At 41.3% G+C, this 115,571-nt stretch overlaps 1 protein-coding gene and 1 long non-coding RNA gene across 5 annotated transcripts; both read right to left on the bottom strand.

Annotated features, from left to right (window-relative positions):
• Positions 1 to 34,557: 34,557 nt before the first annotated feature.
• On the bottom strand, positions 34,558 to 72,493 carry ADGRF1 (adhesion G protein-coupled receptor F1). 4 transcript variants are annotated; one of them, XM_082413836.1, is made up of 17 exons: positions 69,146 to 72,493; positions 68,918 to 68,993; positions 61,109 to 61,186; positions 59,492 to 59,643; positions 57,307 to 57,364; positions 55,597 to 55,746; positions 54,687 to 54,860; positions 52,600 to 52,700; positions 51,513 to 51,571; positions 47,880 to 48,031; positions 46,567 to 46,730; positions 44,730 to 44,918; positions 41,498 to 42,871; positions 39,783 to 39,824; positions 38,716 to 38,775; positions 37,041 to 37,107; positions 34,558 to 36,495 (listed from the first exon to the last, which is right to left on the bottom strand). In XM_082413836.1, exons 4-17 carry the CDS (start codon positions 59,558 to 59,560, stop codon positions 36,422 to 36,424), a joined length of 2,733 nt encoding a protein of 910 aa, XP_082269962.1. In that variant the 5' UTR covers positions 59,561 to 59,643; positions 61,109 to 61,186; positions 68,918 to 68,993; positions 69,146 to 72,493; the 3' UTR covers positions 34,558 to 36,421. The 4 variants fall into 4 exon arrangements, with proteins under 4 accessions (XP_082269962.1, XP_082269961.1, XP_082269964.1 ...); XM_082413835.1 differs by having other exon boundaries at positions 68,918 to 70,621; positions 71,776 to 72,493; XM_082413838.1 differs by having other exon boundaries at positions 59,492 to 59,582; positions 68,918 to 72,493.
• Positions 72,494 to 72,498: 5 nt separating this feature from the next.
• LOC309638210 lies at positions 72,499 to 115,095 on the bottom strand. Its single transcript, XR_014251029.1, has 3 exons — positions 104,606 to 115,095; positions 89,347 to 98,418; positions 72,499 to 82,170 (listed from the first exon to the last, which is right to left on the bottom strand). It is a non-coding gene; the product is annotated as an uncharacterized lncRNA (long non-coding RNA).
• Between the last annotated feature and the right edge of the window lie 476 nt (positions 115,096 to 115,571).

Below are 115,571 nucleotides of genomic sequence, written 5' to 3'. Positions count from 1 at the left end.
ATGGTTTTACAGTTTAAACTCTGGCAGACAAAGTGGAGCGATTTCACAGGCAATACGGCAGGGCTATTATTAAAACACCACAGTTTGTCATGTGCTGTCCGTCCCTGTTCTTACGGGGACTGTATTATGAGTAGAAAATGACCTCTATTCAGAAACTGAAGCTCTGGACATGCCAAGAGGACAGAGGACTTAAGTTAAAAGAAAGGGTGAAGGAAAATGGGAAGTGGTTGGAGGTGAGAAGGGGGTGGGGGGATGCCAAATGGGAGAGAGGAAAGGAAAGAGGGAATGAGGAAGGAGGAATGTAGGAGGAGGGAAGGGAAGACAGGTAAAGATGGAGAGGTGGGAAGAAACACAGGGTCCAGCAAAGGCAGGGAAACTGTGGGGTAGAGGGGCAGAGGGATGGAGGGGGGTGACTCTCCAGGTCACCGTTTCATCTAGAAGCATCTAGAAACTCCTTGTTCCCTCCATGACTCCCCGGTGCCTTTCCTGTGCTCCCTGATAAATCAAACTGGTGTTTTCTAAAACCCAAAATGCAGAAGGGGGTCGAGGGTTGTGCCACAGAGCTGCTGTAACGACACAGAAATTAGCTTCTGTGTTTTGCTTGGATTTGGAAACATCTTGAAAGTCACCTAATTAGTTTTCTTTTCATGGTTGTAAATACTTTGTGACAATGTTCCTGCTAGAATTTCCGAGCTGGTATTCGTGTATTCTGGTCATTTCTCATAGTTCCTATGAACCAAAGGGTCACTTCATGTATGTATAAGGGCTGTGTTTAGCTGAGAGGCCTCAGCTGAGGCTGTCGGATTGGAGCACGAGCTGTAGTAGTGGAGACGCATAATCTAACATCTATAAAGATAAGGTAAAAGTGTGTTATTCTGAATATCTAGTTTTGTGCAGTTAATTGTAATTTAGTATATGCAGAGATCTATAATAAAGCAAAGATAGTCCTTAAACCAACGGTTTAAATTTTCTTCATGGAGTCTCAATTTTGTTCCTACTTAATAGGCGTTACTGCCACTGAAGATGGAATAGTCGAGAAACATAGTGAAAGATGTTAAAGTGGCAAAAGATGACGGGGTGTCCTGTCAACAGGACGCTGAGTATCGTCTGCAGACCCTTTGTGAGGCGCTGAATCTATAGAGGTCTATACCTTTGATTATTCTGGCTGTTTTATAATTCTGAAAGATGTGGAAACTGATAGAAATGAGAGATGATTCTTGTTCATAGAAACACAAATTACCTTTCTCCAGTAGAGATACCGTTGATTTTTACACTGTAGAAATGACTGTCCCAAACATGGCATTTTAATGCTCTATAGGCTATGAGTCAGTTTTGCATCTATGAGACAATTCGGTTCAGCATTCCTGATTTGCCTGCACCAATATGTCTGCTCTTGAGATTTGTCTTTGAATGAGCTTTAATATCTTACCATCCCTTCATTAATTGATGAGTTAAATAAAAACTTTGTCACGTGCTCATTTTATATTTGTATGAGAGTGACGATTTCACCTTTTAATAATGATCTTTTAACGGAAGTCAGGTGATAATCAATGAATACAGTAAGTCATGTTAGGAGTTTGCCTTAGCGGAACTCTTTTCCCTCAGGGAAAGAATGAAGCATGTTGATTACCAAAGTAAATAGAGAAACTGCCTCAGCTGAACAATTAAGAGGGTACAGAGTTCCGGGAAGGGCAGAAGTATAGGCAAAGCCCAAAGTGGGATGTTACAAAATGTAACTGGATGTGGATTTACCAGGTAAGGAAAAAGTGCTAAAGCTGGACTCATTGAAACTAGTAGCTTGGAGGAAAGAGGACCTTGATAAACAAAGGGCACACATTTCGGGTGTTTGATAATTCTTTAAAATGTTATTTTCAGAATCTGTAACCACATAGACAACCATCCAGAAATATCTTACTATCAATATATTTGTGTGGTTTGGTTTTTCTTTAATTTTGGTATTTGTTGTGTTTTTAATTGATGTGACTTGCAAAATACATTTTTTTAATATCAAAGATGTAAAGCGATTTATCTCTAAGGAATGTTTTGGTCAATCAATCCAATCTGCTCCTTAATGCTCTTGGATCCAGATAAGCAGGTCAACATAAAGGCTTTTACGTTTTGTTTTGTTTTTCACTTTTGAAATTAATTTGTCATTGATTCCATTATTTTGAGGGGAAAAAAAAAACATACCTAAGAGCTCAATGTGGAAGTCTGGATGTTTTCCTGAGAAAAATGGTTCCTCATTTGGGAGGCATGGTGAGAAGTATGAACAATCATGGTAAGTAACAGAACAAGTGTGTCTGCTGGATGCTCAAAGATCACTTCCTGCAAACACAGGGCTCTTTCTGCACAAGCTCGAAGTGTCTCCTGAAAAGAGAGTCAGTACCGCCAGCTTTGGCTCCACCTACATTGGAGGTGAAATTAGTCATGTTCCATTAGCCTTTTTTTCTCTTTGCCAAATACTAATATCACATTTGTCATTGAAGACGGAGCACTGAGAGGCGACTCCTAAGGAGTTCTATGACTTTCATTGTGTCACTGAGCTATAAAGAGGAAACGTGTGTTCCATAGTATCAACCCTGTCAAGGAGACAACATATGCAAAAAACATCAATAGGATTGTTCTTGGAAAATAAATGTTCGCCTTAGGTAAAACCACTGTCATATGCTTCCCTGGAAAATTAAGGTGTTAGGAAAAATTAAGGCAGAAAGAAAGAAGGAGAGAGAGAGAGAAAGGGAGGGAGGGAGGGAGGAAGGGAGGGAGAGCTAAGTCCAAGTATTTTGGGGAACTAGGAATTCTCATACACTGCTGTTTAGGGGGGCAATTAGAAATTCACACCGCTGAGTGCGTGTTACTTAAATCACTTGCGAGAGCAATTTGGCGTATCTAGGAGAGTTCAAAATTCTGGATATATACTACTATATATCTGAGAGAAATGCTTGCCTATATATACAAGGAGAAAATACAAGAGTGTTCAATTTCATTATTATTATTAATAGAATCTGAAGAAACCTGTATGTGCGTCAGTAGGGAAATGGATAAAATATTTTAGTATTATTACAGTAATAGTGAACTAGATCTATATGTGTCAACATGGATAGATAATTTTTTTAAGTGAAAAAAAAAAGGGCCAGAATGAAAAAAGCCAGCTTCAAAAATATATATACACAATGATATATAATGGAAAAAATGCACTATACAATCCAGGAAAAAGAAGGTATGGAATAGGACTAAGCAGACGATATAAGATTTTGCATTTTATTCTATGTCTTTGGTATTAAAAAAAAAGAAAACTCACAAAATATTAATAGTTTAATTCTGTTTGACATGTAATACAGATGCTGGTTTTTCTCTATAGTTTGTCTTTATAAAAAGAAAAAAGTCACTAAAATATTATTTTAAAAAATAGAGACATGTTGAGTCATAGACTAGACACATTCTTTTCACACCCTCCACCTGCAACTGTGGTAGAAAAAAATTAAGGGAAAAGAACTCTGGGAAAATGAGAATTATCTCCAATCCTTGGTGGAATTGCAGTACTATCCTTGGCTAGATCTCAGATTCTCTCACTTCTTCCACGTGAAACAAAACCTCGAGGGTCCTCAGGGCCCCCTTCAGGTACACAGTCACCTGCATGTTTACTGACAGCTCAGCAGTCTACCACCTGCTCTTTGATATAGTTCACAGGAGAACCTGTAAAACCTCCATGAATACATGTAAAAATTTCCCCAAGACAACGTACTTTAAAAATGTATGTATCTTAGGAAGTTTGAAAGAGAAATCATTTTATTTGGATGATGTAAAGAGAAACTTGTTTTTAAAAACTAAACTTAGGCATTCTGCTTCTGAGCATAAATCCTGTTTTCGTTTGTTTGGTTGGTTTGGTCGATGAAATTTTAGCAACAAACTAGTGTGGGTTGAAGAAAATTGGGGGGGGGTCGTTATAGTGATAAAGGAAGAAGCTGTGCGTTTGTGAGATGTGTCCTAAATTTCTCTTAACTCTGACTTTCCTACCTGGTAAGGAATGAGACGTAAGTGAGTCTCAGACTCACTTCCAGCCTTGCTAGTCAACATCTCCGATGTAAAAATGAATAAACAGAGACCATGTCTCTTTAAAGATGTGAGAGGGAAATCACTCATCATCCAGGAGATATTACTGTGATGATAATCATCAGCCCTTGGTGATGCAGGGCTTCCTGGGTCTCTGCACCCTAGATTGTCACCCTGAGGCATTTCCGTGCCCCATCAGCACACACAATGTGGGTCTGGGTTTAAAGCCTTCTCCCTTCTCAGGAGCTTCTGCCCCCAGTTCCCTTTCAATCTCCCTGGGTGTCAAATCCTGGTCATCACACCTGCCCCACCCCGTGCCCCTGGGCACAAATCCTTCCCCCTCCCTGTTCCCCTCCATCCCCCTCGTACTTACTCATCACCACTTGCTCTTCCACTGTTCCTTGATCGCTGACATCTAGCTCATGCTTTGACTCTTTCCTCTGCAACCGTTCTCGGGGATTTCTGCATCCTCACATTCAAGACCCTGGTCTCTCACCTCCTTGAGCTCCTCCATGCCAATGACCTGCATCCCACTTTAGCGAATTGCCATGTTCTGCCACAATGTGACCATCGGGAACGGCTCTAATTTGAAAATACATGATTCTAAGTTTGAATATTTTTGGTGGGGAGCACACCCTTTTACCGCCTCTTCCTCACTCTCATGGGACATCTGCCTTCACTGAGAGGCCCAGCTCTTCTACACCTCCTTCCTTAGCTTCCAACTATTCAAGCTACAACTACCTTCCTATTAAACCAGATGCCATGCAAAGCTATTTAAATACTCTCTTTGTCAACCTTCCCTATATCTTTCCCCCTTGACATTCCACTATGCCACTCATCCTGGGGGACCTACCAATCCTCCCTGCTCTCTCTGTGACTGATGGGGAAGGCCACAATACGTTAGTGAAGAGATATTCCCATTGCAAAATACAACTGGATCCTCGTAGCTGCTTGACAAGGATGTGCAGGACCCAGTAGCCTACTTGAGCTCTTGAGAGCTGACCTCTCACACGTGCTTTGTAACAATCCTCTTCTAGCATATTAATCTCTCCCTTTCTACTTGCTCCTTTATCCTTTTGCCTAAAAAGGTGTTCATACCTCTTACTCCAAAAACATTTCAACAACAAACTTTCTGTTAGCTTTGCCTACTCTTGAATTACCATCCTATCTTTTCCCTTCTGTTTTCAACCAAACTTATGAAAAAAAAAAAACAATGGTTAATCACCCAGCCTCTTCCTCCTCTCTCTGGAGTGCTAGTAATCCATTCTTTCTAAATCTGACTCTTAAAGTCACCAATGACTGTAGGCTAGCAAGGGCTTTTCTCAAGTCTCCTCTTTCTCAACTTGAAGCTTTTAACATGTCAATCAATTCTTTCTTGAAACTCCTCTCTCACCTTCCCTGCATCTGTACTGCCCGGGGTCTCTATCCTAGGACTTCCCATTTCCTCCCTCCTAATCTGGCTTTTCTTCATTCCTCTTTAAATGAGGGTGTTTCCCAAAATATCTCACATCCTTTGTCCTGCTTTTGGCACCACCATTCTTCTAGTTCTTCAGGTTCAGGGGTGTGATAATTAACTTTGCTTCTGTCTTTATTTTTCCAGCTCCCCCATCCTTTCCCCAACCCCAAATCAGTTTCCAAAACCAGCTGATTATGATTTAGACAGACGGCTCCCATATGTCTCTTTCTTTGCCTATTCCCTGCCATCACTTCATGTTTTCATTTATCTCTTCCAGCCTGAATGACAAAAAAAAAAAAAAACTATCCTCAGCGGTTCCTCTCCTGGATTCCCTCCTCCCAGCCACTGACACTCTGCTGTCAGGTGAATTTCCTTAAAGCAGTGCTGTGATTTTGATACTTACTTCTCAAATATCTGTCCATGACATCTGTGTTGTATATACACGCTACCTATCAAGAGACTTTGCTCTTTGTATTGCTATTCAAAACGCTCCCAGTCTATGCCCAGTCTGCCTTTCCAGTGTAACTTCTGCTCTTCTGTACTTAGCCTTGGCTCCAGACCCAAATGAATCTCCTTCCCTCCCTCCAACAAGCTTTGTCTTTTCCTTTCTGCAAAGAGCTGGGCTTTCAGGTGGAGTCATCCTTCAGTCTCACATAAGTCCACATGCACAGCATGAAGTCTGGCTCTTCCATAAACTTTTCCCTGATAAATGATGCCAGAGGTAATCTCTCCCATCACTAAAATTCTAGAACACATATTGTTTGTACCATTTAGTAACTTTTCCCGGTCTTGTATATTATCTGTTTATGATTTCATAACCCAGCTGTTCAAATACTAATAAAATTAATAATACTCCAAACCCACTGAGAGTTTACTATATGCCAAGCCCTTGACATATTAACCTATTTGATTCTCCCAACACGCAATCTTTCGGTATGATTTCAGCCTTTCCTATACGATAGCAAAAGGAATGGCTGGAGTTTCCATCCCATGCACTGTGGGAAATCCACCACCAGTCTTCCCACCCTCCATTCCTCTGGGATCCTCAAAGAAGGAGGTGGGGGAGAGAGTTGAGTTCCTGTGAGCCATCCTCACTGGAGGCTGTGCTGGAACCAGCACTAAATGGCTTGCTGCCAGCATATAGCTCTTGGTTCCTGCCTTTGAACCCTAAATCCTTCATTTCCCCAGAGTCTCATTAGCATAAGGCTGCTGGGTGGAACAGATTTTTTGTTGACAGTTTGAGAAAAGAAAGAGGGTAATTACATCAAAACCCAGAAAACAACTTACATTGATCACTGGAATCATTGTCCTTTAGTCCCTCTGCCTCACCCCACGTGGAATTTTCCTGGTTAACGTTCTCCTGAAGCCTTTATCTGTCTCATATGTCTGGGCTCTTCTTCCTTCCCAGAGCCTCTGACATCTCCCTTTTCCCATCCCCTCACTGCTGAATAAATTCCTAGTTCTTCTCACCCTCAAGATACAGAGTAACTCATCTCTCCTTTTATTTTGCACTCACTCATCCGAATGCCCAGTGGGTTTCAGCTTTCACCTCCAAAATGATCCAAGTGAAGTATCTTCTAAAATAAGCTTCCATCTTTATGCTACTCCCTTAGAAGGCTGCTGTACTTTTATCAATTTAAACAGCAACATTTTATTTTTCTTCCTCACCTGTGTATATCGTATCTTCCTGGCATATGCATGGCTTATCTTTTATTCTATATTGTAAGCATCTTGACTGCATCTTTTAATCAGCTTTGTATCCCTCTTTGTGCCGCATACTTATTGAATAAATAAATTAATAAGAGAAAGAAAAGGCATGAGGACAGATGGCTTTTAAGATGGATAAAGAGAAGCAACGACTGGTTTCTATCGATGGCTAGGAAAGCTTAGAAAGCCTCTTTTTCATGGTTGCAGATAACCCAAAGCTGGGAGATAGAAAGTACACAGAAAAATTCAGCAAGGTCTTGAGAGTTCTGTACTATTTCCAGAATATACTGACTCTTACTAGGGCCAAGATTACAAAAAATGTATTCTGTAAATACTGAGCATCTCAGGAAATGACATGAGGTGTTCTCCCCCAGCTCCTTTTCTTTCTGGAATGAGAAATGTAGGGAAAACTAAGCTGCCATCAAGATCTCCCTGGACTAAACCCTCTCACCAAGGCGTGGGCAGCCCTGGGTTGAAATCACTTCCTCTGGTTTATCGTTGTTGAAATGGCCACAAAGCTAATGACTCAGTTCATTCCCAGGGGATAACTTGCATTCTCTCTGTCTCAATAAGCTGTCATTTCTTCTCACAGAAACAGCAATGTTCCCAGATCTTAATTCTTCACATCAACTGGAGTTTATAAAAACATGTTCTTGATTCCTCTGAGAATCACGAAGAATCTTCTTCATTTAATGTTTGTTCCTAATCATCCCCAGCTACCTTAGGGAGAAAACCTGCCAACAGCACCAAAGATGTGACAATTCCAGCCCAGTCTCCCTCTGAGCAGGTTTTGTTCCCAAGACTAGAGACCCAAGAAGCTCACAGTCTAAGCGATTAAGTAATTTCATAACTATTTAAGTTTAGAAACATTTTAACCTCAGAATGTTAATGTCATCCAGAGTCTGCATACAACTTTAATGTCATTTGGAAAAATTTACTATCTATTATTATTTCAATTGTTCCCCTCATACTTCCATATCAGGTGGAAATAGGATAGAAATGAGGATAAAGCAGTTTAGAAGTCACAAACAAAGCTCTACTCCAAAACATAGTCATTTATTTGGGAATGCAGAATGTATTTTTAACAAAAACAAAATTTCTAAAATAACAACAACAGCAACAAGAAAAAATGCTATCATTTTCTGAGTACTTATCATGTACCAGATACTATACTAGTTTGAATGATATTTCGCTCAATTCTGATAACAACTCTGAAAAGTGGGGATGAGGCCTTCCATCTTTGCTAGGAAAATAAAGCTCAGAGAAGTTGTGTAACTTACTCATGGACACTTAGCTGTACTTTAAAAATATAGAGTTACTTTTTGACTCTCATAGTAAATACTGAATAAATAAATTAAGAAAAGAAATAAATAAACCAGTGGCTTCTTGAAACCATCCATGCAGCCTATGTATTTGTCCATATGCAAAGAAAAATAAGCACAAAAATTAACTACAATCTTAGTAATAAGATTATGCAGAAAATCAATTATTTTGGATAAAAAAGGTTTTAACACTGAAGTCTGATGTTTGAGAGAAACTGGTCTAAATAGAGGAGGGAGATGAATATTTTGGGGAGATAATTCTAGTCACTTTGAATTGTACTCGAAAACTTTTGGCTTCACTTTTCTTTAATACATAAGTCCCCTACACATGAACTAGTTTAGTTCTGAGAGCGTGTTCGTAAGTCCAATTTGTTCATTAAGTCCAACAAAGTTAGCCTAGGTACCCAACTAACACAATCAGCTGTATAGTACTGTACTGTAATAGGTTTATAATACTTTTTGCACAAATAATACATAAAAAACAAACACAAATAAACACAAAAAATAAACATTTTTAATCTTACAGTACATTACCTTGAAAAGTACAGCAGTACAGTACAACAGCTGGTGCTTCTTAGTGTACCAGCTACATCACCGCTGATTTTATGCTTGTTTCCGGACATCCTGGGCTTGAAATAAAGACTCTGTACTATTGTACTCTCTACAGTACTGTACAGTAAAGTACACAAAAGCACAACCACTTGTAGAGGATGCAAGCACATGACCATGTACACCACACACGTGAACTAGCTCATGTGATTGGACATGCGAAATGCACGTTTGCATCTTTGAAAATTTGCAACTTGAAGGTTCGTATGTAGGGGACTTACTGTGCCAGTATTTCTCTTCACACTTTTATATTTATCATCATGAGAGGTTTCCTTTTACTGTCATATGGAACAAAATGAAACATCCCTAGTTACAGGTGGCAGAAATCCGGGCAGTGACTCTTCCATATTTTTTTTTTTAATAAATTTTATTTATTTATTTATTTATTATTATTATTATTTTTTTGGCTGTGTTGGGTCTTCGTTTCTGTGCCAGGGCTTTCTCAGGTTGCGGCAAGTGGGGGCCATTCTTCATCACGGTGCGTGGGCCTCTCACTATTGCGGCCTCTCTTGTTGCGGAGCACAAGCTCCAGACATGCAGGCTCAGTAGTTGTGGCTCACGGGCCCAGCCGCTCCACGGCATGTGGGATCTTCCCAGACCAGGGCTCGAACCCGTGTCCCCTGCATTGGCAGGCAGATTCTCAACCACTGTGCCACCAGGGAAGCCCCTACTCTTCCATATTTTATATCTTATGATCCTTTGTCATTATTAGAGACTCTGGATCAAATCCTGATATCAACAAAAATCCCAGGCATCCCCCTTCCCCCAACCCAAACAGAGAAATAAATCAGCTTTGTGGTTACCAGGGGGACGGGGGAGGAATTGGATGCAGGCAGTCAAAAGGTACAAACTTCCAGTTATATGGTAAATAAGTACGAGGGATATAATGCACACCATGATAAATATCATTAACCCTGATGTATGGATTATATAAAATTAAGAGAGTAAATCCTAAGGGTTCTTTTCACAGGAAAACATTTTTTTTCTATTTCTTGAATTTTGTATCTTTAGGACATGATGGATGTTCACTAAACTTGTGATCATCATTTCATGATGTATGTAAGTCAAATCATTAGGCTGAACACTTTAAATGTATACAGTGCTGTATGTCAACTATATTTCAGTAAAACTGGAGGAAAACAAAACAACTACTTTACAAAAAAAAAGAAGACTCTGTGTCTGGAGAGTCACCAGAACTAAGGGAAGGTGTGGGCAAGACACTGAGAGAACAGGGACCGACACCAACCAGAGTCCCACACTCCTGGGGAAGGGTGGCCATTTGAGCTTCAGAAACCTTTACTTGCCCACCCAATTCCATATGCAAGTGTCCTGGAGGTGTCAAAAGGAAGCTGCTGACAGCAAAGAAAGGAGAAGGACGAATTCCTCTTGGGCCACTGGAAAAGAATTGGTAGCAAGGAAGGCAAAATAGTATTAGAAGCTGAATGGTTATGGGTGAAAAATAAGAGCCTAAGGAGTACCTAATTCACAAGTAAGGGTCAAAGATATTAGCTTATGAAGGGCTTTGCTGCCCCCCGCACCCCAACTGTCACATCTGAGGAGCATTTGTCCTGGACCATCAGCATCTGGGCTCGTGGGAATACTGGGTAAATCTAGAGAACAGAGGAAGTCAGAGAAGATAACTTGATTCTCAATGGAATGGTCAAAATCCTACCAATGGGCAAAACAGAACAGACACAGTAAAGAGAAGATAAGGAAAGAGAAAAGGTAGCTATTTCAGGTCAGATTTGGAGAAGACATTTTTGGGGAGAAGTACCATGCATGTAGGCCTGTCCCTCCATCTAGAGAGCTGAGTAGTGGACAAGTGGAGACTCACACACTCTGTGTGCCAATATTTAAAAAATTATCAATTAAGCTAATTGTATCATTCAGCATTCCACTGTTGAAACAGATCCTGATGGAGATGTATATTAGGAGATTTATTGGAAAAATTGGTTCATGCAGTTGGATAGGCAGGTGAGTCCAGAAGCTGTAGGGCAGGTGATCAGGAAGCATGGGCTGAACACTTGGGCACCAGCTGAAGCCCCTGCCCACAGGCAAAATTTCTTCTTGCTCAGGAAAGCTCAGTTCTGCTCTAAAGACTTTTCTACTGATAGAATCAAGTCCACCCAGATTATCTAGAATAAACTCTTTTACTTAAAGTCAACTCATTATAGATGTAAATCATAACTACAAGATACCTTCAGGGCAATACCTCCATCAGTGTTTGATTGAATATCTGTGGACTCTAGCCTGGCCAAGTTGACACATAAAACTGATCAACACACACTGACAAACTGTTCAGAAATAATGCAACAACTATCTACCTTAACAAATAAGCATCACGATGATAATATTAAAAATATATATTGAGCAATGGTTTTTAAATGAGTGAAAAAACAGCAAAATATCAAAGATGGTTGAAAGTTATTATTACCTATTTCTGGGTATTCTCTTGACCAGTCAGGGATGTTTGGATGCTTCATAAAATAAAGATATATGTAACTTTCCAATTATATATTTATTTCATAAAATCTATTTTTCTTGCCTTAATGTCCACAAAATTGCAAAATATGTTGTTATCAAGATTTTGGTATGTTAATAATAATGTCACCTCACACAACTTTTCTTGAGTCATCATCATTTCTAGGTAGTTTTATAAATTGATTTAAATTTGGAAAATTTTGCTCTGTAGGGGAAGAGGCAACTAGAATTGCCAATAGATGTCTTAAAGAAATGCTTAGATTGAGAAATAATCAGGAATTTTATATATTTTGTTCAAATATTATAATAGAATCACATATGATAAATTAGCATTATCAAAGAAAATTCTATGTTTTATCATATAAATTGCTATCATATATTGTGATTTTAGCCATCTCAAGGCAAAATTTAGATCCATATGATGTTTTAAAATTGCCTTTTCTTTCAAGTTTTTCAAAGCTGGGATAGTATAAAGAAAACTGAAAATAGCACTATGTTGCTGCATTTGCCCAAACCTCTCTTTAATAGAAGCATGCCGTGATCCATAAAGACCAGGAAATCATCCTTACAGAAATACGTTTTGGGATTATTTATACATGAATCTTCTTTATATTCATGTACACATTTTTGTTTCCTTGTTCTAATATTTTATTGGAATGTCACTTTACTTGTACAGGTTTTATGCAGTTTCTTTTGATTTATAAAAACACTTTTTCCTTAAAAAAAATTGTAACCCTTTTAAAGTGAAATGGCCAAACTCTGATCTTTTCTTTTTATAAGGTTTTGCTTAAATGTTTATACCAAATAAACAAAGTTCATTCCAAGTAACAAAATAACGTGGGAAGCTCACGTTCAAAATGAATTTAATTTTCTGCTGAAGACCACAGTTGGCTGTTTATTTGAAACTCTTCTGTTATTTAACTTAACTCTGCTATACATCTGACATCTTGTCTGAATTAAATCTTACTGCTTTAACAGCATTCAGTTAGCATTGCCATGACGTATTTAAGGATAGTTGCATGGCTGAATTTGATATTGGTTTCTTCCATTTTCCCCCTTTTGGCAGATATAGACAATGACATATATAATCTTTAAATTGGTTCATAGAATGCCGTTGTTATCCACAAGTTGAAATCTTGTCTCTTGGTAACAAATTCAAACTATGTTGAGTTCTCTTCTGGCTTAAACGTGTTTTTTTCTTCATCTGAGCACAATTCTCAGCAAACTTTAAATCAATGCCTAAAATTAAAAGTTTTTTTTTTCAGCTTCTTACAAAAGCCAAAACTTAGCTTTACAAAGAATGTAAAAGCCAATGAAACCTTTATAAATGTTCACTTCTTTATTTCTTCATCTAGTAGTTTTTAATAATTTGTATGATAAATGTAGGCATACAAGAAGACTTTTATTACTAATATAATCCAGTTGACCTGAGATATGTATTCTTAAAATTTTTATATATTAAGTATTCTTATTTTACTACTGTTGATTAACAATCCCTTTTACAATTTTCCATTCTAGATACTGATCATTTGTTTCATTATTTTTTTAATCTGTGTTTTTAATCTGTGTTTGGCTATTTTAGCATCAAATTTCGAAATCATTTCCGCTTAACCTAGAAATTTTCCATTGTTTTCTGTAAATATTGTCCTGTTATTGCCACAAAAACATTATGCTTGGATAAATATTAGACACAATATTATTCTTTTAATAATATCACCCAATGCCCAGTGGTCTATTTTAGTGATTAAATACTATGAATTGTTTTCCAGTTATTCAGCTTTATTTTTCAGTTCTAATAATTGCTATTTTTCCTGTGTATATCATTTTTGTTCCTCTTATTGAGAGCGTAAGAGTTTGCAGTCACAAATATCTTCCTTGGCCAAAGCTGATCTTAAAAATGGATTATAAAACTTGCACCAGTAACATCAAAACACTCTGTTTTTGAATTTAAAATAAAAACCAGTTACATAGTTAGAAGGCATAGGTTTTATTTGTTTTGTTAAAATGCCCAGAAACTTTCATACAAAGATGCCTGTGAATTTTAAAAAGAAAAATTTTAAAGAACATCTCTAATTAGGTGTTTTAGGATCCAGTCTAATATTTATATCTGTAAATAAATATGTTTGGAAGATGAGGCCATTTTGTCATACCATTCAAATAACCAAGAAGGACTAAGACGAAAGTTATAAGCTTTTTCAGTGGTAGTTCTATTTATTTGCAAAGACCAAATTTTCTCCTTTCAAATTATTTTGCCTGCTATATTGGAATTTCAGCCTATTTCAAATGTGTTGATGAAGCCACTTCTTCCACGTTTAGCCCTTTTGATAATAGTATGGCCGTTCCTCCAGTCCCTTGGGCTGGACACTCATTCCTCTCCTTCACCCCATGATCAATGGCAGTTGTTAAGCACCGACAGTCTTATCTTAGCAATGTCTCTCCTATCTGTCTTCCCCTTTCAGTTTCTACTAACACTTCCCTACTTTGGGCCATCATTACAACATGTCTAGACTTTTAAATAGGTTTCTAAGTTGGATGCTCTTCTCCTGCTCAAGTCAATCCACCCACTGGTACACATTCATTCTCCACAATCTCAGCCTGATTTTCGTTTGTGGATATCCTATGCATTCTTCAAAATTAATCTCAGTTGCTTCCTCTTCCATGAAGCTTTAGCTGATCCTCCCGACCAGAGGATACCTCCCTTTTGGAATCTCCTAGTCTCCTCTGGGAAGAACGTTCTTCTTGCTTTGTTATTGTCTAATTCCTTCTCTTATTCCCCTTATAAACTGTGAGTTTCCTGTAGTCAAAGTCTTTCTCTCTATTCTTTATCTCCCCCGTATCCCTAACATGATCCCACATATACAGACAGTGTCACTAAAAATTTGCTGAATTAAATAGTGTACGGGTGTTCCCTTTTCTCCACATCCTCTCCAGCATTTGTTATTGGTAGACTTTTTAATGATGGCCATTCTAACCCGTGTGAGGTGGTACCTCATTGTAGTTTTGATACAAGGGTAACAATCTAATTGCCGATTCAGAAAAAGATATCTCGGTTTTCATGGGAATGAAAACACCTGTAGAAAAAGGAATAAATACTGCTTTTCAGAGGTAGGAGACTGTGGAACACATTTGTTCTCAAAACTTCTGTTTGAAAAATCTCAACAGGAACCGTAACATCAAACAAGCAAAACTCTCTCCAAGCATGTTTTTTCCTGTTTGTTTCAATGAGAATATGCTATGATATTTTGGCTACCTGGTCTGCTTGTTTCCATGCTGAGGGACATTCTGTACTCTGGAAGGAAAAAGGAAAGAACAAAACTTGAGCCTGGGAAAAGTGGAAGTAATCTCTTTCCCTAAAGCTAATCTTTTTGCAAAACCATAAATATGACACATTATTAATGGAGGATAATTAATTCATTCCTCATAAATGTCATTCTTATTTCATCAATGTGGCTACTTTCTCCAGTGCTCTTATTTGACCCAAAAGTACAGAAAACTCCTGATAAGACGCGGATTGCCTGATGAAACTAAGTCCCTCCCTCAAGAAAGCAAACATTTTGAGATTTACTAGGACAATTCACATTGAAGGCAAGTGATACATTTATTTCAACCCTTTGCTCCTATGCCTCTGAAACTTTAAGGCAAATATGTAACCACGCCATCAGGAAATATGGCTGCGATCAACACAAAATTGATTTTTCATATACATGTCAGTCTCAGAAAGGTAAGTTATAAAAGAATAGATTCATGGGTCCACAGGGGACTTGGTAAAAATTTGAAAAGGAAAGCTATTTTTCCTTATTCTTAGTTTGAGGGGAGGGGGCTTTCAAACAACATGATTTTAGCAGTATAATTTTAAATATAAAGTGAAAATCTTAAAGGTCTGCAGTCAATTATTAGCTTGTGTGATTTACACATGACTTTATCACACAAAGTCCTGATATAATACAAAATATTTGCAGAAACAACAGTATAACACACCTGTAAAGGGCAATGGAACAAAGTGAGAGCATTACAACCTTGAACTGTTCTTCAGTCCTTGACACTTTGGGGATTACTGGTAATGCCCAGACCTGGCCTTGAGAACCCAGGGCTTAAGCCAAGCCGGGCTTTGTACATTCATCTCCAGAGTCCTTCTCTGAACTAGTGGATGCAGTGGCGATAAAGAGGAGGGGGCAGATGGGAGAAATATTTAGGATTTGCTAGTAGACTGGGTGATAGAGAACATGGTGAGAAACTGAAGGAGCTGAGACAATGCCCAAGGTGGCTAGAGGGACCGAGGAGATAAATGATGGGGACATTTTCTGAGACAGGGAATATAAGAGGAGGATCCTCTTTGGTGTTTAAGATCAGAAAGAATCGTGGATGCCTGCCCTCACTACAAAAGGCTTCCTACATAGGTGGAGGCATTAGCATAGAATCTGGAAATAAGAAGAATCTGGAAATCTCCCAGTTAGATTGTAAAGGCTCTCTACACCTCAGACTCCACCTGCATCACTTCTTGTGCCCTTAGCCTAGCTGCATGGGTGTTCGCAACACATTTAACCATCAAAGTTAAACTGATTCAACTATGCGCCATCAGCATAGTTGGTGTGAATAGGTACATTTTAATTGAGGCTTGGAGAAGTTAAATACTTGCCCAAAGTCAGTCACACAGTTAGTAAGTGACGAAGCTAGTATTTGAACCATGCTGTCACTCCTACGCAATGGAGGAACCACCAGCCTATACCACTTTCTTATTCAATGTCCTTGTAGTCTGCACACAGCCTCATACAGCTATCACTTCTCAAATCCTTTGAAATATAGTCAAAAAGCGAGGGAGAGCTGAGCATGAAAACTAGAGAGGAGACAGCCTTTTGCTGAGAGTGAGACCTTGGTTAAGGGACATACATGCTTGAAAAGAGAATATATTTCTCCCTGGTTACTTAGGAGCCCAAAGTAGGCTCACTTTAGACTTGACCTTGGTTCCAAATGTAGTTCCAACTGTCTCTTCTTGGAACTCAGGGTTGCAACTTCCAGGAAGAATACAGTCTGCTGATGACATTTTTATTCTCTCCCCATGAAATGAGGAAATATTTAATATGTCATCCAGATGGAAAAATCACTTGAATGAGCTTTTTCTCCTCCATAATGCTAACAGTGCAAAAAAAAAAGTCTAGCTATCCAAATGAAACAATGTGATAAAATACATTTTCTCCTAGTAAGTTTTGCTCAAAACATTTCTTTTGGTGAAACTAGCACTTCTCACACCAGTTAGTTTCAGGAACTCTTTACATTAAAAATTAGAGCTTTTGTTGGTGTTTATGTTGTTATTGTGCTGTTAATGTTTATCAATATTAACTACATTGGGAATTAAGTCAGAATTTAAAGTATATATATGTAGTAATTCATTTCATTTCTTTACAGTTATTTCAAAATATTGACTATGTGCCCCATGTTGTACAGTACATCCTTGTAGCATATTTTACACTCAATAGCTTGTACCTCCCACTCCCCCACCCCTATATTTCCCTCCCCTGCACCACTGGTAGCCACTAGTTTGTTCTCTATATCTGTGAGTCTGCTTCTTTTTTGTTACATTTACTAGTTTGTTGTGTTTTTTAGATTCCGCATATAAGTGATATCATGCAGTATTTGTCTTTCTCTGTCTGACTTATTTCACTAAGTATAATGCCCTCCAAGTCCATCCACATTGCTGCAAATGGCAAAATTTTGTTCTTTTTTGTGGTTGAGTAGTATTCCATTCTGTGTGTGTGTGTGTGTGTGTGTGTGTGTGTGTGTGTATATATATATATATATATATATATATATATATATATATATATAATACATCTTTTTTATCCCTTCATAAAGGATGGACATTTAGGTTGCTTGCATATCTTGGCAATTGTAAATAATGCTGCTTGAACATTGGGGTTAGTAATTCATTTTAAATGGCAATAGTAAACCCATTACATGTTAACAAAAAAATTTTATGTGGGAAAAATAATCGTGCTTTCCAAATAAAAAAACAAACTGAGTGACTAGTGGCACTGTTTTATATTTTTGCAAACCTCTTTAATGTCTTTAATAGGAGACATGGACCCTCATATTTGCTTCTGTAGTCAGTCTGTGCTGTATCACACATCGTGCAGCCTTTAGACAGATCCACACGTGGGAAAACGAGAGTAAAAAAAGGCAAGTTGTATTTTAATATTATTTTGAAAATAGTTCTGACCTCATGATCTTCTCAGGGGCTCTGATCACTGGCTTATCCTTTGAGAACTTCTGAATTAAGCTCTGCCAGTCTTTATACATTTGTCTGCAGGGTCCTTCTCTGAAGGATTTCTCCTTTAGAGAAGACTGAAGACTTCTCCTAGTCTATCCTGTGGTAGGCTGAATTTTGAGAGGACACCATGGTCTCCACTCCCTGGTGTTACTCCTGTATTAGGTTATTTCATGTGGAAAAAGAGATTTTTGCAGATGTAATTGAGGTCAATAATCAGTTGACCTTAGGATAGGAAGATTTTCCAGTGCACCTAATCTAATGACATGAGTCCCTTAAAAGCAGAGAGTTGTCTTCAACTGGGAACAGAAGAGGATGTCAGAGATCTGAAGTGTGAGATGGAGGGGTCCCTGGAGCAGGGAAGTGAGACAGTCTCTAGTTACTGAAAGCAGCCCCAGCCAATAGCCAGCAAGAAAATGGGGACTTTTCCTTAGAAAAGGGCCCAAGTCCCAGATGAGAATGCATCCAGCCAATACCTTGATTTCACCCTGAGCAGAGAGCCCAGCCATGCCAAGCCAGACCCTGACATACAGAATGTGAGTCAATAAATGGGTATTGGTTTAACCTGCAAATACACATTAATGGAAAAGTTTAGAACCATTTCCTTACTATCATTTTTCAGAAGGAAGCCTATCATTGTTTCAAGTTGTGTGTAAGAACTATAAGAATTTTGAGGTCTTAGTAATTACCCTTCTATTAAGAAGCCTCTGAGTCTAGACTCTGTCCATGTGACAAATGATCTGCTTGCTACCTATTTCCTCTGGATGCTCTGGAATGATCAACTTTTAAATAGGTTTTGATGGGAGTTTCTGCTCCCTCAAACCCTTTGTGGAATGAGGTTCAACAACAGCTAGCCTCTTGCAAGGCCTGAAAGTCTTAATTTCTCCTGCCTTGCAGGCCTGAAAGCATCTTGGATGACTTCACTATCATAAGAAGATTTTCCTTCTTAATACTTTTCCTCAAATACTCACCTGTCCAAGCTTTCATTCTGTTCAGCCCAGATCATTCTCTCACTGGCCTCCCTGTCTCTATGCATCAGCCTCTTCTCTTTGACTCACCTGGAAGGCTCTTCCCCTCCTTCCCCATCTCTTGCTGCACATTCAAAGCTCCACATCCTTCAAGCTTGATGTCCAGGTCTTTCAACCAATTAATTCTATTTTGATGAATCTAATGTAAAGAAATGATCAAAGATACATATCCAAGTGCATACTATACATTACTATATTATTTTATATTATAAAAAATTGAAACAATTTGCTTCATTTTCTTAATTCTAAGAGCCGTATCTTAACACATTTAGCCTTTCTAATGCATATTACAAATGATGTATATGTCATGTAAATTTTTCTTTATTCTACAAAATGTTATTTTAAACTCATATTTCATTTTAAAATCATTGACAACTTAGAACAAAGGGAAATATTAATGCTCCTGTGAAGTTAGGGAGTACAGTCCACAAAACCACCCTCATGTCTGATGCCAGCTGCAGAGCTGGGGGTTCTCAAGGTCACCCTCTGATTTGATCATTCGCTAGAAGGATTCACAGAACTCACTGGAAGCTGTTATACTTATGATTATGGTTTATTACAGTGAATGACTGCACATTAAAATCAGCCAAGGGCAAATGTGCACAGGGCAGAAAATTCCAAAGGTGGAGTGTCCATTTGGCCTCTCCCAGTAGAGTCATGGACAGCGTGAAGTCCCCTTACAACAGTGTGTGACAATATGCCTAGAGTATTGCCACCCAGAGAGGGCCACCTGATCCTTGGGTGTCCAGAGTGTTTACTGGGCTCAATCGCGTAGACTTGAGCGGTTGCCTGTGTCACTGTGTGGTGCATCCTACTTAGTCTCCTGCCCCTCTGCACGTGGGGCAAATGCTGTGTGGCCTAAAGGGCCCATTATAAATCACACCGTTAGACTGTCCAGTTTAGCACAAGACCCCAAGTTAAACAAAGACATTCTTATCAGGCAGGACATTTCAACGGCCAAGAGAATACCTCCCCGTAGCCAAGGTCAAAGGCCAGATCTCTCTCTGGGTGAGATTAATTCTTTGCTGCAGAGCCCCCCAAATGAGTTTAATTCGTTAAATTAAATATAGTCCAACATCGTGATGGAGGAGCATGCAGCTCACTAAAAATATATTTTGAAAGTTACTTATGACATGGGGAAATTTATAGAGCATAGTCTTTGTACTTCTTTTAAATTGTGTGTGTGAGATGTCTTTCAGCTAACCAATGATATATTTACATTCTGCTTTAATGATTTTTCAAATTGTCCACAAATTTAGTTTCTATGAAATGTATTTTTTATTCCCCAGTTCAAGTTCTGAATTTTCTTACAGAATAACAGAAGCCTCTCCTTCTTTCCTATTACGTTTAGCCCCAAACCAGGACTTGTGGCAATGTTTAAAGTCAAAGAATGGAAAGTCACTTGGGAAAGTCAGTTGTAGAGAGCAGAGAATTTCTCAGCAAGAATTCTCTGTTTCTCCACCTGTAGAATCTATTCCTCATTCCTTCTTTCACTGAACAAACCCCATGGAATGTGTGCAAGGCTGGGGCTATAGAGATGCATGAGCCATGTGGTCTCACACTCAAAACACCGGGAATCTGGTGACAGAAGGAAACATATAAAGGCTAAGCTACCATATAGGACAGTGGTGTCCTCTCACCCCCTAAAACCCAAAGTGCCACAGCAAATTCCAGTCTAGAAACTTACAAAATCAATGAGAGATTACTCTAGCTGGAGCCATGGAAGTAGGGCATCCACAGTAGAACTCACCTCTCTCCATAGGTCCTATAGCTTCCAGGCCACAAACAGATCCCAGGATGCACTATTAGGATGGTGACCCAGGCATCTGCCACCTTATGGACCCAGAATCCCAATTATCTTTCTTTTCTTCTACTTACTTTGGAGTTTGACCACTTGCTCCCCTTCCAACCCTCATACTCAAAAGGCATATTTCATTGCTTTTCAAGACATTAGAATAGCAGGACTGACACTTAAAGGAGGTGCTTCCAGTGACTCCAAGGTTTCCACACCTAATCCGTACTGATTTCATGGTCATTCACCTGGCACCATTTCTGGTTTTGCCATTTGTTGCAGAGCAAAACAAACAGACAAAATGAAACACAATAAAATATAAAGCACAAGTTTATTTTCCATCAAAATAAAAGATTGATTGAATGAAAAAATAAGTTATAAAAATATTGTTCAGTATATTCAGGTATACACACACATTCACACAAAGTGGAAAATACCATAACTTCTGACAAAAGACTATAAAAATACAGAAAAAAATTGGCATCTCCTACTCAGGAAGTAAGATGTCACTCCCCACCCCCTCAAACACAGAATCTGCCCCAATGTCATTTGGTCTGAGGACCCATAAAAAATTGTCTTTGACCCTGTCTCTAATGACAGTCACCGCTGCTATGTGTCACATCTAAGTCAGATGTTTTTGATGCAGCCTTAGGTATTTTCTCAATTGCTTTGTAACAACATTGTTATTACTAAGTTAAAAAACAATCTCCACCTTTCTGCTCTATTCAAAGGCCAAGGGCGTGGGGGAAATCTGTCTACCTACCAGCTGGGCAGTGCACACACAAACACACGCACACACAGGTCTACAGACCAAACAATCACCAAGAAGGAAATACGTTTCATTTTGCCTTGTCCAGAAGGACTTGGCAAACAATGGGGAGACCTGAGATGGGAAAACACCAAAAAGCTGCTTGAAGTGCTTATTTGTGTGTTTAAAAAAAAAAAACAGGGAGCTGTGAGTGGCTCTGGATCACGCTGTGTTGAGGTGAATATACAGTCAGATTAAATGAATGAGCTTTACTTTCTGCATCTCCTCCGGCCATATTTTCTCTCCCACACCCGGAGCCACTTTCTTCTTACTCCAGCTTTACAAATAAATGATACAGAAGGCAAAATTGTTTTGATCAGAGTGATGCCCATGTTTCAAATTGCATGAAGAGGGAGATGCCTGTGAACAACTGCTGACTTCGGACTAGCTCATGAATTAGTAGCTTAGTATTGAGAAGATGCAGGTCAATCTTCTGGTGGTTTCTTTTCTATGTTTTCAACATCTGGATAATCAATTAAATCTCTTTTAGCTTTTATCCGATCACCTGCCTTTCCTGTAGAAAATTGTAACGTATATGTATACGTGTAGATGATTCACTTTGCTGTACAGCAGAAAATAACACAACATTGTAAAGCAACTATACTCCAATAAAATTTTTTTTTAATTTATTTTATTCAAGTATAGTTGATTTACAATGTTGTGAAAAGCTTTTTAATTTGCAAATGAAAATGTATACTTCAAAGGTATGCAATTCATTTCTTTATTTTTATTGAAGTATAGTGGATTTACAATATTGTGCTAGTTTTGCATGTACAGGAAAGTGATTCAGTCATATATGTATTTTTTTCAGATTCTTTTCCATTATAGGTTATTACATGATATTGGATATAGTTCCCTGTGCTATACAGTAGGCCCTTGTTTATTTTATATATAGTAGTGTGTATCTGTTAATCCAATACTCCTAATTTATCTCTCCCCCCCTTTCCTCTTTGGTAACCATAAGTTTGTTTTCTGTGTCTGTGAATCTGTTTCTGTTTTGTAAATAAGTTCATTTGTATTATTTTTTAGATTCCACATAGAAATGATTATCATATAATAGTCGTCTTTCTCTGTCTGACTTACTTCACTCAGTATGATAATCTCTAGGTCCATCCATGTTGCTGCCAGTGGCATTATTTCATTCTTTTTTATGGCTGAGTAATATTCCATTGTATGTATCAAATATATGCAATTGATAGTCAAGTCTAATACCAATGAGTTAGCTATCACCAAAGAATAAAGCACAGTCTTCACTGGTGAGAAATGCATAATCCAGCAGGTGAAACAAAGTTAATAGGGATAAAAAACAGCAAATGATAGAAAAACTATGCAATCAATACCTCCTGTAACATGTTGGTGGCTACTTGAGTAGGATAAGATTCAGAGGAGGGGGGAAGTTGATTCAGGCAGGAGCAGGCAGAAATGTTTTCAAGCAGGATGTGGGCTGCCATCTGAACCTTGAAGAACCAAGGAGGTTTGCAAAGGTGGAAGGGACAGTGCGCAGGCTTTCTAGGTTGAATGAAACAACATGGGGGGTGGTAAGTTTTTCCTTTGGAAGTAGAGCATAAAAGTAGATGAATATCAGATTATTTATTGACGGGACCCAAGTATTCCAAATCAATAAAAAATAACCTCTCGAAAAGTAGCAGAGTCTAGGAGAGACCGACCAGACAAGCTGAAAATTTGTAAACTTGTGATGGGTTTGTACCCACATGGATGGTGAGAGGCACATAGGAACCTCATCTCTCCATCTTGTTCACCACTGTATCCCCAATACCTAGAACAGTGTCTGGCCCATAGTAGGTGCCCAACAGATTTTTGTCAAATGGATGAATGAATCTTGGAAAGACTCAAAATGAGACCTGGGCTCATACACTTCCAAGCAGAACCATTTCAGACCTACAGAGCTACTGTTACATTTGTTTTCCTGAACGGGTTGGTCTTCAGTGGTGTTTGCTAAGAATACAAGCCCATTTGCCCATTGGAGTAAAGGTGAAAGAACTCAAGGAATGTTCTCTTCCCTTCAGAAGTATGTGAGAGTAAATGTCCTTTTCTAAGCTGACCTGTTCCCTGCCCATGCCTGGAAGCTTGAAGTTTGACTGCTCACTCCAAAGTCTGCATGACGACTAATGTTAATAAAGGTCACACAAGTGTTCAGCCCTTTACAAACAACTCAATTATTAATTTTACCGGAATCATCTGCACACTCTGAGGGTTGAATATGTATGGTAGAGTTTATTGTGCGTAATGGCTCCAAACCTAATCAAATCCCCTGACTGAGCTTCAACTAAATACAAAGGAAAGATCTGTCCCAAGATTAACAGGATATATTTGGAAGGAGGAAATGCTCCAACTAAGAAAATATGGCGAGTTCAGGTGCCCCTTCATAAGATGAAAATAAAAAGGAGACCATGTTTTATTCCTTATCCTAGAACTAAGGGTAACTGTGATATTTCAGGGTGGTGGTTGTTGTTTTTTCTGAAAATGGCCCTTTCCTCTCCTTTCCACCTCTTCCACCTTGATATTTTACTTCTGACAAATGGAAGAGAGTAAAGAGATTCTCCCAGTACAAATCTCTTTTTCCTTATGTGGTCTCATAAGCTCTTCAAGAAAAGAGGAAGGTCAGTGTCCTCCGTACAGTAATCCCCAGTGTCTGCACTTTGTTTTCCTTCTAGGAATATAGAACCCTTTGCAATTTCTCCACAGCGTGCTCTCAGTAGCAGTAGAAATAGAAGTGATTTCTTTTTTCCCTCCTTTTTACTTTTTTTTTCTCCCCCTCATGCCTCCAACATCCAATAAAGGTTTTTTTGTTTTGTTTTGTTTTGCTTTGTTTTACATATTTGATTGTTTGTTGGACAGCTCTCCCCTGTGCCTATCTCCCTTGGAGATGAGCTGAGAATGAAACTGGAAGATTTCCTAGGGGCTTCTCAATGCCTGTCTTTGACTTTTCCACTCTGGGAGAAAGAACAACAGTTACCTTCTCATTCAAGAAATTCAGCCTGGAAGTGTGACTTCCTGAGAGTGTGTCCTCTCTCCTAGGAGGTAATTCAAACTTCCTGACCTTCTTATCTCTCCATTGATTGTGGGCACTAAGGTTGGGGAAGTGAGGATGGAGTTTTGATGCCTGAAATGGCTGCACAGACTGTGATGGTTGTAGGTAGACCCACCAGTAGAACCGTCAACCATGAAGTCCATGGCCAGTATGTTAGTGGCTAAGTGATGACATTTCTTGCTGAGGCTGAATGAACAGGTTGACAGGAAGACATTAACCAAAGTAGACTAATGTGATAGATACCAGAAGGCATCTTGGTAATCCCTCCCTCACCAGCCTTTCGGCGAGTCTTGAGTCTTGAATAGTTTTGGGAGCAGGAAGAACATGGGTTTTGAGGTGAGAGAGTCCCTGGGTTTAAATCTCACTTTTGTCACGTTCTAGGTGAACTTGGTCTCTGTTTCCTCATCTACAGTACCGGAAGGGTAACTATAAAGAGGATTAAGTGACATTTTCTAGGTAAAGAAACTAGTATTGACAATTGTACCTGGAACACAGAAGATATGCAGTAGAAGTCTTGTTGACTCTAAAAGCACTGATTTTTAATAAGATGTGCTCTGAGAGGACTGGACAAGGTGGAGGTGATAACTATAACATCACTAAGTGATAGCACAAGAAAAATGCACTTGTATCTAGGCAACTGTTCAACCAGGAGCCAGAGCCGTGTCTTAAAGTGATACATACGGACCCTAACTCCCGGTCTATTTGCTCCCCCTCTTCCCCCTGGGAATCTTGTAAGATAAATGAGCACATGTAGGAACCATATGCTGTCATGTACTGTTGTTTATCCGAAAGAAACGTTTGCAAAGGAAAAGCTGGACTTCAATAGTGAAGTCTCACCTCTTGGCAGTAGAAGCTGCTGGTCCCTGCCAAGATAACATCAGATCTTGAACAAAATTACTCATTGCCCATTTCTGCGTCTACAGTGTATTTTTGCACATGACCATGGGTTTATCGGCTGCGCTGGAGGGAGAATCCGAGTTAACACTTTGATTTGGGGCTTTACAGCACTATTGGGCTGGCAGGGAGATGGGAGAAGAAGGGCATGTGTGTGCAGAATTAACATTTCCCCACCTTCAGGGCCAGCCTCACAATCTTCTAAATATCTGCTATGATGACAATATCAGCAACTTTGAGAAAGGTATGAATTTTTTGAGAAAATCACATGTATCCCGACCCATTTTTGTGTGAATAATTCAGTAGCCATGTAGAACAAGGCAGTTTTTATTTTGAAAATTAGGTATAACTCCAAAGCTCTAATGTTATGAGATCTATTCCCTCTGTATTTCATACCTGGTTCAGTCTCATAGAAATTTTCCAAATCTCTTCTGTGATTTTTTTGAAGTAAACATCAAACATGAGCTGACAAGGGAGAATACATGCACATATAAAGTGGATCCCATTTGTGTGGAAGGATAAAGTCTTGAAAGATATAGTCCAAAAACAATGATTATTTACTGTGTGTGGCGGGGTACTGGGGAGGCAAAAGTAAAATAAGGAAACGGATTTTTATATCCTATCTTATGTATTTTTTTATTTATAATAAAATAAAAGCTAAAAGTGATTATAGCTAACATATATTGAGCACATACTATGTTCCAGGAATTTTGCTACATGTGTTATTTCATTTATCGATACTTCTCACAACAACCCTATAGGCAGTTCCTATCACTGTCTCAATTTTACCATTGAGCCAATTGAGGCCTTGGAGGGACTAAATCACTTGCCAGAGGACACAGGGCTAAGTGCAAGAGCTATGCTACAGTGCAAACTCGGAGTCCAGATTCCATACTTCCTGCCACGGTACTCAACTTCCTCAAATGTATAAAGTTAAAATTCCTTTTTGGGAAACAAAGAATCAATCTCACTCACTCAGAGTCACACCTCTTATACATCTTATGCTCTATACTTGGAATGTACACTTTGTTTCATTTAGACACTCAACCAAATGTCTGTGACTGTACTACATAACCCCTCCCAGCACCTGCAATGCCAGGATGAGGAAAATGTATACACATTGGGCTGGGGAGAGGCAGAAGGGAAGAGGGGCCGGAAAAAGACATCTGAGGCTGGTGACCAGTCTTCGTTAAAGTAAAAAACAAAAAGCAAAGAGAGATGGGCTAGAAAGGCATTGTAATTTAGGAACCTGAGAGTCCTGTACATTTGGAAATGTCCTAAGCGGAAGTTGTGGTAATGTTTCTGATATTCTTAAAGTCTATTTTATATTAACAAGGGAAAAATAATTAGACATTTCTTTTGGTTGTGAGTCTTCAGGATTTTTCCCTGTAAAGCCTTCTTTGGTCTGGACTATTTTTCTTTCTACTTGTCAAGGGTCATTAAACTTTTCTATAGAATAATGAACAAGAAAAAGAAATATGCATCCAGCGTCCTTCTCTCCTTCACAGCTGCCCATAGCCTTTCTCCTCAGCTTCAAACAAGTATTTTGTAAGCCACCTCGACAGAATGCTCCGATATGAATGTTCTGCGTGATTAAATCGCTGACACACTGACCTTCATACCCTTGAAAATTGGGTTTCTTTTCCCACTGAAAGAAGAGGAAGAAGAAAGAAAATGTATTGAACTCCTATAGTATTCAGGCATTAAACAAGCCTGAACATGATGACAATAGATAATTGTCATCTTTCCGATTTTTAACAAATAACTAGAAATAAGATAGCCTGTCCAAGGTGGTCAATAGCAGGACTGAGATTTGAACCCTTGTCTCTGGACCTTGAAGACTGTATCCTTCCTCTAAGTGCACTACTTTGGGGCAGTGACGATATCATATAGAATTCATGCTGCTTTATTAACATCAGCATTATTAATATTAGTAATAGCCGGTATTTGTTGGAGGCTTACCAAATACCAGGCAGTATGCTGAGAATTTTCAGGCTTCTCTCATGAACTCCCAACAATAACTTTACAAAGAGTTATTACCCTTAGCTTACAGATGAAGTAACTGGGCTTTGGGAATGGAATCAATTTAATACCGTTAGTAAGTGCTGGAGCCAGGCCTCAACCTCTTTTCTTTCTTATCAGTTCTGTTACATTACACATCGATCACTAACACTTCTCTGCTCGCACCAGTACCAAGACCGTCTTGATTCCTGAGGCTCACGGATGTGTTGTCATTAGAAAATGAAACAAAAAAAGTCCTCACTCCCTGCCCTACCCTCCTGCACAGGGCAAGGTTTATTCAGATCCTAATCTCCTGCCCTCAGCCTGAAACATTCCCCCTTTGAGTTCTCTAAATCGGTGGTCCCCAAATCTGAGTGTGCATCAGAATCCCCAGGAGGGCTTGTTAAAACAGTGCTCCCTGGGCACCACTCCAGAGTTTCTGATTTAGGAGGTCTGGGGTGGGGTCCAGGAATTGGCATTTCTAACAAGTTCCAGTCATGCTGACGCTGCCGGTTGGAGATATAGTTTGGGAATCATTGCTCTAGTCTAAAAGAAAGCAGGGCAGGTGCACTGCATGTTTGCAGAATTTAATATGTAAAAAACTGTCAACAGAAATTTTGAAAGTGATTCCATGAATGTGACTTCTTCCATACTCCTTTGAAAGCTGATGGGGAGGGGGGCTGCATAACATTCCCCGCATCAGGTGACATAGAGGACAGGTGGCGCTGGCTCCCCACACCCAACCTACTTCAGGAAAACAAAGTCACATTATCACCAGCACCCGGCAAAGCTTTCATGCCACAAAGAGTTGTTCTTGGCAGTGCCTGGCTGTGTGTTGTCATGGAATCCACAGCTGCCTTGCCGTGCCCTACTGGGGGACATGGCTGAGATCTAAGAACCAGGAAACCTTATCCATAAAAGCAATGTGTCCCTTGGCAACACATCACACTGGGGCACTCCTCTGCTCTGGTTTCAAGTGTCAGGTCAGAATTCCAGAGGGGTGTTGCCTCCCATCTGGCTGGCATAAAAGTAGCTGTTGGCAATGCTTTATCTGTGATTCCTACCCAGCAAGATAAGGTCTTGCCAAACCCACCTGGTACTCTTTGGTGATAAATTTCTCTTCTCCCAGGGTGTTACCTATGAGGAGACACAGAATCAGAGAAAGTCAGGACTGGAAGGGATCTCTGAGCTTCTCTAATTAATGCAGATCTGTGGTTTTACCGATGGGAAATTGACCCACAGAGAAGTGATTGAGGCAAACTAGAGGTGGGCCTCCCAAGGACTCCATCCCAGAGAGAACCCTCTACATAAACCCCACGGAGCCCATCAAGGAAATGTACATGGGCACATTTTTTTTTAGGATCAAGCCAGGTGAAATGGAGACAAATTACAGAAGAGTTTGTGGTCATCAGTGAGCTCTTCCCCCATCGCTTGTCCTTTTCTCAAGTTCTAACCCTTCCCTGACCTTGCCCGGGTTATCAGGAGAATCTGGAGTCAAGTGTCTGGATAAATTACTTCATGGTACAGCCTGAGGGTCCAATATTTATTCCAAAGCAATAAATCTCTATTCACAAAATATTAGGAAGGGTTGCTGCTTGCATAGAGTGAAGCCAGGAGGGTTTCTGAACAAGGGAAGTGAGGCAGAGTGGAGGGCTCTGGACCCCTTCCTGCTGCGTGCAGCTTACCCAAACTCTCCGAGTCCCAGCTTCCTTATCTATAGAAGGGGGACAATAATATGCAACTTACTGTGTTGTTTTGAGGATTAAAGGGCATGATCTATGCTGAGTCTAGCACAGAAACTGGAATCCCGAGGGCTTTGGTCACCTCTGTTCCCTTTCCTACCCTTTCTTTCAATAATGTAGTAGGGAAGAACAAATCTGACTCCATATTGGATCTGTCTCTTTTATTTTAATCTTTGTAGTCTATTGCTTTTGCTACAAGTTAATCACTAAAGGGATGTTGCCTAAGGCTTAAAGTATACATAATGGCCCATCCTGCCGGAACCCTGCCTCCCATGCCTGAGGATTAAGCTAAAATACCTTTGTTTGGCTCACAGGAAACATCCTGACCAGGCCAACCTAGGAATGGCTGCAGGAAAGAAGAAATCAACACATCCCCTCCGGAGTCTGGCCGGAACCAGGAAATATTTGCAACAGTTAACACTTTTTTTGCTTTACCTCCTCACCGTCCCCTCTTGGCTCTATAAAAGAAACTAGCACCCAAATCTGGGCAAGATGGGTCTTTGGGACACTAGGCCACCAACTTCTTGGTCTGCTGGCTTTCCGAATAAGGTCACTATTCCTTGTCCCAACACCTGTCTCTTGATTTATTGGTCTGCTGTGCAGCAAGCAGTATGATGAGCTTGGACTGCATAACACTAACGCAAGCCCTGGCAGCAAGGGAAGGGCTGAGGAATAAATTGCAAGCAGCCCTGATCTTTCCCGATTAATCTTTGAGGACCTAGTAAATCTTTGCTCTGAATGAAGTCACTATTTTGTGTTTCTTTTGTTTTGTTCCCTCCGCCCTGAAGAGTTAGGGTAAATCGTTCATGGAAGCTCATGTATGACAAAACTGCACAAAATCTGCCAAACCATTTTCCCCGAAAGTAAACAATGAATCCAAAAATCTAGGAATATCCCCAATCTATTGGGTGCCACATACTTGAATTAACTTCCATTTGCCCAAATTACCCAAGGTATATATCCTGTTAAGACAACCTACATTTTAAATACAACACTGGTTTTCTAGCAGGCGAAAATCCCCTGCCAACCATGGCTAATTCCTGCTTTGCTTAAAAGCAGCCTTCAACTGTTCGTCAGCACCCTTGGGCTTAAACCCAGGAAACAGAGATATTGTTTCCCAGCCCCAAACAGAGTTATTATGTTCTTAGCTCCCTAATCTCTTTTACTAGACAAAACACAGTAGCAACACTGTAAATTGTTCCTAATTAGAGTAGTTGGATTAAAACGCCTTTCACCTCGCCACATTCCAGGCTGGATCTCAGGTGTATTTAAGCTTTGAGCAATTTGTCCAGGATTTATTTCTTGGTCAGAGCCCGCCCCCTGAAGTTTAATAAAGGTAAGTACAGCACAGTTTTGCTGCCTTCTTAACAAAAGGCACATTGTCTTTCCTCATAAGAATCATTTAGAAAGAAATAGATTTGGGACTTTTACCAAAATCTGCATCAGGCTGGGAAACATTCTAGGTGCGACAAAATGACCATCCCTCAGCCCCTCCATTTGTTCTGGAAGCATCCAAAAAACAGGGAGAAAATTAATCTTTCTAAAATAGCTAGTTGCAGATCTGGAAGAGCTTATCCAATATGAGGGATGGCAACATCTAAACACGATTCCGTTCTCTGTACTCAATGTGAAACTTCCCAATAGTGGAATTTCTTACTCTGAGTGCCTATTATATTCATACATTAACGATCTTCACATTCAAACTGCAATGGGCAAGTCGGGCTCTTTATCTTTCTTGACTCTCAGCAGTAGTTAACCCAGTTGCTGTCCTTGAACTCCTTCTTGAAATGCTTTTCTTTGCTTCTGGGTCTCATTGTCCTGGTTTCCCTCCTGCTTCACAGGCTGCCCTTCTCCTTCCTCTTTCCTGAATCCTCCTCCTCTCCCTACTTCTAAATGATGGGGTACCCTCAAAGCTCAATGCTTGGACCTACTCACTTCTTTCCCTGTACCTGCTAGGTGATTTCATCTGGTCCCATGGCTTTAACCATAATCTCCATGGTGAAGACCCTAAGAGTGTATCTCTAGCCCAGATCTTCCCTTGAACAATAGATTGCTATGCCAAGTGGCCTACTGGACATTACAAATTGAAGGTTTCATAGGCATCTCCATCTTCAGGTCAGACCTGAAGCAGCTGACCAAGGCTACATAAGCTTGTGGCCAATCAAATCAATCAAGGTGACTTCCTATTTCAGGATGTCCCATGCTGTCTCCAATTATACACACACACACATTAAACCAAAGTCACATGGATATGATTTCAAGAGTCAAATAACTCTATGATTCCCTGCTTCTCAGAGACAAACTCTTTTAACTGATTTAGTGGATTCTTTTGATATTGATTTCTCTGTTTCTAAATAACATGACTATAATGCTACTTCTTGGTTTCTCAGTTTTATTGATTTCCAAAAACAAAGAATGAATATTTAGCTCTCTTTTCCCATCCTCTCAAATATACTTCCTATTCTCCACCTTCCCAATATATTGTTATTATTTTGGTTATATCAAAATCATTTCACATTATTGGCACTCTGTATGCTCTATTCATAGCTGAGCCAGGTAGTATGCTTAATTGCTCTTCCTTTTCTGCACAACGTTTTATTTCTGTTAGGTGTAACTTTTTTTTACTTGCTTAGATTTCTGTGTTCTTATGAAAAATCCATCCCCAACCTACCTCAAAGTATGTAGGTCTCTTCTAAATAACACTCAAGTATATCAGGTATCCTATCAATATCACCTTGTTGAGCAATCTCCCCTGTGGGTCCAGCCTGGACCTGCCCCACGGCTGCTGTCTGGCTAGCGACCCCCTTATTCCCACCCTAGAGGTTCCCTCTCTCTCTCTCTTCTACTGCATCTTGTGTCCCAAGTCTTTCTGGGCTTATTGCTACCTTTGGTGCAGTCTGTTCCCCAGTAACCTTTGGGAAAGGAAGTATTGCAGGAAAACGTGTCAAGAATTTCTGCATCTGAAACTATCTTTATTCCTCCTCACACTTAATTGCTTTTAGGTTGCAATCTTTTCTTCTCAACATTTTGAAGACATTTTCCGTTGTTTTCTAGCTTATACTGCTGCTGTGAAGAGTCCTGATAATATTCTGATTTGGACCCTTCAGGTAAATCCTACTTTTTCTCTCTGAAAATATTTGCATCTTCTTTTTTTTTTCTTCTGTGACCTGAAATTTCACAATACTGTTGTCTCAGTCCATTTGGGCTGCTATAGAAAAATACTATAGACTGGATGCCATATAAACAACAAATACTTATTCATCACAGTTCTGGAGGTGGGAAGTACAAGATCTGGTGAAGGTTCTTCCGGGTTGCAGACGTCCGGCTTCTTGCTACATTCTCGGGTGGTGGGAAGGGCTGGGGAGCTCTGTGAGACCTCTTTTATAAGAGCCTGAATCTCATTCATGCAACATCCACCCTCATGGCCCAAACACTTCCCAAAGGCCCCACTTCCTACCACCATCACCTTGGAGACTAAGTACTAACATATGAATTTGGGGAAGACACAAACATTCAGATGATAGCATGTCTAACTGTGGGTCTATTTTCACTTATCATACTGGGCATTCTGTGGGCCTTTTCAGTAGAGAAACTCATGACCCTAAGTGACCTAAAATTGTTCTCTATTGATTACTTGAATGATGCCCTTCCTTTTGTTCCTCTAGTCTTTCTTTCTGAAAATCCTACTATTCAAATGGTGAAATTCTGGGTCTAGTCCTCTAATTATTTTCTCTTTCATTTTACATCTTTTTCTTTTATTTCTATTTTCCAGGTCATTGCCTCAACTTTATCTTCCATCCCCTCAGTTGAAGTGTTTTAGTGGTTATGTTATTCTATTTTTAGTTCCAAAGATCCTTTCTGTGGCCCCAGTATGCCTTTTAATAGCACCCTGTTCATAAAGGCAATGTTCTGTTGGAGGTTAGTATTGATCCCTGCCCTTCACCCTCTTTCTAGTCATGTCCCCCCACCCCCCTGCCCCTGCCCCAGCTGCCTTTCTCTGTTTTCTCCTTCATCTTCTAGTCGAGCTCATAGAACTGGATTCTAGGTGACACCATACTGGCTTTTTCTGTTTGTTTTGGCTTCTGCATTTAAGACTGGGTGCTTTCCTAGAAAGCCTAGTGGCCTGTGACAGTTTGGCTATACTTTTCAGAGTAGGACATTGAAGAGCTGATTGGAAGGTCTGTGAACAAAGTGCGTATGATGGCTCTTGGCTTCACTGTAGGGTAAGCTGTGTGAACATTTCATTAGCAAACACCCAGAGTCAGTATCTTTCAGTGTTTTCTCCTGGTGATCAGATTCTCCAGAGAGGACCATCCCAGTCTCTTGCCAGGAGGAGGTAAACCTCGCTGCTGGTGTTATATGTTAACTTTCACTGAATCTCTTTGTTTTGGAGATGGTAAACTCTCCCTCAAATGCTTCTGGAGTCTCTCAGTCCCCAAATCCCATTTTTCCCCCACATATCCATATATTCTATTGCTAAGATGGAGGAAGGGATGGTTACTTGGTTGCTTGGGGTGAGGGAGGCATCTGAGAGTCTGTTTCCTAAACTGGCTTTGAACAACTGTACGGTTTAGTTCCACCTTCACTTCACTTCTTACGGACACTGGTGCTGCCAAGTCTCAAGTCTCTTGGGGGATTCTGCAGGGTAAAGCAGCTTGCTTCTTGGCTTCCCCCGCTTCTGGCTTCACATTTAGCTTTCTTAGGCCAGCTAAGTCAGTTTGCACTCACCCCACCTGCTTTCCAAAGTTCTGTTGCTGTTGCTTCCTCTCTCTCTCCTTATCCTTAGTAGTTCAGGTCTGGTAATCCCTTCCTCCTGCTGTTCACACCTTTAGAAATCCCCTTCCCTTGAGTGTGGCCAGGACTTGTGACTCACTTCTAGCCGATAGAATATGGCAAAAGTTATAGGATGTCACTCCCCTGAGTACCTTATATTGTACAAGACTCTGTCTTAAAAGCAGACTGGACTAAGAGACTCTCCTTGCAGGCTTAATGACATAAGTGACCATTTTGGAAAATCCCAGTGGCAGGGATGTGTAGGTGACCTCTAGTGTCCCAAGGTAGCCTCTGGCCAATAGTCAGCAAAAAGCCAAGGTTCTCTGTCCCACAGCTGCAAGGAAATAAATTCTGCCCATAAACTGAATGAGTTGGAGGTGGATTCTTCTCCAGTCGAGCCTCCAGATAAAGATGTAGACCAGCTAGCTCCTTCAGTCTTGTGAGACCCTGAGCAGAGGACCCAATTAAGCTGTGTCTGGACTCTTGACCCAGGGAAACCGTGAGAACATAAATGCAGGTTGTTTTAAACCCCTAAGTTTGTGGCAGGTTTTTACACAGCCATAGAAAATATTCCAATGTCTTTCTCCTTTTTAAATTCTTTTATTGTTGTTTCAGTAGCATTCTGGAAGGGAGCTGAGCTGAATGTGTGTGTAGTCAGTGGGTTAGACAAACATGATATATGGTATGTGATCCAACACACTTTTAAAAGACCCTAATTACAATTAAACAGGCAAATAAAAATTCTAACTACTTGTTATGGACTGAATAGTGTCCCTGCAAAATTCATATGTCGAAGCTGTAACCGCCAATGTGATTATTTGGAAACAGGGTCAGTAGGGAAGTAATTAAGGTGAAATGAGCTGATAAGGGTGGGGCCCTAATCTGATAGGATTGGTGTCCTTATAAAAAGAGGAGGAGACACCAGAGAGCTCTATTTGCATGTGCATGGAGAAGAGGCCATGTGAGGACACAGACAAGACAGAAGAGCAGTCTCACTAGAAAACAAGCCCGACGGCAGCTTCAACTTGGACTTTCTGGACTCCAGAACTGTGAGAAAATAAATTTCTGTTGTCTAAACCACTGGTCTATGATGTTCCGCTATGGCAGTCTGAGCTGACTAATATAGTCCTACAGATAGCAGTAAATGTGGACTTGACTTACTTTTGTAATCACAGGCTGCTGAGACTTAGGACATCAAGGCTACTCGTAAAATAGTAGCTAGATGATGCCTGAGCTCCCTTGCAGACCAAGGAGTCTAGGATTCTAATTACAATTAAATTAGCAGTTCCAATCCTGCTAGGCTGACTTATATAACCCTCTTCTTATTGTAGTTCAACTTCCATAACTACTACCCTGGCATAGCCATTTGCCATCCACATTGCCCTGCTCACATCTCACCTCTCTGTGCCTTAGTTTCAGCAGCTGTAAAACAGGGATAATATTATTCCCCCTTCACAAGCTCATTGTGAAGATTACATGAGTTAATAGATGCAAAGCACTTAGAATAATGCCTGACACATAGTGAGCGCTCTCTACATGTTGTTTCTTCTTTTATGACTTCTTACCACCACCATCATCATCATCATCATTGCAATTGTTATTGAAAGAAATCAACACTTGCTTTGAAAATGCCACAGCAGATTTTTAGGAGACTTTATGAGGCTGTAGAAATGGACTAGGAACCAAAAGTCCTAAAAGCACCCTTTACTGGCTTCACTTTGGGAAGTCACTTCACCTGTCCAAGCCTCTATTTCATCATCTCTGCACTAGGTCTGCCTGGACACGTCACGTCATTGGATGGGGGACCAGATGAAAGTGCCTTGTAAACTGAAAAAATACTGCATTATATATATATAAAATACTGCATTATACTTCCTAAGTAACGGCTATGAAGCTATCTGAAATGGACAGTTCCATTTTGTTTCTGATTAACTTTCAAAGTTCAGTGACTGTACCTAAAAAACAAGCATAAAATCTAACTGGAAGTTTTTGGAGGAAAACGCCTTTTCTCTAGGAAATTTCACCAGTGACTTTTTTATAAGAAAGTGAACATGGTCCATCAATGTATCTAAAGTGATTTCATGACATTTCCTTACTCCAATTCAGATGATTAGAAATGTCACATGAATAATGCTATTTTATGAAAAAAGGAAACCATAGTTTGTGGCAGTGAGAGGCTAGTACAACTGACATAATTTCCGACAAAAACCTAATCTTCTGCATTTATGAAGCAATTCCTTTGAATCAAACCCCATGGAAGTAAATCTCTCCATTTAATTGAAGATAAAGATGGCTGTCACGAAACTGCTGTGAGTTCCTTATTATATTCTCAGACTCCGAAATCAGAAAAATCCATTGAATATTGAACATCATTTCTTCACTGACATTTAGCTCTAATGTCAATTTGCTCCAAAAAATTTTTCTTGATTTTAGGGTTCCCGGCCTTATTCAGATGATGAAAACTGAGTTAGCATGATGTCGTTTGAGGACTCTCCAGTATAAGAAAGTACATATTTGCCTAAAAAAGGAAAAAGAGGATAAGAATTATTGCTACTATGTTGGAATCAAGCATAAGACCAAAATGAAAATAAGCCTATGCAATTCCTTACAATTCTGGACAGTGTTAGGAAGAGGTTAGGGTGTACAGCATTTTATTAATGCCATAGAAGCTTACATTTGCCAGACATCTCTCATTTGAGAAGAGAAGCACCGTATTTTCAGACGTTGGGGAATGAGATTGGTTTGAGATCACTGAGTGTTACTGCTGGAAGGAAACTTAGTGATCTCTTAGTTTTTCTTTTGACTGATGAGGAACAAAGGTCCAAAAAGGTAAAGAGATTTATTAAAAGTCCTCAGGCTGGTTGGTGGCAGTGATAACAGGACCCAAAGCTTCTGCATGAGCACATTGAGCATTTTGGGAGGGAAATATGCTTTTTCAAGTTCCGACACTTGCACTTTATCTGAAATTCAAAGAACTTTGATTGGACTCTAAAGTGAGTTGCCCATGATGGATTCACGTTCTTTCTTCCTACCCCTTAGAACCTTTGGTTTGCTGTAACTCACGTTCGTGTTGGAATGGGTTGAAAGTCTTTTCGAATCTGGGTTTGACAGATGAATCTGATGACTTTTGCTGCACAAAAGAAAACCAAGTCATTTAGGCATTCAAAGTATTCTTTTAGGTGCCTGCTTTTTCATTCAAACTCCCTCAGAAGATTACAAACACTCATTTTTTCTTCTGCCAAATGTGCATTTACTTTAAAGCAAATGAGCCACCTACCCAGAAAACAAAATCTCATTTTTGTCACCTAATTTGAAAGTGAAACTGGAGAAGGGGTACAAATCCAGAAGATGCAAAGCCCTCACTGACCACTGCTGCCTTCTGAAAAGGGTCAACAATTTACATTAAAAACAGGGAGATAAACCACTGTCAGGCATCTTTACTTTTGGTTTTGGTGTATTTTACTTTTCAGTGTTTTTCTCTCTTTGGCCTTCCAATGAGAATAATTCTGACTTCCTGCTTTGTAGGGTGGGGAGTGTCCTGTCTTGCTTTATTAACTAAAGGTTTGACTTTAATGCAGTCACACATGCTGTAACTCCCTCCTTTTCTTAAGAGTAGAGAATGATTCATTAGTTTCACATTTTTTGTTTCAAGGGATTTTAGTTCTTCAAGACATAAAATCAAAATCACAGAATATTAGAACTTCTGCTTTGAGTAACTAGTCTAACACTTAATTTTTACATCTTGAGAACATTGAAACCAAAAGGTACTAAGTAACTTTCCTGAGGTCACACAGCCAATTGGTTACTGAGTCAGAAATACAGGGCAGGTCTGCCAGCTCCTGGGTCACAGCTTCCTAACCCACAGCCCTCTCCTATGAAATGCAGACCCAGGAAAATTATTTTATAAAAATGCCAGAGGCTAATTTCCTCACTGTTTTTTTTAATTTCAAAACGTTATATTATCCCTTGTTAAAAATCTCTAAATATCCATGTAGTTTTTCATGCACTTAAATCAGCTGATTTTTATCACACACAGAAATTTCTGCTTTAGAACCCTTTCTGAAAGGCCCTCCATGTCTTGCTAAAAGACAAAAGTCTGAGTTAACGTCAAAAATACAAAACCGAGAGGCAAGTACTTTTGTTCCTAACTATACTGTTCCTTACATGGATTGCACTTTTGTGGCAAAGAATGAAAACAAGAATCCTTTGTTTCCATACAAACTTGTCAGTTTGTAGACTGAAGAGCTAGAATTGCAAGGGACAAAGTCAGGTACACCAGCATAAGAGAAAATTCATAAAGATCATTTTACATATTAGAAGTTAATGAAGACTTCCCCCTCTGATTTTCTGGAGAAGGAAAAGGGGTCTGCAGGAGATCTAGACAGGCAGGCAGAGCAAAGGACCCTACTGATTCTAGATATTGGGAGACAAGTCAGACTATAGCAAGCAACACTGTTTAAATGTATTTGCTCTCAAGAGCACCACAGACTCCCATGCCTGAGAATCCTTGAAGCTTTCCACACCTTCGCATCCATTCACCCATTCACTCATTCACTCATTCATTCAACAGCTCTTTAATGAGTATTGACCATGTGCTGGACATTGTGCCAGATACCAGGAATATAACGTAACAGAAACTCAAGGGGTTTACACAAAAGTGGGCTTGCCGTTGAACTGCGTAAAAAAGTGCAAAACTGGAACTTCACGAATTGCCTCCACGGCTGCAGGAGATGATTACCTTTGATGCTTGGTTCCAAAAGCTTAAAGGAGACAACTTGTTGAGTAGCAGCTGTCGCAGCTATAGGGCAAAAAAGAAATAGTGAGGAACTACACATAGGCAATCATACAGAGGCAAATCAAGAACAAAACTGCAGAGTGTAATTGTTATTTAGTAGTAGTATTTCCCGGAAGCGTTTAATAGGCTATAAGCACGTGGATCTGATGAAAGGATTTCTTTTCTTTTATTTCTTTTCTTTACCTATAAACAAATCTAGAATGAAACAAAGAGCAACAGTATCAAAAACCATAATAATTCAGATTCTAGACATTAGTAACTGGCAATAATGGCTAAATTGAAGTTTATCTTTGAAGTGAAGAGTGTCCTCATCAAGTGAATGGTACAAACAATGGAATTATTTAGTCCAATCAAGAAGGAGGCAAATTGCTTCTTTGTAAACAGGGGTTTGGAGGCATGTGCAACAATTATGATAATTATAAAATATCCTTATCTTCTTATTAAAACGGAGGCTACATTTATTAGCTTATTGTCTTTACCTCTCTCTGCAGAATCGCTCAAAGCTTGGAAAAATAATGAAAGAAGTTTAAGTTTTTTTCTATTATCTTTTACTTACATTGGTCATCCTTCATTAGGAATTCTATTTAATGTTAGAGGCTATGTAATATTTACTATATAAAATTCTAGAAACATACAAATAGATAGGCCTTTCAGCATATTCTAAGTGAATGAATAAATTAAGTAAAGGAGCAAAAAGGAATTCACCCCTAAGGAAAGTTTTTCTGCTGGTTAATTATGCCAAATCATAATTTAAAAGTAAAAACAAGTTTCCCCTTTTTTTCTACAATGTTCACATTATATGTTGTGGTTAGTTCTCTACAGCTCTATTACCAGCAATGAGTGTTTAGTTTCTTTGTCTCCTGATTGAACCTACAGTTTGTGAAATTATAGAATTTTATTATGCAGGTACCCATGGTCTAACTTCTTATATATGAATAAAGGCCCTAGAACTGAAAGGGAGGGACTAGATGCCTGGGTTAAAGGAGAAAGAGAGAAATGAATACACATACCTTACTATCCAAGAGCATTCCAAAACATAAGATGAAAAAGCCCTTAAAAAAAGGAATAAGGCATATGTATTATCTTTTCCTTTTCCAGTAAAGAAAGCATTTATATGTATTACTATTCTATTATATCCCCTAACATTGAAATTATTTCCTTGTCTGTCCCCCTGTTGACTGTGGGTCCTTGAAGGTAAGGATACTGTGTAAACTCCACGACGCCTGGACTAACACAAAGTATGCAAACATTTTTTTTTTTGGTTGAACATATAATTAAATTATTGCGTGAATAAAGTCTGAAACACATGTAGAGCATCATTTTCCCCTTTGTGTCATCCTAAACCCAAAACAAAGAACTTCCATTTGCTTCTATGTCTTAGTCTTTCTTTAGGCATTAAACAAACGTTAACTAAGCATCTATGATGTCAGCAGTCACTGAAGTCCAACCCCAAGGCCAAGTAGAGGAAGTTGACTATATCAGCATCCTTTCCACCAGGTCCATCCAGCCCTTGGGTAACCCTTGGCAGAGTCTTTCTTGGACCTTGAAATCCTCCTCCCAGGCAGAGGACCCTCAGTTGGCGCCTGTTCAGACAGCATGTCACCAAGGGCCCTGGACAGAAGTTCCCTAAACCTGTCACCGTTAGGTGTGTGTTCTCTATGACTGCCCTCTGTGCCACCACCTAAACGTACCCTGGTTTGTTGCAGTAGGTGGAGAACCAACTGGATTCAGGAGATACTTATTGAGCGCTTACTCTGTGCCAGGCACTGCACTAAGTGCTAAATGCTCTCATTTAATCTTCACATTTACTCTAAGATACAGGTAATAATATCCCTGTGTACCAAACGAGAGAATTAAGGTATAGAGAAATTAAATAATTTGTTAGCAGTCACACAGTGGGATAGCATGACATATTTGAGCCCAGAGCTATTTAACTCCAGAGCTCAACCGTTTAACCCCCAATACCCTGAGTCATTGTCCAGAGGAGACCCAGCAAATATTTCTTGAACCAGGACTGAAGGCTCTCTTCCAGATTGACCAAAACCTAAGGATTGCTTTGCCCACCTACTCTCTGAACACTCTCTGATCGTGGCATGTAAAACCCATCCTTGGCAGCAGAGTTCTGCAAACTTTTTCTGTAAAGAGCCAGAGAGTAAATATTTCAGGTTTTGCAGGTCATCCAGACTCTCACAACTGCTCAGTTCTGCCCGTGTAAGGAAAACAGCCACAGACCCTAGGTAGACGAATGGGCATGGCTGTGTTCCAATAAAACTTTATTTACAAAGACAGTGCTGCCTACCATTGGCCAGGCCTTGCTTTCTGGCACATTAGGGACTTCCTTTGCACCATTCAGACTCAAAAAGCACTCTGGATTTATTTCCCTTTCCCTGTGTGCTTTAACAGACATCAGCACAAGACAAAGAGGACTGGGTCAACGGCAAGAGAGATTAGCGTTAGCTATGTGAACTCTAACAGATTTAAAACCCTGGAATGGATTACTGAAGAAGCCTAATATTCTGCTTCAGTATGAGAATAACCGTTGGGAAGACTGGATTTTTTTTATTTTTTATTTTTTTCTATTCACTGTTGCCAGGCAATTTGGGTTATAATAGTCCTGCTAGAGGCAGGGAAATGAGATCGCCCCCAGAGTGGTCTTCCCATGCTCAGTTCTCTACAATTATTCCAATTACCCGATGATGTATTAGGTGGTCCTTATCGCTCTCACCTGGGATGCATTGAGTGATGCGAAAATAACATGCCAGGCCAGATTCCGGCTGTCAACGATTGTTCCTATGCCAAATCCCCAGGTGAGCCCTAGCAGGGGGGTCAGAACGAGGAGGCTCCTGCCCATGTGGACGACAGTGGCCTTGCTGTCCTGAGTCAGCCTTTCTCCAACAGCGGGCCTCCAGAGCTTCGTGAGAACTAACAGGACCACCACCAAGTTCACAGCCACAATAGTCAGGGCAGGACCCGCAAAGGCCAAGAGAGGTTTGCTCCCATCGGACCAGTTAAGCCAACACACATCTTTCCTTTCATAGCCATTGCTGGGTTGTGTGACCGCAATGGTGATGATGGATATAATGAGAGGACACCCGTAGCCCAGGCAGAACCCGACAGCCACCAACGAAGGCGTGGCCATGTGGTGGAACACGAGGATAACCCGATAAGCCAGCAGGAAGCCTAGCATAAGCATCCAAAAGAACAAGGAGAGGTAGAAAAAGTGTGTAAAGAACACTGCAGCTGTGCAGACTCCGGAAGGGTTGGCCGTGGTGTCCACGGTGGCAGCGACAATAAACCAGATGTCTGCGATCAGGAGGCACAGGGCTATGTTCACCATGCAAATGTGACGCGTGTGTGAGGTTTGGCTTTTGTTGACCTGCTTCCAAAACAGAGCTTCGATGGTCAGGCATAAGATGAGACTTCCGATGGAGACCCCCAGTCCCACAAAGGTGATCCATTTCACAACGGGAACGATGGCAGTGGGGACAGAGGGTGACATCAGCATGGAGAAGGAGGTCAGGTGAGTACAGCGGCACGTCACCGAGTCTGGAGTTTCATTCACTAGGTGGCAGCCATTATCGTTCCACTGCGAATGGTTGAAATCCCAAAACACACAATGAGGCTGGCTCAGATTTGATTCTATCTTGGAAAAAGTCAGGAAAATTTCACTGATGGAATAGTTTGGGATAACCATGGATATCACGGGCCCATTGACCTGAGCATTTCCATTTTTGGTAACAGGTAGAATGTTCCCCAGGGTCAAAGAGGTCATGCTGATGATAGTTTCTGGAAGGGGCTTCTGGAATTGGTCTGACCTAATTAACGCATGGCCTCTGATGGGAATGGAGGTATTTTCTGGGAACATTTCAGTCTGATAGTTGTAACCCAAATTGCTTTGATTTGAGGATGCTGGAATCCCTTTCCAGTTAATGAATTCTCGAGAAAATTCCAGAGGCAGAGCTGTCGAAGGGACCAGAACGCTGATGTTTTCCAGTGACGCTAGTAACTGGGATCCGGCATTCTTTTCTTTCTGAAGTAACACCGTCCAGTTGGTTACCGAGGCAGAATTAAGGACGTGGTCAGATATATTGATGACGTTCTGAAATACAAGGGTGAAAGTCAGTTTGGATTTTGAGTACACAGGTCAGAGGACTACGGGTGGATAGTCATTAGTCTTAAGCTCAGGAAAAGTGCCCAGAGAACTGGCTCAGTTGAGGACCACATTAAAACTCAGCAATGAAATTCAGCTCTGGTGCTCCACACGGTGGAAGCATTGGGTTAAGAAATGAGGGTCAGCAGAATCATGTCAGTTCCAGGGTGAGCATCCCCGGGAATTCATACTCCGACTGGGGCTTCGGCGTAGAGGAGGAGAATCCTGCAATGGGTGCTGCAGAGTTTGCATCTTCTTCCTTCTGAGATGGCAAACGGGACTGCATGACTCCTCAGGCCGAGGGTCCAAGAGTGAGACGTTACTTGTAATTGCTTTCCCATATCATGTTTTTTTTTGCTGATATCAGAAGTTCTAAATTCACGTCATGAATGTTCAAGTTTTAATTCATTTGTATTTATGACTTTTCTTTAATAGAGGAGAATATAAAGCAAAAATCCTTAAACACTGGGCATGCAACAAGGAAGCATTGAATTGTTGTGGGTTTTAAGGGTCAGTCTCAGTTTGAGATTCCTTTTCAAGGAATTCCCTGGCAATTCAGTGGTTAGGATTCTGCGCTTTCACTGCTGAGGGCCCAGGCTCGATCCCTGGTTGGGGAACTAAGATCCCGCAAGCAGTAAGGCCAAACAAACAAACAAAAACAATAGCAACAACAAAAACCAGGTTCCTTTTCCAAACGTACCTGAAAGGCAGCGTTTTCTCACCCAGGACCCTCATTCACTCTTACGGGTCTGGTTCCCAGGCATCTGCTGCGGGCGTCTATCCCTCTGGCTGAGTCTTACCCTAACTGAGCCCTCTGTGGCTTCTGGCCCGAATCCCATAGTGAGCTTCTCCTATTGCCCCAGCAACCTCTGCCTTCTTTTTGTTTGTGTTTGCTGCTCTGTTTTGGTCCTTCATTTTATTTTTAGCCTTTTTGTGTCATCTTGTTTTAGTTGGTCTCTTGTAAACAATGCATAGTCAGACTTAAAAAAAAAAAAACAAATCTGAGCATCTTTGATTCATCTTTGAGTTTAACTTATTCACACTTAATGTCATCTCTGATGTTATGTTCACCTTATACAGTTAAGCAGGATTGTGTGATTATGTAATAGTATACATTATATAACCCAATTTTGTAAAATATTATATGCTTTAACATATACAATGCACACATCCGAAGTGTTTGGAAGGATATTTATTTAACAAATATTTATTGAGTACCTGCTATGTGTCCCTTGTCAATTTTCTAGGCACTGAGGTGACACATAAAATGTAAGCAGTGGCTATTCTAGGGTGACAAGATTACATATCACTTATTTTTCTTTTTGTTTATTTGCATATCTTATAGTGAGCATGTCTCATTTGAGTAATTTTTTAAGTTAATTTTTAAATATCCAAACTAAATCATGAATTCCCCATCGAAAAAATGGAGTTCTTAAAATATACTAAATATGATATACTAAAGTCAGAGCTTATGGCCACGGGAAGGAACAACTGCCGACTCAATATTAAATATTAAAAAGTTGGCACCTGCGTCATTCAGCGTCATTCAGGGCAGAGGCTCACGCTTTCCCCTCAACCAGATGCTGTCCAGGCAGTCTGCCTGGAGGCAGCTCCCTCTTACTTTGAACTCACATAATTGATCCCGGGGATTGCTTGTACACTGCAGAGGAAGCAGTGAAGCTCACATCAAGACTGTTACATGGCTCTTTGGTCCTTTTCAGCAGCACCCCATCAACTGGGGCTTCTGCCATTCCTCCTGCAAGATTGAGCATTTAAAGTGAGCCATTCAAGCTCAGGCAGACCTTACCTCCATTGTCGAAATGGACACATTGAAGTGTCTTTCTAGGGACAGGGACGAGATATTGCCCAGAATTGACACCACAGAAGCCAGATTCCCGGCTGTGGTTGATGGGTTTTCCTGAATGACCATTGACAGATTCTGCACCAAGGATGACACGGTTGCCTCAGTGGCGTTGCTGGCAATCACACTGAAATTCTAGGAATAGAAATGGTTATGTTCTGGAAAACAATGAAATGTTTGTGCTTCATCAGACTTAAATCAGATTTCATGGCCACAAATAACCAGCATTTGTATGGTGCATTATAACGTAGGATAATCATATAACAATGTTAACAACAATATAATGGCTGTCATTCAGTGCTTTCTATTTTCCATACAGTGTGCTAAACGTTTTACTGGGGATTCACTGATTTTATCTTTACAATACCCTTTAAAGGAGGTACCATGATTATTTTCATTTTATGATTAAGGGAACTGAAACTTGAAGAGATTCACTAAGAAGCAGTTTTATATAAATTGTTACCCTGATTATACAGAACCTGATGTTCAGTGAGATTCAGTGACTTTCCAAACAGTACCCAGCTAGGAAGTGGAAAGGTAGGGTCTACTTGGCACTAAATCCTATGTTATATCCATTATACTATGCTGAGAAATCCCTATAGAGGATTTAGAGGGACATACGTGGAGATTTTGCTACACTTGGTCACTGGATTTGGGGTTTTACTTCTTCCTTGAGGCTCCCATCTGCTTCCACGACACTGAGCTAATTTGGAAGGCAGCCAAGAGGGATAGTCCCTTTGTTCAAAGCACATCAACCCGGGATCCCAGATCCCCCCTGTTTTCCTGTTTACTCTTCTCAGCTGACAGAGCTGTCTTCTGCCTAGGGCACCTGGGATCTGACTGTCCTCACACCCTGGGGTGACCCAGTCCCAGCTACGATTCGTGTCCAGAAACTGGGCCAAAGAAGGCAAGAACAAGGATAAACCTCAGAAGACATCTGCTCCAATCTTCCTCCCCAGTTTACAGATGAGAAAACCGAGGTCCAGAAAGAGAGCAGTAAAGCTTCCACAGTCCCTTGGTGAATATTGTGGGGTTCTCTGCTTCCAAAGCAGGGTCTCTGGCTGGGACTGAAGTTCTGCTCACTATGAACTATTTGCAGGATAGTGTCTGTGAACTGGTCTTGGAGCTCCTCTTCCATGACTTGAGTTTTAACTCCTCACCATTTGCTTCCATCTTTCTATCTACTACATCTTAAGTACTTGAAACTTCCTGAGAGAGCATCATGTGGAGGTCATAGCACTGGGCTGGAAATCAAGTGACCATGTTTCTAGTTCAACACTACTGCTACCAGAGGGACCACTAGCCCCTTAGTCTCCCCTTTTCTGATCTATAGAAGGAAGTTGGTAAGGCGCATGGCCCTGGAGAGCCATTGAAGTTCTATCGTTCTATATGGCTGACTCACTCCCTGCCCCGGTTTCTGACAAATGTACTAAGGTTATAGCTTCTGACTTATACCTTCACTTGGATCTTTGATTCCCAGGCTTTCTGAGGCCAGCTTAGTTGCTGTTCTGCCATCTTCAGCTCTCTTCAGCATTGATTCACACCTCTGCAGCACCCTCCCCCCAAAAGCATCCAACCTGACGTTTCTGAGGTTCTCGGCTGCTACCTAGACTCACTACTCACACCTACACTCCCTGGGTTTCCCAGGGTCTGATGTCACTGACTTCTGACCAAAGAGACAAATTGATACATTTTACCTTCCACCCAGCCATGCTCACTGGGAGACACCCACTGTGAAACTCAAAACCAGGGCGAATCTGCAAGGTGGAAATGCTTTTTTTACCTTCTTCAGTTCTTCCAGCTCAGAGAGCACACACGTCTCCCTGAGGACATGCCACCCAGAGGGCTGGCACCTGGCCGTGATGCTTCCGGAGTAGCCGCTGCTACAGGGAAGAGTATACTTATCATTCTTAGACCCAAATCCAAAGACTATGCTGTTACACTGGGCTGGAAAAGAAGGGAAACAAAGAAGAAAAATGTCTCTGAATATTTTGACACTCTCTATAAACCATAAAGCAGTGCTTTTTAAGTCACGTTTTCAGACAAAACCCAGGCAAAATTCAGGAGTAGGAGAAGTTTGTCTTTGATGCCCAGCTTCACCCCATCAGCCCCTTTTCCTCTTTCCTGATGTCCTACCCTCCCCAAGGCTGGCCTCCTTTCCCTCCAGGTGTCTGATCTATGCCAACAATCTGAATTTAATGGGCTATCAAATAGTTAAGTATTCGGTGAAAATAAGACAAGGTGTGATCCCTCCAAGGAAATATTTTCACTCTTTAAGGGAATGCTAGAAAACCAGAAAATCTTCAAGACACTATGGGACAAAGCATGATAGGGTTAAAAGATAGGCAGTTGCCATTTGGGGGTGACATGTCCTACTTTGTACCCCTTTAAAGGCTTCTCACATCGTGACCAACCACTAGTTCCTCTTGCAGCTGGCCTTTCATAATATATTCTTACCATGTTGGGACTGGGATAGAGGAAGCCTTGAAAGGAAGAACCACAAGGGCTATGATTTTTGTTTCTTTTCCCCACTGCTGTGTCTTAAGTGCCTAATCACTTTGGACACTTAGTAAATATTTGTTGAATAAATGTTGAAAGTGGCACAAATCTTGGTAAGAGAGTTTTAAAGCTGAATGTAAAGAATTTTTTAAACATCTGAAGAAAAGAAGTAGGGTGTGTGTGTTTATGTATATCTGTGTGTGTTTGTGTGTCTGGGTGTATGTGAATGACCTGGAAAAAATGCTTTCTTTCCTGGGTCGCTTGGATTATGATTTAGGAATTTCATCAGCCCCAGGGCTCTTCCAGCATGTATACCAGGAAACTATTGCTGAATCATTTCCATCAGCGCCTGCAGTGAATCAGTCTTGTGTGACGTTTACACTAAGAATTGGAGGTCAGCTCACCCATGAGCAACAGTCTGAAATAGTGAGCTGAAATTGAGTTTCATCCTGGTTGGGAGGGGAAACAGCTGCTTGTTTCTACTAAAAGTCAGTCTTAGAACAATTCTGTTTCGGGAACATCTCCAATATATAATACAATCTACTAATTAGGCTCCCCTAATCTACTTGCCTACAGAGGATGGGAATCCAGTGTTACCTTTTCCGAACACTCTGAAAGAGTTGTCTTCTAGTGGAAACAGCTGATGCAGGCCTGTCTTAGCCTTCTTCGCCGCCTGCTCAATGCCTGACAGCAGTTCAGATGTGTTGCTGGAACCAACAACTTCATACCCAGCAATGATGCTTCCATTTCTACGATGATGACGTGGAAAGAAAAATGAGATTCATTCATTCAGTCACTCGAGGCTTATTCTGTGTGGGAATGGCATTGGGTCTGTGGGAATAGATCAAATAGATTTGGTCTTTGCCTTCTTGGAGCTTACGTGCCAGTGGAGAAGGCAAGGCAAGTAAGAAACAAATAACCACTAAATATATATATATATATATATATATATATATATATATATATATATATATAAAATCATAATTATAAATATATATATAATCATAATTATATATATATATATATATATATATATATATAAAATTCCAAATTTTGTTAAGTGTTATGAGAGACAAGTTCAGGGATAGAGTTACAGATGTAGAAAACAAACTTATGGTTACCAGAGGGTAAGGTGGGGGGAGGGATAAATTGGGAGATTGGGATGGACATATACACACTACTATATATAAAATAGATAACTAATAAGGACCTACTGTACAGCACAGGGAACTCTACTTAATACTTTGTAATGGCCTATATGGGGAAAGAATCTAAAAAAGGGTGGATATATGTATATGTATAACTGATTCACTTCGCTGTACACCTGAAACTAAGACAACATTGTAAATCAACAATACACCAATAAAACTTTTAAAATAAAGTTTTCTTCATAGAGATCTTTTTAAAAAAAGAATATCAAGTAGACGTGAGGCCCACTTTAAATAAGACTGGTCAGGAAAGGCTTCTCTGTGCAGAGTGTCTTTGAAGCTGGGACCTGAAGGATGAAAAGAAACAGCCAGTGATGCAAAGAAAATTGGTACAGCATGGCCAGCACCTGAGAAGGGCTGGAGGCAAGAAAATGCCTGTGAGTCTGACAAACTTCAAGGCTAACGTGACTAAAATTCAATGAGCAGGTGAGAGATGGATAGGAGATGACCGTCGAGAGGTACCCAGGAGCCAGATGGAATAGGGCCTTTGAGTCTGAATTTCATCTTTTATTAAAAGGTTTTATTCTTTTTGAAAAGGCATGGCATGATCAGGTTTATAATTTAAGATCATCACTCTGGCTGCTGTGTAGAAAATAGGTGAAGGGAGGAAGCAGAGAAGCAGGAAAACTAGTTAGGAAGGAGAGGGCGGTGCCCTGAACTGATTGAGTAGCAGTGTGTGTGGGGAGAAGTGAACTGGTCAGTTTCACGTTGTATTTGAAGATAGAGCCAGAAGACTTGCTAACGGAGCAGATTTTGGGTGTGGGAGAAAGAAACCAGGCAAGAACGACCCCAAGGAATTGAAAAACAAATTGTAGTATATTCATACAATGGACTATTACTGGGCAATAAAAAGGAAGGAATCACTGATACTCAAAAAGCCAAGGATGAGTCTCAAAGGCCTTAGGCTCAGTGAAAGAAGCCAGGCACACAAAAAAACTATATCCTAGATGATTCCATTTAGGTAAAGTTCTAGCATAAGCAAAACCAACCTATGGTGATAGAAATAAGATCAGTGGTTATTTCTGGTAGGGAGGTAGGAATGTGCATGGAGATTGGCTGGAAAGGGGCACAAGGGAACTTTGGGGAGAATGGAAATGGTCTGTCTTGATAGGAGGTGGCGGGTATTAGTATTTGTCAAAGCTAATAAAGCTGTACAATTAAGTTTTGAGCATATCACTGTATGTAAATTATACCTCAATAATTAAGTATAATTTATTGTAAAATAAATCAAGACAGGATAACTCTAAGATTTGGGTCTGTGCAATTAGAAGAACAGCATCTCTGGAAATGAGATGGGGAAGACAGTGGGAGAAGGAGATGAAAGCTTATGACGGGGAGGAGTTGCAGGACTCCCATTTTGGACATGTTACATTTGACATGCCTACTAGAAAATCACCTGGAGATGTTAATAGGCATTGAATATTGGAGTCCAGAGTTTAAGGGAGAGACTGAGGTCAAGTAATAAATTTAGAACCCATCTGTATACAGACGGTATTTGAAGTTATGAAAGCAAGTGAGATAACATGGATTAATTTAATCCTGCAACTCCATGAGGGTTAGGGTTAGGGTTATTCTCATTTTATAGATAAGAGAACTGAGTCCTAAAGAAGTTGGGTCAGGTCATTAATTATTAATTGATGGATATGAACCTCTGGCTCTCTAAAGCTCAAATTCTTAATCACTACATTGAACTAACATTGAACTACATTGAACTCACAATAAATAAACCCAAATACCCTTTTATGCTGTGATGATCACAATGTGTTTTCATTGATACGGCCCTTCTATAGTGTTTGAAAAGTATTTTTCTATTATTTCATTTTATGTAATGAGGTTAAATCAAATTCCACAGGTATTAACAGTCCTGTTTGACAGATAAATAAATTGAGACTGTGAGAGACTAAGATTTACTTTAGATCATGTATGTAAAGAGTAAAACCAAAATAGTTGTATTTTATAGACTTATCTACTTTTACTGTGATTTTGTCTACAAATTATTGGAGACAGTTTGTAAGATATATATATATAAATATATATATATATATGATGGAATATAAATTAGAAATATAAATAGAAAACCAGGACCAAGGAAAAGAAACATGTGAATATTGAATACAAAACTGTTGATTGAGTTTCAATGCTGTCTATGAATTCAATGACGGCAAAGTCAAAAACAGAAGTTAGATTAATTCTATAGACCTTGATATAAGAAAAAAGAAGCAGTGTTTTTCCTAGCACTGAATTTTAAAGAATATTATACATGTGAGCCTTTTTATGGGTACATGAGAGGGCTTAAAGGATACTGTCCAGGACAGTATGTTTATAGCAAAAGTTACTGAAAATTTCCTATAGCTATTCTTTAGCTGTGAAAAAAGTATATAAGAAGTTAAGTTCTCTGACCTCTAAGTCACTTCCTCTATCAGGCAGACTATAAATAGCTGGTAATCAATACACACACAGGTAACTAACCAAATAACTTTTGAACTAAAGTATAAACAAAAGGCTAATTTACTAAATATCTCTTCATTTGCTGTAGACAATGACTACTGGACTTTGAACTGTGGTACATACATGATATCTACACAAAAATATAATATTTTACCCAAGGAGCCCCTTCTGGCCCCCAGTTATACATCACACCCTCTGTGTTTATGGAAGGAGAAAACCCATCCCTCCGCAACCCACAACCCTTGTCACCACCACTCGCCCCTTCCCATGCATGCACACCACGTCCTCCTGCTTCCTTCCAAGCCATGCGGGTTTCCAATTCTAGTTTCTGATCCATAGCTTCGAGAATGCCATTTAATATTTATATTTGCAAAGGCATTTAAGTGAGAATATAGGCTTTCCTCTTAAGATTTTTTTAAAGCACCACAGACTTTTATCCAGTTTTAGTAAGAATCCTACTTCAAAGAGCAGTTGACTTATTTTCTGTCAAGGTCACTTGGAAACAGCATGAGGCATCCTGCAGGACGGGTGCATGATTCCAGGGATGCCCTTCTAAGACCATTGTATTACTTACCGAAACTGGGTGACTTGAACTGACTCAAAACCTTGGATACTTTTGTACGCTTCTTTCAGCTTTACAAAGAGAGCAAAGAGCAATATGTTGATCTTTGTCCCACGCAAGAGAGACATTTGAGCAAAAAATGGTCGCAGACAATAAATAACCAACGGAAGCACCAAGAAAAGGAAAGAGATATGGCGAGAGGTAGTTGCATGTTATAGAAATACATTAAAAATGATAGCAGAGAATGTACACACACACGCCTGTGCACACACATATAATTTAATTTTGAGGTTGCTAATAAAGAATGTAGAACCAACTGCTTAGACTAGAGGTTGGTTCGGGTGCCAGATAATATAATAAATTCACCCAAAATCTATTTTCTCCTTCCCCTAAATAAGCCATTGATTTCAATAGATGCTTAAACTGAATCTACCTGCGAAGTGTTTGTGCATATCTTCAGTTAGAACCACATCTGAACCACCATCCTAGGTAGAGGTAGTTTTATGTGACTTCATTACGAAGTCCAAAATTTTGGTCAGTAATTCTCTTTAGCCTCTAACAAGAGAGGCTTCTTTAAGGAACAAATCCCGAATGTTAACAATTGAGCTTAGATCATGAAAACTTTCTTTTGACAAATAAAAATCAGAAAATAATCAAGAAGGCTTGATTCACTCATCTTGTTATGAGAATAAGGTGTAACTTTGTGGCTGAAGACTTGCAAAGCATGAAGATAATGGGACCTTTTATTCTCAAAATAGTGACATTATCTGCAGCCACAGATTCAATATCAGACCTGAGAATAAAGATCCTTAGTACTTAAAAAAAAAAAAAGAAAATAATCAAGATGGCTTGGTTTAATATTACCCTAACAAATGAGCAAAACTAAACACTAAAGAAATGGGAAGAAGTCAACCGCTTAATGCTCCTTGAAAGAAAATGTTCAAAGTACATCACTTATGGGCAGAGTGATTAACTGCTATGTAATAACTCATTGAACATGAATAATTAAGAATATGTGTTAAATAAATATGTTGAATTGCAAACATCTGAACTTATGTTTAGCCAACGATTTCTTTTGTAATAAGTAGAAGGTGCTTACTTGAATTTCAATTTCAGTGGTGTATTTGGAGTATAGAGCAGAAGATGAATCCAAAAGGTCTTTTGTAAATCTTTCATTAATTTTGAAAGTACCCCAAACCTCTATGGAAAATAAAAAGAAATTTACAGAGATAAAAATTACTCACTTGATATATTATAGCTTAAAATTACAGAAGTCTAATTCAGCCCATCTATTTGACAGTGGTACTCCAACTCCTTTTTTTCTTCTTTCTTTTTGTCAATTTCTTTTTATGATGAATGTTCACCTAAAGTAATATAGGAAGCATCCATAAAACTGAAATTTTCTTTTGTGGATTTGGAGCATAATGGGAAAGTGAGATAATCAAGATGACCTTATAAGCAGGTAAATGAGTAGCCACTCACATGTGGTTATAAAAGGCAGTCACTTATCCCAGTCTAGGCCCTGAGCTTAAACGTTGTCCCTATTTAAAAATTAAAAAAAAAAAAAAATCACTACTTGCTAACTGCAACTTACCCCTTGCTTACCCATCACTGGTGCTTTTCTCCTCTGGGACAGGTTATTCCCCATCTCTGGATGGACAAATCCTGTATATCTTTCATTCAGGACTTAGTTAAATGCGCCTCTTTAGCAAGACCTTCCCTGGGCCCCAGATGAAAAGAGTCTTCCTCTCCTTTAAATTCTTACAGTAATTTATCCATACCTCCCTTCCAGCCTCTTCACCTACACATCTATCTGTGAACACACCTCATGCATGTACGTCCCCACTCTACTTTGGGAAGCTCCTTGTGAATGTAATCCCTGTCTGATCCATCTTTGTATCCCCCAAAGATGGATCAGACTTGGACCACTTTTCAAAGTGTAGGCTTTCATCAAAATTTGTTGAAGAGATCACATTGTCTTCTTTCATGTGTTAACAGCCTGGCCTCCCCAAGTAGCTTGCTAATTGATCGACAGCAAGAGAAATGCCTCATGGTGACCTCCCAGAATTTGCCCCAGATCTGGGTATAAAGATGGTGCTTACCAAATACGTGTTACTTGGGGTGGGAAGGATTAGGAGTCTGGGATTAGCAGATGCAAACTCTTATATATAGGATGGATAATCAACAGGTCCTACTGCATAGCACAGGGAACTGTATTCAATACCCTTTGATAACCCATAATGGAAAAGAATATGCAAAAGTATATATATATATAGATAGATAGATAGATAGATAGATAGATGTATATAAAACTGAGTCACTTTGCTGTACAGCAGAAATTAAACACAACATTGTAAATCAACTATACTTCAATAAAATTTTTAAAATAAATAAATAAATAAATGTTACCTTAACCTGAACTGCTGTGGTTCTGGGAAAGGGACGCAGGGAGACCCAGGAAAGCTGGGCTATTTCAGGTCCTCCTTCACTCTTTGCTCCACTCTACCAAAATCTGGAGCTTCAAGATAACTGGACTCATCTTTGGGGACATTTCTTAAAGTTCTTCAAGCTGTTGGAGCCCACGTCATCCGGATCACCCCATCATCCCCTGAACATCAACCTAAGTCAGCAGTAGCTCCCTCAGCATCCACTGGCTCCTAAACTAGACTTTCAACTTTTGTTTAGTTTTGGCAATTCATTCAACACACATATTTGTTGGCAATTTACAGAATTTCTTTCAATATAATCACTAGGTAACCCTCCCTGCTTGCGCACCTCTACATTTTTATTTTCTGGAAATTGATGTCGGCCAAAGAAGTCAAAAGAAGGTGGGAAGAAAAACGTTATTTACTCAAGCTGTTCCCCTCCTTGGAATTTCAGGGAATCTCCCTAAATCTCAGAAGAATCGTAGAATTGTCGAGGTGAGCTGGATGTACCCCCAGGCTGAGCTGGCGCCCAAACATCAGCTTGCATTTCTGAATTTTCTGCACTTACGAAGCTCTCGCTGTGTCCAGCCAAGCCTAGCAGGGTACGTCATCACTGCCCTTCCAACTCCCTGTAAACACTGGCCCTTCTCTGGGAGGCAAAGAGAAACACTGGGGCACAGACCAAGTGGTCCTTCCCTCTCTGTCACATGTGGAGTTGGGAGGAGCCCCAGCTCCCCTCTTGGTATCCTTACACACTTACTTGTTCTCTCACAGAAATGGACACTCTGCGTGAGGTTGTTGAGATGACAATCACAGCTCTGGACAGATCCCTCCGTGTGAAGGTAGCATTTCTGGGGATCAAGGCACAAGGGGGGAAACCAGGAGTAGCCGTCGTCACAGGCACAGCGCAGGACCCCGTTCTGGATGCCACAGTCTGCACAGAAAACAGAGCTTGGTCTCACGGGACCTGGTTAATAAATTGGCTAGGGCTGAGTTCTCATCTTTGGTTCTGATATAGAATCTGAACCAAAAGCTAGAGATATTTCTCTCCAAAAGCTATAAAGGATGAAAACAAGATGGAAACAAGTATGTTTAAGGTTAAGGAAACGTCCCACTCAATAGATACTGAGGTTGGATCAGAAACCCAGCCAACATAAAAATCAAATGTTTGGGGCTAGCATCCAAAAAAAGGATGTGTGCCCAGTAGGTACCACATAAATGGAGAAAGAAGCAGAAGAGGATATGTCGACCTGAGAGTCATTTAAAGGGTTCTAGATGGTATTTGTCCACTGTCTTATCGGAGGCTGCCATCCACCTAGCAGCACTCCCACAAAGTCCCTGTTAGCAATATGGCAAAGGCAGAGAGACCTTTTTGTTGAGAGTCATGACGAAAAATTTTATTAACCAATCCTGTATGCTTGTATTGGACCTAAAACTCCCACTAAAAAACCTTTCCTTTTCAATAGACAAAAAAAAAAAAAAAAAAAAAACAACAAAAAATGGGGCAAAGTCACCAGATACTGTTGTGAAAATATGCACAATGGTGTGCTGTAAGTGGTTCTCAAACGTGATCATGCATCAGAATCTTCTGGGAGGGGTCTCATCCCAAAGTTTATGACTCACACACCACCTTCCCCATCTCCACTCCCAGTTACCAGAGACTGACTCACACGTGGTGGCCTTTGCTCTGATAATCTTCACCTGCCCAGGTAAAAAAAGAGGGTAAGCCTCCAAAAGCTTCAGAAAGTTCTTCACGTCTCTTTTCTCCTTGGAATCCCGATAGGCCACCTGAAGCAGCAGCTCGTATTCCTGGAATGGACCTAGAGAGAAAGAGAGACTGTCAAAGCCTTCTTTTCTCAGGCTGGGAGGGAGATACTGCAGAGCAAGTGACCTCGGAGCAATTGTCAGATTCAGCCTGAGGGTCATGGACATGGCTTGGTCACTTCATCCAGACATGGGCTAAAAATGAGCATCCCGAGCAAAGCATCAGACCGTCCACAGGTGCCTAAGACACCTCTCTCCTCTGACTTCTGACAGGCCAGCTGCTCTGTGCTCTCTGACCCACCCCAGCATTGCCCTCCTGACTTTACATACTTCTCAGGTCACATCCAGAGTCAAGTCTCAGGGTCAAGACTGAAGGGAGAAGAGGTGAGAAAGTCCTGGTCACCCTCCCTTCCTTCTCCCCCAGCTCTGGTCTCCTGGACGTTATCTCTGATATAAAACCCCCAGTCCCCTCTTTCCTCTCCAAAGAGCCCTTCCTTCTCCTGTACAAATGTTCCACTGATTAGCTGAGTTTGATACTGAGATGAAATGCACAAGTAAAACCAAACCAAACCTTACTTGAGCCTTGATGCACCCTCACCTCCACCTTATCGTTTCTGAGCAGTACCTTTTGTTTCCCTAAGAAGAGACCATTAGGTGTTTTGGGCTGGGAGAGAAGAGGAATCCCACCCAGAATTCACTTAGGCACATTCACATGAAACTCTGTATGAAGTTCCACGGGGTCTCAAGATCCTCCCAAGGTCCTCTGTGGACCCCAGGCTAAGAATGTGAAGGGCCTCAGAGAAAAAGAGGCAAAAGGTGAACATCCTTTTTTCCTGGGTCTCATTTTGTAATCATCGGCAGTGAAACCGATGGGGGAAAGATTAATGGCTCTGGTTCTGGAGCCAGACTGACTGGGCGTTGAATCCTGCCCCACCTACCCACCGGCCTTGTCAGTTTCACTATCTGTAAAATAAAGATGGCGATTGTACCTAACTCAGAGGATCTTTGTGAGGATTTAATTCATCTAACGCACTTAGAATAGGGCCTGGCACTGGTAAGAGTTCAATGTATACTTGTGCTTTTACCTTTCCATGGCATTCCAAGTTGAAATTCTGGTTTCATTTTCCCAAAGAATTGTAGCCTTGCTACGATGTGGTAAGGTCTATGGCCCTATTAGCACATTGTTGGATGGCAGATTCACGGCACCGTAAAAAGGCTTTTGAGGACTGACCCAGGAATCTAACCACCATCTGTGTGTACCGTTGTTTCCAGGAGGAAATATACACAATGCTTGAAACATCAGACCCGCAAATCAAATTTCAGACCACAACTCATTCCTAGACTGAAGTCTGTGTCATTCATCACATTATTGAGATCAAGAAGAAGATGGAAAGGAAGAGTATGGAGCAGCTACTGGCTGGTTATGGGACAGGATACTACGCCTTTATTATACTATTTCATCCTCACAAGGAATTACTATAACTATCGTTTTACAGATTTGAGGTATTTCACGATGTGCCAAAGATCATAAAACCCATCAGAAGCACTCCTGGGATTTGAACCCTGCTCTCTGGGCTCCAGTGCGTGCTGTACCATGCTATCTGAGAGAGTCTCACCTAGAGACTTTTTCTTATTCAAAATGAGTTCTTGCTTTGTTTTGATGCCATCATCACTCTGTGAAGAAGAAAAAAAAAAGAATAATTACAGCGAGGCTTGGTCATATTGCATTTCATAAGGCCTTGTTGGATTTCCCAGATAAACTGCAATCATGGATCTAAAATGCAAGCCAGGGATGGTGAGGGAGGGGGGCAAAACAGGACGTCGCTGAGGCACCTTTTGAGCACAAACCTGAAGGAAGCAGGAAAGTGAGGATCCCTGAGAAAGAATTTCCCAGGAGGAAGGAAGAGCAGGTGCAAAGGCCCTGGGATAAGAATATGCCTGGCACGTGAAGACCAGAGTAGCTAAGTGGAGTCCGGGAGGCCAGCCAGGAAGTAACGTCAGAGAGTACCTCTGGGGAGGCAGGTTCTGTAGATCCTTCTGGGCTGTGGCAAGGGCTTAGCTTTTGCTTGAGTGGGATGGGAGCCCACTGGAGAGTTCTGAACAGAGGAAAGGTGTGCTCTGCTCCACTTTTTAGAAGGCTCAATCCTGTGGCCGTGTTGGGAATAGACAAGCACCGAAGCAATGAGAGCATTTCAGGAGCTATCGAAATAATATAGGTGAGAGATGATGAAGGTGTGGATCAGGATGGTAACCATGGAGTTGGTGAGAAGTGTTTGGAGTCTGGATATATTTTAAAGAGAAAACCAGAAAAAAAGATCTAATGGTTTAGACATGGATTATGAGAAGTGTCAAGCGTAATAATAAGTTTTCTGCCTAAGCAGCTGGAGAGACAGTGATACCATTTGCTGAGATGGGCAAGGAGGGGCAGGTTTGGTGAGAAAAAACCCGAGAGTTTAATTTTGGACATACTAAGCTGAGGGGATATTGGCACCCGACTGGAGATACCAAGTAGGTAGTAGATACGTGAGTGTGGAGTTCGGGGGACAGGTGTGAGAAGGAGACACAGAGTTTGGAGTCATTGGCATGCAGAGAACATTAACACCATGACCCCAGATGAAAGCATCAAGAGAGTAGAATGTGGAGAAAAAGGAACCCTCCTACACTGTTGGTGGGAATGTAAATTGGTGCAGCCACTATGGAGAGCAATAGGAGGTTCCTTAGAAAAACTAAAAAATAGTGTTGCCATATGATCCTGCAATCCCACTCCTGGGCATATATCCAGAGAAAACTCTAATCTGAAAAGATACATACACCCCAATGTTCACAGCAGCACTATTTACCATAGCCAAGACATGGAAGCTACCGAAGTGTCCATCGACAGATGAATGGATAAAGAAGACGTGACATAGGTGTGGAATATTACTCAGCCATAAAAAAGAATGAAATAATGCCATTTGCAGCAACATGGATGGACCTAGAGATTATCATACTAAGGGAAGTGTGTCAGAAAGAGAAGGACAAATATCATATGATATCACTTACAGGGGGAATCTAAAACAGTGATACAAATGAACTTATTTACAAAACAGACACAGACTCACAGACTTAGAGAACGGACTTATGGTCACCAGAGGGGACAGGGGCAGGGGGGGTGGGGGACAAATTAGGAGTTTGGGATTAACAGATACACACTACTATGTATAAAACAGATAAACAACAAGGACCTACGGTATAGAACAGGGAAATCTACTCAAAGTTTTATAATAACCTATAATGGAAAGGAATCTGAAAAAGAATATATATATATGTATACATATATATATGTATAACTGAATCACTTTGCTGTATACCTGAAGCTAACACAACATTGTAAATTAACTATGTAAACTAAACTAAAATATGTAAATTATTACTTCAATTAAAAAAAAGGTTATTAGAAAAAAAAAAAAGAAAGTGAGTATAGGTAGGGAAGAGGCCAAGGACTGCTAATGTCGATCTATATGCTTTTTCTCCATCAAAGAGGCCATAGGAGAGGATGCACTGAGTTAGAAAAGATCTCCAGTATGGCTTAGTCCAAGATCCTGGTTTTTGCAGTCAGGTCATCTAAGCTCCAAGAGATGAAGTGACTCATCCAAGGCCACACAGCTAATGCTGGTAATGTTGAGACAAGAACCCAGCACTTCTGATGCCAAGTCTATGAAATTTTGTCATTGCAGTTGCCTAGAGAGTGACGGATGCTCAAAGTGCCAGAAGGACAGAGGGGAGGTGGTAGAGAAGAAAACAGGACGTACACAAACTCACCCCCAGAAAGCCATTCCAGCCCTCGGTGATCATGAAGAAGGAGAAGAGCCAGAGCGTAGGAACTCTCATCTTCCCCTGGCCCCTCCTGGTTCTGGACAGGACATGAACAGCTGGAGTCACAGTCTGTGACTAGACGTGTGCACCATGCAAGGCTGAGGCACAAAAACAAGTCATTCAAGCCAAAATTTTTAAATGCACACGGAGGTAAAGCCTAGCTGGGCTCATCAGAAGCCCTGAGCACTTGGTTATTTTTTTGCACTGGAGACACCATCACTTCCACTCCCACTGCAGAACTAGTGAATTTTTCTCTTTATGAACCTACTAGAAAATTTCTCCAGAACTCTCTTCTAAGTTTAAGTTTGATCTAAGTGATCAAATTTGACTCAACACAGGCTATTTTAAAATCGTGGCTTGCTTAACTTTGCAGCTGGGTGCATTTAACATCCAGCCTTTTATATTTCACTGAGGTTTTCTTTTCATCTCAGTAAAGACAAGCATTCAAATAACCAAGGACCCTAGAACCATTAATATAAAGATAGACTCTGAGTATTTCAGCATAAAAATAATAGTGAACCAATCCAGCAAATTTCCTTCTTCATAGTTCATGTAATTAGCAACCAACTGTCCTCAAGTTCATGGGTATCTTAGAAGAATTTAGACAAAACTCAGCCCATAGTCATGGTCACAAGATTTAATCATTTACACACAGGTTATTTGGGGGCAATGAAAAAAATCACGAGTTAGAACTGTTCTGTCCAATGTAGTAGCCACTAGCCACATGTGACAGTCTAATTTTAATTAGAATAAATTTAATTTTAATTAGAATAAAATGAAATGAAAAACTCAATTTCTCAGTCATACTAGATTTCAAGTGCTCAATAACCACATGTGGCTAGTGGTTACCATGTTAGGCAGTGTAGACACAGAACACTTCCATCATTGCCAAAAGTTTTATTAGGCATGGAATATTATTCAGCCTTCAAAAAGAAAAAAATTCTGTCACGTGCTATGAACATGGATGAACCTTAAGGGCATTATGTTAAATGACATAAGCCAATCACAAAATGGCAAGTACTATATGATTCCACTTATATGAGGATCTAAAGAAGTCAGACTCATAGAAATAGAAAGAATAATGCAGTTGCCAGGGACTGGGAGGAGGGGGTAAAGGAGAGTTGTTATTCAGTGGGTGTAGAGTTTCAATTTTGCCAAAAGAAAAAGTTCTAGAAATCTGTGGCACAACAGTGTGAATATATTTAACACTGCTGAACTTTACACTTAAAAATGGCTAAGATGGTACATTTTATGTTGTGTGGGGTTTTGTTAACAAAATTTTTTTAAAAGTTTTATTGGCCAGTATTGACAGAACATGAAGGAATGCTTCCCTGTGGCCTTCTTCATAGTTGATGTGGTTAGCAACAAATTGTCCTCAAGTTCATGGTTATCTCAGAATAATTTAGACAAAAGTCCATAGTCATGGTCATAAAGTTCCCTTTCTCTTTACATCTCCATAGGAAAAGATGAAGAGCTATGATTCCCAAGCTTAATAACCCACCATGGGAATAAGTGCCTGGGGTCAGCAGCACAGAAGCCCAGGGTTGGTTCTCCAGCCCTTACCTTGCTTCCTGGGTGCACTTTAAACTTCATACACACCCTGCCATCCCAGCAGTGCGGCCTCAGGCTTTGCTCTCTGATCTACAAGAAAAGAGAACAGGTGGGGAAGGATGGAGTGAGAGGTGGGGATTAGCAGATGTAAGCTTTTATATATAGAATGGATAACAACAAGGTCCTACTGTATAGCACAGGGGACTGTATTCAATGTCCTGGGATACACCATAATGGAAAAGAATATTTTTAAAAAGAATGTATATATACCTATAACTGAATCACTTTGCTATACAGCAGAAATTAACACACCATTGTAAATCAACTATACTTCAATTTAAAAAAATATTGATTAAAAAAAAGAAAAGAGAAAAGGCGTTAGAGACGGGGTAACGACTCCCACAGATGTGGCCTACATGTCAGCAGAGATTCTTTCTAGGGCTTTCCAGGGCAGCATGAAAAATAAACCATGAGACACATACCCGTTTTGTATTTACCTTCTCCCCTTAGTGAATGGTCCTTGCATGCTCCCACCCACCTGCCTGCCAAGACTCCCCCTAAATCGACTGCTTTAACTCTCTTTGGGCAGCTGTCCAGTCTCCAGATCATTCTTCCCCATCTTGCTTCCCCAGACCTGCTCTGAGCCCTATTCCCTCTGGTCTGTGCTTTCTGCTTTCCAAAAGTGATGGATGTTTGGCTCTGGAGTGGCGTCTTTTCAAATATTTTTGACCCCATAGAAAGAAACATATTTTATAACATGAGGATATAGATACACACATAATGAAATGTGTATATATCTGTATTATGTATATATATATATATATATATATATATATATATACACACACTCACATATAATGAAAATTTTATATATATGTAAAATAGCTGAACAGTTTTGTGAAATAGAACTTCTTTTTCTGTGCCCTTTGGATATTTTCTATTTGTTTTTATTTATATATTTGTTTGTTTGTTTGTTTATTGGTGAATTGCCACGTCCTGCTGAATTTATTTCCCAGTACCTTCCTGGAGTGCAGCCACATTGCAGACGGAGCTTGTGCTCTTTCCAGCCCCTTTCTCGGTTTTCCTCCACTTCTAGGGACCATTTTTAACATGATCTACCCCCTCTCTTGTGCCAGGGCCGGCTTCCAAACGGGAGGCCTGGCCCTCATACGGCTCTTTCTCTCCAACTCTCTCTCTTTGAAAAATCTCCTTCTCGCATGTGGCATCCAGGCCTGAGGCTGCAAACCCAACGTGAGGAGGCCTGGGTGACAGCTCCAAGCTTTGTGAGGAAACTCTCATCCTCTCAGCCTGTTTATTCTCTCTTCTTCCCACACTGGAGGGTGGAGCCTGGGCTGTCTCCTTGGACTGGCTAGAAATGGTAAAGTGGAACTTAGAATCAGGGTTTCAGACCAGTGATTCCCAGTCATGAATAGCCGGGCTATGAAAAAGGAGGAGGAGGAGCTGGGAAGGAGACGAGGAAACACTTAGGGGCTCATTTGAAAATAATGGTGCCCCCATCCCACAGTAAACCTACTAAATCTTATGCAGATCAGGCACAGCCATGTGCGTTATTAAAGCTTCCCAAGTGACGCTGACCCCCAGACAGCTTTGAGAGCTGTTATTCTAGACTGCTTCTAGGAGAGGGAAAAAGAGTTCTGCCCCGAGGCTAATACTGTGACTTGAATTCTCCTTTGGAGTTTGGGACCAAACGTCAGATTTATCAAAATGTTTTCTTTTCTTCCTTGGTGCACTCAGCTCCCTCTGGGGTAGGGTTGGAAGACTGACTTTCAGATAAATAACAAATAATTTTCTAGTGTAAGTATGTGCCACACAATATTTGGGACACTATTCATTGTCCAGAATTACAGCTGTTTTTCTGAAATTCAAATTTAACTGGGCTGTATTTGACAACTAATCAAAAGGAGGAAAATCGTATCTCCAGGTGCATGGGTCAAAACAGGCTCCGTGGCTAGCCTGCAAAGGCTTCGGGTCCTGGAGTTTATCAACCAGATGCCTTTTGACATTTTTTTAGGCTTTCTATGCCTCGGTTTGCTCATCTATAAGATGGGGAAAGTCGTATCTAATTCAGAGGTTTTTCGGAGAATTGAATGAGTAATTGAGTATAGAGAACTCAGAACAACGCCTGACAGGTGGTGAGCCTCAACGATCGATAGCTGCTAATATTAGTACGACTAGCATTTCAATCTCACCACCAGTTTTTGTAGTTACTTGTTGGATTGTGTCAGAATTTGACTTCAATCTGAGTCAAATTAACTGATCAAATAAAAGGTGCTCCTGGGTTGACGGCTAGCACTGTATAAATGGAGGGATCCCAGCTTCGAGGTAGTAAAAATACATTTTTACAGTAACTCAGTTATCTGACTCTAAAGAGGGTCAAGAAATATTGTGTGTGTGTGTGTGTGTTGAGGAGGTGTAATCTTAAATCCAACTTAACTTTGCCTTCACTAGAGGCAAACCCCGTGGTATTTTCAGCACATCCCTTCTAAGCTGGAAGGGTCCTGATTATTTAAAAAAATATTTTCAGAATCCATGTTCCCTTGCCATAGACGAGAAGCTGTTTTTGTCATCAGAGTGTGTGTGCTTGCTTACAACACACGTCTCTCTGTGCAGCTGGGGGCCAGAGAAGCCTGACCTACAGCTGTGTTGGCCCCGGCGTCCATGGGAGGCCCTGGCATCCATGGGAAAGCTTGGCCATGGTGGGACTCCCCTCATTTCCTTGAATTCATTCAAGTGAATTCATTCCTGATAATCCCTGTCCTTCAGTTTTTAGAGAACAGTCATTAGAATTTGCTATGGCGCCTCTGGAGACAGCTGCCCATTGTCTCCTCAATCTTCCAGTTACGTATTTATGGATCCAAATATCATTTATTTATATCAACAGCTGTCTCCTTATCAACAGTGGTGCTTAACTGGCACTGCTCTCACCTACATTTTCCAGCATTTTTAGCAACATTCTATTCTTAGGCAGAGTTAAACTCTTGGGCTGTTTTCCTGGCATCAATATTTATGGGATTATGTTTCTTCCTCTATAAATAGAAGAATTCCCAGTAGAACTGTCACCCTCCTCTCTGCCTTGGATTCACATGTGCACACATGCATAACACACACACACACACACACACACACACACACACACGCACACAAATGGAAAGAACAGATCTCCAGCTGGGATCTGAAAGAAATCAGGATTCAAATAGAACTGATTAATAGGCAGAGGACCTTTAAAATCTTGGTTTTATTTTACCTCTTATTTTATAAGTTTTTGGTCACATTTTCATTGGGATCTGCCTTTGTATGGGAGTCCTTGGGCCATTTGCCTTTGAGAAGAGTTTCTTTGCATTCCTTTCAGTAGGCAGATATGGTAGAGAAGACAGGTGGGAATATAGGTGGGAGACAGAAAAGATAACCAGTGTCATATATGGAAAAATGTTTGGTGGTTTGGTAATTTTTATGAGCTAGACCAACTTCTTTTGGAAGGACTCTAAAGTTATTTAAAAGTTCAGTGAGTGTCTGTACAAACATGTGTTCCCAGTAAAATTTTAAACACATATTTTATATTTCAGCATGTTTTTAGTGTGTTCATGTTGAATAAACTTAGTGGGAAAAGACCTAGATGAATTAGACCCTAACTTCAGCATTGTCCCTTATCTGCTAGAATTTGTGAAAGTTAAAAAGAAAACTTGCTGGACTCAGTTTCCTTTTCTATAAAGTAAGCAAGAAAATAGGGTGCACTCAGATCTGTTCACATTCAGATTCCATTATTATATGCCCATTTCCCAGTTTCTATTTGTATATGTAATTGTTCTTTTCATTAGTGTCTGCCAGTCATCACATCTGAGCCTAGAAAGATTAAATTTTTTTTTACTGGACTCTGTTCCTGTGCCCTCCTCATACTGATTATTCTCATTCCTGAACATCTTTTGAGATGGGCTGAGAACCTGATAAGAATTAAGCCCTTCGGTTGAGAATAGCGGTAGGTTTTTTAAGAACTACGGAGTTATAAGGCTGGAAGAGACAAAAGGAATTACTTAGCTAAGTTGTCCCTTTCCTTGCGACACTTTACCAATCTGCTAAACTTTGATTTGTCCAATCACTTGTGTATCGAGAGCCTCCAATTTCCCAGGCAGGGCGTTCGTGCCACCCACTTGGGGAAACTCCAAGAGCCATGATCAGACCTACTTTTGAAAACAACTGCGGGGTTGCTGGAGTCTCTCTGTTCCAAGGGCCCTATTTAAACTCTCCGATGTTTCATTGAATGGATCTCCCTTCGGAGTCCAGTTTGTGACCATGCCTCTTATCTGATTCTTTTCCATCCAAAAATTGAGATACATTTTTGACGAGGCCCTCTGTCCTTTGCCACGAAATGGAACTTCAGCTAGAGAGCATTTCTCCTGTTGCTGGTGCTGTCAGCCTAGCTCAGCTGTCTGCTTCCTCCTCACAAGGATTCTGGGTTTTTTTAATTCATTTATCTCTGCTTTGTTTCTTAGAAGAGATACAGAATGACTTGTCATTCTTAGCTCGTCACCCAATACTGCTTCAGGTGTACTGGTTGAGTTTATCACTCACAGACAAGTCTAGCTCAATTCTGTTGTAAAAAGTCTGACCGCCAGCCTCAAGGGTTGGCTCTATTCCAACTCCCTGTAACTGAGGATTTGCTCCTGTCACTCATGGTTCAGTAGAACACAAGTTACCACCAAGCCCTTAAAGCGTGATTAACGGCATTCCAGAAAAGGTGCCAAGCTCTTTCTTCAGCCAAGACTTCAGCTTAGCAACTGGGGACCCAGCCTTCCTGGAATCCCCAGGTCATTGTTTCCCAGCTTCCGCACTCGAATTTGCTTACTGACAATCAGTAAAGCCCGGAGAATTTGACCTTCCTCTTGGACTGTTTGCTTGAAAAAAGTACCAGAACCGCACTCAAGGGCGGGGATATTTACATAAGAAGAAATAGGATAATTCTTTCTCATTTACAAAATGCTTTCATATGTATTGCTTTGATTATTTTGGCAATTAAGTGGGAATTATTTTGGTTTTACACTTGTGTAAAATGAGAAGGGTAAACCTAAATTCTAAATAAAAAGAATGTATTGACTATTTCCTTAAGTTTCTCTCCCCCAAAGAACCTGTTATTTCTATTGGACTCTGGGCCCAGTTCATTTTGTTGCTTGGGCCATGATTTTAATAGAGTCATGATTATTAACATGATCCCCATCTGAGTTCCTGACAATTAAGCTTTCTTTATTCAGGAAAAAGAAGAATATATGTTTCAAAGCTATCCTCCTAACAATGTGAGTGTCACCAGTGTCCAAGGAAACTCAGCTCTTCAAGGGAGAAAGCACAATTCGTCAGGCCTACTGGAAAGAACCTACAGAACAGGCTTTGTGGGGTCTTCATTGGTGAAAGGTCAGATTAAGGACGTTACAAACTGTTCTTGCGTGATCTATTTTTAAATAAGAGTAAAACAATATCTGACTTTTCATTCAGTGCTCACACTGCTAAACCTCAATTGTTTCAAATCTACCAAAAAACACTCATTCTTTAAGATAACCTTCATCAACAAGATTTAACTATATTTTGCACATTTTAGGGCTGCATACCTCATGGCTGTTCACCTCTTTGCATTTCATTCTTTCAACCGACTGTGCATGGGAAATTTACTGTAATTCTAGGAAATGCCAGGGCACTTTCACACTTATTAATTCTTATGGATTTTTGGCCTCAACATGCCAGAGCCCTGGTTTTCATCTGCCATTGAACTGGAGCCTTGATGAGATTATTTGTGGCTTGCTGGGGAGGGGGCGTGGTAAGAAGCCCCGCCCACCCCATCCCCATCCCCCTCCCCCGCTCCCCGCCCGGTTCTGTGGACTACAGTGGTGGAATTCAGCAAGGCTAGAACCAGCTGGGCATGGGAGAGAGGATGATGATCTAGATCTTTTGCACCATCCCTCCAGGTTCCTAAGATTATTTTCATAGCTCTCAAGACCGTGTATCCAGTCCAGAACTACGGAGACCTTGACATCCTGTAAGCACGTCTCTGCTCAGACACACTCTATGTAGCTATGGGTATTCCCTGCCAGAGACCTTTAGAAAGAGAACAAGGCAGACTGTTGTGAAAGTGGCGGAGACATATGTTTAGATTGGGTCGAACGTGGTTTCTTAAAGAGCGGCCGTAAGCAAAACTGTGAATTCAGTGACACTGTCCTAGGGATGCCATCCCTCTACTTTCTGGGTGGTTCACCCTGGGGACACACCGCTGCCCCTGCTCATGTCCTTCCATACCCAGTACCCTCTTGCTTCATCCAGTTCACACTTGCTCCCAGCCAAAGTGCTAAAAAATGTCACTGACACCCTAGTTTGAATGAATGTGTTCACTTACTTTTCCTAGGAGGATATTTGTATCCCTTTAATTGTGGAATGAATGACACCAGAGGGCATATGGATGCCACAGTATTGTGCTCGCCTAACCCTCAGCGCCACAAGCGATAAACCCTGTGATGGGAACCCTGTCCTTGCTTTTAAAAAGGAATAAAGAAATACACTGTCTTTTTAGAGAAGCAAGACATATGTACCTTTGAGGCCTGTCGGCAACAATTTCCAGCAACTTGCGGTCATGCACAGAAAAGGAGTGTTTGAAGGTCAAGTTTCTAAGACTTAACACAGGCAGGCTCTCATTTGAACACTTCATGCTCATGGCTAACATTTTGCAAACCAAGTGACCAGAATAAGAAAAGCTAAATAATTTGCTCAAGGTTATGTTACTTGTTAATGGTTGAATAAAGTACTATATGTGGCTATATAATATACAATCCCTTTAAATTTGGGTTATGGTTGAATAATTAATAGTGGTTTTATTAAGAACATAACAAAAGGCTTGTGCTAATACTCTGATAAATTATAGAATGTACTTTTATCTATTTTTGTTACTTCTCTTGTCTCTGTAATTTCCAGCCTATGTGTGTTATTATCAGGTTTAGTTTAATGGATTTCTCCATGGAAATGCCAAAGTCATCATTTTTACACATTTCTCCACCCTGACCTTCTTTCTAAACCTCCTTTGGTAACTTCTCATTATTTAGTATCTGGCCTGGATGGATTACATAGAATATCAGGTTTGCATAAATTAATTCTTCATGAAAAAGAAGAAAAGGGAAAAAAAAATGACTAATTTTCAAGGACTGTCAGAAAATGTAGTGTATCGCTTTATAGTTATTTGGGGAGGGAGCAGAGGAAAGGATTAAAAGGGTCAGTTTGTGGATTTTTTAGAGTCTAGGGAAGGAGTTAACTTGGGAAGCACTTCCTGGAAATATACCAATTAGGTCAAAGCTTAAACTAATTCATCCTAAAGTGAAAATAAACTTGATCTTATCAAGAATATTTTTATTTCAAGAGATGGCTAGGGGAAATCTATGACTAATTCATGGAAGCCGCGAGATTGACATTTTTAACAATTACCCTTGGCCGAGCCGTCTTTATTCCAGTCAATCCATCTCCCAGGCACACCCCCAAGAACAGGGGTTACCGTGTTGCAATCGATAGAGGGAAGGCTGTGCTTTGAGTCAGCAAACCTCTAGTCTGAGACTCACCAAACATCTCGATTTATATAATTACCGAGAAGCTGAACTCTGTTGTATCTGCTCATTGTTTTTATCACTCTCTGTTCCTTTAGTTACCCTTCTTTAGGAAATGAGATATTGAAATAAGAGTTTTCCGCATGGGGAGGGGAAAAATCATCTCAGATTAACAGGTAGTAAGGATGATAGTAAGACACATTCTAAGGAATCAAATCACAGCTTTGGGGCTTACCTGTGATTCCTCTCTTCACATCACATTCCCAGGGAGCCCTTCCTCTGGTGTAACCGTGGCTCAATCACTTCTTGTTCTGTTTGGAAAGATAATCGTAATATCTGAGCCACAGGAGCTCGCTGGCAGGCGTACAGGCCACTGATTCACCAGCAACTCCTGCAGCACGTTGCTGCCCAGTAGGCAGACAAGCCCAGAACACACCCCCTTCAAGAAGGAAGGGAGAAATACCTTTATGTTGACTCTCCCTCCCACTTAAGTCCCTATCAGGCCTGGTAAGAGGAAAGAGCTCAGAGCCCAAGACCTAATGATTCTCCCAGCACACAGAAATCACAGAAGGAAAATGGGAGGAAAATGCTCTAGGGAAATGCAGGACACTTCTGTCCTAGATTCATGTGTCACACGATGCCACTCTGTCAAGCTTTCACATCCAGCCTCTCGACACCCAGGGTCATAGCCCATAAAGCAGAAGGAATGTAGCCTTTCATGCATAAATTTCAGCTGGGGAGAGGTGGGTCTTTCCAGTGAGGTAAGGGGAGAGGCAGATATTATTTTTCCTTTTCCCACTTTCTCACTCAAGGCTGAAGAATCAACCTGCTACTTTCCCAGACAAAGTCACCTCGGACTTCTGGGTGGAATACTGTGGAACGGGGGTGGGCAAAAGAGAGCAACGGCGTGCATGCCCAGGGCAAATGCTTTCTGTATGTTCTTTGTCCTTAGAAAACCTCGTGCTAAACCTAACTTCTTTCATAAGTTTCTTTCTAAGGAGTCATCCGATTTGAAAGCTGACACTCCACATTTACCAATGACTTGAGGTAGTTGACACTTTAAACCACTCTATAACTTACAAATGATTTGAGGCGGCTTACAATACTAATGCATAAAATTACATTAGAATAGACATAAAGAAACATAAACTATAAAAGTTCTATACATAAACTATATGTATGTACATGAACTATAAAATGGGGAAACTATAAGAGTGGAGAGTCACAGGAATAGAGACGTAGACATAGAGAACAGACAGGTGGACATGGTGGGGGGGGGGGAGGGTGAGATGAACTGGGAGATTAGGTTTGACATAAATACACTACCATGTGTAAAATAGGTAGCTAGTGGGAACCTGCTGTATAGCACAGGGAGCTCAGCTTGGTGCTCTGTGGTGACCTAGATGGGTGGGATGGGGGAGAGAGGGAGGTCCAAGAGGGAGGGGATATAGGTATACATATAGCTGATTCACTTCATTGTACAGCAGAAACTAACACAACACTGTAAAGCAATTTTACTCCAATAAAAAAAAAAAAGAGTAGAGAGTCAACTAAGAAAAAGAATGTAAATAAAAACCTATGAGGTAGTTACAGTGTTTTGTAAATTTAAAATGTAACTCTAGGGACAGAGCTTCCTAGCAATGAAAAGAGGAAGCTAGTCAGATATATTGTTCTTATTATCAGAAAAGAGGAAGTATCCATTTTCTCAGGAAGGACAAAATGGTCTTCAGGGCACTAAAATCTAACAGAAGTCTCTCTCTCTTTTTTTTAGAGTGAACAATATTCCCAATATATTAGGGTCCATATTTTCATTTTGAATACCTTTAGTGCCAATCAGGCCTAAACTCAATGTGATCCTCTTGTTTCCAACACCATCTGGGCCGCTTGGTCCTCATCCTGTCTCTTCATGACCAGGTCTGGATCTGGTCCAGTGGAAGAGCTGTCAAGAGAACAAAGCCATTCTGACAACCTCCAATAGTTCAAGGGCATCAACCATCTCTCCTGTGTCCCCCACCAGCCTGGGTGGAATAAAGCTGATCTCATAATTTAGTCAAGTTAATTCTCTTCTCCTCATGTGCTTTTTCTGAAGGGTTCTGTCTGTTTTCAGGATCCACCAATGGTACGTGGAGACCAAATTTCCATTCAATACGAAGGGTCGAGGACTTCTAGAACTATATACTCTTACTCAGTTGATCCAATGTCTAACATTCTAGGATTAGGTACCATATTTTCAGTTCAGTGCTGCCCTTTTCCTATTGTCTGTATGAAAACGCAGGAGCTTGTAGGAACATATAAGTCACTGACATCTCAGTGGGAATGTGTCTATAAAATGGACTAATAATTTATTAATTACTTAGGGAGAAAGTAGCTATGGAATGGGGTGGGAGGTGAGGGGGAGGGGTAAGGAAACGGCGGAAGAGCAGACTAAGTGGCCGATCAGTGTGGAGCTCAGCGTGGTGAGGGCTGGCAGCTCGTATGGCAGCTCTGTTATTCACTTCCAGCTCTTTTTGTCATGAAGCCCAGCAGCTTCCTAGGGGCTGGTGTATAGCCCTCAGAACCAAAGGGACCCCTACAGTTTCTTATTAGATCAAAACCATTTAGCAGATACTAGAAAATTAGGCAACCAATAAACATCAGTGATTTCATGAGTACATTGATTTTGGTGAAACCCTGAATTCAAATAAATGTATGTGTTTAATAGCTAATTCCATATTTTATAGAAGGAGATCATAGTATGCCCCATATTTAGGTTGTTTCACAAAGAGGGTTACCGATGACTCACCACCAAGCCATTTAATCACCCCTTCTAGCTTCCTCTTAGTAATATGCTAACACACGCGATGCTGAATTTTTCAATATTTCCTGGTTAGGGGATGGGGCTCCCCCATCACTGCAGAGGACAAAGAGCAAAAGGAAGAAGCATGCTTTGAGCCTTGTGGTGACATTGTGACATGTCTTTGTTATGAGCCCAAGAAGAGCCAACTTCTGCGAAGGCAGAGCTGAGAAAGTGTTGCTGCCCTGGTGTGATGGTAGTGCTCCTTCTGCCCCCAAATCTCACTCACTAACCTATGAAGCAGACACAAGGTTGTTCACCTGAGGGTACAAAGGCAGCTAAACCAATGCGTTTTGGTCCATCTGGTCAACTTGACATTTTTTTCTCTGGTGAACTTGACCACAGAGCTTCCTTGGCGAGTCTGGGTCCAGCATCCTGCAAATGCCGAAGAAGAACAAGAAGGAAGACCAGGGGCTGAGGAAGAGCTTCAGGCCTCCTAACTCCATCTGTTTGTTTTGGTCTGATGACTTGGTTTCCCAGCAAAAGAATAGAGTCACAGGAATAAGCAGCTTAGGAGAAAGGAAATAGCAAACAGAATCGTGTTACTGGAACTAGTTATCTAACTCTTATGACCTCAACAATCTTTCCCTGAGTGACGGCTGTGGGGTTGAGACAATATCTGAATTTGATCAGCAGGTGGACCTGCGAAGGACATGTACCCACGCTGAGGAGTGTCCTTGCATCAGAAGTGCTGGGTATCCTGTGCGTTTGGTCTTTGAGAAGCTCTGATCCAGGGGCTGCAAACACAAAGGGCCACCTTGAATGACATGGTGATTCAAGGGAGGGATAGGTCCTGAACTGTTTCCAGTGGCTTTATCCCATAATTGTGAAAGGGTTAAATGCAATTTTAAAAATTCAGGTATAATTAGAAAAAGAAACTGAAAGGAGAAGTAAAGAGGGGAAGAGTTGACTGTAAAATGTAAATTATAGGGCTTCCCTGGTGGCGCAGTGGTTGAGAATCTGCCTGCCAATGCAGCGGGGACATGGGTTCGAGCCCTGGTCTGGGAAGATCCCACATGCCGCGGAGCAACTGGGCCCGTGAGCCACAATTACTGAGCCTGCACGTCTGGAGCCTGTGCTCCGCAACAAGAGAGGCCGCGATAGTGAGAGGCCCGCGCGCCGCGATGAAGAGTGGCCCCCGCTTGCCGCAACTAGAAAAAGCCCTCGCACAGAAACGAAGACCCAACACAGCTATAAATAAATAAAAATTAAAAAAAAAAATTTGTTTATTTAATGTAAATTACAGTGAGTAATATGGTAAGTCTTACAAATATGGTAAAACAATCAAAATTGATGTAGTCTCTTAACACTCAGAACTAGGACTTAAAGAGAGGTAACTGGGGACTTATTGGACTGTATGAGGACAAAACTTGGTCAGTGTGACTTATGGGGAACTGTTAGGGGGAGGCAGTGTTATTGCATGATAATTGAATTGTTATTTAGCATTAAAATAAAGGACATTCAAATAAACAAGGGGAGGGTTCACAAAACGGTAGGAACTCCTTTCCCAACTACATCAGAGACAAGTGTAACAATCTACAAACCTGGGAGCCGGCCTGGACAGCAAGGGAGAAAACAAGATGACCTGTCAAGCACTGAGTATCAGCTGTCTTTACTGAGCACTAACTATGTCCCAACGACTGTTCTGAGTCATTTCCATGTGCTTTTATATCCTCAGCAACCTGTGAGGCAGTGATCACTATCATTCCCATTTTACAGATGAGGAAAAGGAGGCACAGAGCAGTGAAGGAAATGATGGGCCAGGACACTAACACAGCTTGACTTCAAAGTCTGTTTTCTGAACCTACACTCCATTGCTTCTCTAAGACAGATGAGAAATGCAAAGAGAAGTGTCAAACACTTGCAAAATAACCAAAGAAAAGATAAAGGCAAGGCTATGTCTCAGGTGCTAATGAGACACAGCGTTCTTACCATCTGAACCTTCCATAATAAGTCAGAGAGTCACCAGAGCCCCATAGAATCCACAGTTCCATTTTATTCAAGTAGCTTCAAGTGTCATTAAATTCAAGGCTCTTGGTGCATTTAACAGGGTTGGGCAATCTTCCATTCACTGCCCTTAATCAGTTCAGAATGTACTGTGTTTGAATGCCAGAGGTAACACTGAGAAGAGAAAGCCATGGACTATAAAAGTATTGAGCTTTTTTTTACCCCTTACTCTGCCTGTCTTTAAAATGTGAATTACAGAGCACTAAAAAAAGAAAGGGAATTCCATGGCAGTGGTTAGGACTCAGTGCTTTTACTGCCAGGGCCCAGGTTTGATCCCTGGTCAGGGAACTAAGATTCTGCAGGCTGCATGGGTGTGGCCAAAATAATAATAATAAGAAGAAAATAAGAATTATACAGCACCAAGCAGCCCACCTTTCCAAGCTCAGCAGACCCTCACTGGGCACATGAAAGACACAACCACAGGCACCAACATATCCCCTGTGTTCACGTGATACTCAGGAATTCAGATGAGCATCTGGGCAGCCTCAGTGGAGAAGTTTGTCCTGATACAGCTTACAAGAATTCTGCTTTTACTACACAGGTTCTAGAGTCCCAGACCCTTACCAGTAAGATGCATTTCTCCACCAGCCGAAAGCAGCAGAGAAAAGTAACACCAACGAGACTTCTGGAGAACGCTCATGAATCTGCTGGATTAGAGGCTAAAACCCAACAGACTGTCATTCAGTGCCCCCAAGGGTGCATTCCTGTGGATAAAAAATTCTCCCAGAACAAAATAAATCTGATTCCATCCCTAGGCATTTTTTCTTTGATATTGTGGCTGTCTTCAGCTTCTTCAAGAGGACAAACATATGTAGAAGATGTGGCCTGAGATTAAGGCATTCTTTTTTACTTAAGTATTGTTTCTTTTTAGCAAACCACAAGTTGAACCCAAGGCTCCAGAATGTCTTTTAAGCAAAGTGAGACATCTAGTGGCCAAGATTCACAACGTGGAAGAGGCCACCTGTAAACAAAATTGGGTACAAATGTTCAGCTTGCCACGAGTGCACTGGGGGACTTGGGGGGTGGGAGGGAGGTAACCTCTGAGAACCTGAGCTACTTTGTCCAAATATTTGGCAGGGATTCTATTTGCAGTGGAGTTCATTCACTCATCTACTTATTCATTCAACATACATTCATATTAAATGTCTACTAGGTACAAGATACTGTGCTAGGCCCTGGGGATCTCAAAATCTATAAATATTTCTAACTTTATAATTTAATAGAAAGGCTTGAGCTTAATAGAAAAACTAGGCCACCAACAATCAATTAAAATCCTTTGTGATATGGGCTAACCACAGTATGGCTGCCCCTAGAAGAGGCACTTAAATGAATCTTTGAGGGAAAGAGGAAAACATGTCTAAACCACAGGTCTCAAACGGGCACCCTGAGGGCCCCATCTGGCTCACAGATGTGTTTGCTTGGCCCAGGCAATGTTTTTAAAACTCTGAATTAGTTGTTAACATTTAAACATCCGGGGATTTCACATGAAAATCCAGATTTCAGCTTCTTTTGAAAAATGGGCAGGTCTGACAATACTGTTTCCATATTTCTGCCTTGGTGACATTTAACTGAAGCTGAGCAGAGACTGTCCATGTTCCTGTTGCTTTCTTTCATCACAGCAAAGAATTTAATTAGTTCAATGAATTTTTGGTAGATTTTACATGAGCGAGGTACAAAACTCAAAATTACAAAAATATATTCATTGGAAAATTAGTCTTCTACAACTCTTGTTCCACAGCTCACAGATCATCATCTACAAAAACACCCACCCTCACCAGTTAGGTATTGTATAAATATGTATCCCTCTCTAGCAACTTACACCAGAATCAATTTCATCTGGGTTAAAAATGTTAAAACAAAATATGAAACTATAAAGATACTAGAAGAAAACAAGGAGTTATTGCTCTTATATCCATTAATTTGTTGATTTAATGAGAAAACCTTTCCAAAGTAAAACCATAACCCAGAATGACAAAGAGAAACAATTGGTATTTGACTATATAAAAAGGTGTGGGAGGGGATTCTTCACGGCAAAAACCACAAAAAACAGCATCCAAATATAAATAATTACTTGGAAAAATATTTCCAATGTATGTCATAAGTGAGTCTTTTATTGACTATGTAAATAGTTCTTATAAATCTATAAGAAAAAGTTATGTCTGTTGAAATAAATTTCTGGCCCCAAAATGGAGCCACTTCTGACTGGAATGCCACATCAGCAAACTCAAACTTGGGTGACTTCTGTGTCCTTGTAAATGCTCTACTTGACATGAAACGCAGTCTATCCAGTTAGCCAAACACCAAGCCAGCTCTGGGCTCTACCCTTATTTCCTTGTTCTTTTTCACCCCAAACAAGGTAGACTCTGCAGCCCCAGTCAATCAGATAGTTTTTATTTTCTCTTCCTTATTCCTTATTCTTTACATATAAAAGCTTCCTGCCTTCTGCCCCATTTTGCACCTCTCTGAATGGAGACTGTTTACTTCATGAAGTGTTAAATAAAGCTTGTTTGGATCAACTAAATTGTCTTCTTTAATCATTGTTAATACAACCAAAGAGAGAAATGGACAAAGGTATATGAAAAACAAAAACAAAAAAAGAGGTAAAAAGACTTCTGAAGTATATGAAAAGCAAGGAAAAGTCTAATCTAACTTAGACTTGAAAATGAAAAATAAAACATTAATGAAATATTACATTTCACCTCTCAGGTGGGGCAAAGATCAAAAAGGTTAATACTATTGTTGCAGGTAGGAGGAAATAGGCAGTCTCATATATAGCTAGTGGGAGTATAAATCAATAAGTCTATGCCAAATTTTAAAATGTACATATCCTTTAACCTAGCAATTCTATTTTCTAGAAATAGAACCTACAGATATACTTGCCCACGTGCAGAATGATATCTGTACAAATATGTCCAATGCAGAATTACTTGTGATATGTGACAATTGGAAGCAATATAAAAGTCCATCAATACGTGTCGTGGCTTCTATTTATTTAAAATATGTTATATGCACAAAATATAAACCTTTTTTGTTTTAAGCATCTGAAATTGTTACTACCATGAATCAATTTCATCTGGGTTAAAAATGTTAAAATATGAAACTATAAAGATACTAGAAGAAAACAAGGAGCTGTTGCTCTTATATCCCTTAATTTGTTGATTTAATGACAAAAACTTTTCAAAGTAAAACCATAACCCAGAATGACAAAGAGAACCAAACAGTGTTTGACTATATAAAAAGGTGGGGGGGATTCTTCATGGCAAAAAACCACAATAAATAGCATCCAAATATAAATGATTATTTGGGAAAATATTTTGTATGTATATTATAACTGACTCACTCTTTTTCATTGTTACCACCATTGACTTAGTTGACTAATACAGAAATTAGTTCCAAGAGTGGGGCAAAAACTTCCATAAGAGAAATTTGAAAATTAATGGCATTTGCTTCTGGTCTAGCTAATGGGCAGCAAAGAAACTGTTACAGGAGACTAAATTGAAGGCAATCTATGTAATGCAGTAAAACTTTTGTGAGAACTTGTCTGGTAGATAATAATATGCTGAATAAGCTTGTGGTCTTAGATAAAGAAGTTAGAACCCCTTTTAGCACAGCTAGTGGCTCTCTTGACAGTGTAACTCTCTTAAAAACGTAGCTGGCTTTTTATCTATTTTATTCAATTAGCTTTATGTGCCAATCGTTATGCCCCAGTTCTTTTCCAGGCAGGTATCTTGAGCATATCAGGCTTTGGCGGGAGAGCCGTATCTTTGGTCTATTTTCCCGGAGCAATTTTGTCCAACTGAAAGGATTTACTTAGAACCACCTTAATTATTCCAAATGTTTAAGCAAAAGGTTTTGATGATCATACCCTTGACTTGCTCCTTGTCATGAGGCTTAGTAGTAATTGGCCTTAATCACTCAGAGGCCATCTCGGTTTTTTATTTTTCCAGTTAGAAATGGGAATTAGTTACATCTTCTGTGCGACAGATCCTGGAGTTTGGGGACTTATTTTTTTGTCCTTTTATTCCTTTTTGAGAGCAGCCATCTTTTTCTTATAATGCATAGTCTAAACCAGCCAAAGCAATTAAAGCTAGTAACTTTTTCTCCAGCTATTTACCCATTTGTTCCAACACTGTTGATTGAATAATTCATCTTTTCCTTATTGATTTGAGGTACCACCTTTATTAAGTATGAAATTCCCATGTTTCTTTGTGTCTATGTATGGATTTTACATTCTTTGCCTTCATCTGAATGTACTCAAGAACCAGCTCAATACTATTTGCTGTAGCTTCATAATACACTTCTAGATATTTACCCAAGGGAAATGAAAATAATTTATCCACACAAAGAATTGTATGCAATGTTCATAGCAGCTTTATTCATAATTGCTCAAATCTGACAACAATTCAAATCTCCATCAATAGGCACAGGGACTAACAAATTCAGATATAGCCATACAATGGAATACCACTCAGAATATATATAACATTCTTAGCATGATATCTGAGCCTGTAAGGTATAACAAGGAAGTTGCGCTCTGTGCAAGAACAATGCTGTAGAAATACAAGGTATGCCTTCCTTGGTTTACATCTGTACTCTTCCTACTTTGAATTATAGTGTCTCCGTGCCTGTTTGAATGGATGATAAACTCAATTCTATTCAACAAGTATTTACCGAGACCCTCTATGCATGGAGCCTGGCACAAAGTACTAATATCTAAATACTGTTAGAGACACAATAAGAAATAAACCAGGTCCCAGGATGTAAGGAGCTGACAGTTTTGCATGGAAAAGAGCACTAATGCATTAAACAAGTTGAGAACAATGTTATACATTACAGTGAACATTTCCAATGCCTGTTACCTGCTTACATTCAATAAAAGCAACAAGCAGAATAGTAACCTCAATATCATAAGAACTTGATCAAAACCTTAAGCTATGCCACACTTGCGGGTCCCCTCTCACTTCCACGTGCAGGGACAGCCAATTTGCCCTATGATGTCATCTTCCACAGATTGGGGCTCTAACTTTTGGTTTTCCTGCTTATTTTAGTAAACCATCACAGTGTTATCATATATTAAATTTTTAACCCTTTGCTGAACTTATTTTGTCTTCAGCATGTGGCAGCATCTCATGGAAGTAATTTTAACCCCTCTTAAAAGAGTTCCTTTAATTTGCCTTAACTTTAATTTTTAGACCTCAAAGCACACACACTCTTATGCAGAATAGTCTCCAATTTAGTGCTTCTTTCATATATTCTGTGTGCCTTTATTCATAAATTTGATTGGACACAGTCTCATGCTTACACTTTGCAAGCTGGCGACCTAATTTGTAATTTTTCATATGCAAAACTCTGTAACAAAAACTTAAAAAAAAAATCCACATAAATTTAGAAGCTTTTAGGAGGAGGTCTAAATTGATCTTTATAAATCCATACTCCCTTTCTTGGTTCCTTCACATAACAGCAGCTCACTGTTAGGCAGTAGGCCAGGGTTTGGGGTGCAGATACTTAAATGCAGGAAAGCAAATTTAAGTGACCCATTGAATGCCTGAAGATACTAACACAGCCAGAGAAAAGCACGCATAATTTTCCTAGTGTAATTAGTCAGGGTTCTTCACAGAAACAGGACCAATAGGAAATATGTATACAACTATATAGATACAAAGAGATTTAATATAAGGACTTGGCTCACGTGATTATGGAGGCTGAGAAATACAAGATGGGCTGTTGACAAGCCAGAGTCCCAGGAGAGCCAATGTGCAGCTGTGGGCTGAGTCCAAAGGCCTAAGAATCAGGAGAGCCAATAGTGTAAGTAAGTTCCAGTCTAAAAGCTGGCTGTCTCAGGATCCCAGAAGAGCAGATGTTTCCGTCCAAGTCTGGAAAACACCAATGTCCCATCTCAATCTATCAGGCAGGTGATGTTCTCTCTATTCACAGGAGGGTCAGGCTTTTTGTTCTATTCGGGTCTTCAGTTGATTAGATGAGAGCCACACATCACATTAGGGAGGGCAATCTGCTTTATTCAGTCTACCGATTCAAATGTGAATCCCATCCCCAAACACCCTCATCGACACAGCCGGGATAATGTTTGACCAAATATCTGGGGACGCTGTCTCCCATTTGACTTGACACATAAAATGAACTGTTGCACCAAGCTAACTAGCCATAGACGGTCCAGCCCAGAGTCTACAGTTCCAGATTTTTCATGCTGCTCTTCCAGGGCTCCACAAGATTTTTACCACGTTCTTTAAAAACCGTAAAATTATACTCTTTTGTTGAGACCCGTCTAGTTAACCCACCAGAAATAGACAAGAATCAAGGAGGTACAGGCATAACACAGAAGCCATCAATAGATCAAAAGCCTGCTATCCTTTGTCAATGGTATGGAAAGTTTCCGGCACTTCACCTGCGTCACCTTAGCCACCCTGATCCCACAGATGACTCCTACGACCTCAGTCAGAGGCCACACAGCACATGAAGGGCCCAACACTACGTCCAACTGCCCCCAACAACTCTGACTAGCTAAACAACATCTGGACCCTTCAGATTCACTCACCAAGCATCATTACTGTGTTCACCATGACCCAGCATCCCAAGAGGTCCCCAAGGGCAATGTCTTTTCAGAGGGACCACTTAGGCATGGGGAATACACTGAGAGGTACTCATATCAGTTCTAGTCATTAGGGCACTTTCAGGTGTTGGCTTGCATACAAGATGCCAGAAACAAAATCCAAGGAAAAGAAGCTTTTGGCTGAGGGTAGACCATCTTGGGTGGCCTTTGGGAAAGAGGTGTAATGATTCACAGAACAGGTTTCTGTACTAAGGAACAAGGAGAATTGTCCTTTGGCGAAAATGTGAGGATTCTCCCATTCTCTGGGGCGGGGTTTGGGGACCGGAGGCAGTGAATTTCTTCAGGCGTAACAGCATCTGTGCACTTCCCCCACCGACTCATGCAACCCGTTAAAGCGGTTTTCCATGCCGTTGTCCCACAACAAACACACCACAACACTTCCTCCACCCACCCAGCCTCCTTTGCCACCTACCCCTTCCTAGGAGACGCAAATAGTCTCTGAATGAAAATAGCCGAGGCAGTACCACTAATTTATTTCACCTTCTAATTTCACATTTATGGGACACTGCCTAGTGCCAGGGAATCCTTTGGATATATTTTCTCAATTAAATTTCACAACAACCTATGATGGGTTCTGTTTTTTCTTCCCTTGCACAAGGATGAAACCAAGCCTTTGAAAGTTTAGCCAGCTCACCCAAGATCACACAATCAGTGGAAAAGCTGACCCTGGAAGTCAGGTCTATCCACCTTTGGGTTCCTAAGCTTTTCATGATTGATCTTGAAATCATGCCTTAGTGCCTCTCTGTCCAAATTTAGGAATCACAAGGCCTTAAGTACATGGTTAAAAGCAAACTTTCCAAGAAGTCTTGAGACATTTCAATGGATGAAGTTTCTCTCCAATATGCACAATGCATAAAAGTTTGTGGACCTATTGGTTAAAAGAGATGTCACTTCAGAGGTTTTATTTGGGTCCCAGAATATAAATTTAAATTGCTAGATCCTTTAAGGATTTTAGATCCTTAAAAGGCACTCGACCATTTGAGAAGGAGACAATGGAGGCTTTGAGTCTAACTTCTCTGTAACTCTACTCAAAATCATATGGCTGAAAATAAATGTTTTCTTCTTTTTCCAGCTTTATTGAGATATAATTGACATACAGCATTGTGTAAGTTGAAGGTGTACAATGGGATGATTTGATATACGCATATATTGTGAAATTATTACCACTAAATAATCTGATTTAATTAATTCAACTTGAGAGCCAATGGAGAGTTCCTTCCATTACTGAGGGACTTACTGAGCTAAATACTAACAATCCTCATCCTCAGGGAACATACAATTTAAAAAAGGGCACGAACAAATAGACAGAAGGGTGATACCGCGTCACCTATAACAGGAATTCGGGTCTAATAGGATTGATGATGAGCAGATTCATCCAGGTCATTTCGTTAGCCTCCCAATGAATTGACCCTACATCACTTGAACCTGAATTTGGAGGATGCCGTTTACATTGTTACAGCAGGATTTTCTATAGCATTAATATAATGGCTAAATGTTAGATCAGCAGATGCCCAAGAGAGTACTGGGCACCCAACCCATGTCTGATCACAGAAAATGTATGTCAATTGCACCCACTCTGCCGATCAATCTCCACTCCCCATTTCATCTCAGGACACCCCCTTGTCTCTCCTGTTCCACCATGAGAAGCAGTATAGGGTAGGCGTCAAGAATAAGGACTCAGGGAGACATCCGTTGGGTTAATCATCTGATGATGCTGAATGAAATATTTCACTGCCTCCCTCCCGCAGCCTCATTCATAAACCTAGAAAAATTCATGCCTACCTTATAGGGTTGTTGTGAAGATTAAATAAGATAATGTGTGTAGAGTGCTTTGTTAGTGATTAACATTTAATAAATGCTTTTAAAAAGTAGCTTCCTGGAATGCCCATTTCCCTCTTCTCCATCTCCTCGAGTCCTGTGGAGACTTTGTGGATGAAGAATGTTGCCTGCCATATCAGTAAACAAAGGATGTTGCAGCCATCAAGCCATCAGCCACTGCAGCCAGCCCTGGCTGTGTACCCTGAGGGGTTCAGGATGGAGAAAAACAGGATACCGGCCTTAGATAATTAAGGTGCATATCAAAGGAATGATTTCAACAAGCCCAGACTCTTGTATCTTCCCGGTACATAGAAAAGTACTAAACTCATTAACTTGAGATGTCTGGTTTTCTTTCATTAACAGTAATCTTTTGATGTTCCAACTACCTGGTTTTTGTTGTAAAAACTCCTATATCCTGGCTTTTCCCTTACCTTTTCAGAGCAATCCCTCAGAGCTATCTGAGAGGCTGCCTCCTGGGCTTAAGTCCTCAGCAAGTCCAAGTCTGTGAATCAAACATAATTCTCAACTTTTAGAGTGTGCATTTTTTTCAGTCGACAACTTTCAAGCCTGAATCAAGTTCTCTTCTCCCTGGCTACTTTCTCCCCGGCTACTCCAGCTCTTACGGGAATGACTTCCCTAAGTAACCCACACTACACACTTAAGCCTTGGATAATAGGCTTATTAGATGCAGGCAATGCCTGAAAAGGAGGTGGTGGCATTTGGATGGGTTGGGGTAAATATGGGGCAGACAGGCAAGCATTATTTCCCCAGTGTCGCTCATGCTGGTCCAGGCTGGCCAGGTTGCCAGAATGTCCCCAGGAGGGGACAGAGGGGACCACAGACTGCATTTCTACTTTACCATCCTTCTCCCTCAATCTACTTTCTAGCTGTATATCCCAAGATAAGGCCAGGCCTTGGTTGCTTTATCTGTAAACTGGGCAAGCTCCCATTTTCCCAAGCTGAGGTCAGAGAGTTGAACAAGATCCGAACGTAGGACCTCCTCCAGCTCCAGATCTGGGGTTCTCCTGGCACGTGTGGCCCTGGGTGTCAGAGGCTACATCACCCTCCAGCTGAGTGCCCTGTACACACAACCACCCCAGAGGCCTCCATACCCTCTGAACAGGACATGTTGTTCGTGTTTCCCTCAACTCCCTCCAAAATCTGGAATCTCTTTCCAATCAGGCCACGAGCCAACAACTACTAATACCCAGGATGCCAGCAGGGCAGTGCCCAGAGCTCACTGATGTAAACACTGAGAAGGAATGATTGAAGTTTGGCTCTGCCTGTCCCTTTCTATGCTATCTTCAGCCAAAGGCCTGCAGGCTTTCATCTGCTGAGCTGGGCTGTGTTCAACAACATTTTTCTTCCTGCCTGCCTTGACTCCCACCCCTTCCTCTGGCTGCTGTCTCAAAGGAAATAACCAGCAAGGACAGGACAGCCCCAGCCATTTAGACTTCTTGTAAATGGGAAGGGTGCTGAGAGAGACAGCCAGCTCTCTGCTTCCTTTAATACGGACGTGGTGACAAATCTCAAGGAGGAATGAGACACAGACAGAAGAGGCGACTGGAGACTTCCTTTGGCTGGAGAAGAGGGAGAGATTTGTGATCAAAGAGTCCTGACCCTATCTGTAACCAGGCAAGGCCTATGTGCTTCCAGGTCTCGCCTAGACGCTGCAGGAGAAGGTCCCTGGTGACAGTGACCAGTAGTCAAAAATTCATATTTTTATGGCAAGACAAGAAAAATTTAAACAAAAATTCTTCTCTGCCCTTTGGTCTCCCCCCTCCCCCCACTGTGCATTGTGTATCTGCATTTGGCATCGACCAAACCTCCCCCGTTGGCAGAAATACCTGCTCAACCATAAAGACCAACATTCTCCTAGCATCAGTAAGATAACTCCTTAAAGATAACATATCTTCTGGATCTCGTAAGGGGTCACATGACCCACCACAATGGCGCTCAGATCTGGACGATATAAACTGTCAATAATAGGTCGTTTGATGTACAGCCCTCTGTCTCAAAAAACTTACAGAACTGTGCCTTGACTTCTAAGGGGCAGAAGAGTTCTCAGAGCTTTCTGAGATGCTCTTCCTGGGTTATAATCCTCCAATTTGGCTCGAATAAAATTTTCCATTTCTTTCTTAGATCAACTGATTAATTTTTCGTCAACAAAGCGAAAGAAGAAAAATCACACCATCATATTAACTGGTGCGGGAAAACATGTCAAAATTCAACATCTATTTATGATTTTTAAAATACCTCTCAGAAAACTAGGAATAAAGAGGAACTTCCTCAACTTGATAAAGAACATCTACAAAATGCCTCCAGCTAATATTATGCTTAGTAGTGAAAGACTGAACGCTTTTCTCCGATCAGAACAAGGCAAGGGCATCCACTCTCATCACTCTTTTTCAACGTGGTGCCAGAACTTCTTGCCAACGCAAAAAGCCAAGAAAGGAAATAAAAGGTATACAGATCAGAAACTAAGAACTAAAACTGTGCCTCTTTGCAGATAATGTGATTATCTACATTAAAAAATCCCAAGGAAGCTAAAACTCACACACACACACACATCCCTCCTCCAACTAATAAGTGAGTTTAGCAAAGTTGCAGTATCACCATGCAAAATCAGTTGTATTTCCATATGAAAGCAGTTGTATTCCTGGGCATTTGTATAAACATATGGTCATACAAAGCACTGTATATGAATGTTCATAGCAGCTTTATTCATAACAGCTCCAAACTGGAAACAAGTCAAGTGTTCTTCAACAGGTAACTGGTTAAACAAACTGTGGTACACCCATACCATGGACTACTATTCAGCAATGAAAAAACTACTGATACATGCAACAACCCCTGGATGAATCTACAGAGAATTATGCTGAGCAAAAACAAAAAAAGCCAATAAAAAAATTACATACTGTATGATTCTATCTATATATCGTCCTTGAAATGATGCAATTGCAGAAACAAAGAACAAATTAATGGTTTCCAGGGGCTAAGGAGGACGTGTGGATGGGAAGGAAGTGTATATGACTATAAAAAGGCAACACGCATGACCCTTGTAGCAATGGAAGTGTTTTATATTTTGACTGTATCCATGTCAATATCCTGGTTGTGATATTGAGCTATAGTTTTCCAAGATGTTACTCTTAGGGGTTAACAGTACACTGGATCATTCTGTACTGTTTCTTATAACCCATGTGAACCTATAATTATCTCAAAATAAAAAGGTTAATTTTTAAAATGTAAGGCAAATGTAGTATCAAGTTTTTAAGAAAACAAACAAAAAATAAAAGCCATGCAAACTCACTCTTACCCAGTTCTGTGGGTTCCAAGTGAGTCGTAACACCATTCCATGCTCAAGGAGAGGGGAATTAGATTCAACCTGTTGATGGGGTCAGAAACATCACAATTTTCCCCTTTAATTGGTTCTAGGTCCTATAACATGTGGACAGGAACACATGACTCATCCATTGACTTGCCTTATTTCTTCCTTTGAATGTTTTCACTTCTACTTTATGCAGAGTCTTTAAGGTGGCGGCTTAATATTTGAAGTCATAGAACATCTGAGCTGGAAAGCACTTAAGAGATCATTGTGCCCTACCTCCTCTGACTCTGGAAATCCTCCCCTTCATACAGAGAGCAGTTGAAAACATTAGGAAAGCTTAACCTAAAGCACAAACTCAAGGATCACAAGGGCCTTAAGGTAGTTGAAAGATTCTCCTTCTCCTTTCTCTGAACTTGGGGGATCAGAGTCCGAAAACTTGCTAAAGGCCAAAACATCCCAATGTTGGAAAGTGCCGTTTTCTGTTACGAAATGTGCTCACCCGTGGACAGAACAGACACTTCACCTGGATGCTCTATAGGGGTTTTTGAACCTCAAAGAATTGTAGGATTTAATGACTTTGAGTCTTTTTTCTGCCCTGGGATTCTAGAGCTGTGTTATCCAATAGGATGGACACTAACCATTGAGCACTTGAAATCTGGCTCATCCAATGTATAAAATACATATTATTAGCTTTCAAAGACATAGTAGTAAAAAAATGTAAACTATCTCATAAATGGCTTTTGTGTTGATTATATGTTGCAATGACAATATTTTGAATTGATTAGGCTAAATAAAGTGTATTATTAAAAGTTAGTTCACCTGGTTCTTTCTACGATTTTGCAATGTGGCTCCTAGAAAATTTTAAATTCCATAGGTGACTGTGTCTGACGTGATATTTCTATTGGACAGCACTGTTCTAGCTAATTTGAGGCACTTTCTCACCTCCAGGCCTCACACTTTCCTTATGCTAGTGTATCTTCCAGCCAACTGTGACATGACCCTTTCCCACTTCATGCCTTGAAATTTACTCAAAGACTCATCCTTTGGTTAAATGACACTGACACTGTGTGACATCGTTTCAAGAAGGCATTTAATACAAATTTTCTATATGAATGGGAAAGGTAGAGATTCTCTAACCCTCCCCCATTACCCGTTAACATAGATTAGTTTATAAGACTGGAAGATTAGTTTATTCGATCTTGAAAAGAACATCTGGCTCAAGTTGAATTTCAGAGGTGTTGAATTTCAGAGGATGAAACAAAGTGACATTTAGGTCATCAGGAAGCATGGAAACCAGTGGTGAAAGAAGCAGGGTAGAATGACACAACCAGGTCTTTATGTTGGGTGGTTAGAGAAGGATGGAGGTCTCAGGGCAGAGCAATACCCAAGGTGATTGGCAGGTACCGAAGGCCATTGATTGGCAAGGGTTCACAGATAAGCACCTTTGCCTCCTTACCACACTCTGTCCAAAGACATCACCAAAAGCAAAGCAGGCTCTTGATTAAAAACCCACTGCTGAACAGGAATCCTTCTACCTAATGGCATGTGTAAAGCCTCTTTCGTAAATGAACCCCTGCATCCCAAGGCTATTGAAATGATTGAATGAAAGTGCCTGGTACAGAGTATATGCAGAGTATATATGCTCAGTAAGTAGTCACAGGTATGATGTGTCTTTCCGCTGCCAACTTTAGGCAAATATTTCATATGGATGAACCTGAAGATGAATTCCTCACAGCCTCACAGGCTTTCAGTGAGCCTGTGCTTATGAAAAATAAAATAGCAGAACACACATTCAAATTAGTTGTGTTGCTAGTACATGACAGTCAAATACAAATCCATTTGCAAAAGTCATAAATCCAAATTGCGAAAGTGTTCCCTGACCCAAAACTGTAATTTTATCTTCAAAATATTAAAATGCATTAAAAGCGCTTAGCCATTTTAATGTTTGACTCACAGCAGGGAATGTTTTGTGCTAGCTAACACTCAGTAAACACTCCACAAATGCTAAGGAGGAGAAAATTCATACTCTTGATTATTAAAAATACTGGATAAGCCAAATGGCTTTATCTCCTTTCTCATAGCATACATCCTCTCAGGCAAAGCTCTTCAGTGCTTAATACTTGAGACTTGTAAGTTACACCTGTCCAACTGGAAATGGTTGAGAGTCTGTTCATTCATTCGTTCCTTCATTCATTTATTCACTCACTCAGAGAAACATTTATTCAGTTTTGGCACTGTGATAAATGCTGAAACAAAAATGAGCAATGCTGGTAATAAAGGGATATGAGTCCATGTGAAAGAGTGTACAGAGTGCCGTGAAACTCAAAGGAAGGTACCCTTGGTGGCACCTGGAGGTAAGGGATGGGTTAGTATTCAGGAAAAGTCTCCTAGGGATTAGAGGTGAAATAACTCTGGAATTGGGTCTAAAACAGATACGTAGATAATGTGGCACTGCAGTGGGTTTAGGGTGGAGGGAAATGGACCAATAGCAAGTTGGGAAAGTCAGAAAAGGAACAGCATAATTCTGGGCAAAGTGAAAAGAGAGTGCATGTTTTTGTTTTGTTTTGTTTTAATTTATTTATTTTATTTATTTATTTTTGGTTGCATTGGGTCTTCCTTGCTGTGCGCGGGCTTTCTCTAGTTGCGGAGAGCAGGGGTTACTCTTTGTTGAGGTGTGCGAACTTCTTATTGCGGTGGCTTCTCTTGTTGCGGAGCACGGGCTCTAGAGTGCAGGCTCAGTAGTTGTGGCGCATGGACTTAGTTGCTCAGCGGCATGTGCGATCTTCTCGGACCAGGGCTTGAACCCATGTCCCCTGCGTTGACAGGCGGATTCTTAACCACTGTGCCACCAGGGAAGCCCGAGAATGCATGTTTAGCCTGTCTCTGTGGGGAGTGGAGTGCAAGAGGTTTAGGTGAGAGATGAAACTAGAGAACTGAGTGGTAGGTGGGAACTGCATGATTTCTTGGTCCCACTAAAGAGTACGGGCCTCATGTTAAAAGCAATAGAGAGCCACTGAAGGAAGTTCACTCCAGATGCTTTGTAGGAGGTAGACTGCAGACGAAATAAATGGGAGGCAAGAAGAGCATTTTAATAATCCAGGGAAAAGTCAAGGACGGCGGAAAAGGAGGGCAGTGGATACATATCAGAAGTGCTGTGGAGGTCAAGTCTACAAGATTTGGTAACTGATTAGCCATAGGAGATGAGAGAAAGAGAGAAAGCCGGGATGAGCGCCCAGGTTTCCGACTCGGGTGAGTAGATGAATGGTGGTGCTCTTTCCTGGATTGGGGTACAGGAGGAAGAACAGGTTTTACAGGAAAGATAAGTGCAATTTTGAGTATGTTGAGTCTGAGCTGCCTGTATGGTATTCCAGGAGACGAGATCTTGACGGAAGCAGCTGGAACTTAGGGCAAAACGTGGGGTAGAGATACAAACATAGTGGTCGTCAGTATGCAGGTAGGAGGGGAACCATGGACATGGGAGAAATTACCAGGAGAGACTAAGAAGGGATAAGATCCAAGGATCCTGAAGAACTTCAACAGTTGAGGGTTGGTGTGGAAAGGAATCACCAGAGGGGGAAAAGGAGAATTAGGAGGTGGTAGTGTCTTAGAAATGGAGAGTAGAATTTCCAGAAGAAAGGAGTGACCATGGAGACAACTGCTACATAAAATCCAACAAGCTGAGGGTAAAATGAGCTCTTGGCCTCTGACAATTAGGTCCTTAGTGTCTTCTTCCAATCATTTTCTTGGCCTTGGGGGCTGGAAGTGGGAAGCTTGTTGTCAGGGAGTTTGAGGGTTTAAGGAGGAAACCATAGTCGTGAAGAGTGAAGCAGGCAAAGTGTGGATAGAAGTGGAGGTGTTAAATATAAAGCATCCTTTGAAAGATCTTATCTGGGGAGGGAAGAGAAAGGGAAGCTATCGGGGGAGATGGGGAGAAAGACAGGTTAAGAGAGGGTGTTTTTAAAAGATGAGAGAGACTTGAGCATCTTCATAGGATATGGAAATGGAGCCAGGTGACTAAGTAAAGGACACTACAGTGCAGAGCAGACATACCTTGGAACCAGCTCCTGGAGGAGACATTTGGATGAAGACCACAACAGGAGACACCAGCAGTAAATTGGAGAGAGGCTGCCTTTGTCTGAAACCGGAGGAAAAGAGCCAAGTGTAGGGTTCCGGGTGGCTTCATCTTCTCCACCAGGCTAGAGGCCAGGAGGTTTGCTGGCAGAGGAGGCTTGAGGGGAGGGAGGAAGGCTTAGGAGAGCAGATGTGGAAGAGGCAACATGACCTTTGTCATGATGCTTGGAATTAAACTTCCTAAGAACACTCTGTGAAAAACTGTTTTGGCTACAGCCCCTAGAGGAAGTTTTCCTCCGAAGAGATAACCAGCTTCCTTGGAACTTCTTTTGCCCTTTATGTTTTCACACTTCTGTGTTCGTTTTAATGAATTTGGCCTTTATTTTGGTGAGTCATCAAAGAATATTCTGGGATGGAGCATGTTACAGCATGCAAATCCGCTACACTCATTTCTCCCCATGGATCGAATTAGCGGCCACCCAAAGCTCATCATCACCCTGCTAATTCAAGTGACATAGCTGTCCTTACGGTGGAGAATCAGTGTAAGTCTGGTTTGGCAATCCGCAGAGGTTGTTAAGGATCCTCGTGAAAGGGGCAAGGTTCCCGGTACTGAGGGGACAGATCTGCTCTGTGTAACATTATTATGGCAGCAAAGCTTAGACCAAGAAGGGCACAACATCTCCTTTGGAGACCAGATCATGGGGCCAAGCAAGATGCTATCTGGCCCTGTCAGCCTCAGAAAAAAAAAAAAAAAAAAAAAAATGATGGTCTTGAAACGATTTGGGCAGGGAGACAATAGAATTCTTTATTTCTTGGCACAGAAATGAATGAATCTTTATTCCAAATGCAAAGCAGGCATTAAATCCAAGGACAATAAATGGTGAGACCAGCATTCCAGGAACAATCATGGGCTTTCTCTGTGCCTTCACAGTGAAAACAGCCCCATGGGGCTTCAAAGAGACATGAACTTCTTTTCTCTTCTTAAGCAAAACAAAATTAAGAGAAAAAAAGCACTTCCTACAGCTGTGAATGCCCAGAATTTCTCCCTACCCTATCCCAACCCTGACCCCAATCCAAGGAGCTCTCATCCTCTCTGGCCTAAAGCGGCGTGGTACAGCGAGTGACCTTGAGGTTGAATGTGAAGCTTTCTGGGCACTGCTTTGAGATCAAGGTTGAAACATTCTCCAAAGCATAATGAACTTTCCTAACCCCCTGTACTTCACGGCCTTTTCCCTATTCTTTAAAGATAAATTTATATGTCTTTGAAAAAGCCCCAACATTGATCATGTGATCATGTATGCTTGCAAAATAGATAAACTTGGAAAGTGGGGAGGGTGAGATGGTCCATGTCGGAACAGTGTGCACTGGGGTACTTTGACTTGCCAGCTCTTTGATGCCTTTTAAAAATTAGTTTTTATTTCTAGAGATACATGAATTTGCTCTTGCAGGACGAAGAGACACAGCAGTATTCCTTGAGCTCAGGTTTTCCCCTCCTGAAGGAGAAATTCATGCTAAAACTGAACCTAGAAAAGCTGGTGCTGGTCAGGATGGGACCAGCAGTCAGCTGCCCCTTTGTCCTCCACTTCCGGTCAGGCTGGCAGGGGGCCTTCTCCGTAAAACGTCTTGTCTTTGAAGAGGCCGGCAAGGCTTTTTGTGGAGTCACCTCTTGTTACTGCCCAGAAGTCACTCCTGAGTCAGGGAGTTACAAACAAAGTTTGCTCCACATCACATGGTCCCCTCCTCCCACAAACATCCCCCCCTTGAATCTCACAGTTTACATATTCCCACAAGGTCAAGTCAAGGACATTCGGTCACATGCAGAGTTATGGAAACAGCACGCAACATGGGCCAGCCACGCACCAAACTCAGAGATTAAAAATTTGTCTTATTTCCATGTAAGATTTCACATGGGACTGCTTCCCTTTGATAGAGAGCTGTCCTTTTCCCAGAGCAAGACCACAGTGTGACCCATCTTTAGGACAGACTATTCTGGTTCAGTTCCGTGAACATTTCTGTCCTGGTCCTACCATTTGCTAAACATGAGGGTCTTAAAAGAAACCGAAAACCGGGTCTGGGTCTTAAGGGCCTTACAATCCAGACAAAAAAACAAGAAACATACACACATACATGAAATAGTTTGTTGATTCATTCATCCAATCAACAAATTTTTGTGAAGAATCTCCTTTGTGCCAGGCACTACAGGAGATACTGGAGAAACAGCAAAGAAGTCTCGATTCTGTCCTTAAAAGGCTTGCAGTCTAGCTGATGGAAACAGACCCATCTGTAAGCATAACCTCTATTGAAAGGAAATGTGTCAGGGCCAGTGGTGGCAGGAAATTGTTAGGAGCAGAAATGACATACAATAAAAGCTGTAGGAGTTTGTAACTGAAGAGGTGAAGGACAGCGAGAGATCAGGAAAAACTACATGGGGAGATAAGATTTGATGTGGCTCTTAAAGGAAGGTTAGAATCTGGATAATTAGAGAAGAGGTGAGGCCATTCCAGGAAGAAAGACCCATCTGAAATTATGAGCAGAGTACTTCCCAGGACAGGGAGGGGACAGTCACAGCTGGAGTGAATTACTATGCATACTTGAATCCTTTAAAACGCAGCAAAGTATCCAGCCTCACACTGAAGCAATCTGCCACAAAGAAGTAATCATTGAAATGATGATTAAAATATAATGTAGACATATATAACTCATCCAACTCTGTTGCTTATTTGCTGTGTATCCTTGGATCAGTTATTAAACTTCTCTGGGCCTCAGTTGCCTCGTTTTTCATGGTAATGCCCACTAGATAGGATTGCTGTGTGACTAAGTGTGTTATACATGAAATATGTTAGAACCGTGCCTGACACATAATATGTGCTCAATAAAAATGAGATTATTAAATATAGAAAAAAGCACTGGGGGATATGATAATAATGGCTAGCCTTTATTGAGGGCTTACTGTCTGCCAGGGAATGTACTAAATGCCCTATCATTAGTATTAGATAATTTCACGTACACCAAAATATTAACATCTCTGGGTAGTGGAGGCACCAGGAGATGGCATGGAAAGATTTCTCCCCTACACTACTTAAAACATCCATTAGTGCCTGTTCTTGGTCAGGTACCTAGCTATAGAGCTTGAGACAGGGATTCTAACACATGTGAAGTATTGAGGGCACTCTCAGGAGAAAGGTGGGGAGAGAAGGGGATGGGGCAGGGAAAGAGCTAGCCTAGGATGTGGCCTCACCGGAGATCTAGCCTTAGCCTAATCCCACAGGGACCACCAGAGCGTGAATTGTACCAGAACCAATGCTGCCTTGAGGCAAGGGGACCACCTTTTGAGACAATCAGTCATTGGCTGCAGGGTGGTGGACATAACCTCCCCTGTGACCCCAGCCAGCCCAGGGCAAGTCTGTGTGGAAGGGCGTGGCCGCAAGCTCTTAGCAGCCCATGCTCACAGTAGCTGGAAGATGGATACACCGGCTTGGGAAGAGGGATTCAGGCTCCACATTAAAAACCACCCCAAACTAAGTGGCTGAAAACATTTACTTTCCTTACAAATCTACAGTCTGAGCAAGGTTTCTCTGAGATAGTTTGTGTTACATGGTATCAGCTGGGGTAGCCTGAAAACCGGAAGTGACCTGACTGGGGACCAGGGCCATCTGAAGACTCATGCTGACTGGCAGTTGGTACTGGCTGTTGGCTGAAACTCCTACCCATGGCTTCTCTGGGAGGCTACTGGGCTTCCTCCCTACTCTGGATTCCAAGAATGAGCATCCCAAGAGGAGAAGGAGAAAGTGCCTGGCATTTCTGTGATTAGCAGTAATCTCTTGATGTTTGACTACATGGCTTATTTTTTGTTTTCTACATGTTTTGTTTGTTTGTTCTTTCAGCAAAAACTTCTATATACTCTGGTTGCTCCCTTACCTCTTTGGAACAGTTCCTCAGAGCCATCTGAGAGGCTGTCTCTTGGGCTGTAGTCCTCAGTAAGGTCCCCGAATAAAGCATAACTCAAAACTTTTAGGTTGTGCAAGTTTTGTCAATCGATGGAGCTCACTACAGCTCTACTGGCACTTTATTTCCATTGCAGAACTAAGAAACTTGAAGCTCAGACAAGTTTTAAAAAACAGACTGAAATCACACAGCTAGTAAGAGGTAGACCTGAGGAGAGTTCCATCTTGGATCTGTCAGACCCTGAAGTTCCTTCCCTTTCTGCAGCTCCTGCTGCCTCCCTGCCGCCTGTGTTTTAAGAGAAGGCTGTTATGTCCTTGAAGATCTATAAAAATTGAATAACAGCCACAGTAATCAAGAGGATAACAGTTCTAATAAAGATGACAAGGACCTTGTTGTTGTTTTGAATACCACTAGAATTCATTCCCTTCCAGTCCTGGAATATTTACAGGTCTGGAACTGTCATATTTATCAGAAAGGAAGGCCCAGCTGGCTGCCACTGGCTCTTGGCCATGGGTAGACAATGCCTGGTCACTTGTCAGTGTCCCCCAGGGGTGCCTGCTTCATGTTAAAGTCCTGACAGCATGCCTCATTTCACTGTATAATTGTACTGGCCATGGCAAGGCTGACTAAATTCTCTTGATGCTTCTGCTAATTCCATGAGCCCTGCAGGTTTGAAGAGCCCAGAAACAGAACAGGGCACACCCAGAAGTGCAATCCAAAGGCTGGAGGCTCCTCTGGTTTTTTGATGTGAGTAAACTTTCATTGTCAAAATGTCAATATGCAAATACAGGTAGGGCTTTCTCCTCGGCTTGTATAGAAGGCTAAGACTGGAATTGACATCAATGATCCCCTAATACAGTTTCAAACTGTGCTCTGAAGAGCCCTGAGATGGTGGAGTCAGGAAAAGTTGAACAGGTCAGGGTCTTGGTTTCACACCCCAAGTTCAACCAAATCAGCCGTACTTCTAACTAGGGCTGTCCCATTAAATTTATTTGGAGAAAGGGCCCCCAGCTAAAACAAGTCAGAAAACACTCTATTTTACTGGTGTAGAAACTGAGGTTTAGAAAGGGTTTGCCGTGGCCGGACCGTGGGCAGTTAGAGGCAGGACTGGGGCGAGTAGCTGATTCCTCGGCCAAAGCTCTCCCCACTATCTGGGCTCCATCACCACTCGGAATCCACCTGTCTCCTTTGTTCTGGGCTCTTATTCTCATGAATTTGCAGCCAGTTATTCCCTGGCCCCTCAGCTGTGAATCAACTCATCCTGAGTTCTCCAAAGCCCCTCTGGGAAGCAAGGCTTCAGTCCAAGTGTTCTTGGCTTCTCCCTACTCAGTTCTACTTACGGCACATCTTGCTCAGTTGAGTATCAGGCTGAGCCCAATTGGAACCTGAGGCAAAGGAAAAGTGTGTGCACCTATATACACTTATTGAAATCTCCTCCCAGATTTGGAGCCAAGGGAAAACATTCGTGAAAGCTCTACAATTTAAAAAAAACATATCTGTATATAAAGTCCGGTGATAATCCAATTGGTTTGCTCACCGGTATCAACCCTCATACACACACCCAAGAGGATGCAACGTCAGTGCAGACCCAGGAACCAAGGGTGGATTGGAAATGGCTGTATAACAGGATCATTAAAAAAAATAGTAACAGCTTGTTTATATGTAAAGTTTTGCTATTTTGTTCATCAGGGATTTTTACATGAGTTTTTATTAAGTATTGCATTCAATGTTTATTTTTGATGAAAAAAATCTTGGTTACTTGATTCTTGATTACTGAGGTTTTTTTTTTTTTTTTTTTTTTTTTGGTGCTTCCTTAAATTTTGTGCTTCACTTGCCTGACCCTACTTCCAGCGCTGCTGCTCACTTGTGCGGTCTGACAGCTCCTCCCCATCGCAGGGCTTCCCAGACCCGTCTTATGTATAGAACCCGAGGATACAATAGCCCATATGGTCAGCCAGTATTTTACCTCTTGTGTCTCCCTTAAAAGTCTTGGAGACCCACATTACTTTATTATTTATCTCAGCCCTCTCCTTCCACTCAGCTCCACATCAAGAATGCTCTCTCAGGGGCTTCCCTGGTGGCGCAGTGGTTAAGAATCTGCCTGCCAATGCAGGGGACGCGGGTTCGAGCCCTGGTCTGGGAAGATCCCACGTGCCGCGGAGCAACTGGGCCCGTGAGCCACGATTACTGAGCCTGCACGTCTGGAGCCTGTGCTCCCAACAAGAGAGGCCGCGATAGTGAGAGGCCCGCGCACCGCAATGAAGAGTGGCCCCCGCTTGCCGCAACTAGAGAAAGCCCTCGCGCAGAAACGAAAACCCAACACAGCCAAAAATAAATAAATAAATAAATAAATAAAATTTTAAAAAAAAAGAAGAATGCTCTTTCAAATCATAATTCCATTTGGAAAGTGATCTGCTCTTACTCCTTCTACCAATTCCTTTTCCTGAGGATGCTGAAACAGAACCGGCGCAAGACTTGGTTATCATTAGAACTAAGTCAGATATGTAGATTCCAGAAAACTATGTGAACGCATTTCCAACATGTTCATAGATGGTTTGGCGTTTCCGGTTTAACTTGTATCCCTAAGACTTCTTCAGTCTTTGTAATTCCTTGTTTAGACAAAAATAATATAGAATTGGGGGGCTGGCTTAGTATGGACTTCTCTGATACCTTCATTCCCCCACAGCTATTGATTTTGAAATAGCCAACACCTACTTGGAAACTGTATCCTAAGGGAGTGTGCAGTATGGGAATAAACCGAGGGATCGATGGCAACTAGGTTATGCAACTGTCCCTACACTGTGACACACCAACACAGGTGCAAAAACACCAGGTTGAAGAGAGGCAAAATGTTGTTTTGCTCTTTTCCTTCCTCTGCAATATCTTGGAAGCATAATTAGCAATATACTTAGCCACTTGTTTACCCAAATTCATCCACAGTGCCGGTTGTGGTTGGCTGTCGCTGGTACTCACCTCCCTCTCTCAGGCCTGGGTCAACCAGCTGCAGGAAGCAGGCTCAAAATAAAAGCTCCCTGAGCTTCTTACACATTTCCCATCCTTCCATTCCAGTGACCCTGCACTTTTTTGTTTACATGCCCATAGTCTTGCTTGTGTTCCTAAATCTGGGATGTCCCTTCTGAATTCTATTTATTTCCTTCCTGTTCTCATTAAGGCTAGAGGGGGTCAGGTCTCTGGGGAGCGCCCTTTTATGTTGTGGTTATAATCTGAGACTGCTGTCGGGTGGGCCTGAAACTCTGCAGTGGGAAGCATATCTGTGAGGCTTCAAGTGAAAATAATTTGGAATTTTATTTTATTTATTGACTTCCTAGTTGTACCTATTACATTAGGTTTTTAGAGTTTGCTCTGGGGATTACCATATACATTTTTAGTTTTTCACAGCCAGTCTAGAGGTAATACCGTACTACTTTCATGTAAAGTATAGAAACTCACATCATTTATATGATAGTTCTAATATGTATTACATCCACATACATTATAAACTCCATATGACAATGTTACAATTTTTGCTTCTCCTTATGTATAGGTGATGCTTTCCTGTTTCTTCATACATCAATCAATTTTGGATTATATCAATATTTCAGACATTATGAAAAATATGTTATAGAACTTCTGGATTCTGTTATGTTCCGCTGAAGAGTATTGATTTTTTTTTAAAAGTCAGTTTCTTGTGCACACATGATTCAGAGATCATTTAGTGATTTAGGCAGAGCCTGGAAACAGAATTTGGGGATTTTCCCCTGATTCTTTCCTTTTCAGGCTTTTCTCTTCACTTTCCAGCAGCTTTGGTTGTCCTGGATTCCGTATTTTGGTTCTTCAAGCCAGAAGGATACAATATTCCACTGGCTTTATTCACCTTCCCAGGCCACAGTTTGGGGCCTGTTCTCAGGCTGAAAGCTGTAAATTAAAAAAAAATTTAAAATTAAAAATAAAGGGAAGTGTACCCAGTGCTATCCACTTTGTGCATGAATCAACTCTCTTCCAGCATCTGCGTGCTTTTATTCACTTTCTAGTGCCTTCAAGTAACTGGGTTTTTCAGTAGGTTTTGTCCACAGTTTATAGTTTTTAACTTCATGAGGGTTGGCTCAACAGAGGCTACTTAACCCAACCAGAAGCAGAACTGTCTCACATGCTGTTGGTCTGATATTTCTTCTAATGCAAAAATGGGAGAGGAGAGGCAGAGGGACATTCTGAAGTTTTATTAACAACCTGGTGATATTTTCAGCTTCATAAATATTTTTGGAGTGCCCTCCAAGTTCTAGGCACTCAGACAGGGACAGAGGATACAAAGATAAACAAAACCCAGTAGCCCTGCCTTTGAAGCAATTTACACTTTCATTCCAGTTAAGAGGGAAGTAAATCTTCCCTTCCTTCTGACCCGTAAAATGTGAGCTATTTGTTGGCTTCTGCCGGGAAAAGAAAGGGGTTAAATTCATTACCACAACGGACAGGGATGGGGAGAGAGGAACACATTTCTGTACCAGGTGTATCCTCACCTGTGCTATTTCACTTTTCCCCCATACCAACCCCAGTGATGTCATTGTTGTTTTGTTCTTCGCCTTCCTCTTACAGATGAAAAAAAAAAACCAATGAGGTTCTGAAAGGTTCAGTGTAACTTGTCTGAAGTCACATCACTAGTCAAGGGAGGAATTGGCTCTAAACTCTGGTTTCTTTCCACTTCCCTTAACCAAAGTTGGAAATATCTGGTCTCTACCTCGCCCTTTCTATCTGACTCTGATCACATCGGGAGACTTCAGTTTCCTTGTCTGTATAAATAAAGCTCACATGTGCTCTTGGTACCAAACCCCACCCTTCAAAGATAGAGCAGATGATTTAAGGACCCTTCAATTACTCAGAGCTACACTTCAAATACTATGAGCATGAATCATCCAAGGTGTTTGGTTTTAATCTAGAAATCTCTGAGTTCCAGGCAACCTGCAAACATTACCCTTGTTGGTGTCATTCTTGGAATTCCTGTAGCTCTTGTTCTACCTCTAACTCAACACTTTTTACCCAGAGCCTTTGAGCATGCGTGATCATTCAGTCCTCTCTGCAAGGATTACAGCACCTTAGATGCAGCAGTGGAGTCTAATAATAAAAAATAATAATAATAATAATAAACATAACAACAGTGCCTTATATCTAAAGCGTGTCTTTACTTTCCAAGGCTCTTTTTGAGTCATTGTTTCATTTGATGTGCACAATACTTTGGGATCGCCCTCCCATTTCCCTTTCTCCTTTTCTAAAGGAAAGACTAATTACATTTTAAATGTCTTTTTTTATAAAACAGAACATAATTTCTATTTTAGGAAGGCAATTTTTATGTGCCAAAGAACATAAGATCCCAAAGAGATTTTCAGTCCATCAATGTCAGGGATTGTTTTCTACTATTTTCTCTGTTTCCCAATCATCTAGCCCTGTATTTATAACATAATCAGCATTTGACAAAAATAATAATAAAAATAATAAACCTCTTACTTATAAGTTTCAATACAATATCTCATTTTATAAATGGTGCATAAGCCAATGTCAAAAATTCAGGCTCAAAAAATGCCAACTCTGCCATTTGCTAGTATCAGGGTTTTGGCCAAATTTCTTCACCTCTCTGGGGTTTCGTTTCCTTACGTGTACAGCCTGAGCAATTATCCAGGGTTGTGAAAAGTGAGGGTACATTTTTTTTTTCTTTTTTCGGCTGCTTTGGGTCTTCGTTGCTGCACACAGTCTTTCTCTAGTTGCCGCCAGCAGGGGCTACTCTTCGTTGTGGTGCGCGGGCTTCTCGTTGCAGTGGCTTCTCTTGTTGCGGAGCACGGGCTCTAAGCACACGGGCTTCAGTAGTTGCGGCACGAGGGCTCAGTAGTTGTAGCACGCGGGCTCTAGAGCGCAGGCTCAGTAGCTGTGGTGCACAGGCTTAGTTGCTCCGTGGCATGTGGGATCTTCCCCAGACCAGGGATGGAACCTGTGTCCCCTGATTCTTAACCACTGCGCCAAGAGTACATTTTAAGGAAAGTCTAGTATAGTGTCTGTGCACAGCATGCTCTCCAAAATACTAGTTCATTGGTTTTTAAGTGAGGAGAATAGCATTTTCCCCTATTTTTTAAGATATAAAAGCTGAGGCCCAGTTTGTTCAAGGAACACAAAACTTGGCAATGGCAAAGATGTCCACCCACCCCGCATCCGCTTCCTTTCCACGGCCTCTCCGTTAGACTGTGCTGCCCTAATCCTGACCCACACAGTAGATATTTAACAAATGATGGTAATAGTATTCCCTGCCGTGAAGACCCTGCTATCTGCTGGGCACTGACAATTTCTATACTCACATTCTCCAAGCATTAACAATAACCTTGCACCCTGTACCTGGTTTATAGATGAAAACCAAAAAAAAAGGGGGGGGATTTTGAAAAGTTAGCCCACTCACTCAAAGGCTTACAGTCAATTAATGGCAGATCTAGAATTTGAGCCTACTTCCCAAAACCTGTGATCGTGCCATTGATTCTTTTCCCTTTATGCTATCTTTCCAAAGGAAAAAAAAATAACATGGAAATATGACAAATTATTGGGAAATTTTTACACTGTACAACCTCTTGATGCAATGTATTCAGGGACAAAAAAAAAATTTTGTTTTTCTGCCTAATTGCTGCAGTTCTCAAGTAGTTTATCAAGCAGTGCTGTTTTTGTCTACCCCTGCGGTGCAAAGAAGAGGGAGGACCTGCAAAGGCAGGTCACCCCAACAGTGATGGGCAAGGCGGGTCCCGTATAACAAATCCACCAAACGAAGTCCAAAGGCTCATGGGCTCCAATCCTGTTTTCAGGAGGAACACACCGAACTGAGTCATTTGGGTATAAACATGGGTTTCTTCTCAGTAGGACCAGACTTCTCCAACAAGCTGTTTCAATGATATAAGCTGGACCAATCTGTTTGCTTGTGAGGGTCGACTCCCAGCTGATGTATTTTGGTTGTTCTTGGCTCTCGAAGCACACGGCCATAAGGAAGTGATTGCTGCGGCTTCCCCAGCTTGGCAACCAAAGCTCCTGGGCGGTTTACTGGGCATGTTCAATCCTAACACCTACTTTCAGCTCTTGGGAGGCACACAGGCAGAGAAGCAAAGAAGAAAGCCGAGCGGTAGGCAAAGAAGAAAACGTAGGTCAAGCCAAAGATGGATAAGGAACTGTCCAATGACCCTGAAAATACATAATCGAGACAAACAAGATCTCTTCTGAACTTCCATGGGGCTTCACCCTAGCACTGATTCAGATGTTTTGCTCAGAGCTTTAGACGTAAGTTCTTCCTGAGTAGAAACTTACATACATACATCTGAGCAGCCACGTGTAACTGTGGTCAAGCTATTTCCTTATAGGTCATTTTGATAATACAGGTGGAATGGGCGTGGGGTGGGATGTAATTGTGCTGAGTTACACCCAAAGTGCATTTCCAGACCCACGAACCAGGAGGCCAATCAGCCACAATGGAAAAAGCAAGAGGATGGTTTCAAACCTAAGTATTAACCTTATGTATGGGGAAAAATCCTGAGCTTGCGCACGGCAGCAAGAACAAGGCTGAGTAACTAAATTCCAGAAGCCCTGGGTTCTGGTGTGAACGCCTCCATTTTCCAGCTTTGCAACTTTGTGGCCTCGGTTTCCTTGGATGTGGGCTTTTGGTTCTTGATACATGAAACAGAGAGGCAGCACAACATGATGAAAAGGGCATCAAATTTTGACTCAGAAGGCCGGCAGGAAGTTATTTCATCTCTCATAGCTGACTCAGTGCAAAAGTTATTCGTCAGCAATTATATATGGAGCATTAAGCAGGTTCTGGGAATGTGGCAGAGAGCAAAACAGACCCAGTCCCTGTTCTGGTGGACCTTACCTGTTAGATGGGCAACTAGATAATAAGAAAATAAACAAATAGGAAGACGTGGGATACAATGCCAGAGAGTAATAAGCTCTATGGAAAAATAAATAAATAAAGCAGGATAGGGAAACAAGGAGGGTTTCCACTTTCATTAGAATGGCCAGAAGCAAATAATACCAACCTCAAAAAGTTATTGTGAGAAAACTAAAAGAGAATGTATTTGAACATATGAAGCAAACATACCATAGCATTGTTATTTTTGAACATATCATAGCACTGTTATTTTTTTTTTCTTTGAATGGCAAAAAGGACTTACTTACTTACTTTCCATAAGGTACGAGTGGAGTTCCCAGGCTCTGTCCATGGCTGAGAAATAAAGCTTAGCATGTCAATTGCTACCATCTCCTTTTCCCTGGTTTCTTTCAATGCCGCCTCCTTAGATTTTGGGTTTCTTTTTCTTTCTTTCTTTCTTTTTTTTTTTTTTTTCTCCATTCCTGCAGTGGGAACTTGACCTCTGGTAGCAGGGACTTACTGAATGTAAAAACTTCTTGCAGCACTGGTATTTGCTGCCACTGATGATAAGTCCATGGTTCATCTCTTTTGCCTGGAGTTCAGGGCTCAGCACAGAGCTCAAAGCTGGGAGGCGGGAGGCCTGTTTGTTTTGGAGAGATCTGTCTACCAGGTGGTAAAACCTTCCTGTTCAGGAAACGAGCCCTGAAGCAATTGGGCCAGTGGACTCCCTCTGCCCGGAGCACAGCAAAGAGCTCCACCGTGCAGCCTTATCCTGGCCCAGAGAACACCGGCAAGTAGCTATACCCACACGGTGGCCCGGCCTGACCCTGGGGATTAAGGTTCTGACTTACATCTCTGAGAATTCGTGGATTTTAGGTTTTAGAAGGAAACCAGTCATCTGAGAGCTGACTCTTCCACATCAAAAGCAAAACTCTCTGTTGTGCTCACGTGTGACTCCTTTTACACGTTTCTAAGGCGTTTCCACCTCAATATCAGGGCAAAGCTTTACTGTGGGTTGTAGGATGTTTGACAAAAAGGTCACAGACCATTACCCATAGACAGCATTATGGGAAATTACAAAATAAGAAAAGTGTTTTAAATGTTTCTGCTTGCCCAGTCAACAGGCGCTTCCCAATGTAATTTGAATCTGTTGATGTTCCATGAGTTTCTCCCGTAAACCCTTATAGGGGATGAACTTTTCACTAGAAAGCCACAGTAACCAGTCTCCAAGATGACCTCCTCCTGCTATTCGCTCCCTGTGTGGCCCCCTCCACACTGAATCAGGACTGATTTGTGTGACCAATTAAACAAAGCAGAAATGACAGTGTGTAATTTCAGAGGCTAAGTGAGAGAAAGCATTACAGCTTGGCCCGTTGGATTGCTCCCTCTAGCATAAGTCAGCCGCCATGCTGTAAGGATACTCAAGCAGCTCTGCAGAGAGGCTCACGTGAAGAGCAGCTGGGGCATCTCACCCATAGCCAGGCATGTGAGTAAGCAACTTTGGAAGTGAATCCTCAGCCCCAGTCAAGCCTTCCAATGACTGCAGCCCTGGTCAACCTCATGAGAGACCCTGAGCCACCACCCAGAGAAGCCAATCTTGAATTCCTGACCCACCTAACTGTGAGAGATAATACATGATCCTTGTTTTAAAACACTGAGTTTGGAGCAATCTGTTATATAGCAAGAGATGACTAATATAAAACTTATTCCAAGGTACCAGGATTGAATGGAAGAGTCTATGGTCTGCTAAACCCACCAGGCTGGAACCTCTTTAAACTGAGCAGTAAATTCCAATGAATGTTATACCACCTTTCCCAGCACCACACCAGTGATCTTCAGAGAATTATTGACTGAAATTGGCATTGGATTTTGGAATCCTAATAAAGGCCCAATCTCTGCCTTTAAGACACTTGTGGGCATTCTAAAAGGAACAGCCTTCTAAGCATTGCCTCTGAGCATGATCTTACAGATGTCCTAGGTTTCACATTGTCCTTACGTTCTGTAGATGATATATTGAATTTCCTACAGTTATTGGTTGAAGGCTACTGGCGAGGTGGACATCAATTCCCTGGCACTTCCGGATTGCTTCGCACATGGCCAGAGTAGGTTTCTGCCTCCGGAAGAAGCCAGCAGGCAGGTGGACACAGGTGCTGGTTGTTGCAAGTTGAACCAGTGAGCTCAGTAATGGTATGAGTTGACAGGATGTGGGTGGGTTACCAAGTCAAGGCCTCAGCCACAGCAAAAAGACACATCTAGTCATCAGAATTGTTACTACGAGATGTTACTGACACTTAGGAACACAGTCAAAACCCAGCTATCCAAACAGGTGTTGAAATCAGATACGGACTAGTAGCAAAGGCTTCCTAGGCCTGAACTTCCTAAATCACACTTGTTGGGAAGAAAAAAAAAGGAAGCTTAGAGTCTGGGAATCCCTCCCCTGCCCCTCAGACCTAACTACAGGCATAAGATTCACCAGGCTCACCCTGTTGGGACTGTACTACCACCTCATTTCCTTGCCGCTGGCTCTCACCTGAGTAACCCTACCATGGACCATCCTGTTTAAGGGACAAGTCTATCACTTAGAAATAAACTCAACCCAGAGCTTGAAAAGAACCAAAGGATAGGACTCCTCTTCTTAAGGAAATCAAAGAGTTAAAGTAGGGCCCAGCACACAGTAGGTGCTTAACAAACATTAGGCCAGTTAGCTCCTGCCATCACTGGCTTTGGACTGCCAGGCAGGAACAGAGTGAATCTACATCTGCTCTCTGGGCCTTCTTGTATCTTAACAAAGAAAACACAGATAGTGACCCTCTGTCACTATCTGTGTACACACTCTGTGTGTAGTGATACTGCCTTCTCACTGGAAATCCTTCCCCCTTGGTGAGGGGCGGCTGCCAGGGCCCCATTACCTTAAGACAGGTAAACAAGATAGAATACGCAGGAAGACCCATCACGGGAGACAAATCAGAAGCTTGGACATGGATTTGAGGAATCACTTGATTTCCTCATCACTAGCCCAGTGGTCCCATGATATTTCACACTTGGGGTCACACTAGGAAAAACGTTCCTCCAAAGTCCCCCGGCCTTTGTACTTGGAGGCAGGCACTTAGATAAGAAGGAGCAGGGACAGAAAACTCTGTGTCCTTCTCTCTTGCCTTTGCTTCTCTGAGTTCAACCTCCAGAGGGCACTGATATTCAAAAGACTAAAGCCAAACACGGAGGCTGGGCTGTTCTCCCTGCAGAAAGGGAGAGCCTCAGCAGTGGTTAATTCTCTGTGAATAATTGATACTGGTGAAACTGAAACAGAGATTTCATTAGCACTTACAAATGGGCTGTCTGCCCCCAAATAATATTAGGAAATTCCAAAGCCATGTTTTCTGCTACTCTTTGTGTCTTTCTTTTAGGGTCACTCACCTCCTCACCGTTAGCTCCAGGCATCTCGCAGCCTTTCTCTACAAAGAACTCAACATTTCCAGGTCACAATTAGTATCTGGGTAACATCAGAAACTGGAAGAAACCTGGTGGCCCAGGAGCCAGTCCAGAGATTTTCAGGGCCACCAGGAGGCAGCAGTGATGCTTCCAGGGCTACATGTCTGCAACCAAGGACGGAGGTTTTAAGAGTTTAGTGGACCTGGTTTCAGATCCCACCTCTGCGTCTCACGAGCTGTATGACTTTGGATAAGTTATGCAACCACCATCTCAGCCTTACCTGTAAATGGAAATGATCATCTTGTAATATTTTGGCATGGAATAAATTCATTTGGACACGTAAAAAGCTAGCCATATGCCTGGCACAGAATAAGTGCTTTGTAAGTATTAGTTCCTTTGCCACCATCCTTCTCTTTTCCTTAAATGCTACTGTACAGGTGATCCCTAAGTTTTCCTGCGGAAGCCTCAGTCACTTACTTGAACCCAACCTCTGTCCCCGTAAAAAATAAACTTTATTCATTTGTCTGGCATCCCCCAAACAACAAGGAAGAGTGAAGGCCCTGTGAAAATCAGAAAGCCAGCTAACCTAGAGTCCCTGGGGCTGTCTTTAGGTTTTGTTTTGTTTTGTTTTGGGCGGGGGGGAGGTTATAATTTTTTTATTTAATTTTCATTGGCGTCTAGTTGTTTTACAATGTTGTGTTAGTTTCAGGTGTACAGCAAAGTGAATCAGTTAGACATATACATATATCCACTTTTTTTTTTAGATTCTTTTCCCATATAGGCCATTACAGAGGATTGAGTAGAGTTCCCTGTGCTACACAGCAGGCTCTTATTGTCTTTGTTTTTGTGCCCTGACTCCTGTGGGGTTGGGAGGAGCTGGCAGAGTCCCCAGGACAGATCAATCTTTAGAGAATGGGAATGGGCGCTTACTTAGCAGGAAATTCTCCTATGATAGGAGGCTCCCTGTTCCCCCTCCCCCATCTCAAGTGTCTGATATGTTTCAAGGATGATACCAAAGCCAAGTTTCATGGCGAGTAGAGGAAGTTCGGACACATATCTTGCGTAAATATACCTCCCCTGTAGCCCAGATGCTCCCCAGTGGGTCACCAAGCTGCTGCCATGGAACAGGCCCAGTTCTAAGTCCTGAGACCACTGGGCCCTTGACCTCAGTGATCTTTCTGTCCACCAAGGGAAACAAGCAGTCACTCACCGTCTTGGTCGCCACGGTGACTCGTCTGGGCTGAACCTTTTTTGAATTCCTTGTTCCTGTCCTATCATGTAACCTCTGTGCCTCAGCCTATTTGTCTTAAGGAAGGGCCAAAAGCTAGACTTAGAATACTGCAGGAATAGATCAAACCAGGGCCTACACAGGGAAAATGTGAAGAAAATTAGACTTAAAATATTTTTTTTATATGTGTTTGAAGAATTGATTGAGACTCTCATGGTAAAACTGAAGCTATCTTTAAATAAGCTTGGCATTGGGGAGTGGGGGAGGGAAGGATTGGGAGTCCGGGATTAGCAGAAGCAAACTATTATATACAGGATGGATAAGCAACAAGGTCCTACTGTGTAGCACAGGGAACTATATTCAATATCCTGTGATAAACCATAACGGAAAAGAATATGAAAGAGAATATATATATGTAAAACTGAGCCACTTTGCTGTACAGCAGAAATTAACACAACATTGTAAATCAACTTTACTTCAATTAAAAAAAAAAAAGGGGGCTTCCCTGGTGGCGAAGTGGTGAGAATCTGCCTGCCAATGCAGGGGACATGGGTTCGAGCCCTGGTGTGGGAAGATCCCACATGCCGCGGAGCAACTAGGCCCGTGAGCCACAACTACTGAGCCTGCGCGTCTGGAGCCTGTGCTCCGTAACAAAAAGAGGCCACAGTAGTGAGAGGCCTACACACCGTGATGAAGAGTGGCCGCCGCTTGCTGCAACTAGAGAAAGCCCTCGCACAGAAACGAAGACCCAAAAATAAAATAAAAATAAATAAAATAAATAAATATTAAAAAATAAAAAAAGCCTGGCATTTACCAACCAGTCTGGTATGTCTGGCACTGTCCTGGTTTTAGCACTGAAAGTTCCACGTCCTGGAAAACGTTCAGCACAGGACACATCGGAGCAGTGGGTCATCCTAGTTCTGTTCTGAACACAGAAGTACCAGCAGAGCACAGAGAAAACGTACCACAACCTTGTGCTTAAGCCTATGATTTATGAATGCATAAAATCATAAATAGTCAATCCACAAGGTCCAAGTTGCTTCCTGAGTATGAATGGGGAGATAACGTAATATTTAACAAACACAAATATTTGATAAGTAATGAATGAAGATGAGACTATATTCAATAATCTAAGGAACTGCAGTTTCTTGTTCTTGACAAAATTGCCCAGAGCATAGCCTTTCAAGTTACTGGGAGCGACTGGCATTTACATATTCCTGGAGAAGCTTCACAAAATAGCCTAAAGTTTAACAGCATGGACATTGATATAAGACAGATCTGACCTCAGATCATGACTTTATGCTTACACACTGCGTGACCCATGGTAAATGTCTTAACCTCTTTGTGCATTCATTTCCTTTTCAGTAAAATAATAATTCCTACTTTGAAGTGCTGTTCTATACATTTTTTAAAAAAATTATCACAGTACATAGAATATAATGATTACTTGATAAATATTAACTGCTATCGAAAAAAATAAAAGCAAGAATAAAAACCTGGTATTTTATTGTCTCTGGGGTACCAAGTAGAGTTAACAAGGGGCTAAGAGTTAGACCTCTCATGAAAAAAATTGTGCCATGAAATATTGGCAATATAGCTTTAGATCGATTGGGGTACCATTATTATTTCCCTATGTTTCCACATTGAAAAAAGCCTTGGGCTGAATGTCTTCATTTGCCCCTCCAGTCACACTCTCCACCCTTTTCTCCATCCCTCTTTGCACCCTCAGAGGCTGGCCTGGGTGGTCTCTATCCATGGACTTCCTGCCCCTCTGGATTCCAGGTGGGTTTGGCTCGAGCCAGTCGGCTGCTTCTCTCAACTGAAGGTCACAGCCCCTGTCAAGAGGTTCTTTCCAGCCAGCCCTCTCTGCCTCCACTTTTGGGGGACCCCACTCCCCTCTCTCCCAGGCTTAGATATGCTAACAGCTGCCCCCTGTGATCGGCCATCCTTTGGGGGTTTCCCGACAGCCTGACCACACATTTGTAAATCATCCCTCTGTAAATTTTCCTTAATTTATCCCACTGAATGTGCCTTTTGTTTCCCGCCGGAATGCCAACAGATATAAACATCAAGAGAACATCTAGCTCAGTGATTTCTAAACATAAGTTTGGGAACAATTCTGTGTGGGACATATCAGAATTGCTTAGGGAGCTTTTTGAAAATACAGATTCCTGGACCTCACATCTGGAGAACTAACTCAGAGGTGTCTTGCGTGAGTCTTCATGCTCTGTAATTTTTTTTTTTCCTAAATTTATAAATTATATTTTAATAAAATGTGTACATATATAAAAATATTTCCCCTCTCTGTCTCTCTGTATCTCTCTCTGTCTCTGTCTCTCTTTGTCAGTCTTTCTCTGTCTCTGTTTGTCTCTCTCTCTCTCTCAGGCACTCTGTATTTCTAACAGCTCCCCTGCCAATTCTGCAGCACAGCCAGATCTGGGAAGGGCTCGCTGCTGCAGCCTCTGTGGCACCTGGGCCCTCTTTCCTCATCAGTAATTTTTGTTCTCACTTCCCATTTCACTCTTTGCTATTTCATTTTGGAGATAAACAAAAAATACAGCACATACAGAAACTACGTATGTCCTCCATAAAGGTGATCTCCATCAGGGTAGGAATTTTGGCCTACTTTGTTCATGTCTAGAGCATTGCCTGGCACAGAACTGGCACTTAGGAAATACCTGTTAAGTGAACATTGAATGAATAATTTATTAAGAACATTTACCCAACTTTGCAGGGCTTAGATACGTTCAAGTCTGCAACCTCGAGAAGGTTATGACCTAAGCGCCGTATTGGATTAACATCCAAGCAAACAAAAAAGTGATCCAGATAAAGATGAATTCATCATCAAAGCTGAGTAAGTTGCTGCAGATAGGTTTAATATCAAACTAGTGGCTTTCCTGGCATTTCCCCCCATCTGTCCTTTGAAGCCTGATGTGCTCAGGGTGGCTTATGCTAAAAGCCAGGAGGCTGCTGTAGACATCAATCAAGGCCATGCGGAGGTGCCTTGAGTTGAAAGCCCAATTTATTCAGAGTACTCATGGTGCCCTTTCTGATGCAGAGGTTGCTGGGCATTTTCAAATTGAGTGTTCAAAATAAATTTCTATGCAAATAAAAGCCCATATTCAGGCACATCTTTCCTACCCCTGACCAATCCTACCTGGTCCTGGGGCTTAGGATTGTTGCTAATTGCCTAAGGGGACTCGTCCCTTCCCTTTGTTCCCTACTTTCCTTATCTTTTTGAGTTGCTAACAGAAAACTCTCTTGGCTTACATTTTTCTGACACCAGTACACCAGTACCATTTCTAGCTCACTGACCTCTTTTCGTGCCAAGACTAACCTTACAGGGATAAGTTTGGTTGGAAAGCATTCTAGAGGAAGAAACACACTTCTCCAACTCTTTACGTGGATTCTATTGCTGATACCCTTTGTAGCATCTTTTCTAAATGGCCCGTGGTCATCATTATGAAAATCAATGTTGATTTTAAAGTATTTTAAACCATTGACTGCCCAGGGGCCAAGAAGATGTATAGAGCTGCTTGGTCCTTTATAACTGGCCCCAGCCTGATGCACTGGCTTGGTCTACTGTCCACTCTTTACAGTTTTTCTGTCTTCTCCATTGCTGATTGTGTCTTGCTGTTGTCAAGATACTTAATCCCAAAGGTCAAGTTGCCAAAAAAGAGCTATCTGGGTAGGTGAAGGGTCACTCAGGATTTTTATACAAATATATGTTTCTGCTCTGAGTTATTCAGGAACTGACCTGAGAAGCCTCTTCACCATTTGAAAGATGTCATGAAATGAGAAAGTTCTAGGAATTAGCAATAAACTGATCATTCATCAAATGTCTAAAAATAATTTTAAAGATTTGAAGAAAAGATGAAGAAATGTGTGCTATTTAACTTAGAAAATAAGTTTGATGAATGATTAAATCTACTTTGTTACTTTTTGGAGACTGTGCAGCTCCAGTTAGAGAGAAAGAGACTTAGAAAGGATACAGAGAAAAATAACCATGAAGGTTCCTTGAAATGCCCTTCTGAAGGGGTTATAGAATCACCAGGGCTGGCAATCTCTACAATTAGCGTGACCTACTTAATTTATATGTACTGCTGCCCTAGGACAGGGGGATGGACGCTATAGCTTCTCCAATTTCCTCAGAATTCAGAAATATTACTTCCCTATGTTCTTCCTACAACTTTATGCATGTTTAAGGTATGTTGTCCCTGGATTCACAATTAGGTCTAATCTCTTCCACAGCTTGGTTTTTGTTAGAGTGTTACAGAGGAATGAAACCATCCACTGTCTAGGAGAAATGGAAAAACAGAAGAAGTGGAATTGAGGATTTTTTAAATGTAATATTATTTCTGGTCCTTGGAAGGACTTGAACCCTAAAGCATCCTGACTCAGTTATCCCAGTATCAGTCTCTTAGCAGCATCTGAGACACTTCTTTGTGTTACACAAGGAGAACGTATGAAATATGAGGAAGAAAACGTGCTGAAAACCAGCATTTAGCAGAGTATCCAGCATCTTCTACAAGATACCAAATGCATATATTTACGTATGAAGAAGAATGGCATCTCGGATTCAGTTGCGTCCATGAGGTTCTAATCTTATCTCTTCTATCACAAACTCTAAGATGTTCCAGGCACATTACTCTACCTCTCAGCGTTGTATTTCCCTCCATAAGACACGGGCCCGTTATTCTCTGATTACAGGTTTATATCTCAAGAACCAAAATTCAAGCAGTGGAACATGGAATGACTGGCCCCTGGCCACCTGGAATTGGTTTGGCAAGGTATTTGCTGTTCTAGAAAAAATGTCCTCCCATAACTATACATGTTACCGAGTCCAAGCTCACTCTGCTGGCCGCACGAAAGGCCAATAAATCAGGAGACGAGGTGTTGAAGCAAGGAATATGACTTTATTCAGAAAGCCGGCAGACCAAGAAGATGGCAGACTAATGTCTCCACAAAACCATCTTATCGGGGTTTGGATGCCAGTTTCTTTTATAGAACAGAGAAGGGGAGGAGATGAGGAAGTAAAGTAAAAAGGCCATAAGTTTTGCAAATATCCCCTGGAATGGCCAGCCTCATAGAGGGGATGTGGTAATTTCTTCTTTCTTGCAGCTGTTCAGGGTGGACAGGGTCAGGATGTCTCCCTGAACAAAGGCACTTTGGTTTAACATTCAGGCAGAGGGGCAGGGTTCCCCGAGGCAGGCCATTACGTATAGACAGTATCCTTTTAGTGAACAAAAGCAGCGGAAAGCAAAGGTTAAAGTAAAAGAAACAGATCCAACATGTAGTCAGATTTGGCTCTTCCCTGTTACATATGGAGACCTGGCTTGCCCTGTATGGTCCTCTCCTAACTTAGTCATCTCTCCACCCAGTCCTAGAGGAGGAGTCATCAAACAAATGATTCAAAACATTTTCATTCAAAAATAATAAAACTGACAGTGCCTTCCTTTCAGGCCACAACAGGAAAATCTCCATTGCCAGGGAAAGACACAGCTTGTTACCTGCATGAATTGGCAAAGGGGGCCCATTGCCATGGGAGAAGTTTGTCTGTGGTGCCGCGGTGGCTGAAAAAGAGCAAATATATCCTTGGAGCAACTGTTTGGTTTAATTGCTGAGAAGTCAATCTAGCCAAAACTGCTTGCTTTTAGCAATTTTTGTTGATCATAGTTCTCTGAGCAAACTTCAAGTGACAGAAGACAGCAGGGAAGAGAAACAGCATTAGGGCCAAAGGAGACAAAAAAGCACAAAAAGAACCAACTCAACCATCCATTTTCACAAATATACTGGTTTGGGATTGCTCGGCCAATTTCAGGTACAGCAGGCATTGCATATCCTTGGTCTGAGCTCTGATTAGAACATAAAAATCATGGAATTTTGAAGCTTCAAGGAGCTTTCAAGATCCTATAGGCTACCCCTTTTCCTTCTACCGATGAAGAAGTAAACTCAAGGTGTGTTTCTTTTCAATGTCTGTAAAGTGATTTATTGAATGTCTCAGAAACGGCGTCAGGATAAGAACTCAGGTCTCCCAATGGCAAATCCAGTCCTTTTTCCATGTGTCATTCAAGGAGCTTTCCTGGCCTAAGGGCCCAAAATATGCAGCACAGGCTATAGGTTAGATCCACTTGTGGAAAAGAGGGGAGCAGTGGAATGCCAACTCTTACAGGAACCTCCCAAGGAAGACTCAGAGTTCTTGTACCCACGGGGGCCCTGGTCCTTCCAGAGGCCATATTGGTCTTCTCTTGGGGACCCAGTATATATTTTAGGGGAAACAAAATGGCCTTGCTTTTGATGGCAGCCCAGTCTTCCAATCCTCCAAGGACAACACACATGCCAGCCATGGTACTGGTTTAGACACTTCCCACAGTTCCCTGTAGGCTTTGAGAAAGTCAATGCTCCGAGTGGTCACAGCCATCCTAGTTGGCCCAGGAGAAGAAGCCAAGACACCATTTATCTTTGGCCTGCAGAGCTAGCCCCTGTGCACTGAGGAGCAGGAGAGGATTCATGTACAAGGAGAGTGAAATGGAGGAGCCCCCTTTAGCCCCCTTTGGTCATTGTTGCTGTTGCCTCTGGGCCGTAAACACCTCAAGGTTTCAACCATCCCCCCCCCACCCCCCGTAACCTCTTTATGTCTCCAGCCCTAACTCTTCTCTCAAGGCACAGTTCTGTATCTCTGGTGCTCTGCTGATGTTTCCAGTAGGGTGTCCTCTATCACCTCTTTCCCATCAAACCTGAAACTGAACTCACTCTTCCCCCAAAAGATGGACTTCTCTATTTCTGTTTAAAAAACAAACAACTAAACACACTACTATTCTTCCAGTCATACCTCTGAGTTACTTTTGGATCCAGTCCCCCTTTCCCACTCCCACCTGGCATATCAATTGGTCTCAAAGCCTTATTAAGTCTCCTTTTGTAAAGTTTTCTTTTACTGCCTACATCATGCTAGAAAAACAAGTCACTACCCTGGGCTCCTTCTCACCTCTACCTCTAGCTTAATCCATGCTGCAGGCTCATTGCATTTGAGACAATATATTCCTGATGGCTAAGTCACCCAAGTGGTGGTGGTGTGTGACAGCAGCCTAGCAAACTAATACACTGCCTGGCCCTACCTAGGTGGCTCCAGGGTGTCCCCCACGTATCATCCCTCCATGCCTTGGCACTGGCTGATTTCTTGGCATGGAATGCACACCACCACATCACTTTTGTCTGATTTGATCAACTTCCTCTTGTCCTTTAAGATGGAGCTGAAGCGTCTCTCCTTCTGTGACTCTTTTACCCAACATCACCTCCCGAGGAAAAATTGATCGCTTCCTCCGCTGCCATGACCAACCCGGACTCACACGTTCCTCTCCTAGCATGTAGAGTTGCACCCCCCTTCCTGCTCTGCCTTGGCTTTTAGACTATTGGTCTCAACCTTTGCTGCATATTAGAGCTACCTCGTGTGATTTAAAAAAATACTGATGCTCAGATCCTTACCATTGAGATTCTCATTGTGTGGTTGGGTGGGGATCTGGCATGGCATTTTTCAATAGACCCCCAGGTGACTCTAATGTGCTGCTGGGATGAGAAACATTGTATTAGGGCTCCTGGAAGATAGGGCTTCTGCACTATTCTTTGATCCGTTATCACCCCTCACGTAAGCACACCCTAAATGTTCACTAAACTGGATGAAGGGCCCCAGGTCCTCTGTTCTCTGCTTTTCTCCTTATTTCTTCTCATTGAGCATCTTCACCTCTTCTCAAAAGAACACCTGAAACAAACCCCCTGTAAAATGCCAATTGGAGGTTTAGAGACAAAAGGTGGGGGGTCATAAAAGTATGATCATAGTGCTTCGAAAAAAGGTAAAACAAAAATGCAGAAGGAGCTCATTTTAAATACACATTTCCCCAACTTCTAATGTTTCAAGCAAACTCTTCTCTCTTTCTGGACCCAGAACGTGGGAAAATGTCTCATCAACCAACACTCTTGCTCCCCGTCCACGCCTTTTCCCTGAGAGATTTCAGAAAGGAAATGCAATGCTATATTTATGCTTTTCTAATGTTCTTATCCCACCATCCCTCAATAAAAATGGAATCTGGGAAGATTTGGGATGCCCCAGCTTCCTCCTCCAGCACTCCCTTTAGCTCCTCTCAAATAGTGTTCAGTCTTTCTCTCTTTCTTCTCCCTCTATATAAACACTTAGATGAAAATAGCTGATAAAGAGCTGTTCTTTCATTTTTTCTGGGGATAAAATTAACACATGTTCCTTATGCAAAGTTCAGAAAATACCCAAAAAATTAAAATGAATAATAAAAATGGCTGGTACCCCCCCTCCCATGAAGAATTAACAACTGTTAAGATTTTGGTGGTTTTGTTGTATACTGCATATCTATATAAGGAAAATGTATATAATGTATATATGAGTAAGGGTGTACATGTAAGAAAGAGAAAAAAACACATATAAAGCAATTGTCATGGTGGGGAGATCTGTCTTCACACTGCACTAACATGCTTCTTTATCTACGCAGAGAATAAAAACTCAATCCCACAATGCATTAGACTGAAGTGTTCCTGAAAATTCCAAAGAGGAGATGGAAGAGGCTTGCCAGCTTGCTCACCCTTAGCCCTCAGCACCACTGTTCCAACGTCAACCCCAGCCTTCCTCTCAATACTCTGCCCAAGTTCATTTCCCTTGGCACCAGCCTCCTCGTGCCCAGATCTTTCTCCCAGCTTCTCCGTGTTTCCTTTCCTAGACAGAGCAATTTAGTTCACCATTCATTCCTTCGAGCTGATATCCTCACCCCTAACCTGTAACTAGGTGAAGAAAGGACGTACTGGTTCCTAGGATATATCATCTTAGAAAGTAGTAGGAGAGATTCGTTCAAGATGGCGGAGTAGAAAGACTTGTGCTCACTCCCTCTTGCGAGAGCACCAGAATCACAACTAACTGCTGAACAATCATCGACAGGAAGATACTGGAACTCACCAAAAAAGATACCCCACATCCAAAGACAAAACAGAAGCCACAATGAGACGGTAGGTGGGACACAATCACAATAAAATCAAATCCCATAACCACTGGGTGGGTGACTCACAAACTGGAGAACACATACCACAGAGGTCCACCCACTGGAGTGAAGACTCTGAACCCCACGTCAGGCTTCCCAATCTGGGAGTCTGGCAATGGGAGGCGGAATTCCCATAGAATCAGACTTCGAAGGCCAGCGGGATTTGACTGGGGGACTTCGACAGGACTGGAAGAAACAGAGACTCCACCCTTGGAGGGTACACACAAAGTAGTGTTGCGCATCAGGACCCAAGGGGAAGGAGCAGTGACCCCATAGGAGATTGAACCAGACCTACCTGCTAGTGTTTGAGGGTTCCTGCAGAGGCGGGGGGTGGCTGTGGCTCACTTCGGGGACAAGGACACTTGCAGCAGAAGTGCTGGGAAGTACTCCTTGGTGTGAGCCAGCCCAGAGTCCACCATTAGCCCCACTAAAAAGACTGTAGCCTCCAGTGCTGGGTCGCCTCAGCCCAAACAACCAACAGGGAGGAAACTCAGCCCCACCCATCAGCAGACAAGCACATTAAAGTTTTACTGGGCTCTGTCCACCAGAGCAACACCCAACTCTACCCACCACAAGTCCCTCCCATCAGGAAGCTTGAACAAGCCTCTTAGACAGCCTCATCCACCAGAAAGCAGACAGCAGAAGCAAGAAGAACTACAGTCCAGCAGTC

Source organism: Balaenoptera physalus (genome assembly GCF_965194825.1).
Source record: "Balaenoptera physalus genome assembly, chromosome: 11".
Taxonomy (NCBI): domain Eukaryota; kingdom Metazoa; phylum Chordata; class Mammalia; order Artiodactyla; family Balaenopteridae; genus Balaenoptera; species Balaenoptera physalus.
The sequence above is the reverse complement of the archived record's forward strand: the minus strand, read 5'-3'. Positions and strand labels throughout refer to the sequence as shown.

Bases quoted from the DNA above. Each gene is read 5' to 3' on its own strand.
- ADGRF1 (XM_082413838.1), bottom strand. From the start codon at position 59,560: ATGAGAGTTCCTACGCTCTGGCTCTTCTCCTTCTTCATGATCACCGAG. The intron at 52,701-54,686 runs GTAAGTGTGTAA...TATTTTCCATAG, and splicing joins CCATTTCTGTGAGAGAACAA to AGGTTTGGGGTACTTTCAAA. The intron at 51,572-52,599 runs GTAAGCACCTTC...CTCTTTGTAAAG, and splicing joins CCACTGAAATTGAAATTCAA to CTGAAAGAAGCGTACAAAAG.